Source organism: Leucopleurus acutus (assembly GCF_964270905.1).
Source record: "Leucopleurus acutus genome assembly, chromosome: 13".
Lineage (NCBI taxonomy): Eukaryota > Metazoa > Chordata > Mammalia > Artiodactyla > Delphinidae > Leucopleurus > Leucopleurus acutus.
In genome coordinates this window covers 30,161,891-30,306,069 of record NC_139155.1, presented here as the reverse complement: position 1 = coordinate 30,306,069, position 144,179 = coordinate 30,161,891, and the positions used below count along the sequence as shown (strand labels likewise).

The 144,179-nt window shown below is 36.5% G+C and overlaps 1 long non-coding RNA gene across 1 annotated transcript; it reads left to right on the top strand.

Moving 5' to 3' along the window:
* The first annotated feature begins 23,869 nt into the window (after positions 1 to 23,869).
* Positions 23,870 to 121,405, top strand: LOC309970502. Its single transcript, XR_014326689.1, has 2 exons — positions 23,870 to 23,940; positions 120,994 to 121,405. It is a non-coding gene; the product is annotated as an uncharacterized lncRNA (long non-coding RNA).
* The last annotated feature ends 22,774 nt before the right edge of the window (positions 121,406 to 144,179 follow it).

The following is a 144,179-nucleotide window of genomic DNA, read 5'->3' as shown; positions in this document are numbered from 1 at the left end:
TTTTCTTCTATTCATGTTCAATAGACAGTGAAGCCATATTTGTTACTCTATTTTTGTTCATAGTTGATAAAATCACTTTTTCATTAACTCTAATTTCTAAAATTTATTTTACATGGAACAACAAATACACAAAAAGCTAAGAAAATTCTCAAATGTGTACAAAAGTTTGGCAGAATTCCACAAAAATTTCATTTTACTAAAAATTCCTGAAATTTCAAATCTACTGAATGAATCTTAAAGACTGATCCAAGAGAGCTTGGTCAATTTGGCAGAGTAGAAAGACTCTGAGCTCACCTCCTTTCATAAGTATAACAAAATCACAACTATCTGCAGAACAACCATTGATGAAAAAGAGTGGAACCTACTAGAAAAAGATCTTCTGCAACTAATGACATAAAGAAGGAACCACAATAAGATGAGTAGGAGGAGCAGAACTCATGATATAATCAAATACCATACCCCTGGATGGGCAACCCCACAAACTGGAGAAAAATTATATTGCAGAGTTTCTCCCACAGGAGTGAGAATTCTGAGCCACACATTGGTCTCCGCAGCCCCGTGGGTCCTGCACCAGGAAGGTGATTCCTCAAAATATTTTATTTTGAAATCCAGCAGGGCTTAATTTTGGGAGCACCACAGGACCAGAGGAAAAATAGTAGAAGAAAAATAGTAAGTCCCCTACATATGAATCTTCAAGTTGAGAACTTTCAAAGATGTGAATATGTGTTCATATGTCCAATCATGCAAGTTAATTCACGTGTCTGGCATACATTGTCACATGCATGCATCCTCTATAAGTAGTTGTGCTTTTGTGTACTTTACTGTACAGTACTGTATAGAGTAGAGTAGTACAGTATCTTTATTTCAAGGCTAGGATGTCTCCGGAAGCAAGCATAGTAACAGCAGTGATGTACCTGGTACTGCTAAGAAATGCCAAGCACCAAGAAAGGACAAAGAGAGACAAGAGGAAGAAGAAGTAACTGAAGAACTGAAGAGGTTCATGACACAGGAAGTGACAGTTTTTGAGGCACAGTACCCGAACATAGAACAGTATATGAAGGTTGCTGTAGCCATTCAGAATGCAATCCAGTGCTACTGTGTCATCTATGATGAGAAAAATAGAGCTACTAACCAGATATCACTGGATTGTTTTTTCAAGAGGGTGGATAGAATTGAATCCAGCAAGGAACCAGAACCTGTGCCATCAATGTCAGGTGTAAGTGAAATTGAAGCTTGCCCTCTGTCTCCTTTTGCTGATGATTCTTCAGCTCTACCATCTCCCACCTCCTCTCCCTCCTCCAGTCAGTAGCTCTTCTTGCCTGTTCACTCGATGCCAGCCCCTGTATGCCAGCTGTTGTACTGTACTACTGTACTTTTCAAGGTACTGTACTGTAATATTAAAAATGTTTTCTTTATTTTTTGTGTTTGTTTTTTATGTATTATTTGTGTGTAAAGTATTATAAATCTATTACAGTACAGTACTACATAGCTGATTGTGTTAGTTGGGTACCTAGGCTAACTTTGCTGGATGTAAGAACAAATTGGACTTATGAACATGCTCTTGGAATGGAACTCGTTTATATGTAGGGGAAACTTACTGTAGAGACGTCACCCTTAAATAGCACACACAAAATCTCATGTGCACTGGGACCCAAGGCAAAAGCAGTAATTTTGTAGGATAATGCAACAGACTTACCTGCTGGTCTTAGAGAGTCTTCTGGAGAGGTAGGGGGCAGCTGCAGATCACCCTGGGAACAAAGAAACTAGTGGCTGTCATATTTGAAACAATACTACTGCTTGAACACTGCTGCTGGTGTCTGCCAAACAACTAACTGGGCCGGAACACTTCCCCACCCACCAGCAGACAGGCTACCTAAAGATTTCCTGAGCCTATAGCCACCTCTAGACATGTCTCTTGACACAACCTTGCTCAATTGACAGTTAAGACCCATCTCCACCAACCAGTGGACAGGCACAAGCTCTTCCTTGCAGGAAGCCTGCACTAGAGCAGCCTCATCCACCAGGGAGCAGACACTAGATGCAAGAAAAAAACAATCCTGAGTCCTCTAGACCCAGTCCCCCACAGAAGGCCAGACCCTAAACTGGGACAAGTTGGGCCCTGACCCTGTCCACTAGGAGGCCAATGCAAGCATCAGGACACCACAGCCCCGATAAACACCTGTGTCAGGAACAGCCATTCCACATCCTTAGGGATCTGAAATGAACTCTGGGATCTCTTGGCCCGGGATCCAGACTCCAGGAACTGACTCGACTGCCAGTGCCTGTACTAATCGCAGGACCAGGCTTCACCCACCAGTGGGTGGGCAAGAGTCCTGGAGTCTTCAGGACCCTGACTTTGCTCACCAGTGAGCCATCTCTGGTCCCAGGGTCCCTAGGATTCTGTAACCCAATGCCTTGTGGCCATGGCCTGCTAACCAGCAGCCAGCAGCATCTGCACAAGGCAGGGCCTAGAAAAAAATCAGGATAGGGGCCAAAAAATCTACCAGACTACCCACATAGTGAGCACACCACTACAGAAAGGCACATGCAGCTCTCTTAAGGGGAATCCCTAGATGATATAGCATGGGTGATAAGATGGGTGTGCACTACTGGGACACAAAAACATCTCCTACAGTAGGTGACTTCTTCAAGGTTGGGAAATGTAGCAAACCTACCACATACATAAAAAAACAAATAGCAGAGGAGCTCCAAGACGGCAGAAGAGTAAGATGTGGAGATCACCTTCCTCCCAACAAATATATCAAAAATACATCTACATATGGAAGAACTCCTACAGAATACCAATGAATGCTGGCAGAATATCTCAGACCTACGAAAAGTCAAGAAACTCCCTACGTACCTGGGAAGGGCAAAAGAAAAAACAGACACAAAAGAATAGGGACGGGACCTGCACCAGTGGGACGGAGCTGTGAAGGAGGAAAGGTTTCCACACACTAGGAAGCCTCTTCGCAGGTGGAGACTGTGGGTGGCGGAGGAGGAATCTTCAGAGCCACAGAGGAGAGCACAACAACAGGGGTGCGGAGGGTTAAGCAGAGAGATTTCCACACAGAGAGGATCAGAACCGACCAGCACTCACCAGCCCTAGAGGATTGTCTGCTCACCTGCAGGGGCAGGCGGGGGCTGGGAGCTGAGGTTTGGGCTTCAGAGGTCGGATCCGAGGGAAAGGACAGGCGTTGGCTGCGTGAACACAGCCTGAAGGGGTTAGTGCGCCACAGCTAGCTGGGAGGGAGTCCGGGAAAAAGTCTGGAGCTGCTGAAGAGGCAAGAGTTTTTTCTTGCCTCTTTGTTTCCTGGTACATGAGCAGAGGGGATTAAGAGTACTGCTTAAAGAGCTCCAGAGACAGGCTACAGCAACGGCTATCAGTGTGGACCCCAGAGACGGGAATGAGACGCTAAGTCTGCTGCTGCAGCCAACAAGAAGCCTGTGTGCAAGCACAGGTCACTATCCACACCTCCCCTCCTGGAAGACTGTGAAGCCCGCCACTGCCAGGGTCCCATTATCCAGGGACAACTTCCCTGGGAGAACAAACGGTGTGCCTCAGGCTGGTGCAACATCACGCCAGCCTCTGCCGCTGCAGGTTCACCACACATCTGTATCCCTCCCTCCCCCTGGCCTGAGTGAGCCAGAGCACCCGTATAATCTGCTCCTTTAACCCCGTCCTGTCTGAGTGAAGAAAAGACGCCCTCAGGTGACCTACACATAGAGGCCAGGCCAAATCAAAAGCTGAATCCCAGGAGCTGTGAGAACAAAGAATAAAAAGGGAAATTTCTCCCAGCATCCTCAGGAGCAGCAGGTTAAACCTCCACAATCAACTTGATGTACCTTGCATCTGTGGAATACCTGAATAGACAACGAATCATCCCAAATTGAGTAGGTGGACTTTGGGAGCAAAAATATATATGTATATTTTTTTTCCTTTTTGACTTTTTGTGAGTGTGTGTGTATATATGCTTCTCTGTGTGATTTTCTCTGTATAGATTTGCTTTTACCAATTGTCTAAGGGTTTTGTCTGTCAGGTTTTAAAAATTTTTTTGTATTTTTAGTATAGTTGTTGGCATTTCTCATTGATGGATTTCTTTTTTGGTTTTGTTGCTCTCTTCTTTCTTTCTTTATTATTTAAAAAATTAATTTTTATTTTTTTATTTTAATATCTTTATTTTATTTTACTTTATTTAATTTTACATTATCTTCTTCCTTCTTTCTTTCTTTTTTTTTGCTCCCTTTTATTATGAGTTGTGTGGATGACAGGCTCTTGGTGCTCCAGCCAGGTGCCAGGGCTGTGCCTCTGAGTTGGGAGAGCCAACTCCAGGACAGGACTGGTCCACAAGAGACTTCTCAGCTCAATGTAATATCAAATGGCAAAAATCTCCCAGAGATCTTCATGTCAAAGCCTAGACCCAGCTGCACTCAATCACCAGCAAACTACAGTGCTGGACACCCTATGCCAAACAACTAGGAAGAAAGGAACAAAATACCATCCATTAGCAGAGAGGCTGCCTAAAATCATAATAAGGCCACAGACACCCCAAAACACACCACCAGACGTGGACGTGTCCACCAGAAAGACAATATCCAGCCTCATCCACCAGAACACAGGCACTAGCCCCTCCACCAGGAAGCCTACACAACCCACTGAACCAACTTTAGCCACTGGGGACAGACACCAAAAACAACGGGAACTATGAACCTGCAGCCTGCTAAAAGGAGACCCCAAACACAGTAAGATAAGCAAAATTAGAAGACAGCAAAACACACAGTGGATGAAGGAGCAAGGTAAAAGCACACCAGACCTAACAAATGAAGAGGAAATATGCAGTCTACCTGAAAAAGAATTCAGAAAAATGATACTAAAAATGATCCAAAATCTTGGAAATAGAATGGAGAAAATACAAGAAATGTTTAAAAAGGACATAGAAGAACTAAACAGCAAACAAACAGAGATGAACAACACAGTAAATGAAATTAAAATTTTTCTAAAAGGGATCAATAGCAGAATAACTTTGGCAAAATAAAGGATTTTATTTTATCTTGCAAGATAAAATAGTGGAAATAACTACTAGAGAGCAGAATAAAGGAAAAAAGAATGAAAAGACTTGAGGACAGTCTCACAGACCTCTGGGAAAACATTAAATGCACCAAATTTCTAATTATAAGGGTCCCAGAAGAAGAAGAGAAAAAGAAAGGGACTCAGAAAGTATTTGAAGAGATTATAGTTGAAACCTTCCCTAATATGGGAAAGGGATAGTTAAGCAAGTCCAGGTAGCACAGAGAATCCCCTACATGACAAATCCAAGGAGAAGCATGCCAAGACACATATTAATCAACCTATCAAAAATTAAATACAAAGAAAAATTATTAAAAGCAGCAAGGGAAAAACAACAAATAACACACAAGGGAATCCCCATAAGGTTAACAGCTGATCTTTCAGCTGAAACGTGGCGAGTCAGAAGGACATAATTTAAAGTGATGAAGGAGAAAAACCTACAGTGAAGATTACTGTAAACAGCAAGGATCTCATTCAGATTTGACAGAGAAATTGAAACCTTTACAGACAAGCAAAAGCAAAGAGAATACAGCACCACCAAACCAGCTTTACAACAAATGCTAAAGGAACTTCTCTAGGCAGGAATCACAAGAGAAGGAAAAGACCTACAATAACAAACACAAAACAATTAAGAAAATGGGAATAGGAACATACATATCGATAATGACCTTGAATGTAAATGGATTAAATGCTCCAACCAAAACACATAGACAGGCTGAATGGATACAAAAACAAGACCCATATATATGCCTTCTACAAGGGACACACTTCAGACCTAGGGATACATACAGACTGAAAGTGAGGGGATGCAAAAAGATATTCCATGCATGGTCTTCCCTGGTGGCACAGTGGTTGAGAGTCTGCCTGCCGATGCAGGGGACATGGGTTCGTGCCCCGGTCTGGGAAGATCCCGTATGCCATGGAGCGGCTGGGCCCGTGATCCATGGCTGCTGAGCCTGTGCGTCCAGAGCCTGGGTTCCGCAACGGGAGAGGCCACAGCAGTGAGAGGCCCGCGTACCGCAAAAAAAAAAAAAAAAGTTATTCCATGCAAATGGAAATCAATAGAAAGCTGGAGTAGCAATTCTCATATCAGAGAAAATAGACTTTAAAACAAAGACAGTTACAAGAGACGAAGAAGGACACTACATAATGATCAAGGGATCAATCTGAGAAGAAGATATAACAATTGCAAATATTTATACACCCAACATAGGAGCACCTCAATACATAAGGCAAATACTAAAAGCAATAGAAGGGGAAAACGAAAGTAACACAATTATAGTAGGGGACTTTAACACCTCACTTGCACCAATGAACAGATCATCCAAAATGAAAATAAATAAGGAAACACAACCTCTAAATGATACATTAAACAAGATGGACTTAATTGATATTTATAGGACATTCCAACCATAAACAACAAAATACACTTTCTTCTCAAGTGATCATGGAACATTCTCCATTATAGATCATATCTTGTGTCACAAATCAAACCCTGGTAAATTTAAGAAAATTGAAACTGTATCAAGTATCATTTCTGACCACAATGCTATGAGACTAGATATCAATTACAGGAAAAAATCTTTATAAAATACAAACACATGGAGGCTAAACAATATATAACTTAATAACCAAGAGATCATTGAAGGAATCAAAGAGGAAATTAAAAAAAAACCTGGAAACAAATGTCAATGAAAACACAACCCAAAACTGTGGGATGCAGCAAAAGCAGTTCTAAGAGGGAAGTTTAGAGCAATAAAATCCTACCTTAAAAAGGAAGAAACAACTCAAATAAACAACCAAACTTACACCTAAAGCAATGCGAGAAAGAACAAAAAAACCCAAGTTAGCAGAAGGAAAGAAATCATACAGATCAGATCAGAAATAAATGAAAAAGAAATGAAGGAAATCATAGCAAAGATCTTTGAGAAGATAAACAAAATTGATAAACCATTAGCCAGACTCATCAAGAAAAGAAGGGAGAAGACTCAAATAAATAGAATTAGAATTGAAAAACAAGAAGTAACAAGTGACACTTCAGAAATACAAAGGATCATGAGAGATCACTACAAGCAAGTATATGCCAATAAAATGGACAACCTGGAAGACATGGACAAATTTGTAGAAATTCACAACCTTCTGAGTCTGAACCAGGAAGAAAGAGAAAATATGAACAGACCAATCACAAGCACTGAAATTGAAACTGTGATTAAAAATTTCCAATAAACAAAAGCCCAGGACCAGATGGCTTTACAGGTGAATTCTATCAAACATTTAGAGAAGAGTTTACACCTATCCTTCTCAAACTCTTCCAAAATATAGCAGAGGGAGGAACACTCCCAAACTCATTCTCTGAGACCACCATCACCCTGATACCGAAATCAGACAAAGATGTCACAAAGAAATAAAACTACAGGCCAATATCACTGATGAACATAGATGGAAAAATCCTAAACAAAATACTAGCAAACAGAATCCAGCAGCACATTCGAAGGATCATACACCATGATCAAATGGGTTTTATCCCAGGAATGCAAGCATTCTTCAATATATGCAAATCAATCAATGTGATACACCATATTAATAAGTTGAAGGCGGAAAACCATATGATCATCTCAATTGATGCAGAGAAAGCTTTCGACAAAATTTAACACCCATTTATGATAAAAACCCTCCAGAAAGAAAGCATAGAGGGAAATTTCCTAAACATAATACAGGCTATATATGACAAATCACAGCCAACATTGTCCTCAATGGTGAAAAACTGAAACCATTTCTACTAAGATCAGGAAGAAGACAAGTTTGCTCACTCTTACCACTATTATATAACTGGAAAAGAAGAAATAAAGCTGTCACTGTTTGCAGATGATATGATACTATAAATAGAGAATCCTAAAGATGTCACCAGAAAACTAGTAGAGCTAATGAATGAATTTGGTAAAGTAATAGGATACAAAATTAATGCACAGAAATCTCTGGCATTCCTATATACTAATGATGAAAAATCTGAGAATGAAATTTCAAAAACACTCCCAATTATCATTGCAACAAAAAGAATAAAATATCTAGGAATAAACCTACCTAAGGAGAGATAAGACCTTTAGACAGAAAATTATAAGAAACTGATTAAAGAAACTAAAAATGATACAAATCGATGGAGAGATATACCATGTTCTTGGATTGGAAGAATCAACATTGTGAAAATGACAATATTACCCAAAGCAATCTACAGATTCAATGCAATCCCTATCAAACTACTACTGGCATTTTTCACAGAAACTAGAGCAAAAAAGTTCATAATTTGTATGGAAACACAAAAGACCCCGAATAGCCAAAGCAGTCTTGAGAAAGGAAAATGGAGATGGAGGAATCAGGTTCCCTGTCTGCAGACTATACTACAAAGCTACAGGAATCAAGACAGAATGGTACTGGCACAAAAACAGAAATATAGATCAATGGAACAGGATAGAAAGCCCAGAGATAAACCCACACACATATGGTCACCTTATCTTTGATAAACAAGGCAAGGATATACAGTGGAGAAAAGACAGCATCTTCTATAAGTGGTGCTGGACAACTGGACAGGTACATGTAAAATAATGAAATTAGAACACTCCCTAAGTCCATACACAAAAATAAACTCAAAATGGATTAAAGACCTAAATGTAAGGTCAGACACTATCAAACTCTTAGAGCAAAACATAGGCAGAACACTCTATGACATAAATCACAGCAAGATCCTTTTTGACCCACCTCCTACAGAAATGGAAATAAAAATAAACTAATGGGACCTAATGAAACTTAAAAGCTTTTTCACAGCAAATGAAACCATAAACAAGGCGAAAAGACAACCCTCAGAATGTGAGAAAATATTTGCAAATGAAGCAACAAACAAAGGATTAATCTCCAAAATTTACAAGTAGCTCATGCAGCTTAATATCAAAAAAACAAACAACCTATTCCAAAGATGGACAGAAGACCTAAATAGTCATTTTTCCAAAGAAGATATACAGATTGCCAACAAACACATGAAAGGATGCTCACCATCTTTAATCATTAGAGAAATGCAAATCAAAACTACAGTGAGATATCATCTCACACTGGTCAGAATGGCCATCATCAAAAAATATACAAACAATAAATGTTGGAGAGGGTGTGGAGAAAAGGGAACACTCTTGCACTGTTGGTAGGAATGTAAATTGATACAGCCACTATGGAGAACAGTATGGAGGTTCCTTAAGAAAGTAAAAATAGAACTATTACATGACCCAGAAATCCCACTACTAGGCATATATCCTGAGAAAATCATAATTCAAAATTATCTTGTACCAAAATGTTCATTGCAGCTCTATTTACAATAACCAGGACATGGAAGTAACCTAAGTGTCCGTCAATAGACGAATGGATTAAGAAGATGTGGCACATATATATAATGGAATATAACTTAGCCATAAAAAGGAATGAAATTGAGTTATTTGTAGTGAGGTGGATGGACCTATAGACTGTCATAGAGAGTGAAGTAAGCCAGAAAGAGATAAACAAATACTGTACGCTAACACATGTATATGGAATCTAAAAAAAAAAAAAAAATTCTCATGAATAACCTTGGGGCAAGACGGGAATAAAGACCCACACCTACTGGAGAATGGACTTGAGGATATGGGGAGGGGGAAGCATAAGCTGGGACAAAGTGAGAGAGTGGCATGTACATATATACAGTACCAAATGTAAAATAGATAGTTATTGGGAAGCAGCTGCATAGCACAGGGAGGTCAGCTCAGTGCTTTGTGACCAGCTAGATGGGTGGGATAGGGAGGGTGAGAGGGAGGGAGATACAAGAGGGAAGAGATATGGGGACATATTTATATGTATAACTGATTCACTTTGTTTTAAAGCAGAAACTGACACACCATTGTAAAGCAATTATACTCCAATAAAGATGTTTAAGAAAAACAAATACAAATAGCAACTTAGATAAACTGAGTCTGCAGAGAGACAGATTCCAGATGAAGGAAAAAGATAAAACCCCAGAAGAAGAACTAACTGAAATGGAGATAGGCAAGCTACCTGAGAAAAAGTTCAAAGTAATGATCATAAAGATTATCAAAGATCTTGGGAGAAGAATGGATGCACAGAATATGTTAGAGGTTTTTAACAAAAGTTAGAAAACATAAGGAACAACCAAACAGAGATGAACAATATAATAACTGAAATTAAAATACTCTAGAAGGAATCAACAGGAGACTAAGTCATATAGAGGAATGGATCAGTGAGCTGGAAAACTGAGTACTGGAAATCACTGTCACTGAAAATAAATAGGAAAAAAAATGAGAAGAAAAGAGGACAGATTAAGAGACCTCTGGCACACATCAAACACAATAATAATCACATTATAGGGGTCCAAGAAGGAGAAGAGAGAGAGATAGAGTCTGAGAAAATATTTGAAGACATAATAGCTGAAAACTTCCCTAACCTGCGTAAGGAAAAGTGATCCAAGTCCTGGAAGGGGAGAGAGTTCCATACAGGATTAACCCAAAGAGGAACACACCAAGAAGTATTATAATAAAAATGACAAAATGTAAAGATAAAGAGAGAATACTAAAAGCAGCATGGGATAATTAACAAATAACATACAAGGAAACTCCCATAAAGCTATCAGTTGATTTTTCAGCAGAAACTCTGCAGGCCAGAAGTGTGTGGCATGATATATTTAAAGTGAAGAGAAAGGGAAAACCCTACAAACAAGAGTACTTTACCCAGCAAGGTTCTCCTTCAGATTTGATGGAGAAATCAAAAGATTTAATGACAAGCAAAAGCTAAAAGAGTTCGGCACCACCAAACCAGCTTTACAAAAATTGTTCAAGGAACTTCTCTAGGCAAAAAAAGAAAAGGCCACAAGTAGGAACAAGAAAAGTATAACATAATAAATCTCACTGGTAAAGACAAACATACAGTAAAGGTATGAAATCATTCACACACAGAGTTACTAGCGAAGTAATAGACAAAATTACTAAAATCATCAATATGCATAATAAGCAGTTAAGGGTTACACAAAACAATTATTTGTAAAATATGATATCAAAAAGAATAATCCTGAGAGGAGGAGAGTACAAATGCAGGGTTTTTAAAATGTATTTCAAAAAGCAAGCATACAGTAAAGGTAGGAAATCATCCACACACAAATTTGATATCAAAACCAGCAATCATGAGAAGAGGACAGAACAAATGTAGAAATGTATTTGACACTAAGAGAACAGCAATTTAAAACAGTCTTGCATATATATACACTGCTATATATAAATCTTATGATAACCACAAATCAAAAATCTACAATAGATACACACAAAAAAAATAAGAAGTAATCCAAACGCAACACTAATGATAGTCATGAAATCACAAGAGAGAGAAAAAAAAAAGGCAAGAAAAAAACCCCTACAAAAACAAAATAGCAATAAGAACATACATATCAATAATTACCTTAAATGTAAATGGATTAAATAATCCAATCAAAAGATATAGACTGGCTGAGTGGATATAAAAACAAGACACATGTATATGCTGTCTACAAAAGGCCCACTTCAGATCTAGGTACATATATCAACTGAAAGTGAGGAGATGGAAAAAGATATTCCAAGCAAATGAAAATTTAACAAAAAGTTGTAGTAGAAATACTTATATCAGACAAAATAGACTTTAAAATACTGTTACAAGAAATGAAGAAGGACACTACATAATGATCAAGGGATCAATCCAAGAAGAAGATATAACAATTAGAAATATATATGCACCCAACATAGGTGCACCTCAATACTAGCAGACATAAAAGGAGAAATCCACAGTAACACAATAATAGTAGGGGATTTTAACACCCCACTTTCATCAATGGACAGATCACCCAGACAGGAAATCAATAAGAAAGCAAAGGCCTTAAATGACACATTAGACCAAATGAACTTAATTGGTATATATAGAGTATTCCATCTAAAAGCAGTAGAATACACACTTTTTTCTCCAGGAACATTCTCCAGGATAGATCACATGCTAGACCAAAATACATGCCTCAGTAAATTTAAGAAAATTGAAATCATATCAAGCATTTTTTATGACAACCATTCTATGAGACTAGAAATGAACAACAAGAAAAAAAGCTGTAAAAAGTACAAACACACTAAATGTAAAATAGATAGCTAGTGGGAAGCAGCCACATAGCACAGGGAGATCAGCTCAGAGCTTTGTGACCACTTAGAGGGGTGGGATAGGGAGGGGGAGAGGGAGACACAAGAGAGAGGAGATATGGGGATATATGTATATGTATAGCTGATTCATTTTGTTATAAAGCAGAAACTAACACACTATTGTGAAACAATTATACACCAATAAAGATGTTTAAAAAAATGTACAAACACGTGGAGACTAAACAATATGTTACTAAACAGCCAATGGATCAATGAAGAAATTAAAGAGGAAATAAGAAGGTACCTATAGACAAATGAAAATGAAAACACAACATTCCAAAACTTATGGGATGTAACAAAAGCAGTTCTAAGAGGGTGGTTTATAGCAATACAAGCTTATCTCAAGAAACAAGAAAAATCTCAAACAACCTAACCTTGAAGGAACTAAAAAATGAAAAACAAACAAAACCCAAAGTTAGTAGAAGGAAAGAAATCATAAAGATAAGAGCAGAAATAAATGAAATAGAGACTAAAAAAATAGAAAAAAATCAATGAAACTAAAATCTGGTTCTTTGAAAAGATAAACAAAATTGATAAAACTGTAGTCAGACTCAAAGAAAGAAAGGAAGAGGGCTCAAATAAATGAAATCAGAAATAAAGGTAAAGTGACATCCAACACCATAGAAATACAAAGAATCATAAGACACTACCTCAATTAACAATACACCAATAAAATGGACAACTAGAATAAATAGACAACTTCAAAGAAGGATACAATCTCCCAAGAAGGAACAAGGAAGAAATATAAAATATAAACAGAAAAATTACCAGTAATGAAAATAAATCAGTAGTATAAAATCTCCCAACAAAGAAAAGTCAAGGATCAGGTGGCTTCACAGGTGAATTCTACCAAATATTTAGAGAAGAGTTAATATCTATCCTTGTGAAACTATTCCAGAAGACTGCAGAGGAAGGAACACTTCCAAACTCATTCTATGAAACAAGAAGCACTCTAATACCAAAACCAGACAAAGATATAAAAAAGAAAAGTACTGGCCAATGTCATGATGAGCATAGATACAAAAATTCTCAACAAAATACTTGAACACTGAATCCAACAATACATTAAAAGGATCATACACCATGATCAAGTGGCATTTATGCCAGGGAGGCAAGGTTTTTTCAGTATCCATGAATCAATCAGTGTGATACACCACATTAACAAACTGAAGAATAAAAACCATGTGATCATCTCAATAGATGCAGAAAAAGCTTTTGGTAAAATTTAACATCCATCTGTGATAAAAACTCTTCAGAAAGTGAGTATAGAGGAAACATACCTCAACATAATAAAGGGCATATATGACAAACCCACAGCTAACATCATATTCAATGATGAAAAGATGAAAACATTCCCTAGGAGATCAGGAAGAAGACAAGGCTGTCCACTCTTGCCACTTTCATTCAACATAGTTTTGGAAGTCTTAGCCACAGCAATCAGAGAAGAAAAAGGAATAAAAGGAATCCAAATTGGAGAGGCAGAATTAAAAATGTCACTGTTTGCAGATGACATAATATTTTACATAGAAAATCCTTAAGAAGCCAACAGAAAACTACTAGAGTTCACCAATAAACTGGTAAATTGGCAGGATACAAAATTAATACATAGAAATCTCTTGCAGTTCTATACACTAACAATGAGATATCATAAAGAGAAATTAGAAAACAATCCCATTTATGATTCCATCAAAAAGAATAAAAAACCTAGGAATAAACCCATCTAAGGAGGCAAAAACCTGTACTACAAAAACTATAAGACACTGATGAAAGAAATGGAAGACAACACAAACAGATGGAAAGATATACCATGTTCTTGTATTGGAAGAATCAATGTTGTTAAAATGACCATACTACCCCAGGCATCTACAGATTCACTGCAATACTTATCAAAATACCAAAGCCTTTTTTATTCTCAGAACCAGAGCAAATAATTTTAAATGGGAACAAAAAAGTGACCCCACATATCCAAAACAATCTTGATAAAGAACAGATCTGGAGGGACTCATGCCCCCCTGACTTCAGACTATACTACAAAGCTACAGTAATCAAAACATTATGATGCTTGCACAAAAAGAGACACATAGATCAATGGAACAGGGTAGAAAGCCCAGAAATAAACACATGCACTTATGCTCCATTAATCTATGACAATGGAGGCAAGAATATACAATGGAGAAAATACAGTCTCTTCAATACTTTGTGCTGTGAAAACAAGACAGCTACATGTAAAAGAATGGAATTAGAATATTCTCTAACAGCATACACAAAAATAAACTCAAAATGGATTAAAGACTTAAATGTAAGACTGGATAGTATACAACTCCTAGTGGAAAACATAGGGAGAACACTCTTTGAAATAAATCATAGCAATATTTTTTTGGATCTGTCTCCTAAAATGAAGGAAATAAAAGCAAAAATAAACAAATGGAACCTAATTAAACTTAAAAGTTTTTGCACAGCAAAGGAAACCATTGACAAATTGAAAAGACAACCCTCTGAATGGGAGGAAATATTTGCAAGTAATATGACCAATAAGGGATAAATGTCCAACATATATAAACAGCTCATACGACTCAACATAAAAAAAAAAACAACTGGGCTTCCGTGGTGGCGCAGTGGTTGAGAGTCTGCCTGCCGATGTAGGGGACACGGTTTCATGCCCCGGTCTGGGAGGATCCCACGTGCCACAGAGTGGCTGGGCCTGTGGGCCATGGCCACTGGGCCTGCATGTCTGGAGCCTGTGCTTCATGGCGGGGGAGGCCACAGCACTGAGAGGCCCACGTACCACAAAAAAAAAAAACACAAAAAAACAAAACAAAAAAAAAAACCCAAACCCAATTAAAATATGGTCAGAAAAACCGTATAGACATTTTTCCAAAGAGGAAAGGCAGATGGCCAACAGGCACATGAAAATATGTTTCAGCATCAATAATCATCAGAGAATTGCAAGTCAAAACCACAATGAGATTGTGGTTTTATCACCTCACTCCTGCCAGAATGGCTATCATCAAAAAAGAACACAAATAACAAATATTGGTGAGGTTATGGAGAAAAGGGAACCCTTGTACACTGTTTTTGGGTATGTAGGTTAGTGCAGCCACTTTGGAAAATACTATAGAGGTTTCTCAAAATACTAAAAATAGAACTACTGTATGACCCAGCAATTCAATTCCCGGGTACCTATGTGAAAAAATACAAACACTAATTCAAAAAGATACATGCACCCAATGTTCATAGCAGCATTATTTACAATTGCCAAGATGTGCAACCTATGTGTCCATCAACAGATGAATGGATAAAGTAGATGCAGTACATATATACGATGGAATGCTACTTAACCATAGAAAAGAATGAGATTTTGCCATATTCAGTGACATGGATGGACTTGGAGGCTATTATGCTAAGTGAAATAAGCAAACAGAAAAAAACAAATACTGTATGATATCACTTATACGTGGAGTCTAAAAAAAATACAACAAACTAGTGAATATAACAAAAAAAGAAATAAACACAGATATAGAGAACACACTAGTGGTTACCAGTGTTGTCGGGCAATATAGGAGTGGGGAAGTGGGAGACACAAACTATTACTGGATGTAAGATAGGCTCAAGTATGTATTGTACAACACAGGGAATATAGCCATTATTTTGTAATAACTGTAAAGGAAAAGTAAACTTTAAAAATTGCATAAAAAACTTAAAAATTAAAAATCTAATGGAGAGTGATCTGACTGACTTTTAGATGTCTCTGTAAGCAGTTTAAACAGATAACATCTCCAAGTAGTCACTTAGACAACTTGAAGTAACTCAAGTTCTGATTCTTCATTTTTATTATCACTGTGGTACCACTGTGGGTCACAGTCGTGAATTGTAGGTGAAGGGAGTTGGAACAATTTTGAACTCCTAAAAACACATTTAGAAACAAATGAATGTAACCAAATCTACTTGTTTTGAAGGCCACTGTTAAAGAGAGAATTAAAAAAAAATAAATTCCCCTTAATATTCAATATTAATTAAAGATAAGAAATAACAAATGGGCTAAATTAAAAGTTCATATATATTATTATAACTCAGTAACCACTGCACAAAGTTTAAACCTCAGAATAACAAATTATTTGGGGAGAAGAAGAGAATTTTGTTACTGAAAATGTTCTAATTTCTGGCTTATGATGATCAAAAAATGTAAAGTAATTACAGTCTTTTTCTTATTTCTAAAAGCAAAGCACCCCTATTTCCTGCACTGTTGGGGAATCTTCTCCCACCACCTTGACCTTTTTTTCTTTTCCTGACTGGATGTTATCCATTGGTGACAAAGTCATTTACTATTAAGACAAATGTGTCTCTTGGGATGTCCATTCCCAAGTGAAAGAATAGTTAAAAGAAAAATCCTGATCTGGGTAGGTGCATCACAGTAGTTGATAGTTTACATTCAGGAATAATGTACTAGACTTTCTATGTGTAAGGGATTTCTCTATGGTTCAAGTCTTCTGTCTTTGTGTTTAATTAACTCTTTGTGATTTTTTCCAAAATAAACATATACATCTTTTGTTGAATTTATACTTAGTTACCTTATATTGTTAATTAGGAGTTTTTGTCTTTAAAAAAGAAGATAATTTCTACACTCTAATAAGTCCATTCATGTCTCTGTGTTGGCTTTCAGTCCACAAACATGCTGACCTATTTTATTGTTTTTTATACTTCCTCTCGGATCATTAATATTGAATATATTAATATTGAATATATTAATGAGCTCTCGGATCATTAATATTGAATATAAATTCAATGCATATTTCTTATTGAATTGATTAGAACAGCCAGTAGAGTGTGACTTAGAGGCAAAACTAATGGGCTTCCCTTTATTGTCCCAATTTAATGGAAATATTTAAAGAGTGTCACCATAAGTATAATGAATGCTATTGGTAAAGATTTTTAAAAATATTACAATATTTTCTCTCTATTCCCTGTTACTTGAGATGTTTTTAATCATAAATGGGTTATGAATTTTTCAAATGTTTTAAAATATCTCTTACAATGACCATGTTTCTTTCCTTCTTTTAATCTATGGAAAGTAAGATAAAAAAATTTTTCTGTCAATGAATTCCTAAGATATATTACTTAACTATGATGTATTTTCCATTATACAAAAGTACATTCCTAGAATTTCCTTTAGGAATGTTACATCTATGTTAATAGGTAATATTTACCTATAGTTTTCTTTTATTACACAAACATTTTTTTTGTTTTACAATCAAGTTATACACTCGTGATAAATTATTTGAATGTATGTCCCTCCTTGTTTAACTCTCTGAGAGAGGGATTGTCTTTGCCTTGAAGTTGGGTTCAAACTCATTGGCAAAACTATCTTTTCCAGTTGTAGTTTGCCTTCTTTTTAAAGGAAAATATCTTATTTTTACAGGTCCAACTACATAAATATCCATGGTTGTATTAAGAGTTTCTATTTCTACTCAAATCAATATTGGTAATTATTATTATTTTGTTAGACAATAAATTATCTCATGTAAGTTTTCAAATTCATCATAAAGATTTTATTTTACTATCATACTTTAAAAATATTCTATTCTTTTTGTTTTATATCTATGTATTAATTCTTAATACTGTTTATTTATACTTTTGACAAAAAGTACAAATGATTCATCCTGGTAGAGGTATATACATTTATTTTTTTTAATTTACAAAGAAACTGCTTGTAATTTTGGTGCTTCTTTGTATTATTTCTGGCTTTAAATTTCATGAATTCCTACATATCTTTAGTATTATATTTTTCATACCCAGTTTAATTATATCATGTCATTTTTCCAGCTTCTTGAAGTCAATTCATAGCTCATTTAAAGCTATGCATTTACTTTTTTTTTTTTAACATCTTTATTGGGGTATAATTGCTTTACAATGGTGTGTTAGTTTCTGCTTTATAACAAAGTGAATCAGTTATACATATACATATGTTCCCATATCTCTTCCCTCTTGCGTCTCCCTCCCTCCCACCCTCCCTATCCCACCCCTCCAGGCTGTCACAAAGCACCAAGCCAATATCCCTGTGCCATGTGGCTGCTTCCCACTAGCTATCTACCTTACTACGTTTGTTAGTGTGTATATGCCCATGACTCTCTCTCGCCCTGTCACAGCTCACCCTTCCCCCTCCCCATAACCTCAAGTCCGTTCTCTAGGAGGTCTGCGTCTTTATTCCTGCCTTACCCCTAGGTTCTTCATGACATTTTTTTTTCTTAAATTCCATATATATGTGTTAGCATACGGTATTTGTCTTTTTCTTTCTGACTTACTTCACTCTGTATGACAGACTCTAGGTCTATCCACCTCATTACAAATAGCTCAATTTCGTCTCTTTTTATGGCTGAGTAATATTCCATTGTATATATGTGCCACATCTTCTTTATCCATTCATCCGATGATGGGCACTTAGGTTGTTTCCATCTCCGGGCTATTGTAAATAGAGCTGCAATGAACATTTTGGTACATGACTCTTTTTGAATTTCGGTTTTCTCAGGGTATATGCCCAGTAGTGGGATTGCTGGGTCATATGGTAGTTCTATTTGTAGTTTTTTAAGGAACCTCCATACTGTTCTCCATAGTGGCTGAACCAATTCACATTCCCACCAGCAGTGCAAGAGTGTTCCCTTTTCTCCACACCCTCTCCAGCATTTATTGTTTCTAGATTTTTTGATGATGGCCATTCTGACTGGTGTGAGATGATATTTCATTGTAGTTTTGATTTGCATTTCTCTAATGAGGAATGATGTTGAGCATTCTTTCATGTGTTTGTTGGCAGTCTGTATATCTTCTTTGGAGAAATGTCTATTTAGGTCTTCTCCCATTTTTGGATTGGGTTGTTTGTTTTTTTGTTATTGAGCTGCATGAGCTGCTTGTAAATTTTGGAGATTAATCCTTTGTCGGTTAATTCATTTGCAAATATTTTCTCCCATTCTGAGGGTTGTCTTTTGGTCTTGTTTATGGTTTCCTTTGCTGTGCAAAAGCTTTGAAGTTTCATTAGGTCCCATTTGTTTATTTTTGTTTTTATTTCCATTACTCTAGGAGGTGGGTCAGAAAGGATCTTGCTGTGATTTATGTCATAGAGTGTTCTGCCTATGTTTTCCTCTAAGAGTTTGATAGTTTCTGGCCTTATATTTAGGTCTTTAATCCATTTTGAGCTTATTTTTGTGTATGGTGTTAGGGAGTGATCTAATCTCATACTTTTACATGTACCTGTCCAGTTTTCCCAGCACCACTTATTGAAGAGGCTGTCCTTTCTCCACTGTACATTCCTGCCACCTTTATCAAAGATAAGGTGTCCATATGTGCATGGGTTTATCTCTGGGCTTTCTATCCTGTTCCATTGACCTATCTTTCTGTTTTTGTGCCAGTACCATACCGTCTTGATAACTGTAGCTTTGTAGTATAGTCTGAAGTCAGGGAGCCTGATTCCTCCAGTTCCTTTTTTCATTCTCAAGATTGCTTTGGCTATTCGGGGTCTTTTGTGTTTCCATACAAATTGCAAAATTTTTTGTTCTAGTTCTGTGAAAAATGCCAGTGGTAGTTTGATAGGGATTGCATTGAATCTATAGATTGCTTTGGGTAGTAGAGTCATTTTCACAATGTTGATTCTTCCAATCCAAGAACATGGTATATCTCTCCATCTATTTGTATCATCTTTAATTTCTTTCATCAGTGTCTTATAATTTTCTGCATACAGGTCTTTTGTCTCCTTAGGTAGGTTTATTCCTAGATATTTTATTCTTTTTGTTGCAATGGTAAATGGGAGTGTTTTCTTGATTTCACTTTCAGATTTTTCATCATTAGTATATAGAAATGCCAGAGATTTCTGTGCATTAATTTTGTATCCTGCCACTTTACCAAATTCATTGATTAGCTCTAGTAGTTTTCTGGTAGCATCTTTAGGATTCTCTATGTATAGGATCATGTCATCTGCAAACAGTGACAGCTTTACTTCTTCTTTTCCGATTTGGATCCCTTTTATTTCCTTTTCTTCTCTGATTGCTGTGGCTAAAACTTCCAAAACAATGTTGAATAAGAGTGGTGAGAGTGGGCAACCTTGTCTTGTTCCTGATCTTAGTGGAAATGCTTTCAGTTTTTCACCATTGAGGATGATGTTTGCTATGGGCTTGTCATATATGGCCTTTATTATGTTGAGGAAAGTTCCCTGTATGCCTACTTTCTGCAGGGTTTTTATCATAAATGGGTGTTGAATTTTGTCAAAAGCTTTCTCTGCATCTATTGAGATGATCATGTGGTTTTTCTTCTTCAATTTGTTAATATGGTTTATCACATTGATAGATTTGCGTATATTGAAGAATCCTTGCAGTCCTGGAATAAACCCCACTTGATCATGGTGTATGATCCTTTTAATGTGCTGTTGGATTCTGTTTGCTAGTATTTTGTTGAGGATTTTTGCATCTATGTTCATCAGTGATATTGGCCTGTAGTTTTCCTACTTTGTGACATCCTTGTCTGGTTTTGGTATCAAGGTGATGGTGGCCTCGTAGAAGGAGTTTGGGAGTGTTCTTCCCTCTGCTATATTTTGGAAGAGTTTGAGAAGGATAGGTGTTAGCTCTTCTCTAAATGTTTGATAGATTTCGCCTGTGAAGCCATCTGATCCTGGGCTTTTCTTTGTTGGAAGATTTTTTAATCACAGTTTCAATTTCAGTGCTTGTGATTGGTCTGTTCATATTTTCTATTTCTTCCTGATTCAGTCTTGGCAGGTTGTGCATTTCTAAGAATTTGTCCATTTCTTCCAGATTGTCCATTTTATTGGCATAGAGTTGCTTGTAGTAATCTCTCATGATCTCTTTTATTTCTGCAGTGTCAGTTGATACCTCTCCTTTTTCATTTCTAATTCTATTGATTTGAGTCTTCTTCCTTTTTTTCTTGATGAGTCTGGCTAGTGGTTTATCTATTTTGTTTACTTTCTCAAAGAACCAGCTTTTAGTTTTATTGATCTTTGCTATTATTTCCTTCATTTCTTTTTCATTTATTTCTGATCTGATTTTTATGATTTCTTTCCTTCTGCTAGCTTTGGGGTATTTTTGTTCTTCTTTCTCTAATTGCTTTAGGTGCAAGGTTAGGTTGTTTATTCGAGATGTTTCCTGCTTCTTAAGGTGGGCTTGTATTGCTATAAACTTCCCCCTTAGAACTGCTTTTGCTGCATCCCACAGGTTTTGGGTCGTTGTGTCTCCATTGTCATTTGTTTCTAGGTACTTTTTGATTTCCTCTTTGATTTTTTCAGTGATCACTTCATTATTAAGTAGTGTATTGTTTAGCCTCCATGTGTTTGTATTTTTTACAGATCTTTTCCTGTAATTGATATCTAGTCTCATGGCATTGTGGTCAGAAAAGATACTTGATACAATTTCAATTTTCTTAAATTTACCAAGGCTTGATTTGTGACCCAAGATATGATCTATCCTGGAGAATGTTCCATGAGCACTTGAGAAAAATGTGTATTCTGTTGTTTTTGGATGGAGTGTCCTATAAATATCAATTAAGTCCATCTTGTTTAATGTATCATTTAAAGCTTGTGTTTCCTTATTTATTTTCATTTTGGATGATCTGTCCATGGGTGAAAGTGGAGTGTTTAAGTCCCCTACTATGAATGTGTTACTGTCGATTTCCCCTTTTATGGCTGTTAGTATTTGCCTTATGTATTGAGGTGCTCCTATGTTGGGTGCATAAATATTTACAATTGTTATATCTTCTTCTTGGATCGATCCCTTGATCATTATATAGTGTCCTTCTTTGTCTCTTTTAATAGTCCTTATTTTAAATTCTATTTTGTGTGATATGAGAATTGCTACTCCAGCTTTCTTTTGGCTTCCATTTGCATGGAATATCTTTTTCCATCCCCTTACTTTCAGTCTGTATGTGTCTCTAGGTCTGAAGTGGGTCTCTTGTAGACAGCATATATAAGGGTCTTGTTTTTGTATCCATTCAGCTAATCTGTGTCTTTTGGTGGGAGCATTTAGTCCATTTACATTTAAGGTAATTATCGATATGTATGTTCCTATTCCTATTTTCTAAATTGTTTTGGGTTCGTTATTATAGGTCTTTTCCTTCTCTTGTGTTTCTTGCCTATAGAAGATCCTTTAGCATTTGTTGTAAAGCTGGTTTGGTGGTGCTGAACTCTCTCAGCTTTGCTTGTCTGTAAAGGTTTTAATTTCTCCATCAAATCTGAATGAGATCCTTGCTGGGTAGAGTAGTCTTGGCTGCACGTTTTTCTCCTTCATCACTTTCAGTATGTCCTGCCACTCCCTTCTGGCTTGTAGGGTTTCTGCTGAGAGATCAGCTGTTAACCTTATGGGGATTCCCTTATGTGTTATTTGTTGTTTTTCCCTTGCTGCTTTTAATATGCTTTCTTTGTATTTAATTTTTGACAGTTTGATTAATATGTGTCTTGGCGTATTTCTCCTTGTATTTATCTTGTATGGGACTCTCTGTGCTTCCTAGACTTGATTAACTATTTCCTTTCCCATATTAGGGAAGTTTTCAACTATAATCCCTTCAAATATCTTCTCAGTCCCTTTCTTTTTCTCTTCTTCTTCTGGAACCCCTATAATTCGAATGTTGGTGCATTTAATGTTGTCCCAGAGGTCTCTGAGACTGTCCTCAGTTCTTTTCATTCTTTTTTCTTTATTCTGCTCTGCAGTAGTTATTTCCACTATTTTATCTTCCAGGTCACTTATCCGTTCTTCTGCCTCAGTTATTCTGCTATTGATCCCATCTAGAGTACTTTTAATTTCATTTATTGTGTTGTTCATCGTTGCTTGTTTCATCTTTAGTTCTTCTAGGTCCTTGTTAACTGATTCTTGCATTTTGTCCATTCTATTGTCCATTCTATCCCCAAGATTTCAGATCATCCTTACTATCATTATTCTGAATTCTTTTTCAGGTAAGCTGCCTATTTCCTCTTCATTTGTTAGGTCTGGTGCATTTTTATGTTGCTCCTTTATCTGCTGTGTGTTTTTCAGTCTTCTCATTTTGCTTATCTTACTGTGTTTGGGGTCTCCTTTTTGCAGGCTGCAGGTTCGTAGTTCCTGCTGTTTTTGATGTCTGTCCCCAGTGGCTAAGGTTGGTTCAGTGGGTTGTGTAGGTTTCCTGGTGGAGGGGACTAGTGCCTGTGTTGTGGTGGATGAGGCTGGATCTTGTCTCTCTAGTGGGCAGGTTCACGTCTGGTGGTGTGTTTGGGGTGTCTGTGGCCTTATTATTATTTTAGGCAGCCTCTCTGGTAATGGGTGGGGTTGTGTTCCTGTCTTGCTAGTTGTTTGGCATAGGTTGTCCAGCACTGTGGCTTGCTGGTCGTTGAGTGAAGCTGGGTGCTGGTGTTAAGATGGAGGTCTCTGGGAGATTTTCGCCATTTGATATTATGTGGAGCTGGGAGGTCTCTTGTTGACCAGTGTCCTGAAGTTGGCTCTCCTACCTCAGAGGCAGAGCCCTGACTCCTGGCTGGAGCACCAAGAGATTTTCATCCACATGGCTCAGAATAAAAGGGAGACAAAGTAGAGGGAATTAGTAGAAGTATGAGGAAAGAAAGAAGGAAAGGAGGGAAGGAAGGAAGGAAGAAAGAAAGAAAGAAGCAAAGAAGGAAAGAAAGGAGTGAGGGAGGGAGGGAGGAAGGAAGGAAGGAGGGAAAGAAGGAAAAAAGACAGAAAGAAAGAAGATACAGTAAAAATAAAAGTATAATAAAGTTATTGAATTAAAAAATTCTTATTTAGAAAAAAAAAAAGGGGACGGATAGAACCTTAGGACAAATGTTGGAAGCAAAGCTATACAGACAAAATCTTACACAGAAGCATACACATACACCCTCACTAAAAGAGGTAAAGGGGGAAAAATCATAAATCTTGCTGTCAGAGACCACCTCCTCAATTTGGGATGATTCGTTGTCTAAAGGAGGGAAGGAAGGAAGGAAAGAAAGAAAGAAAGACAGAACGAAGGTAAAGTATAATAACGTTATTAAAATTAAAATTGATTATTAAGAAAAAAATTTTTTAAAAAAAAACCATGGACGGATAGAACCCTAGGACAAATGGTGGAAGCAAGACTATACAGACAAGATCTCACACAGAAGTATACACATATACATTCACAAAAAGAGGAAAAGGGAAAAAAATCATAGATCTTGCTCCTAATGTCCACTTCCTTAATTTGGGATGATTGGTTGTCTATTCAGGTATTCCACAGATGCAGGGTATATCAAGTTGATTGTGGAGCTTTAATCCGCTGCTTCTGAGGCTGCTGGGAGAGATTTCCCTTTCTCTTCTTTGTTCTCACAGCTTCCAGGGACTCAGCTTTGGATTTGGCCCTGCCACTGCGTGTAGGTCGCTGGAGGGCGTCTGTTTTTTGCTCAGACAGGGCGGGGTTAAAAGAGCCGCTGATTCGGGGGCTCTGGCGCACTCAGGCCGGCGGGGCGGTAGGGGCACGGCGTGCGGGGCGGGCCTGCTGCGGCAGAGGCCGGCGTGACTTTGCACCAGCCTGAGGCCCGCTGTGCGTTCTCCCGGGGAAGTTGTCCCTGGATCCCGGGAACCTGGCAGTGGCGGGCTGCACAGGTTCCCCAGAAGAGGGGTGTGGAGAGTGACCTGTGCTCGCACACAGGCCCCTCGGTGGCGGCAGCAGCAGCCTTATCGTCTCCCGCCCGTCTCTGGGATCCGCGCTTTCAGCCGCGGCTCGCGCCCGTCTCTGGGGTCCGCACTTTCAGCCGCGGCTTGCGCCCGTCTCTGGGGTTCGTGCTTTTAGCCGCGGCTCGCGCCCGTCTCTGGAGCTCCTTTAAGCAGCGTTCTTAAACCCCTCTCCTCACGCACCAGGAAACAAAGAGGGAAGAAAAAGTCTCTGGCCTCTTCGACAGGTGCAGACTTTTCCCCGGACTCCCCCCCAGCTAGCCGTGGTGCACTAACCCCTTCAGGCTATGTTCAAGCCGCCAACCCCAGTCCTCTCCCTGCGCTCCGGCCTCAGCTCGCAGCCCTGCCCACCCCGGCGGGTGAGCAGACAAGCCTCTCGGGCTGGTGAGTGCCGTTCGGCACCGATCCTCTGTGCGGGAATCTCCCTGCTTTGCCCTCCGCACCCGTTGCTGCACTCCTCCGCGGCTCCGAAGCTCCCCCCTCCGCCCCCTGCAGTCTCCGCCTGCGAAGGGGCTTCCTAGTGTGTGGAAACTTTTCCTCCTTCACAGCTCCCTCCCACTGGTGCAGGTGCCGTCCCTATTCTTTTGTCTCTGTTTTTTCTTTGTTTTTCTTTTGCCCTACCCAGGTACGTGGGGAGTTTCTTGCCTTTTGGGAGGTCTGAGGTCTTCTTCCAGCGTTCAGTAGGTGTTCTGTAGGAGTTGTTCCACGTGTAGGTGTATTTCTGGTGTATCTGTGGGGAGGAAGGTGATCTCCGCGTCTTACTCTTCCGCCATCTTCCAAGAAGCTATGCATTTACTTTTAAATGACTTTAGCTGCATCCCAAGTACTTTCATTTTCATTTGTTTCTATTTATTTGGAATTTCCATTTTGATATGCTTTTTAACCCATAAGTTACTTAGTAATGTTTTTGTAAGTTTGTAAACCTCAATTGTCAGTTTCAAATTTAATTGATTTACAGTAATGTGCTATATATGAGCTATCAATTATTTGATATAGCTTGAGACTTCCTTTGAAATCTATTATGTAATCAATTTATGTAAAGTGGCCACATGTAAACATATATTAAGTTGTTAATTGTGATAATCAATTCTTCTATTTCCTTGCTAAATTTTTGTATAAGCAAGAATTCATAGCTTACAATAAAAATGAATTTAAAAATATTTGAAGTTGATAATGGATTTACTAAACTATTGTAAAATAATCCTGAGAATTTTGCCTTATGTATTTGAAGGTTTCTTGTCAGCTTACATTATTTTCTTTGTACATTTTCTCATTCATTAATGTAATGATGATATATTTATTATAAGGAATTCTAATTTAAGGTATCTTTTGTATGTTATTAAAATTTTTCCATCAACATTCTTAGGTCAATGTTTCATAGATTAGTTTTCTGTCTCCCTTGATTTTCATCATTTTTATGTAGTTTTTTTCAAACTAAATCATTTGGGAGGGTTAAATAATTTCTTTACATTTACTGTTATTATTGATATATATTTAATTTATTTTTACTGGAGTATGATTTGTTTTTTATTTGTTTTCCTTTGCTTCAACTTTAAAAAATTTTTTTCTACTGTCCTATGTCTGCATGAAATTTTCATCATATTCTACTCTCTTAATTCTCTTTTGGTTTAAGAATTATAGGTTATATTTCTAGTTAGTTAGGCAGGTCTCTTAATTATTTAGCACAAAATGTTTAACATATATTTTTAAATAATATACTTCTAAAAATTTAAATTCCTTGTCCTTGACCAGCACAAGGAGCTTAAACATGTTTCACCTAACCATCAAAAACCTCCCTCCTTACCTTTTTATTGCTAGCTGTAGCTTTAGTTTTACATTTCTTATGCATAGTTAATTATTATTAATTTTTAGAGTCACAGTTAAATGTCTACATAATTGATTTACTAATTCTTTGCTTTTGTTTTTTGTTTTGTCCCATAACATTCCAAAGTTATTATTTTTTTTATTGAAGTGAATACTTCAGTAATTGTTTATGCAAAGGATGTGAGAATGGTAAGTTTGTTTTCCCAATGTATCTGATTATGTCTTTATTTTCCCTCATTCTTTTTTTTTTTTTTTTGCATCTTTACTGGACTATAATTGTTACAATGGTGTGTTAGTTTCTGATTTATAACAAAGTGAATCAGTTATACATATACATATGTTCCCATATCTCTTCTCTCTTGCGTCTCCCTCCCTCCGACCCTCCCTATCCCACCCATCTAGCTGGTCATCAAACACTGAGCTGATCTCCCTGTGTTATGCGGCTGCTTCCCACTAGCTATTTATTTTACGTTTGGTAGTGTATGTATGTCCATGCCACTCTCTCATTTTGTCACAGCTTACCCTTCCCCCTCCCTATATCCTCAAGTCCATTGTCTAGTAGGCCTGTGTCTTTATTCCCGTCTTACCCCTAGGTTCTTCGTGACATTATTTTTTTTCTTAGATTCCATATATATGTGTTAGCATGTGGTATTTGTCTTTCTCTGACTTACTTTACCCTGTATGACAGACTCTAGGTCCATCCAACTCACTACAGATAACTCAATTTCGTTTCTTTTTATGGCTGAGTAATATTCCATTTTATATATGTGCCACATCTTCTTTATCCATTCATCCGATGATGGACACTTAGGTTGTTTCCATCTCCTGGATATTGTAAATATGGCTGAAATGAACATTTTGGTACATGACTCTTTTTGAATTATGGTTTTCTCAGGGTATATGCCCAGTAGTGGGACTGCTGGGTCATATGGTAGTTCTATTTGTAGTTTTTAAGGAACCTTCATACTGTTCTCCATAGTGGCTGTACCAATTTACATTCCCACCAGCAGTGCAAGAGTGTTCCCTTTTCTCCACACCCTCTCCAGCATTTATTGTTTCTAGACTTTTTGATGATGGCCACTCTGACCGGTGTGAGATGATATCTCAATGTAGTTTTGATTTGCATTCCTCTAATGATTAATGATGTTGAGCATTTTTTCATGTGTTTGTTGGCAATCTGTATATCTTCTTTGGAGAAATGTCTATTTAGGTCTTCTGCCCATTTTTGGATTGGGTTTTTTGGTTTTTTCTTATTGAGATGCATGAGCTAATTGTAAACTTTGGAGATTAATCCTTTGTCAGTTGCTTCATTTGCAAATATTTTCTGCCATTCTGAAGGTTGTCTTTTGGTCTTCTCTATGGTTTCCTTTGCTGTGAAAAAGCATTGAAGTTTCATTAGGTCCCATTTGTTTATTTTTGTTTTTATTTTCATTTCTCTAGGAGGTGGGTCAAAACGGATCTTGCTGTGATTTATGTCATAGAATGTTCTGCCTATGTTTTCCTCTAAGAGTTTGAAAGTTTCCAGCCTTACATTTAGGTCTTTAATCCATTTTGAGCTTATTTTTGTGTATGGTGTTAGGGAGTGTTTTAATCTCATACTTTTACATATGCCAGCCCTGTTTTCTCAGCACCACTTATTGAAGAGGCTGTCTTTTCTCCACTGTATATTCTTGCCTCCTTTATTAAATATAAGGTGACCCTATGTGCGTGGGTTTATCTCTGGGCTTTCTATCCTGTTCCATTGATATATATTCCAGTTTTTGTGCCAGTACAATACTCTCTTGATTACTGTAGCTTTGTAGTATAGACTGAAGTCAGGGAGCCTGATTCCTCCAGCTCCGTTTTTCATTCTCAAGATTGCTTTTGCTATTCTGAGTCTTTTGTATTTCCATACAACTTGTGAAGTTTTTTGTTCTAGTTCTGTGAAAAATGCCAGTGGTAGTTTGATAGGGATTGCATTGAATCTGTAGATTGCTTTGGGTGGTAGAGTCATTTTCACAATGTTGATTCTTCCAATCCAAGAACATGGTGTATCTCTCCATCTATATGTATCATTTTTAATTTCTTGCATCAGTGTCTTATAATTTTCTGCATACAGGTCTTATGTCTCCTTAGGTAGGTTTATTCCTAGATTTTTTATTCTTTTGTTGCAATCATATCATTATTCTGAATGCTTCTTCAGATAGACTGCCTATTTCCTCTTCATTTGTTAGGTCTGCTGGGTTTTTGTCTTGCTCCTTCATCTGCTGTGTATTTTTCTGTCTTCTCATTTTGCTTATCTTACTGTGTTTGTGGTCTCCTTTTTGCTGGCTGCAGGTTCGTAGTTACCGTTGTTTTTGGTGTCTGTCCCCACTGGCTAAAGTTGGTTCAGTTGGTTGTGTAGGCTTGCTGGGGGAGGGGACTAGTGCCTGTGTTCTGGTGGGTGAGGCTGGATCTTGTCTTTCTGGTGGGCAGGTCCACGTCTCGTGGTGTGTTTTGGGGTGTCTGTGGACTTATTATGATTTTAGGCAGCCTCTCTGCTGATGGGTGTGGTTGTGTTCCTGTTTTGCTAGTTGTTTGGCATAAGGTGTCCAGAACTGTAGCTTGCTTGTCATTGAGTGAAGCTGGGTGCTGGTGTTGAGATGGAGATCTCTGGGAAGTTTTCACCATTTGATATTACGTGGAGCTGGGAGGTGTCTTGTGGACCAGTGTCCTGGAGTTGGCTCTCTCACCTCAGAAGCACAGCACTGACTCCTAACTGCAGCACCAAGAGCCTTTCATCCACATAGCTCAGAATAAAAGGGAGAAAAAGTAGAAAGAAGAAAGAAAGGAAGAAAGAGGATAAAATAAAGTTATTAAAATAAAAAATAAGTATTAAAAAAATTTTTTGTAAGTAAAACAACACACAAACAAATAACACCAGATGGATAGAACCGAAGGCCAAATGGCAAAAGCAAAGTTATATAGACAAAATCTCACACAGAAGCATGCACATACACACTTACAAAAAGAGGAAAAGGGGAAAAAATAATCTTGCTCTCAAAATCCACCTTCTCAATTTGGGATGATTCGTTGTCTATTCATGTATTCCACAGATGCAGGGTACATCAAGTTGTTTGTGGAGATTTAATCCGCTGCTCCTGGGAAAGATTTCCCTTTCTCTTCTTTGTTCTCAGATCATCCGGGGCTCAGCTTTGGATTTCGCCCCACCTCCGTGTAGTACGCCATAGGGCGTCTGTTCTTTGCTCAGACAGGACGGGGTTAAAGGCACAGCTGACTCGGGGGCTCTGGCTCACTCAGGCCGGGGGGTGGGAGGGGTGGGGTGCAGATGCGGGATAAGCCTGAGGTGGCAGAGGCTGGTGGGACGTTGCACCAGCCTGAGGTGCGCCATGCATTCTCCTGGTGAAATTTTCCCTGGATCCCAGGACCATGGCAGTGGCGGGCTGCACAGGCTCCCCGGAAGGGAGGTGTGGATAGTGACCTGTGCTCGCACACATGTTTCTTGTTGGCTGCAGCAGCAGCCTTAGTGTCTCATGCCCGTCTCTGCAGTCCACGCTGTTAACTGTGGCTCGCACCCATCTCTGGAGCTCCTTTAAGCAGCGCTCTTAATCCCCTCTCCTCACGCAAGAGAAGAAAATGTCTCTTGCCTCTTCGGCAGCTCCAGACTTTACCCCGGACTCCTTCCCAGCTAGCCGTGGTGCACCAAACCCCTGCAGGCTGTGTTTACACCGCCAATCCCAGTACTCTCCCTGAGCTCCTACCGAAGCCCAAGCCTCAGCTCCCAGCCCTGCCCTCCCCGGCGGGTGAGCAGACAAGCCTCTCAGGCTGGTGAGTGCAGGTTGGCACCTATCATCTGTGCGGGAATCTCTCCACTTTGACCTCCACACCCCTGTTGCTGTGCTCTCTTCTGCAGTTCCGAAGCTTCCCCCTCCGCCATCCACAGTCTCCGCCCACAAAGGGGTTTCCTAGTGTGTGGATACCTTTCCTCCTTCACAGCTCCGTCCCAGTGGTGCAGGTCCCATCCCTATTCTTTTGTTTCTGTTTTTTCTTTTTCTTTTGCCCTACCCAGGTACGGGGGAGTTTCTTGACTTTTGGGAGGTCTGAGGTCTTCTGCCAGCAGTCAGTAGGTGTTCTGTAGGATTTGTTCCCCGTGTCGATGTATTTCTGGTGTATCTGTGGGGAGCAAGGTGATCTCCGTGTCTTACTCTTCCACCATCTTCCCCCTCTCTTTCCCTCATTCTTAACTATGCACTCTAGAGAACATTCCTGCAGGTTATCTGATTCTGATTCTAGGGGTGGATTTGAGGCTTTTAAGCTTTTGAGCTTTAAGTGAATTTAAAACTTCGTAAGTTGTGTATAAATGATAGCCTTGCAAAATAACACTTGTCTGTGGACATAAAAACTCTGTCCAGTAGCGATTCAGTTGACTTTCTTTTCCTGTTGGAAGAAGATAGTTATGCCTCAATTTGCACATTACTTTCAATATTCCTGATGCATACATGTGTCTACTCTTTGTATTATCCTTTGAACTGCTTGTAACATCCTACTGGTTACCTGATTAACAATGAGTTAAATACACTGTTTAACAGGTGGTCATTTTGTATCTCTATGAAAGCCATTATTTTACTATATTTTGAAAATTATCCTTTAACACACATATTATTTGGAAGGAATAATCATGAAATTAGTTTGGGCATGCTAAGTTTTAAGTGTCTATCAGACTGAGAGAAGATGTTGAGTGGGCAATTGGATTTTTACTTGTTTAAGAAAGTTCTGGTTTGCAGCTATGTATTTGGGAACTATAAGCATATAGATGATATGTAAACTTGTGTGGATGAACTCACCACAGGATGATTGTAAGTAGATATGAGAACTAAGGCCTAAACTCTGACATATCATTTCTGTGTCAATAGAATAATATCTTAAATATGTTTCAATTTAAACTGTTTAAAAACACCAAATGAAGTATGTTTATCTCATCAATTTGCCATTAAAACTGTGTATTATGTGCAGCTATATGTCAACTACAAATTGGCACTTACCATTGGCACTTGGCATCTAACTCTATAAGGATTAAGTCATGAGCTGCTGCAGCCACTGACTTTCAACAACCCCTGAAAGGAGTTCAGGGTGGAGAGCAGAAATGAGGCACTCTGTGCTCTGGGAAAAACTGTCAGAACAGGTCTTCAGATAGTTAAATATTTTCAGGAGATGATCTTATGAGGCCAATTCTTACATCTCATCGTGTCTAAAAAGGCATGAAAATCCTTCATGGTGATGTCTGCTCCTTGTGACTAGCAGTAACCTTCATGAGACTAGCAGAAACCTGCTGCAAAACCTTCATGAGACTAGCAGAAACCTGCTGCAAAATCATCCTGTGGTGAGTTTGCAAAAAAAAAAATATGTGTTTGATTGCATGTACTCCCCCTTCACCAAAATCACATATACACTGACCCTCTGCCCTGCCTCTTTGGAGCAGTTTCTCAGAGCTATCTGAGATGCTGTCTCCTGGGTTATAGTCCTCATTTTGCCCAAAGTAAAACTTAACTCACAACTCTCATGTTGTTCATTTTTTTAAGTCAGAACATAGAAGACAATAAATATGTGTTGAGTGCATCTATTCATTCATTTCATGAACCATTTATTTTCTTATTCTATCAATATTTATTGAATTAAATACCATCTATCTCTGGTCCAAGTCTAATCATGGTCAACTCAAAAATTTATAATTGGTTAAGCTTACTGACACATATCAGTGTTCATTTCCTTCTAGGCTTTACTCTGGTATTTTTCAGATGATTGTAGGTTCACATGTTAGAAGTTTCACTCTTTCTCTTAGAAAACTGGTTCATATTACATTATCTTCTTCTGGCATGTGATTATCTCTAACACTCTGTATCAGGCTAATTCAACTCTATATCAATAAGTTATTATCCCAAGTGTCATCTTCTTTGATAATTGTATATATAGACTGTGCATACCTTATCAAGCTGGCTTTTTATCATCTTAGCCTTCTTGATCTGTTTTGTAGGGACAAAATGATAGACAATTTACAAACATTCTTTTCTTTGCTAGGCTGACAACAAGGAGAAAAATTAAAAGGTCAAATTCATTTATGACTATAACTTTCTAAAATGGTGAAGAAAGTAATTTTCCTAGGCAATTTAATTTCATAAGTCACCAGACAAACAGCACTCCCCAAAAGCTCCAATCAGTCTTAGTGTTCTTTCACTGAAAACACTATTTGACTTTAAAGTACAGAGCCATTAAGAGTCTCCAGTGAAAAAGGCAATATCACAGATAGTTTTTACATAAATTTGCAAAAATCAGATAATCAGTTTACACATTAGCATGTTGCATGCTTGAGTTGATAACATCTAACAGATCCAAAATTTAAGAACATTCTTGGTCACACTAGAAGAACCCAATAAAATTCCAAGTCAGGAGCCCATAAAAGAATCCACAAAAGACTCCTAATTGAAGAATATATCCAGAATACTAGGTAAGAATCTATTTGGCATTCAGGGATAGGAAACATTTTAGGTAAGAAATACATGTTTAAATATAAGATATGATTATTTATAATAGCAAAAAAGAGTATGTTGAGAAAATATAATTACAGATATGAAGTTCAAGAAACAGAGAATCCTTATGTCAAATTAATATTTACTGTGGGTTTCATGCTGTCTTGTGTTGACAAAATAAACTTCTTGAAAGCAAAAATCCAATCTTTTTGATCAATTTCAGTTTCACATAGCTCTTTTATATAGGTCCTACAACATGTGAATTTTCAACTGCATTTCAGTGACAGTTTTTACCATAATACCAAATGTCCTTCAGGGTGCATTTTAAGATTCAATTGCTTCTTGTCCTTAATAGATATAATCAAGTAAGTCATGCAACCCATTAAAAGAATAATGTAAATTTGGACACTTCTCCACCTATTGCTTCAGGCCACTGAGTCTTTTCTTGTGCTATGTCCTCTTCTTGAAATGTCCTTTCTTAAGTTATTTATCTAGGTGATACTCTTAATAATTCTTATTTGCTTTACCTGTTCCATACTACAGGTATTATTTCTTTACTACTTCAGTCTGATTCAATCATTCTTTTTTCTAACAGCAGTTTCTACACTGTTACAACTTTACCCAGGCCTTTGATTTTTTGTCCACCAAAGTGTAAACTGTAAACTCCCTGTAAACATGCACCATTCATTTTGACCGTTAGAAATCTGACAACATTCTCTGTTTGGGGAATTTCCTACCTTGTGAGGCTTCATGGGAGAAAATATGTCCCCCTATGAAAGATAAAAATACTGGATTATCTGCTTTTCAAGTTCTCTCACATCTGTGGTCTGGGAAAGTGGACTGGATCCCATAAATCAGACACACAGTCAAGACTTTGACTCAAGAGCTCAAGAGGAACCTGATGGTAGCTCTTTTTCTATCTCTGGAAGTAAGAGAATCAGAGACTTAAACGTGGAACTCCTAGCTCATAAACACAGGGGGACATATTTCAGCATCTGGTTGTGGTCCTGGCTGTTTGAGCCTGGTTCTCCAGCCTTCCTAACAATTCTATGAGCTATCTAAAAAAAATTTCTAATAAACTCCTTTTCATCATAATCAGCTAAATCCTTTGGCTTCCCAGGAGTAAAGATTATGTTTTTGTTTTCCTCAGTGTTTCTATCAACTTTAATGATCTCTGACTAAGAATAATTTTCTTATTCTTAGAATATTTCTTAGAATATTTCTTATTCTTAGAATTCTAAGAATATTTCTTAGAATATTTCTTATTCTTAGAATATTTGGCATTCTAAACCACCTTCATTGGGCACCTGTCTTTTAGGTAGTAGTAGACTTATATTGTGTACTTGCAAGGCAATGATAGAGCTGTATTGGTAGGGAGAAGAGGAAAATAGAAGAGAGGAAGGGATACACTACCAACTGGCAATTTGCCTTTCATAAGGTAATCCATAAGGTCCTTAGTACACCAATTCTTTTGTTGACAATTGCCACATTCACACTGACCTATAAATATGCAAATTTTACTTTATGGACCTCACTGTTCTCTGGCTGGAAAAATCAAAATGCCACAAACAGCACTTGTTCTCTGGATATTGAGTACAAGAGATTCTTCTGTCTTCATCAAGGTGTTAATGAGCTAGGTCAGATGTTTTTAGATTTTCATCATATTAATCAGAAAAAACCTTATAGTTAACTTGACTTCCTTTTTCCAAAGTATTAAAATATAACCTTTGGCAATAAACTGAAGCATTGCTTATCTGTTGTTGGGATACTATTTTCCTCCTCTAGTCAATAAAATACTTATGATAGAAAGAGAGAAAAATAATGTTTGGCCAAATGCCCATCTGGAAGGTATTCACTGTTACCAGAATATTAGCTTTCATAAGCTACTGGAGCATAGCAAAACTAAAAGGAAATATAGTCTGAAGAATTTCTTTTGCAATTGTGGAAAATTTTACCTAATGTCAAGAACTCAAACATTTAAGTTCATATAGAAAATTAATGGTAAAATATGGGCAGGTGTATTGTATCATATTTTCATTAATTTTGTTTATTTCCCTAAATAAAGGTTCCATTGTGGCTATTTGATTCACATTGTCCTTAGCAAAATATGTTTAATTTCTCACTCTACACCCTTGTGTGTAATTGTTCTTTCATGCTTGAAAATTATCTTTCTCTCTCTCTCTCTCTCTCTCTCTCTCAAAACCATCAGTAACGAGAGTTCTAGAATGAGCCTAAAGAGGAGTTTAGGGCTATTATATTATGTCTGGGAAACTTCGTAGATCAGGATGCTAGAAGCCTATGGAGAACAAACTCATATATCCCCATAAACAGATGGGCACTAAGGACTGAAAGAACCTACTCTCTCCCACCACCAGCTTACTGACTATAAAACATGACATTACTATTCTGTTTTCCTCATTAGCATAACAATATTATTCCAGGAAATTCTCCCTCATGTAAATTACCTGATTATTCATTACAAGAACTCCTCAAAAGACTCATCAACTTTTCAATAGAATTTTGCCTTTTTATTTTCATCAGTTCTCCCATGCTACCATAATCCTTATCTAATCTTTTTTGAAATAATTTTTTATTGGAATATACTTGATTTACAATGTTTTGTTATTTTCTGCTGTACAGCAAAGTGAATCAGTTATATATATACATATATCCACTCTTCTTTAGATTATTTTCCCATATAGGTCATTACACAGTATTGAGTAGAGTTCCCTGTTCTATACATTAGGTCCTTATTAGTTATCTATTTTATATATAATAGTGTGTATATGTCAATCTCAATCTCCCAACTTATCCTATCCCCTTTCCTACTTGGTAACCATAAGTGTTTTCTTTTTTTCTATATCTGTGACTCTATTTCTGTTTTGTAAATAAGTTCATATGTACCAGTTTTTTTTTTTTCGATTCCACATGTAAGTGATATCATATGATATTTGTCTTTCTCTGTCTGAGTAACTTCACTCAGAATGACAATCTCTAGATCCATCCATGTTGCTGCACGTGGCATTATTTCATTCTTTTATATGGCTGAACAATAGGCCATTGTATATACGTATCACATCTTCGTTATCCATCAATGAACATTTAGGTTGCATCCATGTCCTGGTTATTGTTAAAAGTGTTATGATGAACATTGGGGTGCATGTATCTTTTCTACTATGGTTTTCTGCAGATATATGCCCAGGAGTGGGATTGTTGCCTGATATTGTAGCTCTATTTTTAGTTTTTTAAGGAACCTCCATACTGTTTTCCATAGCGTCTATACCAATTTACACTCCCACCAGCAGTGCAGGAGAGTTCCTTTTTCTCCATACCCTCTCCAGCATTTATTGTTTGTAGCCTTAGAGAAAGAAGAAAAAAAAAACACTTAAAGTTAGTAGAAGAAAAGAAATCATTAAGACCAGAGCAGAAATAAATGAAATAGAGAGAAAGAAAACAATAGCAAAGCTCAATGAACTAAAAGCTGGTTCTTTGAGAAGATAAACTAAATGGATAAAACTTTAGCCAGACTCATCAAGAAAAAAAAGGAGAGGACTAAAATCAATAAAATTAGAAATGAAAAATTACAACTGACACTACAGAAATACAAAAGATAATCAGAGACTACTACAAGCAAACGTATGTCTATAAAACGGGCAACCTAGAAGAAATGGACAAATTCTTAGAAGTTACAACCTTTCAAGATTGAACCAGGAAAAAATAGAAAATATGAACAGACCAATCACAAGTACTGAAATTGAAGCTATGATTAAAAAACTGCCAAGAAACAAAAGTCCAGGACCAGATGGCTTCACAGGTTAATTCTATCAAACATTTAAAGAAGAGTTAACACCTATCTTTCTGAAACTCCTCCAAAAATTACAGAGGAGGGAACACTCCCAAGCTCATTGTATGAAGCCACAATCACCCTGATACCAAAACCAGAAAAATATATTACAAAAAAAGAAAATTACAGGCCAATATCACTGATGAACATAGATTCAAAAATCCTCAAGAAATTAGCAAACAGAATCCAACAACACATTAAAAGGATCAGACACTATGATCAAGTGGCTTTTATCCCAGGGATGCAAGGCGTCTTCAATATTTGCAAATCAATCAGTGTGATACACCACATTAACAAACTGAAGAACAAAAAACATATCATCATCTCAATAGATGCAGAAAAAGTTTTCAACAAAATTCAACACTGATTTATGATAAAAACTTTCCAGAAAGTGGGCATAGAGGGAACCTACATCAACATAATAAAGGCAATATATGACAAACCCACAGCTAACATCATTCTCGATGGTGAAAAACCGAAAGAACTTCTCTAAAATTAGGAACAAAACAAGGATGTCCACTCTTGCCACTATTATTCAAAATAGTTTTGGAAGTCCTAGCTACAGCAATCACAGAAGAAAAAGAAATAAAAGGAATACAAATTGGAAAAGAAGGAGTAAAACTGTCAGTTTGCAGATGACATGATACTATACATAGAAAATCCTAAAGATGCTACCAGAAAACTACTAGAGCTCATCAATGAATTTGGTAAAGTTGCAGGATACAACATTGATGTGCAGAAATCTCTTGCATTCCTACACACTAACAGCAAAATATCAGAAAGAGAAATTAAGGAAACAATCCCATTTACTATCAGATCAAAAAATAGAATACCTAGGAATAAACCCACCTAAGGAGGTAAAAGACCTGTACTCAGAAAACTATAAGATACTGATGAACAAAACAAAAGATGACACAAACAGATGGAGAGATACACCATGTTCTTGGATTGGAACAATCAATATTATCAAAATGACAATACTACCCAAAGTAATCTACAGATTCAATTAAATTCCTATCAAATTACCAATAGTTTTTTTCACAGAATTAAAACAAAATAGTTTTACAATTTGTATGGAAACACGAAAGACCCCAAATATCAAAAGCAATCTTGAGAAAGAAAAACAGAGCTGGCTGAATCAGGTTCCCTGACTTCAGACTGTACTACAAAGTGACAGTCATTAAAACAGTACGTTACTGGCACAAAAATAGAAATATAGATCAATGGAACAGGATACAAAATCCAGAGATAAACCCACACACCTAAGGTCAATCTATGACAAAGGAGGCAATAATATAAAATGGTGAAAAGACAGTCTCTTCAATAAGTGGTTTTGGGGAAACTACATGTAAAAGAATAAAATTAGAATATTCTCTCTATCACAGTACACAAAAATAAACTCAAAATGCATTAAAGACCTAAATGTAAGACTGGTTACTGTAAAACTCTTAGAGGAAAACATAGAACACTCTCTGACAGAAATCACAGCAATATCTTTTTGGATCCATCTTCTAGAGTAATGAAAATAAAAACTTTTGCACAGCAAAGAAAACCATAAACAAAATGAAAAGACAACCCACAGAGTGGGAGAAAATATTTGCAAATGAACTGAACAACAAGGGATTAATCTCCAAAATATACAAACAGTTTATGTAGCTAAATATCAAAAAGCAAACAACCTAATCAAAATATGGGTAGAAGACCTAAATAGACATTTTCCCAAGGAAGACATACAGATGACCAAAAAGCACAAGAAAATATGCTCAAAATCACTAATTATTAGAGAATGTGAAGTAAAAATATAGTGTGGTATCACCTCATACCAGTCAGAATGACCATCATCAAAAGGCCTTCTCGAATCCTAATCAAATTCCCACTTTGAAATATTTGTCTTAAACCAAACTTCACATTCTTAATAAATCCCTTCCTTGCTTTTTCCCTTTGGTGACATTCCAAAGGTCTGCCCAGGTAGGATTCTCATTTACTGTTGTAAGAGATAAATACCTATTTTATCAACGGGTTGTGTTGATGATATTGAGGGAGAGGGCATTTGATACTGCACAAAGACTGAAGAGTTTTCTGGGAGAAAATGTGTCCTCATGGAGGAAGGAGCCCCGAATCATGAACTTTAAGAAATCAAATGTGAGTCATTGAGATTGCAAATCTCCATATAGCAAAGTGCTTTTAACATATTTTGTCTTCTGGGTTGGGCCAACATTAGAAGAATAACCAAAATTTAATTAGAAACCCTATAGCATATTGAGGTAAAAACAATGTTATTCTTGTTAGTCAAGGTTATCAGGAGACAAATGATTGAGTAGCATATAGTGGGGAAAAGTAAAGATTGCTGGAAATTTCACCCAATTAAAAAAAATAATAATCTTAGCAAGTACAAAGAGCTGAGTGGTCCCTTGGTTACAGCAGCAGTCTGTAAGTATTCTATGGAGAACACAGTAATTGGTTGCAGCTCAGATCAAATCACTCTTAGATTCTGTCTCTTACATAACTTCCAGGCTTCCTGACTTCTGACAAATTCCCAGTATAAGTTAAACATCCACCTGTGAATGCTCTGAACCCAAGGGTAGTTGCATGTTATAGAGATATGGCTGCTGGAAGCTCATCTTGAGGAAAAAACTTTTTTTTCATGTGGGTTTCTCTGATTAATATTATTAATGAAGAAGTTGATTATTTTTAATATTTACCAAAAATTTGTGGTTCTGCTTTTATAATTTTCTCTTTTTTGTGTTTTACTTATTTTCTATGGATATGCTCTTTTTTAATCTTATTGCCTAGAGTAAGTTTTCTTCTATTAAAGGTATAAATCTTTGGTCAGGCGTATGTGGAGAAAATATTTTTTCTTATTGAGTTTTTGTCTTTTAATGTAATTTATAGCATTTTTGTCTTGTAGAAAAACATTTAATGTTTTGATGACAAATCAGTAATTCTTTAATTTTTACAGTTTCTACCTTTGAAAATAAAGAATAGGTCCTTCCTAATCCCAAGAAAATATTATTATTGATTTATATTTTGTTCTGGTAATTTTATAATTACCTTTACTCTTAAAATTTGAAATCTACTTTTAGATTGTTTTGGTGTGAGGTATAGATCTTCATTTATTACCTTCCTAAACAATGTTATTTGAACAGTTTTTTATGAATGATTCTCATTTATCCACTAATTACTCTCTGTATAATGAAACGTTTTTAGAATCTAAAATCAGACTAGGATTGACTGTTTACTCCTCAGATATATTTTGTTTCTCTGCTTGTTTTACTGTTTGAATTACTGGTGCACTGCAAATATTTTAATGTTTAGTAGAGAATTGCTTCCTTACTATCCCTTTGTTCAAAATTATGGCCAATGGAAGGCCTTAATTATCTCAATAAACTATGGAATCATGTGTCAACCTCCAAAAATCACTCACTAGAGGTTTTAATTGGAATTACACTGATTTATAAATTGAATTGATGAAAAATTTTAAATGTGTGTGTAATACAAAAGCTTGTGTAACTGAATTACAATCTTCAGTTGGAACTTTGTTAGTAGAAGATATTTAAAACAGATAAAATTATACCATTTCAAAGTTGTATAAGAGAGGGTATTTTGGTTATTAGCAACTGAAACTGATTCTGATAAATAAACAACAGATGGCTTTACTGGAAAAATCAGTGTAGCTCCCAGAATCAAAGGAAGACCTGAGAATCTAAGGCTTAGGAAGGAAAAGCATCCAGAGATCTCTGGAAACCAAGAAAGAGGAACTTCTGACCCACGATCAGATGAGTTGTTTCCATTACCTTCTGATCTTTCCTCTATGGGTAATGTGTTTTGCTACAAAAGTTTTTGTTTGTTTTGCTTTATTTAAATCATAACATACATACTGACAATGTACAAAACACAAACGCAAAAGTCGAACACACAAAAACAAACAAAAAAACATACACACAAAAAAAATCCCTTAAATACATTGCTTAATTATTCATCACAAAGTGAACACTTGGATAATCACCACTGAAGTCAAGACAGTATTGTCAGTAAGATAAGCAAAAGAAGACAGAAAAACACACAGCAGATAAAGGAGCAAGATAAAAATGCACCAGACCTAACAAATGAAGAGGAAATAGGCAGCTTACCTGAAAGAGAATTCAGAATAATGATAGTAAGGTTGATCCAAAATCTTGGAGATAGAATGGACAATAGATTGGACAAAATGCAAGAATCAGTTAACAAGGACCTAGAAGAACTAAAGATGAAACAAGCAACGATGAACAACACAATAAATGAAATTAAAAGTACTCTAGATGGGATCAATAGCAGAATAACTGAGGCAGAAGAACGGATAAGTGACCTGGAAGATAAAATAGTGGAAATAACTACTGCAGAGCAGAATAAAGAAAAAAGAATGAAAAGAACTGAGGACAGTCTCAGAGACCTCTGGGACAACATTAAACGCACCAACATTCGAATTATAGGGGTTCCAGAAGAAGAAGAGAAAAAGAAAGGGACTGAGAAAATATTTGAAGAGATTATAGTTGAAAACTTCCCTAACATGGGAAAGGAAATAGTTAATCAAGTCCAGGAAGCACAGAGAGTCCCATACAAGATAAATACAAGGAGAAATACGCCAAGACACATATTAATCAAACTGTCAAAAATTAAATACAAAGAAAGCATATTAAAAGCAGCAAGGGAAAAACAACAAATAACACATAAGGGAATCCCCATAAGGTTAACAGCTGATCTCTCAGCAGAAACCCTACAAGCCAGAAGGGAGTGGCAGGACATACTGAAAGTGATGAAGGAGAAAAACATGCAGCCAAGACTACTCTACCCAGCAAGGATCTCATTCAGATTTGATGGAGGAATTAAAACCTTTACAGACAAGCAAAAGCTGAGAGAGTTCAGCACCACCAAACCAGCTTTACAACAAATGCTAAAGGATCTTTTCTAGGCAAGAAACACAAGAGAAGGAAAAGACCTATAATAACGAACCCAAAACAATTTAGAAAATAGGAATAGGAACATACATATCGATAATTACCTTAAATGTAAATGGACTAAATGCTCCCACCAAAAGACACAGATTAGCTGAATGGATACAAAAACAAGACCCTTATATATGCTGTCTACAAGAGACCCACTTCAGACCTAGAGACACATACAGACTGAAAGTAAGGGGATGGAAAAAGATATTCCATGCAAATGGAAGCCAAAAGAAAGCTGGAGTAGCAATTCTCATATCAGACAAAATAGACTTTAAAATAAGGACTATTAAAAGAGACAAAGAAGGACACTACATAATGATCAAGGGATCGATCCAGGAAGAAGATATAACAATTGTAAATATTTATGCACCCAACATAGGAGCACCTCAATACATAAGGCAAATACTAACAGCCATAAAAGGGGAAATCGACAGTAACACATTCATAATAGGGGACTTTAAAACACCACACTCACCCATGGACAGATCATCCAAAATGAAAATAAATAAGGAAACACAAGCTTTAAATGATACATTAAACAAGATGGACTTAATTGATATTTATAGGACACTCCATCCAAAAACAACAGAATACACATTTTTCTCAAGTGCTCATGGAACATTCTCCAGGATAGATCATATCTTAGGTCACAAATCAAGCCTTGGTAAATTTAAGAAAATTGAAATTGTATCAAGTATCTTTTCTGACCACAATGCCATGAGACTAGATATCAATTACAGGAAAAGATCTGTAAAAAATACAAACACATGGAGGCTAAACAATACACTACTTAATAATGAAGATATCACTGAGGAAATCAAAGAGGAAATCAAAAACTACCTAGAAACAAATGACAATGGAGACACAATGACCCAAAACCTGTGGGATGCAGCAAAAGCAGTTCTAAGGGGGAAGTTTATAGCAATACAAGCCCACCTTAAGAAGCAGGAAACATCTCGAATAAACAACCTAACCTTGCACCTCAAGAAATTAGAGAAAGAAGAACAAAAATACCCCAAAGCTAGCAGAAGGAAAGAAATCATAAAAATCAGATCAGAAATAAATGAAAAAGAAATGAAGGAAACAATAGCAAAAATCAATAAAACTAAAAGCTGGTTCTTTGAGAAAGTAAACAAAATAGATAAACCACTAGCCAGACTCATCAAGAAAAAAAGGGAGAAGACTCAAATCAATAGAATTAGAAATGAAAAAGGAGAGGTAACAACTGACACTGCAGAGATAAAAGAGATCATGAGAGATTACTACAAGCAACTCTATGCCAATAAAATGGACAATCTGGAAGAAATGGACAAATTCTTAGAAATGCACAACCTGCCAAGACTGAATCAGGAAGAAATAGAAAATATGAACAGACCAATCACAAGCACTGAAATTGAAACTGTTATTAAAAACCTTCCAACAAAGAAAAGCCCAGGACCAGATGGCTTTACAGGCGAATTCTATCAAACATTTAGAGAAGAGCTAACACCTATCCTTCTCAAACTCTTCCAAAATATAGCAGAGGGAGGACCACTCCCAAACTCCTTCTACGAGGCCACCATCACCTTGATACCAAAACCAGACAAGGATGTCACAAAGAAAGAAAACTACAGGCCAATATCACTGATGAACATAGATGCAAAAATCCTCAACAAAATACTAGCAAACAGAATCCAACAGCACATTAAAAGGATCATATACCATGATCAAGTGGGGTTTATTCCAGGAATGCAAGGATTCTTCAATATATGCAAATCTATCAATGTGATAAACCATATTAACAAATTGAAGGAGAAAAACCATATGATCATCTCAATAGATGCAGAGAAAGCTTTTGACAAAATTCAACACCGATTTATGATAAAAACCCTGCAGAAAGTAGGCATAGAGGGAACTTTCCTCAACATAATAAAGGCCATATATGACAAGCCCACAGCAAACATCATCCTCAATGGTGAAAAACTGAAAGCATTTCCACTAAGATCAGGAACAAGACAAGGTTGCCCACTCTCACCACTATTATTCAACATTGTTTTGGAAGTTTTAGCCACAGCAATCAGAGAAGAAAAGGAAATAAAAGGAATCCAAATCGGAAAAGAAGAAGTAAAGCTGTCACTGTTTGCAGATGACATGATCCTATACATAGAGAACCCTAAAGATGCTACCAGAAAACTACTAGAGCTAATCAATGAATTTGGTAAAGTGGCAGGATACAAAATTAATGCACAGAAATCTCTGGCATTCCTATATACTAATGATGAAAAATCTGAAAGTGAAATCAAGAAAACACTCCCATTTACCATTGCAACAAAAAGAATAAAATATCTAGGAATAAACCTACCTAAGGAGACAAAAGACCTGTATGCAGAAAATTATAAGACACTGATGAAAGAAATTAAAGATGATACAAATAGATGGAGAGATATACCATGTTCTTGGATTGGAAGAATCAACATTGTGAAAATGACTCTACTACCCAAAGCAATCTATAGATTCAATGCAATCCCTATCAAACTACCACTGGCATTTTTCACAGAACTAGAACAAAAAATTTCACAATTTGTATGGAAACACAAAAGACCCCGAATAGCCAAAGCAATCTTGAGAACGAAAGAAGGAACTGGAGGAATCAGGCTCCCTGACTTCAGACTATACTACAAAGCTACAGTTATCAAGACGGTATGGTACTGGCACAAAAACAGAAAGATAGATCAATGGAACAGGATAGAAAGCCCAGAGATAAACCCATGCACATATGGACACCTTATCTTTGATAAAGGTGGCAGTAATGTACAATGGAGAAAGGACAGCCTCTTCAATAAGTGGTGCTGGGAAAACTGGACAGGTACATGTAAAAGTATGAGATTAGATCACTCCCTAACACCATACACAAAAATAAGCTCAAAATGGATTAAAGACCTAAATGTAAGGCCAGAAACTATCAAACTCTTAGAGGAAAACATAGGCAGAGCACTCTATGACATAAATCACAGCAAGATCCTTTCTGACCCACCTCCTAGAGTAATGGAAATAAAAACAAAAATAAACAAATGGGACCTAATGAAACTTCAAAGCTTTTGCACAGCAAAGGAAACCATAAACAGGACCAAAAGACAACCCTCAGAATGGGAGAAAATATTTGCAAATGAAGCAACCGACAAAGGATTAATCTCCAAAATTTACAAGCAGCTCATGCAGCTCAATAACAAGAAAACAAACAACCCAATCCAAAAATGGGCAGAAGACCTAAATAGACATTTCTCCAAAGAAGATATACAGACTGCCAACAAACACATGAAAGAATGCTCAACATCATTAATCATTAGAGAAATGCAAATCAAAACTACAATGAGATATCATCTCACACCAGTCAGAATGGCCATCATCAAAAAATCTAGAAACAATAAATGCTGGAGAGGGTGTGGAGAAAAGGGAACACTCTTGCACTGCTGGTGGGAATGTGAATTGGTTCAGCCACTATGGAGAACAGTATGGAGGTTCCTTAAAAAACTACAAATAGAACTACCATATGACCCAGCAATCCCACTACTGGGCATATACCCTGAGAAAACCAAAATTCAAAAAGAGTCATGTACCAAAATGTTCATTGCAGCTCTATTTACAATAGCCCGGAGATGGAAACAACCTAAGTGCCCATCATCGGATGAATGGATAAAGAAGATGTGGCACATATATACAATGGAATATTACTCAGCCATAAAAAGAAACGAAATTGAGCTATTTGTAATGAGGTGGATAGACCTAGAGTCTGTCATACAGAGTGAAGTAAGTCAGAAAGAAAAAGACAAATACCGTATGCTAACACATATATATGGAATTTAAGAAAAAAAATGTCATGAAGAACCTAGGGGTAAAGCAGGAATAAAGACGCAGACCTCCTAGAGAACGGACTTGAGGTTATGGGGAGGGGGAAGGGTGAGCTGTGACAGGGCGAGAGAGAGTCATGGGCATATACACACTAACAAACGTAGTAAGGTAGATAGCTAGTGGGAAGCAGCCACATGGCACAGGGATATTGGCTCGGTGCTTTGTGACAGCCTGGAGGGGTGGGATAGGGAGGGTGGGAGGTAGGGAGACGCAACAGGGAAGACATATGGGAACATATGTTTATGTATGACTGATTCACTTTGTTATAAAGCAGAAACTAACACACCATTGTAAAGCAATTATACCCCAATAAAGATGTTAAAAAAAAAAATCTATCGCAAGAAAACTAAAAAAAAAAAAAAAAAAAAAAAAAAAGACAGTATTGTCAGCACCTTCCAATACCTAATTATAGCCTTTTCAATCTCTACTCCCCTTTTCCTCGAAAAGGTAATTATACTGACTTTTAACATAGGATCATTTTGCCTGTTTTATAGTTTAATATCAATCAAATTATATGTTACATATTATTTTCATCTAGCTTCTTGGACTCACTATTATGTTTCCTAACCATGTAGCTGTAGTTTTTTCTTTTTCTCTACAGTGTAGGAGAATATTCCATTGTATGTAATTTATTTAACTTTCCCCTCCCACTCTTCATGAACATTCATCTCTTATGAGTAATTCTGCTAAGGACATTCTTGTGCATTTCTCTTGGTGCATATCCTCTAGAGAGCATATATCTGAAGAGTGGAGTCAGTAGGGTGTGGCACATGTTTTCTTCTCTGATTGCTGTGGCTACAACTTCCATAACTATGTTAAATAATAGTGACGAGAGTGGGCAACCTTGTCTTGGTCCTGATCTTAGAGGAAATGCTTTCAGTTTTTCACCATTGAGAACAATGTTGGCTGTAGGTTTGTCATACACGTCTCTTATTATGTTGAGGTAAGTTCCTTCTATGCCCACCTTATGGAGAGCTTTTATCATAAATGGGTGTTGAATTTTGTCCAAAGCTTTTTCTGCAACTATTGAGATGATCATATTGTTTTTATTCTTTACTTGTTAATATGGTGTATCACATTGATTTGGGTATATTGAAGAATCCTTGCATTACTGGGATAAACCCCACTTGATCATGGTGTATGATTCTTTAATATGCTGTTGGATTCTGTTTGCTAGTATTTTGTTGAGGATTTTTGCATCTAAGTTCATCAGAGATATTGGACTGTAATTTTCTTCTTTTGTGATATCTTTGTCTGGTTTTAGTATCAGGGTGATGGTGGCCTTATAGAATGAGTTTGGGAGTGTTCCTACCTCTGCTCTATTTTAGAAGAGTTTGAGAAGGATAGGTGTTAACTCTTCTCTAAATGTTTGAGAGAATTTGTCTGTGAAACCAACTGTCCTTTGGCTTTTGTTTGTTGGAAGAATTTTAATCACAGTTTCAATTTCAGTGCTCATGATTGGCCTGTTTATATTCTCTATTTCTTCCTGGTTCAGTCTCAGAAGGTTGTGCTTTTCTAAGAATTTGTCTATTTCTGCCATGTTGTCCATTTTATTGGCATGTAGTTGCTTGTAGTAGTCTCTAATGATCCTTTGTATTTCTGCAAGGTCAATTTTTACTTCTCCTTTTTCATATCTAATTCTGTTGATTTGAGTCTTCTCCTTTTTTTCCCTGATGAGTCTGGCTAATGGTTTATATATATTGTTTATCTCCTCAGGGAACCAACCTTTAGGTTTATTAATCTTTGCTATTGTTCCCTTCATTTCTATTTAATTTATTTCTGATCTGATCTTTATGATTCCTTTCCTTCTGCTAACTTTGGGTTTTTCTATTGTTGTTATTGTTCTTCTTCTGTTTCTAATTGCTTTATTTGTAAAGTTAGGTTGTTTATTTGAGATTTTTCTTGTTTCTTGAGGTAAGGTTGTATAGGTATATACTTCCCTCTTAGATCTGCTCTTGCTGCATCCCATAGGTTTTGGGTCATTGCATTTTCATTGTCATTTGTTTCTAGGTATTCTTTTATTACCTCTTTGATTTCTTCAGTGACCTCTTGGTTGTTTAGTAGCATAACATTTAGCTTCCATGTGTTTGGGGTTTTTTACAGTTTTTATTTCCTGTAATTGATATCTAGTCTCATAGTGTTGTGTTCAGAAAAGATGTTTGATACGATTTCAATTTTCTTAAATTTATTGAGGTTTCATTTGTGACCCAAGGTGTGATCTATCCTGGAGAATGTTCCATGAGTACTTCAGAAGAAAGTGTACTCTGTTGTTTTTGGATGGAGTGCTCTATAAATATCAATTAAGTCCATCTGGCATAATGTGTCATTTAAAGCTTGTGTTTCCTTATTTATTTTCTGTTTGGATAATCTTTCCATTGGTGTAAGTTGGGTGTTAAAGTCAGCTAGTATTGTTGTGTTACTGTCAATTTTCCCTTTTATGGCTGTTAGCATTTGTCATATATTGAGGTGCTTCTATGTTGGGTGCAGAGATATTTAGAATTGTTATATCTTCTTCTAGGATTGATCACTTTATCATTAGGTAGTGTCATTCCTTGTCTCTTGTAAGAGTCTTTATTTTAAAATCTATTTTTTCTGATATGAGTATTGCTACTCTGCTTTCTTTTAATTTCCATTTGCATGGAATATTTTTTTTCCATCCCCTCATTTTCAGTCTGTATGCATCCCTACATCTGTGGTGGGTCTCTTGTCGACAGCATATACATAGGTCTTGTTTTTGTGTTGTCCATTCAGCCAGTCTGTGTGTTTTGGTTGGGGCATTTAATCCATTTACATTTAAGGTGATTATTGATATATATGTTCCTACTACCATTTAATTATCTTGGGTTTGTTTTTGTAGGTCTTTTTCTTCTCTTGTGTTTCCTGCCTAGAGAAGTTCCTTTAGCATTTGTTATAAAATGGTTTGGTGGTGCTAAATTCCCTTAACTTTTGCTTGTCTGTAAAACTTTTGATTTCTCCTTTGAACCTGAATGAGATCCTTGCTGGCTAGAGTAATCTTGGTTGTAGTTTTTTCCCTTTCATCACTTTAAATATATCTTGCCACTCTCTTCTGACCTGTAGAGTTTCTGCCAAAAGATCAGTTGTTAACCTTATGGGGATTCCCTTGTATGTTATTTCTTGCTTTTCCCTTGCTCCTTTTAATACTTTTTCTTTGTGTTTAACTTTTGTTAGTTTGATTAATATGTCTTTGTGTATTTCTCTTTGGATTTATACTGTATGAGACTCCCTATGCTTCCTGGACTTGATTGACTATTTTCTTTCCCATGTTGGGGAAGTTGTTGACTGTAATCTCTTCAAATATTTTCTCAGACCCTTTCTTTTTTTCTTCTTCTTCTGGACCACATATAATTCGAATGTTGGTGCACTTAATGTTGTCCCAGAGGTCTCTGAGACTGTCCTCCATTCTTTTCATTCTTTTTTCTTTATTCTGCTCTGTAGCAGTTATTTCCACCATTCTATCTTCCAGCTCACTTATCTGTTCTTCTGCCTCAGTTATTCTGCTATTGATTACTTCTAGTGTATTTTTAGTTTCAGTTATTGGTTTGTTCATTATTGTTTGTTTGGTCTTTACTTCTTCTAGGTCCTTGTTAAATGTTTCTTGTATTTTCTTTATTCTATTTCTGAGATTTTGGATAATCTTTAACTGTCATTATTCTGAATTCTTTTTCAGGTAAGTCTGTGAGCTTAGTATGATTTCAAGTACTTTGTTTGCTGATGGGTGGGTTTTGTGTTCCTGTGTTTGTTGTTTTGTGTGAGTCATACAATGCTGGGGGTTGCTGAAAATTGGTTGGGGCCAGGTCTTGAATTCAGATAGAGGTCTCTGTGAGAGCTCTTGGTGATTAATCTCCCATGGGGCCAGGAAATCTCTAGTGGTCTAGCATCATGGACTCGGTGCTCTCACCCAAGAGCCTCAGGCCCAGCTTCTGGTCGAGGGACCAATACACCACAAGTCACTCATTTGGGGTTTAAAGGGGATTAAAAAAAAAGACTAACAAAACCCCAGACAAATGGTTAAAAAGTAAAATCAAACAAACAGAAACAGAAACAAGGAAACACGCACACACACAAAAGAAACAACAGAAGCAAATAAATCAAAAAGTGTGAGAACAACCAGCTAAACAAAAGAACCCAAGAACTAAATCAAACAATTAAAAAAAAAACTGACAAAACCACAAAACCAAAAAACAAACCAAAGCAGAGTGACAACTGAAGAATGAAGCAGGAGGTGGAATTTGGGAGCAGGATAGATTATTTTTTCCTCTTTTTGTGAGTGTGTGTGTGTATATGCTTCTGTGTGAGAATTTGAATGTATTGATTTGCTTCCACCATTTGTCCTAGGGTTCTGTACTTTTTAAAATTTATTTCTTAATAATTATTTTTATTTTAATAAATTTATTTTATTTTATCTTATTTATTTTATTTTATCCCCATTCTTTCTTTCTTTCTTTTTCTCCCTTTTATTCTGAGCCAGGTGGAGGACAGCCAGGCATCAGGGCTGTTCCACTGAGATAGGAGAGCCAAATTCAGGACACTGGTCAACAAGAGAACTCCCAGCTCCACATAACATCAAATGGCAAAAATCTCACAGAGATCTCCATCTCAACACCAACACCCAGCTTCACTCAATGACAAGCAAGAAACAGTGCTGAACACCCTATGCCAAACAACTAGCAGGAGAGGAACACAGCCCAAACCATTAGAAGAGAGGCTGCCTAAAATCATAATAAGGCCACAGACACCCCAAAACACACCTCCAGACGTGGACCTGCTCACCAGAAAGACAAGATCCAGACTCATCCACCAGAACACAGGTACTACTCCTCTCCACCAGGAAACCTACACAAGCCACTAAACCAAGCTCAGACACTGGGAACAGACACCAAAAACAATGAGACCTACAAACTTGCCACCTGCAGAAAGGAGACCACAAACACAGTAAGATGAGCGAAATGAAAAGATAGAAAGACACACAGCAGATGAAGGAGCAAGGTAAAAACCCACCAGACCTAATGAAGATGAAATAGGCAGTCTACCTGAAAAGGAATTCAGAATAATGATAGTAAGGATGATCCAAAATTTTGGAAATAGAATGGACAAAATGCAAGAAACATTTAACAAGGACCTAGAAGAACTAAAGAGAAAACAAGCAATGATGAACAACACAATAAATGAAATTAAAAATACTCTAGAAGGGATCAATAGCAGAATAACTGAGGCAGAAGAACGGATAAGTGACCTGGAAGATAAAATAGTGGAAATAACTACTGCAGAGAAGAATAAAGAAAAAAGAATGAAAAGAACTGAGGACAGTCTCAGAGACCTCTGGGACAACATCAAATGTACCAACATTTGAATTATAGGCATCCCAGAAGAAGAAGAGAAAAAGAAATGGACTGAGAAAATAGTTGAAGAGATTATAGTTGAAAACTTCCCTAACATGGGAAAGGAAATAGTTAATCAAGTTCAGGAAGCACAGAGAGTCCCATACCAGATAAATCCAAGGAGAAACATGCCAAGACACATATTAATCAAACTATCAAAAATTAAATACAAAAAAAAAACATATTAAAAGCAACAAAGACCAAACAACAAATAACACACAAGAGAATCCCCATAAGGTTAACAGCTGATCTCTCAGCAGAAACCCTACAAGCCAGAAGGGAGTGGCAGGACATACTGAAACTGATGAAGGAGAAAAACCTACAAGCAAGATTACTCTACCAAGCAAGGATCTCATTTGATGAGAGAAATTAAAATTTGATGATTTGATTTGATTTGATGGAGAAATTAAAAACTTTACAGACAAGCAAAACCTGAGAGAGCTCAGCACCACCAAACCAGCTTTACAACAAATGCTAAAGGAACTTCTCTAGGCAAGAAACACAAGAGAAGGAAAGGACCTACAATATCAAACCCAAAACAATTAAGAAAATGAGAATAGGAACATACATATCGATAATTATCTTAAATGTAAATGGATTAAATGCTCCTACCAAAAGACAAAAACTGACTGAATGGATACAAAAACAAGACCCATATATATGCTGTCTACAAGAGACCTACTTCAGACCTAGGGACACATACAGAATGAAAGTGAGGAGATGGAAAAAGGTATTCCATGCAAATGGAAATCAGAAGAAATCTGGTTTAAGCAATACTCATATCAGACAAAATAGATGTTAAAATAAAGACTACTACAAGAGACAAAGTAGGACATTACATAATGATCAAGGGATCCATCCAAGAAGAATATATAAAAATTTTAAATATTTATAGACCCAACATAAGAGCACCTCAATACATAAGGCAAGTACTGACAGCCATAAAAGGGGAAATCGACAGTAACTCAATCATAGTAGGGGACTTGAACACCCCACTTTCAACAATGGACAGATCATCCAAAATGAAAATAATGAAGGAAACACAAGCTTTACGTGATACATTCAACAACATGGTCTGAATTGATATTTATAGGACATTCCATCCAAAAACAACAGAATACACATTTTTCTCAACTGCTCATGGAACATTCCACATGATAGATCATATCTTGGGTCACAAATCAAGCCATAAATTTAAGAAAATTGAAATCATATCAAGTATCTTTTCCAACCACAACACTATGAGACTAGATATCAATTACAGGAAAAGATCTGTAAAAAATACAAACACAGGGAGGCTAAACAATACACTGGTTAATAACGAAGTGATCACTGAAGAAATCAAGGAGCAAATCAAAAAATACTTAGAAACAAATGGCAATGGAGATATGACAACCCAAAACCTATGGGATACAGCAAAAGCACTTCTAAGAGGGAAGTTTATAGCAAAATAATCCTACCTTAAGAAACAGGAAACAACTCAAATAAACAACCTAACCTTGCAATTAGTGAAAGAAGAACAACCCCCCACAATTTAGCAAAAAGAAAGAAATCATAAAGATCAGATCAGAAATAAATGAAAAAGAAATGAAGGAAACAATAGCAAAGATCAATAAAACTAAAATCCAGTTCTTTGAGAAGGTAAACAAAATTGATAAACCATTAGCCAGACTCATCAAGAAAAAAAGGGAGAAGACTCAAATCTATATAATTAGAAATGAAAAGAGAGAAGTAACAACTGACACTGCAATAATACAAAGGATCGTGAGAGATTACTAAAAGCAACTCTATGCCCATAAAATGGACAACCTGGAAGAAATGGACAAATAGTTAGAAATGCACAACGTGCCGAGACTGAATCAGAAGAAATAGAAAATTTGAACAGACAACCACAAGCACTGAAATTGAAACTGTGATTAAAAATCTTCCAACAAAAAAAAGCCCATGACCAGATGACTTCACAGGCGAATTCTATCAAGCATTTAGAGAAGAGCTAACACCTATCCTTCTCAAACTCTTCCAAAATATAGCAGAGGGAGGAACACTCCTAAGCTCATTCTACGAGGCAGCCATCACCCAAATAGCAAAACCAGACAAAGATGTCACAAAGAATGAAAACTACAGTCCAATATCACTGTTGAACATAGATGCAAAAATCATCAACAAAATACTAGCAAACAGAATCCAACAGACATTAAAAGCGTCATGTACCATGATCAAAAGGAGTTTAATCCAGGAATGAAAGGATTCTTCAATATACACAAATCAATCAATGTGATAAAACATATTAACAAATTGAAGGAGAAAAACCATATGATCATCTCAATAGATGCAGAGAAATCTTTCAACACCCATTTATGATAAAAAAAACTCTGCAGAAAGTAGGCATAGAGGGAACTTCCCTCAAAAAAATAAAGGCCATATATGACAAACCCACAGCCAACATCCTCCTCAATGGTGGAAAACTGAAAGCATTTCCACTAAGATCAGGAGCATGACATTGTTGTCCACTCTCACCACTATTACTCAACACTGTTCTGGAACTTTTAGCCACAGCAATCAGAGAAGAAAAAGAAATAAAAGGAATCAAAATAAGAAAAGAAGTAATGCTGTCACTGTTTGTAGATGACACACTATACATAGAGAATCCTAAAGATGCTACCAGAAAACTACTAGAGCTAATCAATGAATTTGGTAAAGTTGAAGGATACAAAATTAATGCACAGAAATCTCTGGCATTCTTATACACTAGTGATGAAAATTCTGAAAATGAAATACAGAAAACCCTCCCATTTATCATTGCATCAAAAAGAATAAAATATCTAGGAATAAACCTACCTAAGGAGACAAAAGACCTGTATGCAGAAAGTTATAAGATACTGGTGAAAGAAATTAAAGATGATACAAATAGATGGAGAGATATACCATGTTCTTGGATTGGAAGAATCAACATTGTGAAAATGACTCTACTACCCAAGGCATTCTGCAGATCCAATGCAATCCCTATCAAAGTACCACTGGCATTTTTCACAGAACTAGAACAAAAAATTTCACAATTTGTATGGAAACACAAAAGATCTGGAATAGCCAAAGCAATCTTGAGCACAAAAAATGGAGCTGGAGGGTCTTCGCTGGTGGTGCAGTGGTTGGGAGTCCGCCTGCCGATGCAGGGGACACGGGTTCGTGCCCCGGTCCAGGAGGATCCCACATGCCGTGGAGCAGCTGGGCCCATGAGCCATGGCCGCTGGGCCTGCGCGTCCGGAGTCTGTGCTCCACAGCAGGAGAGGCCACAGCAGTGAGAGGCCCGCATACCACAAAAAAAAAAAAAAAAATGGAGCTGGAGGATTCAGGCTCCCTGGCTTCAGACTATACTACAAAGCTACAGTAATCAAGACAGTATGGTACTGGCATAAAAACAGAAATATAGATTAATGGAACAGGATAGAAAGCCCAGAGATAAACCCACCCACATATGGTCAACTTATCTTTGATAAAGGAGGCAAGAATATACAGTGGAGAAAAGACAGCCTCTTTAATAAGTGGTGCTGGGAAAACTGGACAGGTACATGCAAAAGTATGAAATTATAACACTCCCTAACACCATACACAAAAATAAACTCAGCATGGATTAAAGACCTAAATGTTAAGGTCAGACACTATCAAACTCTTAGAGGAAAACATAGGCAGAACACTCTATGACATAAATCACAGCAAGATCCTTTTTGACTCACCTCCTAGAGAAATGAAAACAAAAATAAACAAATGGGACCAAATGAAATTTAAAAGCTTTTGCACAGCAAAGGAAACCATAAACAAGACCAAAAGACAGCCCTCAGAATGGCAGAAAATATTTGCAAATGAAGCAACTGAAAAAGGATTAATCTCCAAAATTTACATGCAGCCCAATACCAAAAAAGCAAACAACCCAATCCAAAAATGGGCAGAAGACCTAAATAGACATTACTCCAAGGAAGATATACAGATTGCCAACAAACACATGAAAGAATGCTCAACATCATTACCCACTAGAGAAATGCAAATCAAAACTACATTGAGATATCATCTCACACTAGTCAGAATGGTCATCATCAAAAAATCTAGAAATAATAAATGCTGGAGAGGGTGTGGAGAAAAGGGAACACTCTTGCACTGTTGGTGGGAATGTAAATTGATACAGCCACTGTGGAGTACAGTATGGATTTTCCTTAAATTCTACAAATAGAATTATCATACGACCCAGCAATCCCACTCCTGGGCATATACCCTGAGAAAACCATAATTCAAAAAGAGTCATGTACCAAAATGTTCATTGCAGTTCTATTTACAATAGCCAGGACATGGAAGCAATCTAAGTGTCCATCAGAAGATGAATGGATAAAGAAGATGTGGCACAAATATATACAATGGAATATTACTTAGTCATAAAAATAAACGAAATTGAGTTATTTGTAGTGAGGTGGATGGACCTAGAGTCTGTCATACAGAGTGAAGTAACTCAGAAAGAGAAAAACAAATACCATATGCTAACACATATATATGGAAACTAAGAAAAAGAAAAAAAAAGAAAAAATCATGAAGAACCTAGGGGTAAGACAGGAATAAAGACAGAGACCTACTAGAGTATGGACTTGAGGATATGGGGAGGGGGAAGGGTAAGCTGTGACAATGCGAGAGAATGGCATGGGCATATATACAATACCAAACGTAAAATAGATAGCTATTGGGAAGTAGCTGCATAGCACAGGAAGATCAGCTAGGTGGTTTGTGACCACCTAGAGGGGTGGGATAGGGAGGGTGGGAGGGAGGGAGACACAAGAGATATGGGAACATATGTATATGTATAACTGATCCACTTTGTTATAAAGCAGAAACTAACAGACCCTTGTAAAGCAATTATACTCCAATAAAGACGTTAAAAAGAAAAAGAATGAAGCAAAGAAACAAATCAAACAGACAAAAACAATTAAAAAAGAAAAGAAAAAAAAGTGTGAGTCTTTTTGAATTTTCTATTTTCAAGAATGTCATGACCTCATGGTTTTAACTGCATTTTCTTATTATTAATATAGGTGAACGTATTTCATACGTTAACTGTCCATTTGTAAATTCTCATTTGGTTACACCCTTTTAACATTCCTTATTAGTGTCTTGCCTATCTTAACATTTTTTTATTTGTAATTTTTCTTCCTAACTTGTATGGATATTTTATATCTTTCAGGTATAGGCTCTATGCCTGTTCTCTGTGTTGCAAATAATTCCTTTTTATAAGTTATTTGGCACTCTCTTAATAGTATCTTTTAGAGAAAAAAATTAATTTTAATATATTGAAATTTGCCAATACTTAGTAGTGGATTGTTTCCTTTGTCCTGTTTAAGAAACAGCTCACACCCCAAAATAATGAAGATATTATCTTATAGAAAATTTAATGTTTTGCCTGTCATGTATCAATTTTCAATACTCTTGGATTGGCTTTTTGTTAATTGTATGAGAAAAGTAATCAAGCATTTGTTTTTAACTCAGGTGTCTAATTAATAGGATAATCATTTGTCCTAATTCCTCATTACTTTGGTGGAATTATCAAATAATGTTCTTTCACTGAAAATTGTCATAATATGGAAAATAAAATATATGATCACCCTCCAACTGATCATCCTTTAAGTCATTGATCAACAGTTAGCTTTGTCTTAAATTCAGTTTCCACATATATATGGTTCTGTTCTTGGACTCTCTATTCTATTTAGAGGCATAATTGCCTATTTTTGTACAAATATTAAACTGTTTTAAATTGGCTGTATAGGAAGTCCTATCATGTAATATAATAAATCATTTTTTCCTCTCATTTTTTTCATCTTCAATACAGAGCTCTTCTTTTTCCTTTTCCTTTTCACATACAATTTGTTAATTTGTGTTAATTTTTTAAAAGTTCTGGTTTTAGTTGTTATTCATTGAATCTATAAATGAATTCACATATTCTAATTTGTAAGTAATGTTTATCCACTTATTTAAGTATCCGTCAATCTTTCTAAATAGTACTTTACAGCAAAAGCTTATACATGGTCGCTCCAGTTCCACTGAGACCAAGTCCCATTGTGTAATGCAACCAGCCTAGATGATGGCTATACCCAGTGAGTTGTGCTGTAGCTGAGGAAACCAAGGTCAAATGCTCAGCATCATTTGTAGCAAACAACGAATAAACCAGTTTTGTTTCTCCAAGGATTAACCAGTTGCATGATAATCATGTTGTGGTCATCTCAACATATTTCATTGTCTACGTGGCTATTAAGAGGACTCAGAGTCAGAGGATGGTTAGGGCTTGCACCAAAGATATGTAGGAGAGCTGGGCTCATGGAGGACTGCTTCTCTCAACCACTGAATTTTGTGAAAGGTCAATCTGACAATCTATCTCTTTTAGTAGAATATAGTTAGGTACATCTAATGTTACCAAAGATATAATTGAGTTTATATCTGCTATCTTAATTTGACACAACTTTTCACATTTACTACTTATTTCCTTCTCTCTTGTCTTTTTACAAATTAACCAAATTTGAATCTCCCTTTTCTCTATTGATCTTTTAATTATACATTTTAGAACTATTTACAGAAGTTATCCTGGAGATAAATCTTTGATTCATTTCAGTCAATTAAAAATTATTATTTTTGCCACTTCCTTGATGCTTCTAGATATTTAGAAATTCTTCTCTATTTTGCCTCCTCCAAATAATCTTGTTATTGTTGCCATGCATTTTATTTTTTACTTTTTTTACTGAATTATAGTTGGTTTACAATATGATAATAGTTTCAGGTGGACAACATAGTGATTCAATATTTTTATAGATTATACTCCATTTAAAGTATTATAAAGCAATGGCTGTATTTCCCTGTGCTGTACAATATATTCTTGTTGCTTTTTTATTCTATACATAGTAAATTGTGACCCTTAATCCCATACCCCTATCTCATGCCTCTGTCCTTCCCTCTTCCCATGGGTAATCAGTATTTTGTTCTCTGTATCTGTGAGTCTGTTTCTGTTTTGTAATACACATCTGTTTGTTTTATTTTTTAGATTCCACATATAAGTGAGGCCATAAAAGATTTGTCTTTCTCTGAGTTATTTCACTGAGCAAAATACTCTCTAGGTGCATCCACATTGCTGCAAATGGTAGAATTTTATTCTTTTTATGGCTGAGTAATATTTCACTGCATAAATATACCACATCTTCTTTACCCATTCATCTGTTGATAGACACTTAGATTGCTTCCATATCTTGCCTATTGTAAATTTGTAAATAATGATACTATGAACTTTGTGGTACATATATGTTTTCAAACTAGTATTTTCACTTTCTTTGAATATATAACCGGCAGTGGAATTGCTGGATCACATGGTCGTTCTATTTTTAGTTTTTTGAGGAACCTCCCTACTGTTTTCCATAGTGGCTGCACCAATTTACAATACCATCAATAGTGCACTAGTGTTCCTTTTTCTCCACATCTTTGCCAACATTTGTTATTTGTAGACATTTTGATGATAGCCATTTGACAGGTATGAGGTGATATCTCATTGTGGTTTTGTTTTGTATCTCTCTGATGATTAGCGATGTTGAGCATTTTTTCCTTGTCTGTTAGCCATCTGTATATTTTATTTATTTTGCATTCCATGCATTAGTTTGTATAATGAACAGTGCTATGTATTCGTTTATGTTTTAACACCCCTAACAAATTGTAGTTTTGTACTGTTAATGGTCATGTAATTTAAATTTTTTATTTAGGTGAAAGTCACATGACATAAAATAATCCTCTTTAAAGTAATCAACTCAGTAACAGTTACTGCATTCTAGTTCCCAAATATTTTCATCACCCCAAAGAAACCCTGTACCCATTGAACAATCACTTCTCCTTCTGTCCTCCTCCTTCCTGTGGCAAACACTACTAGGAAATTCTGCCTCTATGAATTTACATATTTTGAATATTTTATATGAGAAATAATATAATTTGTGGGGCATTATATCTGGCTTCTCCACTTAGCATAATGTTTTCAAGGTTCATCCACATTTTATCATGTGTCAGTACTTCATTCATTTTTATGGCTGAATAATATTCCATTGTATAGATATACCACATTTTATTTATTTATTCATCTGTTGATGGACATTTGGGTTGTTTTCACCTTTTGGCTGTTTGTTGCCACTATGGACATTTTTGTAATGTATTTGTTTTAGTATCTTCCTCAATTATTTTGGGAATATATCTAGAACTGGACTTGCTGGGTCATATGACAATTCTCTTTTTAACCTTTTGAGAAGCTGCAAATTTTTTCCATACTGACTGAATCATTTTACAATCTCACAAGTAAGGTACAATGGTTCCAATTTCTGTACGTCTTTGCCAACAAAGATGTGCATTTTCCATTTTTTTAAATTATAGCCATTTTAGAGAGTGTGAAATAGGTCCTCACTCTAGTTTTGATTTGCATTTCCCTAATGACAATAATGTTCAGCATCTTTCCATATGCTTGTTGGCTATTTGCATATCTTCTTTGGAAAAATATCTATTCAAGAACTTTGCCTATTTTAAAATTATATTGTTTGTATTTTCATGTTTGAATTGATATTCACTTTAATTTACTCATTAATCTTTCTCTTATCCTTTATTTTTCCTTACATTTGCATATTTTTATCTGGAATTGCCTTACTCTTCGTCTGAGGAAGTTTCTTTAATATTTCTTTTTTTTTCTTTTTGTTCAACCAAGAGGCTTTTATTACCAGGCACCACTGGCTGGCCTGGGACACCTGGAGACAAATGAGCCTTGTTCCCTTCTCTCTGTTCATCAGAGCAAGGTATCTGTGATCCATTTTAAAGGTGAGAGAAGCAGTAGGAGAGATGAGAATGGACTTGTAGGAACAGAAGTGGGATCCATTTCTTTTTTTTTAATTCAGGATTTCTGATGGAAAATTTCCTCAATCATTTTATGAAAGAGTCTTCTTGTTTTATTGAAATATAATCAATATACATTATTATGTTAGTTTTAGATTACTACATAGTGATTTACATACTTTACAAAATGATCACTATGATAAAGCTAGTAATCATCTGTCTTTGTATAATATACCAAGTTATCATAATATTATTGACCACATTTTTAGGCAGTGTGTTACATCCCCATGGCTTACTTATTTTATAACTGGAAGTTTGTACTTCTTAATCATCTTCATCTATTTCACCCAACTTTCCATGCCCTCCCCTCTGGTAAGAACCCATTTGTTCTCTGTATCTATGAGACTGTTTTTTGATTTGCTTTGTTTGTTTTGTTTTTTTGAGTCCATGTATAAGTGAGGTCATACAGTTTTTGTCATTCTCTGACTTATTTCATTTAGCATGATACTCTCTAGATCCATCCATGTTGTCACAAATAGCAAGATTTCATTTTTTTTATGGCTGAGTAATATTACATTATGGATATATACATACATGAAAAACAACTTCTTTATTTTTATTTTTTTAAGATCTTTATTGGGGTATAATTTCTTTACAATGGTGTGTTAGTTTCTGCTTTATAACAAAGTGAATCAGTTATACATATACATATGTTCCCATATCTCTTCCGTCTTGTGTCTCCCTCCCTCCCACCCTCCCTATCCCAACCCTCCAGGTGGTCAAAAAGCACAGAGCCGATATCCCTGTGCCATGCGGTTGCTTCCCACTAGCTATCTACCTTACGTTTGTTAGTGTGTACATGTCCGTGACTCTCTCTCACCCTGTCACAGCTCGCCCTTCCCCCTCCCCATATCCTCAAGTCCGTTCTCCAGTAGGTCTGTGTCTTTATTCCTGTCTTACCCCTAGGTTCCTCATGACATTTTTTTTCTTCTTAAATTCCATATATGTGTGTTGGCATATGGTATTTGTCTTTTTCTTTCTGACTTACTTCACTCTGTATGACAGACTCTAGGGCTATCCACCTCATTACAAATAGCTCAATTTCGCTTCTTTTTATGGCTGAGTAATATTCCATTGTATATATGTGCCACATCTTCTTTATCCATTCATCCGATGATGGGCACTTAGGTTGTTTCCATCTCCAGGCTATTGTAAATAGAGCTGCAATGAACATTTTTGTACATGACTCTTTGAATTTTGGTTTTCTCAGGGTATATGCCCAGTAGTGGGATTCCTGGGTCATATGGTAGTTCTGTTTGTAGTTTTTAAGGAACCTCCATACTGTTCTCCATAGTGGCTGAAGCAGTTCACATTCCCAGCAACAGTGCAAGAGTGTTCCGTTTTCTCCACACCCTCTCCAACATTTATTGTTTCCAGATTTTTTGATGATGGCCATTCTGACTGGTGTGAGATGATATCTCATTGTAGTTTTGATTTGCATTTCTCTAATGTTGAGCATTCTTTCATGTGTTTGTTGGCAGTCTGTATATCTTCTTTGGAGAAATGTCTATTTAGGTCTTCTGCCCATTTTTGGATTGGATTGTTTGTTTTTTTGTTATTGAGCTGCATGAGCTGCTTGTAAATTTTGGAGATTAATCTTTTGTCAGTTGCTTCATTTGCAAATATTTTCTCCCATTCTGAGGGTTGTCTTTTGATCTTGTTTATGGTTTCCTTTGCTGTGCAAAAGCTTTGAAGTTTCATTAGGTCTCATTTGTTTATTTCTGTTTTTATTTCCATTACTCTAGGAGGTGAGTCAGAAAGGATCTTGCTGTGATTTATGTCATAGAGTGTTCTGCCTATGTTTTCCTCTAAGAGTTAGATAGTTTCTGGCCTTACATTTAGGTTTTTAATCCATTTTGAGCTTATTTTTGTGTATGGTGTTAGGGAGTGATCTAATCTCACACTTTTACATGTATCTGTCCATTTTTCCCAGCACCACTTATTGAAGAGGCTGTCCTTTCTCCACTGTACATTCCGACCACCTTTATCAAAGATAACGTGTCCATATGTGCGTGGGTTTATCTCTGGGCTTTCTATCCTGTTCCATTGACCTATCTTTCTGTTTTTGTGCCAGTACCATACTGTCTTGATTACTGTAGCTTTGTAGTATAGTCTGAATTCAGGGAGCCTGATTCCTCCAGCTCTGTTTTTCGTTCTCAAGATTGCTTTGGCTATTCGGGGTCTTTTGTGTTTCCATACAAGTTTTGAAAATTTTTGTTCTAGTTCTGTGAAAAATGGCAGTGGTAGTTTGATAGGGATTGCATTGAATATATAGATTGCTTTGGGTAGTAGAGTCATTTTCACGATGTTCATTCTTCCAATCCAAGAACACAGTATATCTCTCCTTCTGTTTGTATCATCTTTAATTTCTTTCATCAGTGTCTTATAATTTTCTGCATACAGATCTTTTGTCTCCTTAGGTAGGTTTATTCCTAGATATTTTATTCTTTTTGTTGCAATGGTAAATGGGAGTGTTTTCTTGATTTCACTTTCAGATTTTTCATCATTAGTATATAGGAATACCAGAGATTTCTGTGCATTAATTTTATATCCTGCTATTTTACCAAATTCATTGTTTAGGTCTAGTAGTTTTCTGGTAGCATCTTTAGGATTCTCTATGTATAGTATCATGTCATCTGCAAACAGTGACAGCTTTATTTCTTCTTTTCTGATTTGGATTCCTTTTATTTCCTTTTCTTCTCTGATTGCTGTGGCTAAAACTTCCAAAACTATGTTGAATAAGAGTGGTGAGAGTGGGCAACCTTGTCTTGTTCCTGATCTTAGTGGAAATGCTTTCAGTTTTTCACCATTGAGGATGATGTTGGCTGTGGGCTTGTCATATATGGGCTTTGTTATTTTGAGGAAAGTTCCCTCTATGCCTACTTTCTGCAGGGTTTTTATCATAAATCGGTGTTGAATTTTGTCAAAAGCTTTCTCTGCATCTATTGAGATGATCATATGGCTTTTCTCCTTCAATTTGTTAATATGGTTTATCACATTGATAGATTTGTGTATATTGAAGAATCCTTGCATTCCTGGAATAAACCCCACTTGATCATGGTGTATGATCCTTTTAATGTGCTGTTGGATTCTGTTTGCTAGTATTTTGTTAAGGATTTTTGCATCTATGTTCATCAGTGATATTGGCCTGTAGTTCTCTTTCTTTGTGACATCCTTGTCTGGTTTTGGAATCAAGGTGATGGTGGCCTTGTAGAATGAATTTGGGAGTGTTCCTCCCTCTGCTATATTTTGGAAGAGTTTGAGAAGGATAGGTGTTAGCTCTTCTCTAAATGTTTGATAGAATTCGCCTGTGAAGCCATTTGGTCCTGGGCTTTTATTTTGTTGGAAGATTTTTAATCACAGTTTCAATTTCAGTGCTTGTGATTGGTCTGTTCATATTTTCTATTTCTTCCTGATTCGGTCATGGCAGGTTGTGCCTTTCTAAGAATTTGTCCAATTATTCCAGGTTGTCCATTTTATTGGCATAGAGTTGCTTGTAGTAATCTCTCATGATCTTTTATATTTCTGCAGTGTCAGTTGTTACTTCTCCTCTTTCATTACTAATTCTATTGATTTGAGTCTTTGCCCTTTTTTTCTTGATGCGTCTGGCTACTTGTTTATCAATTTTGTTTGTCTTCTCAAAGAACCAGCTTCTAGTTTTACTGATCTTTGTTATTGTTTCCTTCATTTCTTTTTCATTTATTTCTGATCTGATTTTTATGATTTCTTTCCTTCTGCTAGCTTTGGGGTATTTTTGTTCTTCTTTCTCCAATTGCTTGAGGTGCAATGTTAGGTTGTTTATTCTAGATGTTCCCTGCTTCTTAAGGTGGGCTTGTATTGCTATAAACTTCCCCCTTAGAACTGCTTTTTCTGCATCCCATAGGTTTTGGGTCATTGTGTCTCCATTGTCATTTGGTTCTAGGTATTTTTTGATTTCCTCTTTGATTTCTTCAGTGATCACTTCATTATTAAGTAGTGTATTGTTTAGCCTCCATGTGGTTGTAGTTTTTACAGATCTTTTCCTTTAATTGATATCTAGTCTCATGGCATTGTGGTCAGAAAAGATACTTGATACAATTTCAATTTTCTTAAATTTACCAAGGCTTGATTTGTGACCCAAGATATGATCTATCCTGGAGAATGTTCCATGAGCACTTGAGAAAAATGTGTATTCTGTTGTTTTTGGATGGAGTGTCCTATAAATATCAATTAAGTCCATCTTGTTTAATGTATCATTTAAAGGTTGTGTTTCCTTATTTATTTTCATTTTGGATGATCTGTCCATGGGTGAATGTGGTGTTTTAAAGTCCCCTATTATGAATGTGTTACTGTCGATTTCCCCTTTTATGGCTGTTAGTATTTGCCTTATGTATTGAGGTGCTCCTATGTTGGGTGCATAAATATTTACAATTGTTATATGTTCTTCTTGGATGAATCCCTTGATCATTATGTGGTGTCTTTCTTTGTCTCTTCTAATGTCCTTATTTTAAAGTTTATTTTGTCTGATATGAGAATTGCTACTCCAGCTTTCTTTTGGTTTCCATTTGCATGGAATATCTTTTTCCATCCCCTTACTTTCAGTCTGTATGTGTCTCTAGGTCTGAAGTGGGTCTCTTGTAGACAGCATATATAAAGGTCTTGTTTTCGTATACATTCAGCCAATCTGTTTCTTTTGGTGGGAGCATTTAGTCCATTTACATTTAAGGTAATTATTGATATGTATGTTCCTATTCCCATTTTCTAAATTGTTTTGCATTCATTATTATAGGTCTTTTCCTTCTCTTGTGTTTCTTGTCTAGAGAAGTTCCTTTAGCATTTGTTGTAAAGCTGGTTTGGTGGTGCTGAGCTCTCTCAGGTTTTGCTTGTCTGTAAAGGTTTTAATTTCTCCATCAAATCTGAATGAGATCCTTGCTGGGTAGAGTAGTCTTGGTTGCAGGTTTTTCTCCTTCATCACTTTCTGTATGCCCTGCCACTCCCTTCTGGCTTGTAGGGTTTCTGCTGAGAGATCAGCTGTTAACCTTATGGGGATTCTCTTGTGTGTTATATGTTGTTTTTCCCTTGCTGCTTTTAATATGCTTTCTTTGTATTTAATTTTTGACAGTTTGATTAATATGTGTCTTGGTGTATTTCTCCTTGGATTTATCCTGTATGGGACTTTCTGTGCTTCCTGGACTTGATTAACTATTTCCTTTCCCATATTAGGGAAGTTTTCAACTATAATCTCTTCAAATATTTTCTCAGTCCCTTTTTTTCTCTTCTTCTTCTGGAACCCCTATAATTCGAATGTTGGGGCGTTTAATGTTGTCCCAGATGTCTCTGAGACTGTCCTCAGTTCTTTTCATTCTTTTTTCTTTATTCTGCTCTGCAGTAGTTATTTCCACTATTTTATCTTCCAGGTCACTTATCCGTTCTTCTGCCTCAGTTATTCTGCTATTGATCCCATCTAGAGTACTTTTAATTTCATTTATTGTGTTGTTCATCATTGCTTGTTTCATCTTTATTTCTTCTAGGTCCTTGTTAACTGTTTCTTGCATTTTTTCCATTTTATTTCCAAGATTTTGGATCATCCTTAGTATCATTATTCTGAATTCTTTTTCAGGTAGACTGCCTATTTCTTCTTCATTTGTGAGGTCGGGGCATTTTTATATTGCTCCTTTTTCTGCTGTGTGTTTTTCTGTCTTCTCATTTTGCTTATCTTACTGTGTTTGGGGTCTCCTTTTTGCAGGCTGCAGGTTCGTAATTCCCGCTGATTTTGATGTCTGTCTCCAGTGGCTAAGGTTGGTTCACTGGGTTGTGTAGGCTTCCTGGTGGAGGGGATTACTGTCTGTGTTGTGGTGGATGAGTCTGGATCTTGTCTCTCTAGTGGGCAGGTTCACGTCTGGTGGTGTGTTTTGGGGTGTCTGTGGCCTTATTATGATCTTAGGCAGCCTCTCGGCTAATGAGTGGGGTTGTGTTCCTGTTTTGCTAGTTGTTTGGCATAGGTTGTCCAGCACTGTAGCTTGCTGTTCGTTGAGTGAAGCTGGGTGCTGGTGTTAAGTTGGAGGTCTCTGGGAGATTTTCGCTGTTTGATATTATGTGGAGCTGAGAGGTCTCTTGTTGACCAGTGTCCTGAAGTTGGTTCTCCTACCTCAGAGGCAGAGCCCTGACTCCTGGCTGGAGCACCAAGAGCCTTTCATACACACGGCTCAGAATAAAAGGGAGAAAAATTAGAGACAATTAGTAGAAGTATGAAGAAAGAAAGGAAGGAAGGAAGGAAGGAAGGAAGAAAGAAAGGAAGAAAGAAAGAAGCAAAGAAGGAAAGAAATGAGGGAGGGAGGAAGGAAGGAAGGAGGGAAGGAAGGAAAAAAGACAGAAAGAAAGAAGATACAGTGAAATAAAATAAAGTATAATAAAGTTATTGAATTAAAAAATTATTTAGAAAAAAAAAGTGACAGATAGAACCTTAGGACAAATGTTGGAAGCAAAGCTATACAGAGAAAATCTTACACAGAAGCATACACATACACCCTCACAAAAAGAGGTAAAGGGGAAAAAATCATAAATCTTGCTCTCAGAGACCACCTCCTCAATTTGGGATGATTCGTTGTCTAAAGGACGGAAGGAAGGAAGGAAGGAAGGAAGGAAAGAATGAAAGAAAGAAAGAAAGAAAGAAAGAAAGAAAGAAAGAAAGAAAGAAAGAAAGAAAGAAAGAAGGTAAAGTATAATAAAGTTATTAAAATTAATTATTAAGAAAAAAACCATGGACGGATAGAACCCTAGGACAAATGGTGGAAGGAAAACTATACAGACAAGATCTCACACAGAAGCATACACATACACATTCACAAAAAGAAGAAAAGGGGGAAAAATCATAGATATTGCTCTTGAAGCCCACCTCCTCAATTTGGGATGACTCGTTGTCTATTCATGTATTCCACAGGAGCAGGGTACATCAAGTTGATTGTGGAGCTTTAATCCGCTGTTTCTGAGGCTGCTGGGAGAGATTTCCCTTTCTCTTCTTTGTTCTCACAGCTCACAAGGGCTCAGCTTTGGATCTGGCACTGCCTCTGTGTGTAGGTCGCTGGAGGGCATCTGTTTTTTGCTCAGACAGGACGGGGTTAAAGGAGCCACTGATTCGGGGGCTCTGGCGCACTCAGTCGGGGAGGGAGGGAGGGGCACTGCGTGCTGGGCGGGCCTGCGGTGGCAGAGGCCAACGTGACGTTGCACCAGCCTGAGGTCCGCCGTGTGTTCTCCCGGGGAAGTTGTCCTTGGGTCCCGGGAACCTGGCAGTGGCGAGCTGCACAGTCTCCGCGGAAGAGGGGTATGGATAGTGACCTGTGCTCGCAGACAGGCCCCTTGGTAGCGGCAGCAGCAGCCTTAGCGTCTCCCGCCCGTCCCTGGGGTCCGTGCTTTTAGCCGTTGCTCGCGCCCGTCTCTGGGGTCCGCGCTTTTAGCCGCGGCTTTTGCCCGTCTCTGGGTTTCATGCTTTTAGCCGTGGCTCGCGCCCATCTCTGGAGTTCCTTTAAGCAGTGCTTTTAAACCCCTCTCCTCACGCACCAGGAAACAAAGAGGGAAGAAAAAGTCTCTTGCCTCTTCGGCAGGTGCAGACTTTTCTCCGGAATCCCTCCTGGCTAGCCCTGGTGCACTAACCCCTTCAGGCTATGTTCAAGCCGCCAGCCCCAGTCCTCTCCCTGTGCTCCAACCGAAACCAAAACCCGAACCTCAGCTCACAGCCCCGCCCGCCCCGGCGGGTGAGCAGACAAGCCTCTCGGGCTGGTGAGTGCCAGTCGGCACCGATCCTCTGTGCGGGAAACTCCCGGCTTTGCCCACCACACCCCTGTTGCTGTGCACTCTTCCACGGCTCCGAAACTCCCCCCTCTGCCTCCCGCAGTCTCCGCCCACAAAGGGTCTTCCTAGTGTGTGGAAACTTTTCCTCCATCACAGCTCCCTCCCACTGGTGCAGGTGCCGTCCCTCTTCTTTTGTCTCTGTTTTTTCTTTTTCTTTTTTGCCCTACCCAGGTACGTGGGGAGTTTCTTGCCTTTTGGGAGGTCTGAGGTCTTCTGCCAGCTTTCAGCAGGTGTTCTGTAGGAGTTGTTCCACGTGTAGACATATTTCTGGTGTATCTGTGGGGAGGAAGGTGATCTCCGTGTCTTACTCTTCTGCCATCTTCTAGGTCCCCCCCTCCAACTTCTTTATTGATGGACAATTAGGTTGCTTCTCTGTCTTAGCTATTGTAAATAATACTGCAATAAACATTGGGGCACATATATCTTTCAAATTAGTGTTTTCATTTTTTTGGGTAAATACCCAGTAGTAAAATTGCTAGATTGTATAGTAGTTCATTTTTAGTTTTTCGAGGAAACTCCCTACTGTTTTCCATAGTGGCTACACCAATTTACAATTCCACTAACAATGCATGAGTTCTCTTTTCTCCACAACCTCTCCAACACTTGTTATTTGTTGTCTTTTTGATTATAGTCATTCTGAAAAGTGGGAGGTGATATCTCATTGTAGCATTTCACTTAAGATTAGTGATGTTGAACATCTTTGTATGTCCCTGTTGGCTATCTGTATGTGTTCTTTGGGAAAATATCTACTGAGGTTATGTGAACATGATTTTATTTCACCTTTGCTTTTTTTTTAACCAGGATATTTTTACTGGGATAGAAATCCAAGTTAGCTTTTTTTTTTCTTTCAAGCTTTTAAGGACTCTTTCATTCATTCTTTCTTTTTCTTTCCTTTTTGTCTCTTACAAAGTCAGTTATCAGTCTTATTGTTGTCTTTTTATGCTAATGTGTTCTTTTCTCCCTAAGAAAACTTTTAAGATCGTCTCTTTGTCTTTTAGCCCTTTATGGCCTACTTAGGCGGTTTTCCCATGTAATTATCTTGCTTGGTTTTCATTGAGATTCTTAATTAAATCCATGGTTTGGTATTTTTAATCATTTTTGAAAAAAAATATTGGCCAATATCTTTTCAAATATTCTGCTCATTCTCTTTCTCCTCTCCTTCTGAGAAGCCAATTCTCATGTTAGAACATTTGAGTGCATTCCACAACGTTTCTGAATTTGTGTTATTTTCTTCCTCTCTTTGGATTGATTCACCTTTAGTATTTTCTATTTATCTGTCTAATTTTGTCTTCTGCTGTGTCAAAGTTTCTGTAAATCCATGTACTAAACTCATTAATATCTTATGATAGATTCCCATTTGCTGCTGAAATCTACCATCTTTTCATTTATTCTGACCATTTTATCCTCTACATATGAATAAATTAGTCATAGTAACTTTAATGCTAACTCTTATATCTGGATTATCTGTAAGTCTATATTTATTGCATATTTTTTCCTGATTATTGGTAGTGTGGTTGTATAACTAGTACAACTAGTACTAGTTATATTTTGTATAACTAGTTTGTATAACTAGTAATTTTTATTATATTCTGAATTATATATATGTGAGATATATATATATCTCACCCTTTCTTCTGTTAGGTATATAGGGTGGGATACTGATCACCTAAATCCATTAGAATCTAAGCTTCTCAAGGACAGATTGCAATTTATTAATCCTTAATAAACCTTAATAAAGGTTATTTATCCTTAATAATCCTTAATAAACCTTTTATTTGCCCTCGTTCTAACTGCATTATTCTCAAGGCTTTCACTTGAATATCTGACACATCTTTTCTTCCTCAGTACTGAAAAAAATATGAGGGATTAAGACCTAAAGAGTTTTCTTCTAGCAACATTGAGCCTTTGACGAAAACAACTTGAAGGTTTGGCACAAATTTTGAGACTGACAATTATTTTGTATGTGTTTTCTTACATTCCAGTTTGTCCTGCCAGCCTTGATTAATATCAAAACCTTTCCTGCTATCTCTGCCCCTAGCAACAGTCTTCTTCAAGGGCTAAAGCCCACATCCTTGACCTCTATAAGTGCCTAGAGTCAATTAATTTTCCCAGGTGAGAGGTGATTGTATATCCTCAATTTTAATTTATATCTTGCTCTACAAATTCATCTCTTTCATGTGTTGATTTCTGTGCTTCTCTACCTCGTTGATATTTTTGCTCAAAGCACTGTGAAATTGCATATCTCACTCTGCCTTTGAGATATTTTTAGACTGTTTTTTTAAATTGGGGTTTTTAATTGATATATATGTATACATGTACATATACATATATCAACAGATATACATGGATGAGATACATATATATAATGTGTATATATACACACACACACTCCATAAGTGCACACCTCAGTGAAGTTTTACATATGTATACGCTTTTAAAATCACAAAATGGATCAATACTTAGAACATGTCCAAGACTCCAGAACTTATGTATTTTCTGATTTAATATTCTCAGAACACACATGAACTTAGATGTTTATGTCCCTTCCCATTAAATTCCCTCAGAACCCAAGATCCTAATTCACCTTTCCATTTTTTTTTTAATTTTTATTTATTTATTTTTATTTTTGGCTGTGTTGGGTCTTCGTTTCTGTGCGAGGGCTTTCTCTCATTGCGGCGAGCGGGGGCCACTCTTCATCGCAGTGCGCGGGCCTTTCACTGTCGTGGCCTCTCTTGTTGCGGGGCACAGGCTCCAGACACGCAGGCTCAGTAGTTGTGGCTCATGGGCCTAGTTGCTCTGCGGCATGTGGGATCTTCCCAGACCAGGGTTCGAACCCTTGTCCCCTGCATTGGCAGGCAGACTCTCAACCACTGCGCCACCAGGGAAGCCCTCACCTTTCCATTTTATAAACCCATAGGCAATCACTATTTTGATATATATTTGTTTTGACTATTCTTAAAGTTAACATCAATAAAATAATATGTACACATTAATTTTTCATTTTATCAAGCTAATGTACATTTTATAAAATATAATGTACATATACAGTATAATATACTATATATCATATTGTATGAGTAGACATTAATTTATACTCCTTTTGACAGACATTAGGTTGTTTCTAATTTTAGACTGTTACGAATAAAGTTTCTCTGACCATCCTTATATATGACATTAGTGGACATACGTTCTCGTTTCTCATGAGGATATACTTATGAGTGGAGTTTCTAGATCATAAGATAAGCATGTTTGGGTTTAGTATATACTGCAAAACAGTTTTTCAAAGTGGTTGCCCCAGTTTATATTCCCACCAGCAATTCCATGTATTTATATCCTCACCAATACTTGAGAGTTTTAATCTTTAAAAACGTTGGTCATTCCAACAGGTGTGTTGTCATATATCATGATGTCTAATGATGTTGAGTACCTTTTCAAATGCTTATTAGTCATTTTGGCTTTCTGTTTTTTCAGTGCTTGTTTAAGAATTGTGCCTATTTTTAAAAATTGGGTTGTATTTTACTGGCCAGGAGAAACTTTTAAAAATTTATTCTGGTAATAAATCCTTGGATATCTTCTCCCAGTAAGTGACTTGTCTTTTTAAAGTCATAATGGCATCATTTGATGGACATAGACATTCTTAATTTCATAAAATTTTAATTTATCAATGTTTTCCTCTTATGGTTAATGTATTTATTTTTGTCCAATTTTAAGAAAAACACTTAAACATTCTTATAAATTCTTTGTTGTGTTTGTTTTGCCTTTCACATTCTTTTTTATAACCCATGTCATATAAGTATAATTATTTTGCCTACTGTCCAGCCTAATTATTCAGCTTTTTTTTTTTTTTTTTTAGAAATCAGCTTATTTAAGGACTCATAAGTATCCAGTTTTGTCACTCTGAGCCTTTACAATCTCCCTTCCTCACTTTGATAATTTCCTCATTCTCCACCTGGACCAAGCCCTGACCCTTAGATCATGTCCAGAATTGGCAAATTCACAGAGGGAGGGGGAAAATTGCTTCTAATCATTAGGAAACATCTGAGTTGTTTTCCCTTCTCTGGAGTTTCTACTGAACTTCAAAAAAAATAAAGATTACTATAAAATGGAGAAAATAAATATCATGTCTTCTGTTTCTAGCAAACCTTTAGACTAAGTATCATTAAAAAGTTTTTTCTGAATTAATCACCAAGAAAACTGTTAATATTAGATAGATTATAAATAGATGAATAACTGAATAAATACATATATATTGAATTAAATTTGTGGTTGAGGTAGAAGGTAGAATGTAGGTGAAATCCTTTGGAACCAAAATTGCTTGAAGACATTAGATAGCAAACACCCCCCACCCACACACACACACACATAAAGAGTAGAATAAAGTAAATAATTACATAACCATCCAAATTAATAATAAATTATGTATATTTTCTTAATGATACCAGATCACTAAGAGAGTTAAAAAGCAAACTGCCAAATTAGAGAAGATATAAGACAAAGGCTTCATATCCAGACTATATTAAAATATATAATAGAGTGAACCATTAATCCAAAGTTATTCTTTGAAAACAATAATCAATTTAATAACCTCCTGGGAAGATTGATCAATAAAAATAGAAAAGGCACATTACAACTATGCTAGAAGAAAATGAAATATATAGATATATCCTACTGACTATGAAAAAAGGTATGCACTGAATTTATAGCCAATACATTATAAAATTCAAGTGAAATATATAATTCTTGCAAAATTACAATTTCTGAACCCCAGGCGACCTCTTAGACTTTCACCTTCTCCCAAATACCACAAAGCCCTTTGAAGACCTTAATCCTGATGATTCTACTTCCTCTCTTGTGAGTTATTAATATCCAGTTTTTTAAAATTCTAACAGTTTCAAACTTTTCATTTTGGAATGATTTTACAAGAAAGTCTCCTGAGTGACTCAAAGAGCTTCTCAATCACAATTGTTAGAATTTTCATGTATTTAGCCATTCTACATTTTTGAAGCATTTGTGAGTGTGTTGCAGACATAATGCCTAATTATACCTTAGACATTCAGTGTGAATTCAATAAAAAAATAATCACAGTACAACCATCAAAATCCTAAAATTGAAATTAATGCAATAATGCCATATATACACACACTTTATTCATATTTATTATTGTTGCACTAATGCCCTTTATAGGTTCAATATTCAATGCTGAATCACTTGCTTCATTCAGTAGTATTGTTTCTCCAGTCCCCCCAGTACAGAGAAATTGCTTGGTCTTTTTTTATCTTCATGACTGGAACATTTTTTAAAAGAACAGGCCAACTGCCTTGTCAAATGTCTCTAAGTTTGAATCTGATTTTTCCCTAAGTTTATGTAACATTGGAAAGTTGTGCAACTATGACAGGAGTACTACAGTGTATCCTATAAATAGGTACATGATGTCAATCCATACCATTAGTGGAGATGATAAATTTTACCACTAGATTAATTAGCATCTGCCAGTTTTCTCCAATATAAATTTAATGAATAAGTATTTCAAATTTATTAATTAATATTATGCTATATCTTACTCTTTATTTATCCTCTGTTTAGCTGTATCTAATCTATGTAACCACTCTTTGAGATTTTATTTCAATTATATCTATCATCCCTAGAAGTCATATTTTTATTTATTCATTTATTTATTTGGCTGCAATGGGTCTTAGTTGAGGCATGTGGGATCTTTTGTTGTGGTATGCAGGCTTCTCTTTAGTTGTGGTGTGTGAGCTCCAGAGCATGCAGACTCAGTAGTTGTGGCATGTGGGCTCAAGAGCATGCGGGCTCAGGAGTTGTAGCACACAGGCTCTCTAGTTGTGGTGTGTGGGCTCTAGGGCATGTGGGCTTAGGTGTCCCATGGCATGTGATATCTTAGTTTCCTGCCCAGGGATCAAATCCACTTCCCCTGCATTGGAAGGTGGTTTCTTAAACACTGGACCACCAGAGAAGTCCCAAGAAGTCATATTTTTAATGTCTTTTTAAAGATGTTTATTTTTTTCTTTATATTCTCTTGTCCTTTTTATGAATTCAAGACTTAATGTGGTTTAAAAATATTCAATGTAGGCACTTTATATACTGATATGATATTTCAATATTGAAACATTTATCATTCTATTGTCTTTTTAGTGGTGTTCATTAATGATGACTTATTTTTGTGTGTTTTTATAATTTTGAAAGTAAATATTTTCTCTGGAAATTTGTCTTGGGAATGCTTTGTGTCCTGGGGTAAAGCTGCATTTTTCTAGAGAAAAAAGAGGGGGTTTTTGTTTGTTTCTGTCAGTCCTCTCTTGGGCACTATCTTAAATCATTATAAATGAAATTCTCCTTTTTACATTTTAAAGATCCTCACAAGAAATAATATTACAGATTTAAACTTGTATAAATTCTATCTTATCATTAGAAATTCTCAGGGAAGATTATTTTTCTATCAACTCAGGATGAGTAATGAGACAAGCAAATTTATTCTTTATCCCATTCTTTGAAGTATATTTGTAATTCAACCCTTTGGGATTTCTGTTTCATGTTTGGGATGCTATTGTATGTGCTGATCTGGTAATACCCAAGGCTATATATACTTTTAGCCTTCTGAGAACGCTAAAGCAAGGTGACAAGTTCTCCAGGGCTTGGCATAAACCTTCAAGTAAAGCCAGTATGGTGATTAATTATTTCTCAGGCTTGAAGCTTTATTTTGACCACTGAAGATGTCTTCCTTTCAAGGAATTCTGGAAATTCATTTAAACAGAAATACAGGTATTAGCATTTTGGTTGCTTTGAATGGGAGAGTTGTTTGTTATATTTAGTCTACCAATAGCTAATAAACAAAGACCATATTCAACTCAATGTTCTTTCTACTAATTTCATACAAACAGTTGACTAAAACATTTCTCCCCATGTTCTGTTTGTTCATATTCTTTTGTCTTGGAATTCAAGCTTATCTCTATTTTGTTCAGAAACTGTCTTCATAGTCTTATTCCCCTTTCATCCATCTTATATAACCTGCACCCCAGCAAGACAGCTATTGTGAGTTCCTACAAACCATTTCATGTCACATACCACAAAGTATATGGGCTGGAAAAGGGTTGAAGATGGTGGAGCAGGAAAATCCTTAGCTCAACTCCTCCCCAAAACACACCAAAACTCCAACTACATGTAGAACAACTCTCTCTGAGAATGACCTGAAGGCTGTCAGAACAACTCTTCTACAACTAAGATATAAAAATATACACACCAAGATTAATAGAAGAGGAAGAAAAGTGATATAATCAGGAACTACATATCAGCAGGAAAACCTAAATAGAAAGGGAATATCACAAGGAGTGAGGGTTTTGAGCCCCATATTTGGGACCCCAGCCCTGGAGTTAAGCACTGAGAAAACAAACCCACTTAATTGGTTTTGAAAACCAGTGGAGTTTACAACCAGAAGAACTGGAGGGCTGTAGAAAACCATGATTCCACTGTTAAGGGATAAGCACATAAATTTACTTGCTCCCAGTCCCAGCACAGAAACAGCAGGTTGAAAATCTCCTGGTGCTCTAGCCAGCTTGTCCAGACCACCCAGAACAACACTTAGCCCACACAGGGCTCAGCTCCGAACTGTCACCCACCTAACCAAGACAGCAGAACTGGAGCAGCCCCAGCTAAAAACATCCCAGAAAAATCCCCAATCCATGCTCACTTCAACTTTAGCCCTCACTTCGAAGCCACTGGTCACATATAGACTGCATAGGGATGCTCCTGAACAAGAACAAACTGTCAGGACTGGGATTAGTACCTGTTTTACCTAATTTCATAGAGACAAATAGAGAAAGTCAAACAAAATTAGAATATAGAGGAATATGTTCCAAATGAAAGAATAAGATAAAACCCTAATGAAATGGAGATAAATAATTTAACTGATAAAGAGTTCAAAAAAACAGTCATAAAAAAGCTCATTGATCTCAGGAAAAGAATAGAGGAACACATTGAGAAATTCAACAAAGAATTAGAAAATATAAAAAAGAACCAACCAATAAAGATGTTAAAAAATAAAAATAAAAAAATAAAATAAAATAGAAACCAAAAAGTAAACTACAGTTGGATTGGAGGGAACACACTGAACCTCTCACAGCATTTTTTGAACATCACTTTGCACAAAGTGCCAAATATTTAACTTTTTTAGGTCAGCAAAGATAGGCAGATAATATTGGCACCTAGTAATAAAACAAAGAGAAAAACTCAGTGTACCTTGAGAGCAAATACCTCTATAATCCACTGTATCAAGAGCACTAGTTGCCACGTTTAAAGCATAAATCTCAGGTAGTCTTTTCCAAATTTAAAAGCAATAATGGCAAAAAAAAAAAAAAAAAGAACCAGCCAGAACTGGAAAATACAATAACTGAAATGAAAAATACACTGGAGAAAATCAACAGCAGATTAGGTGACACAGAAGAACACATAAACAACCTGGAAGAGAGAATAGTGGAAGTCACTCAATCAGAACAACAATTTGTGTGGTTTTTTTTAATTAAAAAAATGAAGATCATTTAAGGGACCTCTTGGACAACATAAAGCATACTTAACAGTCACACTTATAAGAGTCTCAGAAGGAGAAGGGAGAGGAAAAGGGACAGAAAATACATTTGATGGAATAATTGCTAAAAACTTCCCTAACCTAGGAATGGAAACACATCCAGTTTGGGAAGCACAGAGAGTCCCAGAAAAGATGAACACAAAGAGATCCACACCAAGATATGTCTTAACTAAAATGGCAAAAGTTAAAGAGAGAATTTTAAAGGCAGCAAGAGAAAAAAATGTGTCATATACAAGGGAAACCCCCTAAGGCTATCAACTGATTTTTCGGCAGAAACTTTGCATATGAGAAGAGAGTGACATAATATAGTTAAAGCCCTGAAAGTAAAAAAAAAAAAAACAAAAAAAGGATACTTTACCCAGCAAGGTTATCATTTAGAATTGGAGAGATAAAGAGTTTCTCAGACAAGAAAAATTAAGAGTTCATCACCACTAAGCCAGGCTTATAAGAAATGTTAAATGGTCTTCTTTAAGTGAGAAAGAAAAGACCATAACAAGAACTCATGGCAGACAAAGTAGACTTTAAAACAGTGTCTATAACAAAATGCAATAAAGAGATCAATCCAAGAAGAAGATGTAACATTAATAAACACATATATGTCTACCATAGGAGCACATAAATATGTAAAGAAAATATTGACAGAGATAAAGGGAGAAATTGGCAATATTATAATAATGGTAAGGGAATTTAATACCCTACTTAGGATAATGAATAGACTGTCCATAAATAAAATCAATAAGGAAGCAGTCACTTTTAAATGACACATTAGGCCAGGTTCACTTAATAGATATTGGCAGAACATTCCACCTCAAATCAGCAGTATACACATTCTTTTCAAGTGCATATGGAACATCCTCAAGAATAGATCACATGATAGGCCACAGAAGAAGTCTCAATAAATTTAAGAAATTTGAAAATGTATCAAGCAACTTTTCCAATCACAACCATTGAAACTAGAATCAATTACAGGAAGAAAACTGCAAGAAAAAACAACACATGGAGACTAAACAACATATTACTTAAAAAGCAATGTGTCAATAGAAAAATTTAAAAATACCTTCAAACAAATAAAAATAAGAAAAACAACTTTTCTAAATGTATGGGACACAGCAAAACCAATTTTTTTTTTTTTTTTTTTTGCGGTACGCGGGTCTCTCACCGTTGTGGCCTCTCCCATTGCGGAGCACAGGCTACGGACACGCAGGCTCAGCGGCCATGGCCCACGGGCCCAGCTGCTCCATGGCATGTGGGATCCTCCCAGACCAGGGCACGAACCCGCGTCCCCTGCATCGGCAGGCGGACTCTCAACCACTGCGTCACCAGGGAAGCCCAGCAAAACCAATTTTAAGAGGAAAGTTTATAGTGATACAGGTCAATCACAAGAAACAAGAAAAATCCCAAATATACAACCTAACTTTCAACATAAAGGAATTAGAAAAAGAAGAAAAAACAACACCCAAAGTTAATAGAAGGAAGAAAATAGTAAATATCAGAGTAGAAATAAAAGAAGCAAAGACCAAAAAAAAAAAAAAAAAGTAAAGATCAATAAAACTAAGAGCTGGTCCTTTGAAAAGATAAACAAAATTGATAAACCTTCAGTCAGACTCATCAAGAAAAAAAAGAAAGAGGGCCCAAATAAAATTAGAAATGAAAGAGGAGACATTACAACAAATATCACAAAAATATAAACAATCATAACAGAATACTATGAACAATTACATGACAAAAAATTGGGCAACCTAGAAGAAATGGATAAGTTCCTATAAACATTACAATATACAAATACTGAATAAGAAAGAAATAGAAAATCTGAACAAACTGATAAATAGTAATGAAACTAAATAATAATAACCTCTCAACAAACAAAAGTCCAGGACTAGATAGCTTTTTGGGGGAATTATACCAAACACTTAAAGAAGAGTTAATACCTCCCCTTCTAAGACTATTTCTTCAAAAAAATTGAAGAGGAGGGAACAGTTCCAAATTCATTCTATGAGGAGAGCATTACCTTGATGTCAAAACCAGACAAAAACACTACAAAAAAAAATTACTAGCCAAAACCCTGATGAACATAGATGCAAAAATTCTCAATAAAATATTAGCAAATTGAATTCAAAAATACATTTAAAAACTCATACATTATGATTGGACAGAGACTTATTTCAAGGATGCAAAGATGATTCAATATCCACAAATCAATCAATGTGATGTACAAAATTAACAAAGGATAAAATTAATACAATCATCTCAATAGATGAAGGAAATAATTTGGCAAAATTCAACACCATTCATGATAAAAATTCTCAAAAAATTTGGTAGGAGGGAATGTACCTCATATAATAGAGGACATTTAGGACAAACCCTCAGCTAATGTCATACTCAATGATAGAAAGCTAAGAGCTTTACTCTAAGATGAGGACCAAGACAAGGATGCCCACTCTTGCCACTTCTATTTAACATAGTAATGGAAGTCTTAATCACAGAAATCATATAAAAGGCATCCAAACTGGAAGGGAAAATGTTAAACTGTCACTATTTGCAAGCAACATGATAATATATGTAAAATACCTTAAAGTCTCAACCAAAAAACTATTAGAACTAATAAATGGATTCAGTAAAGTTGCAGAATACAAAATTAATACACAAATCTGTGTATTTCTAAATACTAATAATGAACTATCAGAAAGAAAAATAAAAAAACAGCCTCATTTACAATTAAAGGAAAAGGAATAAAATGCTTAGGAATAAATTTAACCAAGGAGATGAAAGACCTCTTCTCTGAAAACTATGAGACATCAATGAAAGAAACTGAAGATTATACAAATAAATGGAAAGATATTCTGTGGTCAGAGATTAGAATAATTAATATTGTTAAAATATATATACTACCAAAATCAACCTGCAGAATCCATGCAATTTCTATCAAAATACCAATGGCATTTTTCACAGAATTTGAACAAATAATTTTAAAATTTGTATGGTAATAAAAAAGACTTCAAATAGCCAAAACAATCTTGAGAAAGAAGAACAAAGCTAGAGCTATCACACTGACTTCAAATTATAGGACAAAACTATAGTAATCAAAACAGTATTGTACTGGCACAAAAACAGACAACATAAATCAATAAAATAGAATAGAGAGCACAGAAATAAACCCACACTTATATGATCAATTAATCTATGACAAAGGAGGAAATAATATGTGATGAGTATTAAATTCAGCCTCTTCAATAAATAAGGTTAGGAAAATTGGCTAGCTACATGCAAAAGAATCAAACTGGACTACTTTTCCACACCACACACACAAAAAAAAGCTAAAAATAGATGAAAAACTTAAATGTAAGACTTGAAACCATAAAACTTCCAGAAAAAAACTGGCAGGATGCTCTTTGACATTAGTCTTAGCAATACGTTTTGGATCTCTTTCCTCAGACAAGGTAAACATAAGCAAAAATAAATAAATGGGACTACATCAAACTAAAAATATTTTCACAGCAAAGGGAACTGTCAACAAAATGAAAAGTCCTACTACTGAATGGGAGAAAATATTAGCAAACAATATATCTAATAATGGGTTAATATCCAAAATATACAAAGAACTAATGTAAAACAGCATCAGAAAATTGATTGTTGGTAAGAATGTGGAGAAAAGAGAATCCTTGTGCACTGCTGGTGGAAATGTTAATTGGTGAAGCTACAATGGAAAACACTATGGAGTTTCCTCAAAAAGTTAAAAATAAGGGAATTCCCTGGTGGTCCAGTGGTTAAGACTTAGTGCTTTCACTATTGTGTCCTGGTTTCAAGCCCTGGTGGGGAAACTAATGACCCTACAAGCTGCACAGTGCAGCCAAAAGAAGAAAAAAAATAAAGAAAAAGAAATACCATGCAATCCAGTAATTCCACTCTTGGCTATTTATCCAAAGAAAGTAAAAATACTAATTCAGAAAATCTATGCACCTCAATGTTCATAGCAGCTTTTTTTACAATAACCAACACACAGAAGCAACCTAAGGGTCCACCAATAGGTTAATGGATTAAAATATGGTATATATACTATGGAATATTACTCAGCCATAAGAATGAATGAAATCTTGCCATTTATGACAATATGGTTGGAGATGGAGGGTATTATGCTTAGGGAAATAAGTCATAAGTAGTAAGACAAATATGTATGTTTTCACTTATATATGTAATCTAAAAATCAAGACAAACAAACAAATAAAACAGAAACAGGCTCACAGATATTGAGAATACACTAGTGCTTGCCAGAGGGTAGAGAGATTAGGGGAGGGGTGAAATAGGTGAAGGGGATTAAGAGGTATAAACTACCAGTATTAAGTAAATAAGTCACAGATATGTAATGCATAGAACAGGGAATATAGTCAATATCTTATAATAGCTTTGCATGGTACATAACATATAAAAATATCAAATTGCTATGTTGTACTCCTGAAATTAATATAATATTGTTGGTTAAAATACTTCAAAAAGAAAAAAGAAAACAAAAACTTGCTACATTGGATATCATCAAAATGTTGTTCTTTGAATGACTATTAAGAGAATGCAAAGGCAGTGTGCATTCTGGGAGAGGATATTTGTAAATCATGTATAATGAGGGACTTGTATCAATAATGCTTAAAAAGCTGTCAACTAAATAACAAAATAAGCAACCCAATTTTTATAATGAGCAAAATATTTGAAGAGACACTGCATCAAAGAAACTATGCAGATATCACCCTCGCCAACAAAAACAAACTAACAAAAAAAACAGAAAGAAATGCTCAATATCCTTAGGCATTAGAGAAATGCAAATCAAAGCCACAATGAGATATCTAACTACACATCTATTATAAAGTATAAAAGTAAAGACAAACCTAGCCAAATCAGGGCAAGTATATAGAACAACAGAAATCTCAGACACCAATAAGGTAAATGTAAATTCTTACAATCTTTTTAGAAAATACCTTGGCAGTTTCAAAAAAACATAACCACATACTACCCACCATACAGCCCAGCTGCTACTATGTATTTACCCAGTAAATAAAAACATAGTTTACTGGAGGGCTTTTACAAGAAATGTTAATAACAGTTATATTGGTAATTGACAAAAAACGAAAACAAACAAAATTTCCACCAGCAGGTAAATGGATAAGTTTCTGTGTATCCATACAATGGAATACTATTTGTCATTTTAAAAAGAATGGATTCTTGGCATAACAAACAACCTGGTAAATGAAGGAAACTAGATATTTTTACTGAATGATTCAATTTACATAAAGCTCTAGAAATGCTAATGGAAAAAAAAAAGCAGAACAGTGGCTGCTAGAGGATGGGAGTGGGGTGGGCAGGGATAAAAAGGAGGGATTACAATGGGGGAATTAGAAAAATTTTGAGGAAGGTAGATATCTTATCTTGATGGTATGATAATTTCATAAGTCAAAACATCAAATTGTACACTTTAAATATATACAATTTACAGTATGTCTATTTTCACAATAAAGAAGTTTAAAAAGCAAATATATATATATTATATAAATATATATATATTTGTACTGGTCATTTTAGTTTATAAAGAACTTTAAGGTACATTAATTATCTCAGTAGAATCTGTCTACACTTCTGTGAGTGCCAGCCTTATTGCCCCATTATGCAGAAGATGAAGCCCATTGTCAGAAATGATAAATGATGCAACTTAATTCATATAGCAAAATTGTATTGCATTTGGCAAGGTCATGTATTCCAAAATTTAACTCAGATACTACAAGGTATCTTCCAGCACTCATGCCATGTTAAGTTGTTCTATTGGACTTTAGGAGATATCTTCAGCTTGAACTTTTTTTTTAACATCTTTATTGGAGTATAATTGCTTTACAATGGTGTGTTAGTTTCTGCTTTACAACAAAATGAATCAGCTATATATATACATATGTTCCCATATCTCTTCCCTCTTGAAAGGAACTTTTGTACAAAAGGGAAAAGGATCTATCAGTGTTTCAGATAAAGCCGTGTCTCATGACTGGAATAGTGAAATAAGGAACAGAATTCTCCTGTTATGTAATGAAAAAATAAAAGGTAGAAACTTGTCAAGACCTTCTTCTGTTCTTTATTACACAATATCTACAATCTTATTATTTGCTAACTCCTCTGGGAGGCATTAGAGGAGAACACTCATTTATCGTCAGGTATAAATTTGTATTTGTCATGAAAATAACATAAAACCCAGTAAAGACCTCATTAAGAAAAAAAAAGTCATTTCACTCTCTTTGACTTTAAGAATGATGGTTTTCTTTTTATTTTATGTATAAAGTAGGAAAACTTGTAATTAGTTTAATACACAGTATTGAGAAAATGTTATATGATTCCTTAGGTGCAGGCTTAGCTCTTGTGAAGTGGGTAAATTTATCTTGGCTAGAGATAAAGCCAACCATTCCCATTTTCCTGGTATCCTTCTTCCCATCATGCCACTCATCCTGTCTTTACCAGGGGCTTGCTTTCAGAATCTTGTTAAATACTTGATGAATTTTAGTAATAAAACATCAGAGTGACTATCAAAATAAGGTCCACAATTATCTGCAGCATAAAATCTGTGGTGTCAGGTAACCTTGCCTATTCCTGGACCACTGCCTTGCCCTACTAAATCAGGTACTGTGAATATGGACTTCCAAAATCTGTATTTCAGAATTTTCCCAAATGACTCTTATGTACCATAGAGTTTGAAAGCACTGGTTTAAACTCTTGTATTATTTGACCTATATCACCTTTCTATTTAACATGTCCCCATCCATCTAAATCACATACACAGATAAACTCACCAAGAAATTTGCAGTTCAATCAAGGACATAAAAGTACAAAATAAATGATAAAGTAAGGAATTTCTTGTGCTTTGTTCTCAGCTATTTGGGGACACTTAAGGAATATTTTTTGAACATAAGAAATACTCAGAGTTCATGAATTATATGATGATAATTGTCTATTCTGCCTATACATAAGATTGGCCTTGTGCCAAGATGATCTTATCTCTATACACTATAAGTGCAGGTGAATGTGCAGTATCACATTTTGATACTGTTGTATGCATAGGTTAGATGTACCATGTGGAAAAATTCAGTAGCTCTCTCTACTGGTTTGTAATCTTTCTGACATTGTCAGATCTCAGGAGTAGAGAGGGGTCCTAGGGAATATAAGGATCAGCTATAACTTGAAGACCTTGATAGCAAGGGGTCAGAAAGATGTGACAGCAGAAATTTAAAAACAAACAAAACATAGATGTTAGAGGGCAGTATGGGGTATTTAGAGTTTCTGGATGCACAATGAGAACTTTATTGGAGTTTGTCAGAGAACTGGTATGATAAAGTAGAAAGAGGATGAACTTAGGTAAAATTTGGAAATGGCTCTCTTGAAGACCATTTCTTTCTCTTTATTGAGAAAATAAATTGTACAATTTATTTAATCCCAGATTCTTCATCCATAAAATTGGAATACTAGTATCTATTTTTCAATTGAGTCCATACATTTAAATTTTGTTATTCAAGCATAAAATAATATACATGATATAATAAAGTAACACATCCATGAAACCACCACACATACCAAGATATAGCACATTACCAACACAGAGGCTTCCCTTTTGCCCCTTCTGGTCATTATCTCTACCAAAGTTAGTCACTACTCTGATTTCAGTCAATATAGATTTTGTTTTGTTTGTTTTTAAATTTAATTTATGTAATGAATAAAATAATATATTATATGAACATTTGCAGTTGACTTCTTTTTACATATTGACTTCAAGATTTATTAATGTTCTTGCATACAACAGTAGTTTATTCTTTGAAACTGTATAGTCAGCATTTTATGAACATACCAGTATTTCTTTATACATTCTAGTATGGATGGATATTTGAGTTGTTTTCATTTATCTGCTGTTATGAATAATGTTACTAGGAATATCTTTGTATATGTCTTTGGTTTCTCATATTTATGTAGTCTGTATGGAATTTATAGGCCAAGGTAGGAATATTTTCACCTCTAAAGCCATTGTCAAAAATTTGTTCAGGGCTTCCCTGGTGGCGCAGTGGTTGAGAGACCGCCTGCCAATGCAGGGGACACGGGTTTGTGCCCCGGTCAGGAAAGATCCCACATGCTGTGGAGCAGCTAGGCCTGTGAGCCATGGCCACTGAGTCTGTGCATCTGGAGCCTGTGCTCCACAATGGGAGAAGCCACAACAGTGAGAAGCCTGTGTACCGCAAAAAAAAAAAAAAAAAAAAAAATTTGTTCAAAAATAAAATAACTTAATATTCTTATAAGCAGTGCTGAGAGTCGTAGTTGCTCCAAATCCTAATACTTTGAATCATAAAACTGTCATTGTTTTGTTTGCTTTGGTCTTCTAGTTATTCTGGTAAAGATGTAGTAATATATTAGTATGGTTTTAATTTGTATTTCCCTAATGAGTGATGATATAGAGTACCTTACCTTGTTTGAATATCCTTTTTTGTGAAATGTCCATTCAACACGTTTGCCTATATTTCTGTATTTTTATATTGTTATTAGTTCTGTAGATTCAGCATATAATTCCAGAAGATATAATTATTATTTTAAATAGTAAATATATATTTAGGCTTATCTATATAAAAAGTTAACCTTTTACTTGTTTTTAATTTCTTTCTCTATTACTATTCTCCTCTCTGAAATCTTATTTTTTCTATATGAAAAAAGTCCCTTAGGTAAGATATTTATTTTTATGCAGATCTACTTTGGTAATTTGTTATTCCAGTGCTTCTCTATTTTATGTTCATTCTTGAAGCTTATTCTCACTAGGTATGGCATTCAAATGGGACCATTATTTTCCCTCTACCCTTTAAAACAGGCATTCTAGTATTTTATAGATTCCATTGTTTATGTTGAAAAGTCAGCAATAATGTTTTTGTTATAGCTTTGAAGGTAAATGCTTTCTTTTATCTGGCTGATTTCTTAAACTTTTAAATTTATCTTTGGGTTCTAGAAATTTTTTCTACAGTGCTTAAGTATATCATTCTCCCAGTTTACACTACTTGGTAATTGTATATCTTCTTCATTCTTTGGCTTTATGTCTTTCATCAGTTTTGGAAAATTCTTGGCAAATATATCTTTAGATATTTTACCAAGTATCTCCTTTATTTCTTGGATTGGAATCACATACATATTAGATATCTCCATGATGTCCTATATGTTTTTATCCATTTAAGTGTAATTACTTTTTGTATTTACTATGCTTCAATGCTGATATTTTCTACCATTAAGCTCATGTATTGAATTCTTAGTTGTACTGATATTTTTAAATTCTAGGATTTTCATTTTTTGTTGTATAAATGCCAGCTATCTTTTAAAATGTATTTATCAGATTTATTTTAAAGTTTATGCCTGAACACTAATATCTGGATCATTCATTAGCTTAAATTTGTTGACTTTTTCACTTGGATTTTGGTCATTTTTTCCTTTTTCCTAGTATGTCTGGCAAATTTTGTTTTTAGACTGTAAAATATATAAGAAAAACATATTGAGGCTCTAAATGTTGTTACATTATTTCAAGAGAGCTTTTACTTTTTTAATATGTTGTAGAGAAGGTATGGGCATGGCCTAATTGTAGTTTGTTATTAATACCTGTTCATATTTCTTCCAAGGTTGCAACTAAAACCTAGATTTTTTAAACAGAGATGGCTCTTGTTTCTTAATTACTCTAAACTCTAAATATATATATTGTTTTTTAGTCCGTTAAAAGTTGCTTTCTGTTTATTTTTGTTTGTTTTGTTTTGCTTTGTTTTGTTTTGATCTAACCATATTAATGTACAACTTAGAAGTTAGTGAATTGCTCAAGGGGAAGTTATGTGCAGAATGTTAAACTCACCTTAGAATGTATTTTTATCCACCCTGTCTGGTCAAGTTCTGCTTATTCTGCTGCTTTTTCATTCTTTCAAACAGTTGTTCATTGTTTTTTTTTTTTTTCTAAGTGGTTGCAACCATGCAGCATGTGAGATCTTTGTTCTCTGACCAGGGATTGAACCCATGCCCCCTGCAGTAGAAGCATGGCATCTTAGCCACTGGACCACCAGGGAAGTCCCATGTTCATTGCTTTTTATTCTCAGCTCTTGCTAGGAGGTTTAATCTAATATCAGTTTCTTCTTCATAGGGAAAGTGGGACATTGGTGTATGAATATTTTAATTCATAACATCTGTTATATTCTTCAGAATAGTGACAACTATTTCCTATTACCAGAAATTTATAAGCTTTATCATATCCCAACTTACCTGTCACTATCTTTCAGTTTAACTGATGTTGTGATACCTAATTTTTGAAATTTTAACTTTTCTTCTTAGTGACAAGTTTCAACGTATTTTCATGTTCTTGATAGCTTTTGATTTTTTCTCCTCTGTAAATTTCTCATCTCAAAATAATCTTATATGCTTTGTTTTCAATCTCTGTTGTCTATTAGTCAAATACTTCATTTAAACTATGATTTCCTTTGACTTTATAAATGACTGATGATCTTTTTCCTTCTCCAAGTGGTAAATTCTTGTCTATTTTGAAAGATCCAACACCAACATCATCTTTAGTGAGAAGCCTTCTTTGACATCCAGGAAGAATATTTTTGTTGGGAAAAAGATTGGTAGAACATACATCTACTGTATTGGTTGTGACAGAATAGGCCCTATGATACTAATTGCCACAACAGCAGAGAAAAAGAGCAAAACTAATCCCCTCACAAAATTTCCAAGAAAAATCCCCACCGTTTCTTTTAAGAGCTTTAATTTATGTTGTCCCAGACACAAATGCTCAGTTTTACAGGAAGACACATACTATGCTTTTGATTATTATCTCCAGTGCTGGGGTAAAAAAAGCACCTCCTTCAGGAGGGCTACATCCCTCACTGTAGTTAAAAAATTCCTTGGCTGAGGGCCCAGTTATTTTGAGGCTATCCCTGGTAATAGCTGCATTAAAAAAGTAGTTCACTGAAGCCCACTTAAGAGAATTGCTGTTAAAAGAATAAAAGGTTTAACAAAATCAATTATCTTGGCCCCAAACTGTTCAATAATAACTGTATCTGTTAAAGAAATCACTATTGCTAAGTGAATAAAACAGTTTTAACAGGAATCTCTGAAAGGCCTTCAAATCCAGTCACACTACTGGAAATATTCCCTACCAGCCTCAGTTCTTGACACTTTGAAATCTCACATTAAGTTAAATTGTGGATGGAGCAGAGCAAAATGTTGGAAATACTGAAAGTGTTAGGCTACCTGTTAGGTAAATATTCTCTCATGAGAGAAACTAGAACTGTCATGGCAGCAAGAACAATATCTGATATATATTTTTGTATCTATAGGAAGAGAATTAGTAGGTGCCCAGCAAATTACTCAGAGTGAGAATATAATTGAATTGAACTATTATTTTAATATATTTTCTGAGAAATATTCCTGGATAGAGATCTACACAAAACACTTAAGATAGGCCCAGTCTACAAAGAACTGCAATTTAAATGGGCCAATAAATACATCCTTGAAAAAGTTGTGTCCAATATAAAGATCTATTTCCTAAGTAATAATACATTGCAAAAATTCAAATGTGGAATGACTGTACATTGGTTATTGACTTGGGTCAAGGAGGTTTTTGTGAAGGAAGTGGTGACTACAGTGGAAAACACTTTACCACTCACCTCACTCCTACCAATCTAACATTGTTCAGTAGCCTGATAAAAACATAGTGTATAGTAGAAATCTTTCTAGTCTCCTAGGTACCTCATTCTAAGGCTTTGAAATTCCCATCAGACCCCACATGCTCTGTCAAGTTTATCATGTCCTTTCAAGGGCAGGGATGGTCAGTCTGGTGAATGTGAACTTTTGATTCAGATATTCTTGAATTTGAGGTCCATCTCTAATAGTTACTTTATATCCTCAGACTGATTATTTAACACAATTTGTGCTCAGTTGTCTAGTTTCTCAACTTGGAATAGCAATGTAGAAGTAATTGCTCATTAAATGCTATTGATCTTGATTATCATTTTCATATAATATTATATCCTAACACTAACCATAATTCTCAATCAATAGATGAGCCTAAATAACTGTGTCATACATGAATTAATGTGTGAAGGGACACAGGTTTGACAGCAGATAATAGAGTCATACTGAGGACAAGAAGGATATAAACCAGGGGATTAGTATCACTCTATAAGTTCCTGGAAATCAAAAATAGCATCTTATTCATCTTAATTTTCCACACTTGTCTCAGCATATTTAGATAAAATATGTAGGTAAGTATATAAATTTAAAGTAATAAGCAAAGAAAAAATCTATTTTAAAAATAGCTCGTAATTAATAAATATGTAATGAATGATAAAATTATCTTCCATTGATTAAGTACCTGATATAGGCCTCAGACTTCTGCTAAATTCTTTACAAATATCCTCAGTGTAACTTTTTGAAGAAACTTTTTGAAGAAACTGCAGTTTCTTTTGAAGAAACTGCACTAAAATGTATATTCTAGGGAATGATTATAACAAAGAAGTCTATGTAGAACTGCAGTCCATGAAACACCAAAGCTGGTACATGCTAGATAGTTTCATAGGCTGGTGATTTAAGAGTTAGATCTTTAGGTAGAAAAATTCAAATATAAATCCCAGTCAAATTAGAATTAAACAAGTTCAAATTCAGCAAATACTAAAATATCCTTGAATGCCTTAAACCATACTGGGATCACAGCCACCTATAAACATGCCCCCCTGATATGGTCCTGCCCAACAGAGGGACAAAAACTGGATGCACCAACAAGAGGGAAGGCACCAGTCCCTCCCACCAGGCAGCCTGTACAAGACTCAGAGCCAAACTCACCCACCAGAGGGAAGAAACCAGAAGCAGGAGGAACTATGACCCTCCAGTCAGCAGAAAGGAGAGCACAACACAGAAACGTAGACAAAATGAGATGGCAGAGTAATATGTTTCAGATAAAGGAGCAAGATAAAAGCCCATAAGAACAAGTAAATGAAGAGAAGATAGGCAACTTACCTGAAAAATAATTTAGAGTAATTATAGTAAAAAAGATCTCAGAAAAAGAATGGAGGCACAGACTGAGAAGTTACAAGAGATGTTTCACAAAGAGATAGAAGATTTAAAGAACAATCAGAGATGAACAATACAATAACTGGAATGAAAAATACACTAGAAGGAATCAATAGCAGAATAACTGCCAGAACGAATATAACTGCTAGATAGAAGAATGAATAAGTGAGTTGGAAGTCAGAATGGTGGAAATCACTGCCATGGAACAGAATAAATAAAAAAGAATGAAAAGAAATAAGGACAGTCTCAGAGACCTCTGAAACAATATTAAACACACTGACATTCACAATATAGGGGTCCCAGAAGGAGAAGAGAGAGAGAAAGAGCCTGAAATATTTGAAGAGACTACAGCTGAAAAATTCCCTAACATGAGAAAGGAAACACTCACTCTAGTACAGAAAGCACAGAGAATCCCATACAAGATAAATCCAAGGGGGAACACAATGAGACACATTAATCAAACTGACAAAAATTAAAGACCAAGAAAAAATATTTTAAAAAACAAGGGAAAAGCAACAAATGACATACAAGGGAACCCCCATAAGGTCATCAGCTGATTTTTCAGCAGAAACTCTGCAGGCCAGAAGGGACTGGCATGATATAAGGTGAGAAAAGCAAAAAACCTACAATCAAGATTATTCTACCCATCAAGGCTTTCATTCAGATTTGAAGGAGAAATCAAAACTTTTACAGATCAGCAAAAGCTAAGAGAATTCAGCACCACAAAACCAGCATTGCAACAAATTCTAAAGGAATTTCTCTAGGTAGAAAAGTAAAGACCAAAAATAGAATCAAGAAAATTACAAATGGGGAAGCTTACTGGTACAGGCAAATATAAAGTAAAGGTAGGAATTCATCCACACACAGATACGACATCAAAACAAGCAATCATGGAAAGAGGAGAGTTCAAATGCAGGATATTGGAAATGCATTGGAAACTAAGAGACAAGCAACTTAAAATGATCTGATACATATAAAGACTGCTGTATTGGGGCTTCCTTGGTGGTGCAGTGGTTGAGAGTCTGCCTGCCAATGCAGGGGACACGGGTTCGTGCCCCGGTCCGGGAGGATCCCACATGCCGCGGAGTGGCTGGGCCCGTGAACCATGGCCGCTGAGCCTGTGCATCCGGAGCCTGTGCTCCACAACGGGAGAGGCCACAACAGTGAGAGGCCCGCGTGCCGCAAAAAAAAAAAAAAAAAAAAAAAAGACTGCTGTATTAAAACCTCATGGGAAATGCAAACACAAATCTACAATAGATACACACACAAAAAAGAAAAAACAACCCAAACACATCACGAAAAATAGACATCAAATCACAAGAGAAGAGACCAAAAGAGGAAGGGAAGAAAAAAGACCTACAAGAACAAATCCAAAACAATTAAGAAAATGGCAATAAGTACATTCATATTGATAATTACTTTAAATGTAAAAGGATTAAGTGCTCCAACCAAAAGACATAGATTGGCTGAATGGATACAGAAATAAGACCTATATATATGCTGTCTACAAGAGACCCACTTCAGATCTAGGGACACACGCAGACTGAAAGTGAGGGGATGGAAAAAGGTATTCCATGCAAATGGAAATCTAAAGAAAGCTGGAGTAGCAATACTCATATCAGACAAAATGATTTTAAAAGAAAGATTGTTTCAAGAGACAGGGAAGGACACTACATAGTGATCAAGGGATCAATCTAGGAAGAAGATATAACAATTGTAACTACATATGAATCCAACAGATGTTCTCCTCAATATATAAGGCAAATGTTAACAACCATAAAAAGAGAAATTCACAATAATACGGTAATAGTGGGAGACTTTAATACTGCATTCTCATCAATGGACATGTCATCCAGACAGATCAGTAAGCAAACACAGGCCTTAAATGATATATACAGAACATTCCATTGACACACAGGCAAATACACTTTCTTCTCAAGTGCACATGGAACATTCTCCAGGATAAATCATATCTTGGGCCACAAATCAAGCCTCAGTAAATATAAGAAAACTGAAATCATACCAAGCATCTTTTCTGACCACAACACTATGGGATTAGAAATAAATTACAGGAAAAAAAGAACTATAAAAATCACAAACACATAGATGCTAAACAATATGTTACTAAACAACCAATGGATTACTGAAGAAATCAAAGAGGAAATAAAAAAATACCTAGAACAAATGACAACAAAAACACTGCAGTCCAAAACCTTTGGGATGCCGCAAAAGCAGTTCTAAGAGGGAATTTAATAGCAATATAACCTTAATTGAGGAAACAAGGAAAATCTCAAATAAACAACTTAACCTTACACCTAAAGCAACTAGATAAAGAAGAACAAACAAAACCTAAAGTTAGTAAAAGGAAATAAACCATAAAGGTCAGAACAGAAACAAATAGAGACAAAGAAAACAATAGCAAAGGTCAATGAAACTAAAAGCTGGTTCTTTGAGAAGATAAACAAAATTGATAAACCTTTAGCCAGATCCATCAAGAAAAAAAGGATAAGGACTCAAATCAGTAAAATTAGAAATGATAAAGGAGAAGTTACAACTGACACCACAGAAATATAAAGGATCATAAGAAACTACTACAAGCAAATGTATGCCAATAAAATGGACACCCTAGAAGACATGGACAAATTCTTAAAAATGTACAATCTGCCAAGACTGAACCAGGAAGAAATAGAAAATATGATTAGAGCAATCACAAGTACTAAAATTGAAACTGTGATTTAAAAACTTCTAAGAAACAAAAGTTCAGGACCAGATGGCTTCATAGGTGAATTCTATCAAACTCTTAGAGAAGACTTAACACCTATCCTTCTGAAACTCTTCCAAAAACTTGAAGAGGTAGGAACACTCCCAAGCTCATTCTATGAGGCCAATATATCCCTGATTCCAAAAACACAAAGATACCATCAAAAAAGAAAATTACAGGCCAGTATCACTGATGAACATAGACACAAAAATCCTCAAGACAATACTAGTGAACTGAATCCAACAATACATTAAAAGGATCATACACCATGACCAAATGGGATTTATCTCAAAGATGCAAGGATTTTTCAATATCCACAACTCAGTCACTGTGATATACCACATTAACAAATTGAAGAATAAAAACCATATGATTATCTCAGTAGATGCAGAAAAAGCTTTTGTCAAAATTTAAGAACTATTTATGATAAAAACTCTCCAGAATGTGAGAAAGAGGGAACTTACCTAAACATAATAAAGGCAATATATGACAAACCCACAGCTAACATCATTCTCCTTGGTGAAAAGATGAAAGCATTGTCTCTAAAATCAGGAGCAAGGTGAGGATGCCCATTGTCACCACTTTTATTCAACACAGTTTTGGAAGTTCTAGCCATGCAATCAGAGATGAAAAGGAAATAAAAGGAATCCAAATTGGAAAAGAAGAAGTAATACTGTCACTGTTTGCAGATGCCATGATACTCTACATAGAAAATCCTAAAGATGTCACAAGAAAATTACTAGAGCTCATCAATGATTTTGGTAAAGTTTCAGGATACAAAATTAATATACAAAATCTGTTGCATTTCTAGACACTTACAATGAAGTATAGGAAAGAAAAATTAAGGAAAAAATCCCATTTACCATTGCATCAAAAAGAATAAAATACCTAGGAATAATCCTACCCAAGGAGACAAAAGACTTCTATTCTGAAACCTATAAGATGCTGGTGAAAGAAATCAAGATAACACAAACAGATAGAAGGATATACCTTTGTTTGGAAGAATCAATATTGTCAAAGTGACTATATTACCCAAGATAATCTACAGATTCAATGCTATCCCTATCAAACTACCAATGGCATTTTTCACAGAACTAGAGCAAAATATTTTTAAATTTATATGGAAAGACAAAAGACCCTGAATAGCAAAAGCAATCTTTTTTATGTGCATTATTTATTTATCTTTTAATAAATAAATTCCTAGAAATAGAACAATTCAGTCAAAAGATAGGACTATTTTTGATGCAAAGGCCTTTTGATGCATATTACCAAATTATCTTCTGGAAAAGGTATATAAATCACTGTCAAGATAGGCTGTAAAAGGTATCTTGTTTGTGTCTAGTGTGTTTCTTAAATTACCTACAAGTGAATTGGGAAATTTCATTGGGGGTTTTAAATTTAAGAGGTGATCTAGAGGAGAGTGCAGTATGACTATTAAGAGAAGAAAAAAGAAGAGAGAGAATGGAAGAACAAACAACAAGATCTCAAGTTTTACCCTTTTCAAAAGGTGTGTAGGCTCTGATGCACTGATTTGCAGACTGTGTCCTGGGCACTCCTAGGACTCTGCTGCAGGAGGTGGAGGCCTGTGAACAGCTTGGCTTCTTTTTATGTATTTTTAATGTTTATACTTTTGGGTAAGATTTCTTTCAAATTAATGGTTCAAAACGTAAAAAGTTTGAAAGCTACAGATTAGTAGACCTCTAAGTTCACTAGTACTATTTTCAGACAAGTGATTCAAAATGAATCTTGTTCCTGCCTCTGCTTTTTTATTTGAGAAGTAAGTGTCCTGATTCACTGCTGCTTTCTTACAAGAACCATCTTGCTAGCCTAAATGAGAGAATGAGTAACCTCCTGAGTTAGGGTCCCTCCTGCGCTTCACGGCTCTCCCGATTCCTGGTTGACATCTGTGTGGTTAAGGCCATGTGGCGTCAGATCACTTTCTGGTTCCAGCTCCAGAGGAGGAGCTGGTAAATAGCTGTTTTAGGCAAGGAAGAGGTTGAGGCACCTTAAGGTCAATGACTTCTTATCTTGCTTTTATTAGCAGTGGTGTCAACATGCACTAAAATATTTAGCAAAAGCAATCTTGAGAAAGAAAAATGGAGCTGGAGGAATCAGACTCCATGACTTCAAACTATACTACAAAGTTACAGTAATTAAAACAGTATGGTACTGGCACAAATACAGAAACATAGATCAATAGAATTGGATAGAAAGCCCAGAAATAAACTCACACATCTATTGTCAATTAATCTATGACAAGAGAGGCAAGAATATAAAGTAGAGAAAAGACAGTCTCTTCAATAAGTGGTGCTGGGAAAACTGGTCAGTTACATGTAAAAGAATGGAATTAGAACATTCTCTAACACCATACACAAAAATAAACTCAAAATGGATCAAAGATCTAAATGCAATGCTAGACATTATAAATCTCTAAGAGGAAAACATAGGTAGAACACATAAATCACAGCAAGATGTTTTTTGACGCACCTCCTAGAGTAATGAAAATAAAAATAAACAAATGGGACCTAATTAAACTTTAATACTTCTGCACAACAAAGGAAACCATCAACAAAATGAAAAGGCAACCCACAGAATGGGAGATGATATTTTCAAATGATGTGGCTGACAAGAGATTAACCCCCCAAATATACAAACAGCTCATGCAGTTCCATGTCAAGAAACAAACAACCCAATGAAAAAATGGGCAGAAGATCTAAATAGACAGTTTTTCAAAGACATACAGATGGCCAAAAAGCACATGAAAAGATGATCAACATCAATACTTATCAGAGAAATGTCAATCAAAACCACAATGATGTGTCACCTGGCACTATTCAGAATGGCTATCATCATCATCAAAAATTCTACAAACAATAACTGCTGGAAAGTTTGTGTAGAAAAAGGAACCCTCTACACTCTTGGTGGGAATGTAAATTGGTACAGTCACTATGGAGAACAGTATGAAGGTTCCTTAAAAAACTTAAAATAGAACTACCATGTGATCCAGCAATCCAACTCCTAGACATATATCCAGAGAAAACCATGGTTCAAAAGGATATATGCACCCCAATATTCATTGCAACACTATTTACAATAGCTTAGACATGGAAAAAATATAAATATTCATCGATAGAAGAATGGATAAAGAAGATGTTGTACATATATATATAATGGAATATTACTCAGCCATAAAAAAGAATGAAATAATGCCATTTGCAGCAACATGGATGGACCTAGATATTATCGTACTAAGTCAAGTAAGAAAGACAAATATCATATGATATCACTCATATGTGGAATCTAATTTAAAAAAAGATACAAATGAACTTATTTACAAAACAGAAGCAAACATAGATATTGAAAACAAACTTATGGTTATCAAAGGGTAAATGTGGGGGGAGGGACAAATCAGGAGTTTGGGATGAACACATGCACACTACTATATATAAGAAAGATAACCAACAAGGACCTACTGTATAGCCCAGGGAACTCTACCCAATATTCTCTGATAACCTATATGAGAAAAGAATTTTAAAAAGAATGAATATATGTATGACTGAATCACTTTGATGTACACCTGAAACTAAAACAACATTGTAAATCAACTATATGCCAATAAAATTAAAATATTTTTTAAAACTAATAAATAAATAAATAAGAAGATTTAAAATGTCCTTGACCATATATCCAAAGAGAAGTGTGCAGGTGATGAAAGTTACAAGGATAAATTTGTGGAAGTAACATCATTGATCTGTGGTCTGGCTGGAGATACAGATAATCCAAGTGTGGGAGGCTTGTGGTCAGGGTCTTGGGATCTACTTCCTAGGACAATGAAACTATCAGTCAAAACAAAAGTCAGTGTGAGGAACTTGGTTTCTTTAGATTTGCAATAGGTCCTCAGTTACCAAAAATTGATTCTCAAAGCCACTTCCTGGAGAAATTAAATAGAGGGCATAGATAAAGTTACTGGAAACCTAGGTGAATAGTTTAAACCAAAATGAACAGCTGGACCAACTGAATGAAGAGAGAAAGATTTGCACTTTCACTCCTCTTGGCCTAGACAGGGAGATGAAGCAGGTCCCACGAAATAGCCTGAGACCCCCAGAAATAAGGACCAAAAAGATTTTATAGCACATATGGAAACCTTCCAGTTATAATTTTACCACCTAAGTTTTCATCTAAGTTTTGTTACTTCTGACCATAGGACATTTATGCTACCAAACTAAATAAGTAAAGGACACACTTATTGTAATATTTAATTTTGTTATGAATTCTCATCACTTAACAGACCTGCCAATCTCACCTTTCCATTAATATTTCTCAAAATTCTCAATATTATCGACTGTAGACAAAGAAAGAACAAAATATACAAAAATCAAGCTCAAACAGAGAAATAAAAGAAGCAGATGACAAAACAAGATTTATTGTGCAAGGATTTTCTTGGGGATATCTCTATGATGGAAAATAGGGAAAGACCCAGGAAAGGCTGCAAGTGCTGTAAAACTATGATACAAATCAGATGCCAAGTGAAGTATAGAGGAAGGAAATATTGGGTGGAAATATGTTAAACTGTTATGCCAATCTTTCTTTGCCACAAAGAAGTTGTGGCAAAAGCATCAGGGAATTCCCAAGCCAAAGCCAGTTATCAGGAGGGTCCCAAGTTTCCAAGGAACAGGTCAGCCTCAGTATAGTCCTTTTGAGGTGCGGTCTTTTAGCAACTGCAGACATAGATTCCAGAATGAAACAGCTGCGGCTCTTGGTCAGTTATACTCCATAGAGTTGGAAGTCAGTGAAGAAGGAGAGTGAATTCTCAGGGCTCCCACATAATGGTTTATTTATATATAAGTTTCCCTGTGCAAAGTTTTCAGACTTTAAAGGATCCTTTTTGAGATCATAGGGAAGTCAGAGGTTCTTCATCACTATATTCCATCTTCAACAAAGGAAAGAACTAGGGTTGAAAGATGTTACTTAATTTTCTCAACAGCACACCATGAGCTAGTTTTAAACCTAGGACATGAACCTCATGCCTGGCTTCCCATGTTGCCTCATTTCCATGCCAGCTGCCTCACTTTATACCTGACACATGAAATTCTGATTTCTGGATTAAAACGTATACACCCTTCACTCCTACTCTTTAGCAGAGTAATCAAGCTCGACATCATTAACCATTAACCTTTTCTGTTTGCCTGGTAGAGAAGGTGAGAGAGGGTAGCAGGCAATGAGCTCCTAGGATGCTGGATATGTGCCAATACAATTATGCTCCTCTGGCTCTCTGAACTGGCAGCTGTGTCTGAGGTTGACAAGAAGTGTGGGTGAGGCATCCCTGGACACCAAGCTGCATGAAGACTTCACTCATCTCCTGGTTAGCCGGGGCTGGCAACCTGACAATCAGCACAGTGAGTTCAGCCTGTTATCTTTTTGTGTAGAGGACAGACTTATTGGGAAGCCCCAGTCAGATGAGAGCTACCTTCCTGAATCCTACATTTGGAGTGTTGTCCTCCAGCTGTCTCTCTTCTTATTATTGTGAGGAGTATTGTGGGGATGATTAAATAGTGATTCAAGGCTGCCACTTCCATAATCACATCTTCTGACCTCTTGATGAGATGGCAATGATTGCAGATAGATTCCCACAAACACAAACAATGTGATAAGATATTTTTAAATGTGATATTGTCTTTCATGAATATATAGATTAATCATATTATTTTTTCTATTATATAAATTTTAGCTGAAAATTAGAATAACTTGCCTATTCTACTATTCTATTTCCACATACTGAAATAAATATCTCTGTACTAAATGCAGTCTTGTGATAGACTCAAATCCACACAAATAACGATATGCTGAGAGTTCTGACCTGTTCTAGGAGCAGGTTGGTTTTAATGTACCATATATTTGTCTGCACTTAACATGTATAAAACGTAACTGAGATGTTAGAACACAAATGATAGGAAAAAATGAAGTAGAATATCATAAAGTATTAAACTAAATATACAGATCCAAAATATATAGTAATAACCACTAAGATAATGTTATAATAATAGTATTATTTGTCATATGTATAATGCTTAGGAATGTCATGGCCATGTCACATAATTTTCTTCACTAGAGCTTTTGGAAATGAATAGAGCAAGAATTATTATTTTTACACTAAAGATAAATTAACCTGCTCTTAATACAGGTTAAGAGATAAATAATTTTGTGAAATTTCATATAACTACAACATAAGAGACTTTGGACAAGAACTTGATTCCTATTCTAATAATATATTTCATGGTCAATCATACAGTTACTACTGGATGGAGTTATCAGAATTTTTCATGTCAATGTTAGGAGTTGAGAAAGTAAAATCAATCAAAAAATATTACAGAACACTTTTACTCTGGGTCATTTCTGTACAAAGAACACTGCAAAACACAAGAGAAAGAGAACATAGAGAGGATCTCCATTGGCTGTCACTGAGGTGGCTTCCCATAGAAAGCACACCTAAGAGTCATTTTCCTAGAGGTAGTAGGTTATTATTTGCCCTAACTTCCTAATAGGCTTGTTCACAATGCTATTTCTTGACAATTCCACAAGCTCCTGATAGGATATTTTAAAGGTATAAAAATCTGAGTTTCCTAGAATTCGAGTGAGACTCTAACTAAATTCCATAAAATAATTAGAAAAAAAAGGAGAAAACATGGTTTATTCTTAAATCTTAAGTTTGTAGTCAGGAATGTGGAGCTATAGAAATCTAGATAATCTATTGTTTTGTATTCAATAAATGCCTCATAAGAGATGTGATGTCGATTTAACCTTAAACAATAGGTAAAATTTCGACAGGGAGGAAAAAAAAGGTATTCATGAGAGAAAACTGTGTTCATGAGATGTGTTTGGTACCTGGTGTGTGCTGGGTTTAGGAGATTATTTAAGTTAGAAAATTTTAGAGAAAGTCATCTTCTGAGGGGGGAACATCAATTCTTACTACTAATCTTAGAAATACAACTTTTTCTTCCTTTAAAATATTCTATTGAAAGCTTGGGCAATTGTCAAAGAATATCTCTGTGGTTGGCCTATCAGAAAATTAGGACCAATAATCAACTCATCACCTCTAGGAGAATGACCTAAATGTATATGCTCTGCCTGTGTGGGGAGTTACCTCAGCAAAGGCCAATTGAGAGAGAAAACCTCAATACTAAGAGCATTCCTCTTTCATATTTCTGTACATGATTATTTTTTCCAAAATAAAGGAGAAAAAACAAAAAAAGGAAGGATAGAGTACTAGCCCCATTAGTTAATACTAAATATAATAGTTGTGTAATAGCCATATGTTTGATTCAAAAGCATCCCACTTGCACTGGTCACTAACTTACCACTCTAGACTAGATGCCTAATGTGTTCTACATAGCCCTTCTCCCAACTGCAGAAGTCATGGTCTCCTTTTATATCTTGTAAAGAATCTGATAAACAAATTACTCCATAGATAGCTCTGTAAGGTTGTGGGAAAAAGTTACTGGAGTTAAAAATCAAAGGTATAAGATCCAGTATTACTAACTATTTATAAGATTGTGAAAGAAGAACAAAGAGCATTGCTCATCACTCAGTTCTGCAAGGGTTAAGTCACTACCCACTGACAGTACACCTTGAGAGGAATTCAGAATGAAAAACAAGATGAAGCACTTTGTGCTTTGGATAAATGGACCCCTAGGCAGTTAAATGCATATCTCAGGAAGAATTTTAATGACTCCAGATTGTTACATCTTCCCATACATACAAAAGCACTAAAATAATTAAATTAAGATGTCGGTTCATTGTGATTAGCAGTAATCTTTTACCAAGATGTATGCTAGACTACATGTATTTCCCAGCCAAAAAAAAATATATATACATAAACTCTCCCTTATCTCTTCAGAGCAGCTCTTTGGGGCTGAGTGCCTGTTTCCCAATCTGTAGTCCTCCATAAGAGCCTGAATAAAACTTAAATTCACAACGCTTATATTGTGTGTTTTTCTTTAAGTCAACAGGATTTTAGCTAAACTAAGATCTCTTTGGATCTTAGTAAATGCAGGTGTTGGAGAAATGATCTCTAAGTAATTTTCCAACTCTAATATTTTATGATATTTACTTAGAGATGTAAGTTCCAAATGAGTGAATAAATATAGAAGTGCTCTGAATAGTAAACTGTATTCAATAAATTAATATTATGAAAATTATCCCATGAAGTGTACTTGCGATATTCTGAGAGGAACAGAACCCTGGGAAAAGAATGGTCAGATATTTTGTTGCTTGTTGGTATCATTTGCTCTTTGGTTTTTTGCATTCCACCTGCCCAGCCGTGCATATTTCTTATTTCACCCATTTCTGCCTTCTGAACTTGGGGTGTTAATCCCCATGTTAAGGTCTCATGTGGCCACAGAGCTCTACCTCCAAAGAGACTAAAGCAGGAGTTTTTGACAAACTACCACCAGCCATGGAGATTATAGAGCAATCCTCAGACTAATTTGCTTTTCAATACAAAAATGGAAATTCAAGCATCATGTTACAAGCACTATGTCTCCACACCACCACATACACCACCTCCTTCCTTGTTATCTGTCTCTGTCTTGCCTGTTACTTCCATCATAATTAATCAAGGTTAACAATGCAGGCATAGTGCCAGCTCTCATCACTGTCAGGTGTTCTAATGGGCTTGGATGTATGCACATGTTGAGGGGATATTTAAATGATGTTTGTGTGCTGCACAGTCAGAATAAACATTTCTGCACTGGCTTCTTGGGTCTCCTAAAAGCCAGCTATCACAGTACAAGAATATTTTTTAAGTGGATATAAATAAATCCAGGTGGTTCCACCCTATCCCACAAGGCCTCATGTGTCTCAATGGCTCATCTCAGTTTGTCTTTCCACAGATTTTAGTGGGCACAGTTATCACATTTCAAATAAGCTTGGGTTCCAACCACAGAATTAAAAACAAAAATGAAACCCTTTCTAAAAGTATTGTAAGGGGTTATTGCTAGAGTTGGGGAAAAAGAAAGAAAGGGGAATCAGTTTCTCCCATCAGAAAAATCAAGGAGAGATTTCTGTGTCATGCATTATTAGCAACTTTAGGGTAAAACAATAGATGTTCTTGACTTTAGTTTGAACCTGGTGCCAGTGTCAAAATGCAGATAGAACAAGTTGTAAATACTTTCAAATTGCCAAATTTATTTGAAGCAAATTGGAAGTGGGGGTAATTCAGAAGGGAGTTAGAATTAGAAAAGACTTCTCAAACGAGGCATTTGTCATGGAGGAAAAGAACATTCTAACATAGGAGAATCCATATAAGAAAAGGAAAGCAAACAAATCCACAACATATTCTGGGAATTGTGAAAAGATAATATGCTGGAGCACATATTGCATGAGGTGGGGGTGAATAAAGAAGAGGTAAAAGAAACTAGTAGGAATATATGGAGTCAGACTGAGAAATGATGAGGACCTTCAATAAAGATGTCCTTGAGAATGTAGATGACAGAAGAGTAAATCATTTGATATTTCTGTGAGGAGTAGGATCAGTGGAACCCAAGTTACAAATAAATATAAAAACTCTAGCTGGAGTTACTGCATGAAAGATAAGATCAAAATTACAAAAGAAAGTGATTTGATGAAAAGTTAAGTTTCATGTATACTGCATCATATATACCCATAAGACATAGATATGGAATATCTAAGCAGTTGTTGAAAATACAGGCCTGGATGTGAGGAGAGAGAAAGGAGATGAAAATTTGGTGACAAGAGAAATACAAGGATTGGAATTTAAAATTTTTATAGTTTGGAAAGTGTTGGGAAGTCCCAAGTATAGATTAGGAAAGTGATCAGTGTGGTAGGAAATAAGTCAGAAATAAGTAAAAACCAGAGTGTGTAGGGCTTGAAACCTAAGATAAGAGTTCATGTTGTGTACTGGACATTGCAAAAGTCAAAAGGATTACAGTATGAGAAATAAAGAGGATTGTTGGAGTCGGCAATTAAGTACAAGTGTAAGTAATTTCAGAAGAGAAGGAAAAGCAAAATCCCAGAGGGAGAGTAGACAAAAGGTTAACTATGGATTTAGAGTGTAACTAATCGAAAAAAAAAGTTTCAAAGTAAAGAGGACAGCAGTAGGATGATAATTCTGTGGTTTGAGAAGATTACAGGTGAGGGTAAGTGAAAGGTAAAATTGAAGTATATCACAAGTGTCAGTTCCAACCGTCAAGTCTGATCACCTCTATGCCGATATTTTGGAAGAGAAGGTGTCTCAAGGGTTCTAGGTTATCACCTGGCTCCCATTTATCAATTGGCCCTTTTAGCAGTTAGAAACTACCTAGAACTCTTGAGCACATTTCCCCTCTATATTATGCTGCAACTTTGGCCCAACACTTAAGGGGGGAATGATGCAATTTTTCTACATGACCAGAGGCTAAATGGGTGAACCAGTCTCCGCTAAATGGGTGAACCAGTCTCCATTAAGATGTTGGAGTAACAAAAACAAAAAGCAAAAACCAAAAAACCGCCACTAAAAACAGGGAAACAAGGAGGGAAATCAGAATCTCAGCTGATGGGAGCAAGTAACATGACTGCTAAGAAAATTAATGTTACATCTGAGTTGCCACGATGTACTCAACAAAAACAGAATGGAAGAGAAGAAGAGAAGATATATAGAATGTAGGGTTTGGGATTGAATTAGGATCCTAGAGCCAGAGAGAGGATTAAAAACCAAGATGTCTGGCAAAGAGAGAGACAGACAGGCAAGACTGGAACAAGCAGGTAGAAGACTGATTTTGAATCAAACAAGTGGGTTTATTAGGAAAGGGTACAAAATCTCTATGGGTACCAACCCAAATGAGGAAATAAGTAGCAATTAACACAGGTATCCAATACATTTTCTTCTGTAGAACTGTGGTTGGTCAAAACATCAAGAAATCATTTAAAGTTGCAATCATGGAGTCTCTAATTATAACTCTAGAAGCAAGTCCAATATACCCAAAGTAAGTTAGGAAAAGCTGGTAGTGGAGACAAATACAGGCAAGATGGGAATTAAGATGGATGAACTTTGAATACAAATACTTCTGTGCTTTTCAAGAATGGTGACACAGACATGACCAATGGTGGGGTTTTTGTAATAACATCACCTTTAATTTGTACACATTTTATTTAGTTAAGCTTTCCTCTCAATTGATCCACACAACAACGTTAGCAAAAGCAAGGTTAGAAATAAGAATCACCACTTGTAGATAAGAAGCATATTAAAGTAATTATCTCAAGGTCTTGAAATTACTGGCAAAGTCAAACCGAGAACTGGTGAGTCTTAGTCCAGTATCTTTGTGTGTGTGTGTGTGTGTGTGTGTGTGTGTGTGTGTGTGTGTGCCCTATTTCTTTATAAATTCCAATAATTTTTTTAATTTCAGATTAAAACAAAATGATTAAGGAGGCTGATGATAATTCTAATAATTCTTTTAATTCCTTTTTTCTTGGCTCCTTTCTTTCTCAGGTTCAAGACGTGAATGTGAGAGATAATTCTACATTTTGAAAAAAGTGAAAAACAATTTCCTTTCTTTTGCTATCTAAGCTTCTTAATGAAGGCCTATGGGATCAGGATATAGTTGAAAAACTGAAACAAACCTCATGAGAGTAAGATTTGACTGCTTTTCTCCCTGAACACTCTCTCCTTGATCTACAAACATTCCACACACAAGGACAGCAACTAAGTCACATTTCTCCCTTGTTCAGCCTCACTCCCTCCTTATTTTTTTAGAGTCTTTTGTCATTTAGGAAATTAGACTAAAATAATGAAGCATTCCTTTGTGAATAATCTTGTAAAGCTGTTGGTCTAGTTGCTTAGGGTAATAGCTCTTCATCTCTGTGGAAAAAATAAAGAGTGAGTTGAACAGGTGTTGAGGAGACAATGAAAGTGACCAGTTAAATCTCAGAATTTTTTTTCATTACCAAAAAGAAAAGAAAAAAATAAGATTAACTGTTCTCTGGATGGTGGAGCTTTCCAGGAGACCAAGTAAGTCTTCTATAGACTGTTTTATCTTCCTGACTGTGATTTACCAGACAGACACCAAATTTGTTCTGAGCACCATTGATGCCTCAGACACAATGGTGGATGACAGTCCACATAACCTCTCTTTCAGCTTTCATCTCATATATTCCATTTGAAGTTGAGTCCTGACAAGAGAAAGGCATGGAATTAATATTACCTTGTATCAGCTCAGTCTCCAGAGGGAACAGCAAGGTTTTTCTGGAAACAATAAACCCTTTAAATATGACAGGGGAAATGGAACCTTGGGAGGTCTCTAAAAGTATCCATTATTAAAGAAAAGGGAGAAAAAGTCCTTATGGTGACTTTGATTCTTTTTTTCTTTTCAACAAAAACAGTGAACTAGTGCCAGTTTTACATACAAATTTAAAGATGTGGGATGATTTATGTTAAAAATCTCTCTTTCCCCTCCCCTATAGCACATGCAGTGGAGAGAAAGAATTCATTATGCCTGTATTTCTTATGACATTGATATTCCTTTCTTTTTTAAACTTTACCAAATAAAATTAAAATAAAACTGATGACAACTTTGAAAAATAAAATCCAGAGGAAAAACATTATATCTGATCACATATATAAAGGTCAGATTTAATAGCCCAAATATGCAGGCAAGAACATATGTGTCCATCTCAAGCACTAGAAAAATTGTTAAATGAAACTTAAATGTGTGGATTTCCACAAGATTTAAACAGGGAAAAAGAAATTACATACATGCACACACAATTGCATATGTGTATGTACATATGTGTATATTAATACAATATCTTACTGTAATAATTTATTACAATTAAAAATACATATGTGAACTGTATCTCACTAAATTTTTTTAAAAAATGAAAGTACTTAAAAATAAGAACATTCCATCTGTATGCAGCAGAATACACATTCTTCTAATGTACACATGGAATATTTTCCAGAATAGATCACATGCTATGCCATCAAAGAAGTCTCAATAAATTTAAGAAGACTGAAATCATAGCAGGCAACTTTTCCAAACACAAGGCTATGAGCTAGAAATCAACTACAAGAACAAAACTGAAAGAAACCACAAATATGTGTGAGGCTAAAGAGGCTAAAGAGTATTCTGTAAACAAATCAAAGAGTAAATTTAAAAATACCTGGAGACAAATGAAAACAAGAACACAATGATCCAAAACCTATGGAATGTGGAAAAAGCAATTTTAAGAGGGAAATTTATGGTGGTGTACGGCTACCTCAGGAAACAAAAATATCTCAAATAAGCAACTTAAACTTACACCTAAAAGAACTAGGAAAAGTAGAACAAAGCCCAAAATTAGTAGAAGGAAGTACTGTAAATAATAAAGATCAGAGCAGAGATAAAAGATATGGAGATTATAAAAACAGTAGAAAATATTATTGAAACTAAGAGCTTGTTCTTTGACAAGATAAACAAAATTGATAAATCTTCAGCCAGACTCATCAAGTGAAAAAAAGGGAGAGGTCTAAAATCAATAAAATCAGAAATTAAATAGAAGTTACAGCCAACAAACAAAAATACAAATTTAATAAGAAATTACTATGGTAATTTTATGCCAATAAAATGGACAACCTAGAAGAAATGAACAAATTCCTAGAAATATGCCCTCTCCCAAGACTGAATCAGGAAGAAATAGAAAATAGGAACAGGCCAATTACCAACAATAAAACTAAATTTGTAATAAATAAATTTCCAACAAACAAAATTTGAGGACCTGATGCCTTCACAGGTGAATTCACCAAACATTTAAAGAGTAAACACCCATCTTTCTCAAACTGTGCCAAAAAAATTAAGGAGGAGGGAACACACCCAAACTCATTCTACAAGGCCAGAATCACCCTGATAATAAAATCTAATACATTACAAAATGAAAATCACAGGCCAATATTAGTGATGAACATACATGCAAAACTTCTCAACAAAATATTGGCAAACAAAATTCAAGAATACATTAAAAGGATCTTACACCATGATTAGGTGGGATTTATCCCAAGAATGAAGGGATGTTTCAATATCCACAAAGCAATCAATGTGATACACCACATTAAAAAACTGAATAATAAAAATCATGCAAACATATCAACAGATGCAAACAAAGATTTTGACAAGATTCAACATCCATTTATGATAAAAACTCTCAACAAAGTGGGTATAGAGGAAACATACTTCAACAAAATAAAGGTCATATATGACAAGCCCACAGCTAACATCATACTCAATGGTAAAAAGCTGAAAGCATTTCTTTTGAGATCAGGAACAAGGCAAGGATGCCATATCATTCCACTTTTATTTAACATAGTATTGGAAGTCCTAGCCACAGCCATCAGACAAGAAAAATAAATAAAAATGATCCAGGTTGGAAAGGAAGAAGTCAAACTGTCACAGTTTGCAGATGATGTGATACTATACACAGAAAATCCTAAAGATACCACCCAAAAACTATTAGAAATTATCAATGAATTCAGTAAAACTGCAGGATACAAAATGTACAGAAATCTGGTGCATTTCTATACACTAACAATGAACTCTCAGAAAAAGAAATTTTAAAAAAGTCTCATTTACAATCACATCAATATAATAAAATATCTAGAAATAAATCTAACTATGGAGGTATACAACCTATACTTGGAAAACTATAAGACACTGATGAAAGAAATTAAGGACAACACCCAAAAATGGAAAGATATACTGTACTCATGGATTAGAACAATTAATATTGTTAAAATGACCATACTACCCAAGGCAACCTACAGATTCAGTGCAATCCCTATCACAATCCAATGGCATTTTTCACACAAGTAGAACAAATAATTTTAAAATTTGTATGGAAACACAAAAAACCCCAAATAGCCAAAATGATCTTGACAAAGAACAAAGCTGGATGTATCACACTTCCTGATTTCAAACTATACTACAAAGCTACAGTAATCAAACCTATATGGTTCTGGCACAAAAGCAGACATGTAGATCAATCAAACAGAAGAGATCCCAGAAATAAATCCACACTTATATGGTCAATTACTCTATGTCAAAGGAGGAAAGACTATACAATGGGGAAAAGATAGCCCTTCAATATGTCGTGTTGGAAAAACTGGACAGCTACATACAAAAAAATAAAACTGGGTTACTTTTTTACACCATGTAGAAAAAATTAACATGAAATGGATTAAAGACTTAAATATAAAATTTGAAACCATAAAACTTCTAGAAGAAGACATAGGCAGTATGCTCATTGACATTAGTCTAGCAATGTGTTTTTTGTATCTGTTTCCTCAGGCAAGGTAAACAAAAGCAAAAATAAATGACATAGATACATCAAACTAAAAATCTTTTACACAGCAAAGGATACTATTGGGTTAGCCAAAAATTTTGTTCAGGGGCTTCTCTTGTGGTGCAGTGGTTGAGAATCTGCCTGCTAATGCAGGGGACATGGGTTCGAGCCCTGGTCTGGGAGGATCCCACATGCCATGGAGCAACTAGGCCCGTGAGCCACAACTACTGAGCCTGCACGTCTGGAGCCTGTGCTCCGCAACAAGAGAGGCCGCAATAGTGAGAGGCCTGTGCACCGCAATTAAGCGTGGCCCCTGCTTACCACAACTAGAGAAAGCCCTTGCACAGAAACGAAGACCCAACACAGCAAAAATTAATTAATTAATTAATAAACTCCTACCCCAACATCTTAAAAAAAATTCGTTCAGGTATTTCCATAAGATGTTACAAAAAACTTAATGAACTTTTTGGCCAACCCAATGTCAACAAAATGAAAAGTTTACCTACTGAATGGAAGAATATATTTGCAAATGATATATCTGATAAGGGGTTGATATCCAAAATATATAGAAAATTCATACAATTTAACATCAAAACAAGCAATTTGATTAAAAAATGGACAGAGGAGCTTAATAGGCATTTTTCCAAAGAAGACATACAGATGGCCAACAGGCACACAGAAAGATGCTCAAGATCACTAATCATCAGGCAAATGCAAATCAAAACCACAATGAACTCTCATCTCACACAAGACTGAACTCTCATCTCACACCTGTCAGAATGGCAATTATCAAAAAGTCAACAAATAAAAAGTGGCAATTATCAAAAAGTCAACAAATAAAAAGTGCTGGCCAAGATGTGGAGAAAAGGGAACCCTCATGCAATGTTGGTGAAAATGTAAATTGATGCAGTCTCTATGGTGTAAATTGATTCAGCCACTATGGAAAACAATATGGAGGTTCCTCAAAAGCATTAAAAATAGTACTACCATGCAGTCTATCCAAAGAAAACAAAAACACTAATTCCAAAGGATACATGTATTACTATGTTCATTGCAGCATTATTTACAGTAAGCAAGATATGGAAGCAATCTAAGTGTCTATTAATAGATGAATGGATAAAGAAGATGTAATATATACATGTAAAACCCTTCCAAAGTCCATACAACACAGGTGGACCTTGGAAGAATTATGCTAAGTGAAATAAGTCTGAAAAAGAAAGACAAATACTGTATGATTTCACTTGTATGTTGAATCTAAAAAACAAAAGAAATGAGCAAATATAACAAAACAAAAACTGAGTCATAGCTGAGTCATACAGAGAATAAACAGACGGTTGTCAGAGGGGAGGAGGGATAGAAGAGGAGAGAAATAAGTGAGGGAGATTAAGAGGTATAAACTTCCAGTTACAAAATAAATGAGTCATGGTTATGAAGTGTACAGTGTGGAAATATAGTCAATAATTATGCAATATCTTTTTATGGTGACAGATGGTAACTAGGTTTATCTTGGCTATCATTTTAAAATATATCAAAATATTTAATCGCTATGTTGTGTACCAGGAACTAACATAGTGCTATAGGTGAACTATACTTCAAAAACAAACAAACAAGCAAACAGAGAAAGAGATCAGATTTGTGGTTATCAGAGCCAGAGTGTTGGGGAGAGTGAGAACCAGATAAAGGTAGTCAAAATGTACAAACTTCTCTTTATAAGATAAATAAATACTAGGAATGTAATGTATAACATGATAAATATAATTAACACTGTTGTATGTTACATATGAAAGTTAAGAGAGTAAATCCTAAGAGTTTCCATCACAAGGAAAAAATAATATTTTTATATTTCTTTAATCTATATGAGATGATTGATGTTCACTAAACTTATTGTGGTAATCATTTCATGATATATGTAAGTCAAGTTATCGCTGTACACTTTAAATTATACATTGCTTTATGTCAATTATATCTCAATAAAACAGGAAAAAAGAAAAAAAGTACATTTACTCACTTGGCATTTAGCAAAGATGGTCTGATATTTTTCAAATCTCTTTTTGTTGAGTAACTTGTAATATCTTCTCTAACTAGATATTGAAGAAAATAAATCTGAGGCAACACTGTATGTTGAACCTGGAGTCCAAAATACTAAACTTCCTACTTGTAAAAGTAGCTTATTTTTTCTGTGTGATAAAACCATTATCTGTAAAATGGGTATAATAATATTTATCTCACAACATTCTTTGGAGGGCCAATCAAGTGGAATCATTTACATGAGTAGTTATAAACAACTAAAAATCCCTTCTGGGAATGCTGAGAAGCACTGGGACTCCAGTTTAGGATGTTTACAGAATAAGGCTGAGCATGGGATTGACTAGGACTAAAAGAGAGAACAAGTAAGTCTTGAATTCCAGGTTCATTGGTGCTCATCTAGGATTGTAAGGATGAGGGCCAGCACTGGTGTCCCACTGGAATTAGGGAGACTGTTTTAATTATCTATTGTAGTATCACAATTTACCTCAAACTTCTTTGGCTTACTATCTCACAATTTTTGTGGGTCAGGAATCCAAGCAGTATGTTGCTGGGAGCCTCTAACTCAGGATCTCTCATATTCTGTAATCAAGGTAATGGCCTGGGCTGAAGTCATCTCAAGGCTGGGATGGGAAGGATATGTTTCTAAGCTCTTTCATTTGGATGGCGGCAGGCCTCAGAAGATTCTCTTCCAAGTTCATTCAGGTGACTGTTGACCTGCTTTAGGAGCGCTGCAAACAAGAAACATCTGTTCCTAGCTACATGGGGCTCTCCATAGGGCTGCATAACATGGTAGCTTGTTTACGAAGAGCAATGGCTCAGAGAAGAAGCCAGTCTTTTTGTAACTTAATCTCCAAATTGACATCCATAACTTCTTATGTATTCTATTTCACAGAAGGGAATCACTAGGTCCAGCCTATACCCAAGAGAAAGGAGTTACCCAGGGCCATAAATACCAGGGACAGGGATCTATGGGGTCCACTTTAGAGGCTGCCTGTCAAACTGGGAGAAAGATCTGGAAAGATCTGTAAGAACCTGATGGAAAGCACCCTAGAAACCCCAGGAAAGGTCTACTCACAAAAGAAATGGAAAGGAAAGCACATAGGTTCAGAAGTTAGGGCTTGGGAAATCCCCTTTCACCATGGTACACAAAGGAAGAAGGGTGTTTTGAGCCCCTGGAACTCAGAAGGACATATTAACAATTTTACATTTCCAGGGTCCCTCACTCTAACTAGAAGACTTGATGTTTGGGGATCTTTTTAAATTTGATATTTAAGTTAAGTCATGGAGATATGTATTCCCTAATTGAAAGCTGAGGAGAGAGTCTCTGAGTTATCCAAACACTGGCATACGGCCCTGGTCAGTGGTTAAATCAGGTCTGGAACGAAGTGTTATGATTTCCAACCTGTATTCTTCTGAGGTTGCCACATTCTCCTTGGTGTAAAAGACACATAACAGTACAGAGCAGAATATTCCATGGCATGTGTGTCTGTGCTGATGATTGGTGTTTATTCATCAAGCAAAGGGGATCATAGCAAAGATGCTTTTAAGATCTCACGTATCTCGTTTTCCCCATGGGACAGGTAATTTAATACAAAGAGTTGCTCCAAGAAAAGCATTGCAATTTACCTTCACTTACCAGGTGCAAGGAAACTGCAATGAACAGGAACACAGCTGAACTCAATTAAGCACTCTTTCCCCCCCCTCCCACCGCCAACCACCACCACCACCAGAATGTTCCTTTAAGAGGGAAGAGGCGAGCTACGGTAAGTGACCTAATGTTTGTTAGCAATTTCTCTAAAAATGCCACTTCCTATTTATGTCCTGGGTCAGAACACACTAATCTGAAATTTTTATACATTGTTAATTGATGTCCCTGAGGGATCACAAACTTATTTATTCGAGGAAGATTCAGTGATATTCATCAGACAGGAATTAATGAGGTAAGCACATAGAACCACACATTAAGAAAATTTTCCACAGCCAAATGGGATTAAAAGTAACTGGGATCTGGGGGTAGATTTTTATGTCCCAGAATAAAGTGAAATAAAATAACCGGAGACTACTATAACAAATGGCCTGTATGTAAAAGTTTGATCTCTTAAATATATTTAATAGTTTAATTTCTATAGGTTAAAAGTGATATCATTAAGAATTAAAAATTTAGTTAAATTAAATTAATGACATTTTTTTTAAAACCACACCTTCCATTTTATAAAACATTTTCACACACATTATCTCCAGCTAACTTCAATCATTTGTATTTGCCCATTGCAAAAAACTGCCCCAGGTGAAAAGCTTTATCTAGATTTCCCTTTCTCAATACTATATGTTGTTGTTGTCAACAACAATACTAATGTTTTTACTACCTAACAACATTCCTCCCAACACATCAATAAGCACACTTCACCTGACCAACTCCTCCTTATCTCCTCCTTTGATCTCAATTTAACCTTCACTTCCTCTAGGGTCATTCCCATCCTAGACTGAATTTTATAATCCATTGAAGGCCATCCCCACACCAATTACTTCAAGATCACTTGAGACAGGGCCAAGCATCCATATAGTTTTAAAGCACTCCAGGTGATTCAAATGTAATCATGAATTTGAGAAAATAAACCAGAGTTAAAAGGTTTTGCATGGGAACAGTGTTGGTTTTAGTCAGACCCAGGCAAACAAGAATTCAAATATACTCTATCTTGTGACAAGTATCCAGAGTCATTTATCTGGACTGTGAATAGCGAGAAGATAAGGATTTACTGTAAGCCTTTTTGTTTTTAATATCCCTATACCATGTAGCTCCTACATAGCTATGCAGTGAGCAATAGTAGACCTTAACAAAACTATCTGTACATCAGAATCTCTAGGGAAGTTTATGAAATGTGGAAATTCTTAGGTCTGACTCCACACCTATAGAATCAAAGTTTGTGGATTTAGATAATTCTGATACCATAGATTGAGGAGACATTAGTCTAAAGTGAAGGGACCTTGGAATTCATTTTCTTTGAAAATATACCCAAGAGCAGGAATCGCAAGTAAAACCTCACGACAGATGCTTGAACATTTCTAGTGACATGATGTTCGCTATTTCTCCTTCAAGTCCACTTCACTGTTAGACCACTATGGTATTAGCCCATTCTTGCTGATCGATATCCTTTCAAAGTCTTTTTCTTTATAATGAATATTTGTTAGTCCTTGCTGTCTCTTTCAAAAATGTTAAGGAGTATGAGGTTATAGTAGTAAACATAATAAATTGCCTGGCCATAGAAACTGAGGGGTATAAACAAGTAAAAATAAATTAAGATAGTATGTTAAGTACTACCAAAGGAGTTCCAAACAGGATGATGACCTGAACTTGTACAACAGGCATATAAGTCAGTCTTGTGGGAGTCCAGGAAGGTTTCCTAGAAAAAATGTGGACTAAGATGAGGCCTGGAAAGTTAGTAGGGATTATCTAGGGGAAATGTGTGACTAGAAGGGGAAGGGCAGAACAATATATAAGAGTATTGTAGAGCAGTATTCTAGGCAAATACTTTTTCCAGGGATTAAGGTGACCAACTATCCTGGTTTGTCCAGGACTTTCCTAGTTTTAGCACTGAACGTTTCATGTTTTGGTAAACCTATTAGTCTCAGGTTAGTAACCACAGAGGTTTAATGGACATTGCTGTGGTGAGATGGCCAAAATGATTTCATTTAAAAGAAGATGGTTAATAAAGTTTATCACTGATGCTCAGTCTCCAGTGTGCATGCAGAGTTTAAGGAAGGACTTCAGAAAGTATGGAAAAGATTATTAAAGAGATTATAGAATGATAATAAAGACACATAACCAATTTTACAATTTTTCTTGCATTATCCTGTTCATATTTTCAAAATGACTCTGTGTGTCATCTCTAATACATGTGTGATAGATACAGACCTGACTCCTATGCTAGATAGTTATGTCAGGCCTTAGTCTTTGGACAGATCTTAGAGAAATACTCATCATATAGGAACTTATCAAGTCCAGAAATTGGTTTCACCAATATCAACTGATAAGAAAAGAGTTTTTTAAATTGCTTGGTCAATTTGAAGATTTAAGAGAAAAGATTACCAGGAAAAGAATACTCTGATCTCAGACTTAGAAAGAAGGCAGATATGATGTAAGAAAGAAGACAGATATGAAATGATGTCCTAGAATTTCTTGGAACAGAGTTTAAGTTCTCTTTTAAGTGAACATGCTAGTGGAATTTTTTAAGTTAACTAGTTGACAAGACTACTTAGCATATTAGAACATTGTATACTCCAAAGTTAAAAGATTAAAAATAATTTTTTCTCCTACTGTCTCACAATCAATTGCTTTCTGCAGCTTGCCTGAAACAGCTGTTTCCTTATTCTTTCTTAATGAGGCTTGACCACTGGCATGTAATATTCAATGCCAGTTTTCAAATGTGATTCGTGGAAAATTAAAAATCCCCTTTTCTATATTTTTTTTCTGGTTTGCATGAGGAATTTGGAGATATTAGTCCAAGAGGAAACATTAGGAACTCACACTTACCTGGGAGCTCCATGCCCTAAGAGAAAATGAGAATCTCTTTGTACAGCTTAGCATTAAAGCAAGAGGGACTTATTCTTTTATTCCTTTAATGGATATTTGCATTTTAAATGAGACTTACAGACTTCAACAGTGTTTAATCTAAAGGAATTGTTTTCATACTCTAGCAAGTTGGGAAGCACTGAAGAAACTATTTCAGGTGTGGGGGCTACATTATGTCATAACAATATGGTATGACTAAAGAAGAGGTAAACTTAGAGTCCATTATATTTATGATCTTTGCTGTTACTAATGTATAATAATAATAATTGCTATTATCACTAACACTCAGCATTGGATATGAGCCAAGCACTATTCAAGGTACTAAGGATGAAACAGGAACAAAGTCCATGCACTCATGAAACTTTTAATCTAACAGGTAACTAATGAATGAACAAACCAATACTCAAACAAGAAAAATGCCAGTTGATGATAAATGTTAGTGATGGAGAGGGACTGGAATACTACTATTTTATTTATCGCCATAATTTTGTTGCCATAATCATAATTATGTTTACTCAGGATATCTGAAATCAGATAAACTGAGAATAAAGGAATACATTATCTCACCATTCAACAAATATTTGTAGAGCTTTTCCCATATTGCAGGTAATGTATTAGATGCTAGAAACAACACTTTCTACTGAACTGTGCATCAATGATTCAGGTCCTCACCTCCTTTTGGGAACCAATTCTTCTGGCAACATATGGAGGTGGTATGAGACTCTCCCTTACACTATCTCATGCTTGTTCCCTATATCCTTATTTTCTCTTTCTTTTTTTTTTCTTTAACATCTTTATTGGGGTATAATTGCTTTACAATGGTGTGTTAGTTTCTGCTTTATAACAAAGTGAATCAGTTATACATATACATATGTTCCCATATCTCTTCCCTCTTGCGTTTCCCTTCCTCCCACCCTCCCTATCCGACCACCCCAGGCTTTCACAAAGCACCGAGCCTATATCCCTGTGCCATGCGGCTGCTTCCCACTAGCTATCTACCTTACGTTTGTTAGTGTGTACATGTCCGTGACTCTCTCTCACCTTGTCACAGCTCACTTTTCCCCCTCCCCATATCCTCAAGTCCATTCTCCAGTAGGTCTGTGTCTTTATTCCTGTCTTACCCCTAGGTTCTTCATGACATTTTTTTTCTTCTTAAATTCCATATATATGTGTTAGCATACGGTATTTGTCTTTTTCTTTCTGACTTACTTCACTCTGTATGACAGACTCTAGGTCTATCCACCTCATTACAAATAGCTCAATTTCATTTCTTTTTATGGCTGAGTAATATTCCATTGTATATATGTGCCACATCTTCTTTATCCATTCATCCGATGATGGGCACTTAGGTTGTTTCCATCTCTGGGCTATTGTAAATAGAGCTGCAATGAACATTTTGGTGCATGACTCTTTTTGAATTTTGGTTTTCTCAGGGTATATGTCCAGTAGTGGGATTGCTGGGTCATATGGTAGTTCTATTTGTAGTTTTTTAAGGAACCTCCATACTGTTCTGCAGTATGTTGCACTGTTCAGCAGTGCAAGAGTGTTCCCTTTTCTCCACACCCTCTCCAGCATTTATTGTTTCTAGATTTTTTGATGATGGCCATTCTGACTGGTGTGAGATGATATCTCATTGTAGTTTTGATTTGCATTTCTCTAATGATTAATGATGTTGAGCATTCTTTCATGTGTTTGTTGGCAGTCTGTATATCTTCTTTGCAGAAATGTCTATTTAGGTCTTCTGCCCATTTTTGGATTGGGTTTTTTGGTTTTTTCTTATTGAGCTGCATGAGCTGCTTGTAAATTTTGGAGATTAATCCTTTGTCAGTTGTTTCATATGCAAATATTTTCTCCCATTCTGATGGCTGTCTTTTGGTCTTGTTTATGGTTTCCTTTGCTGTGCAAAAGCTTTGAAGTTTCATTAGGTCCCGTTTGTTTATTTTTGTTTTTATTTCCATAACTCTAGGAGGTGGGTCAGAAAGGATCTTGCTGTGATTTATGTCATAGAGTGTTCTGCCTATGTTTTCCTCTAAGAGTTTGATAGTTTCTGGTCTTACATTTAGGTCTTTAATCCATTTTGAGCTTATTTTTGTGTATGGTGTTAGGGAGTGATCTAATCTCATACTTTTACATGTATCTGTCCATTTTTCCCAGCACCACTTATTGAAGAGGCAGTCCTTTCTCCACTGTACATTCCTGCCACCTTTATCAAAGATAAGGTGACCATATGTGCATGGGTTTATCTCTGGGCTTTCTATCCTGTTCCATTAATCTATCTTTCTGTTTTTGTGCCAGTACCATACTCTCTTGATTACTGTAGCTTTGTAGTATATTCTGAAGTCAGGAAGCCTCATTCCTTCAGCTCCATTTTTTGTTCTCAAGATTGCTTTTGATATTCGGGGTCTTTTGTGTTTCCATACAAATTGTGAATTTTTTTGTTCTAGTTCTGTGAAAATGCCAGTGGTAGTTTGATAGGGATTGCATTGAATATATAGATTGCTTTGGGTAGTAGAGTCATTTTCACGATGTTCATTCTTCCAATCCAAGAACATGGTATATCTCTCCATCTATTTGTATCATCTTTAATTTCTTTCATCAGTGTCTTATAATTTTCTGCATACAGATCTTTTGTCTCCTTAGGTAGGTTATTCCTAGATATTTTTATTCTTTTTGTTGCAATGGTAAATGGGAGTGTTTTCTTGATTTCACTTTCAGATTTTTCATCATTAGTGTATAGGAATGCAAGAGATTTCTGTGCATTAATTTTGTATCCTGCTACTTTACCAAATTCATTGATTAGCTCTAATAGTTTTCTGGTAGCATCTTTAGGACTCTCTATGTATAGTATCATGTCCTCTGCAAACAGTGACAGCTTTTCTTCTTCTTTTCTGATTTGGATTCCTTTTATTTCCTTTTCTTCTCTGATTGCTGTGGCTAAAACTTCCAAAACTATGTTGAATAAGAGTGGTGAGAGTGGGCAACCTTGTCTTGTTCCTGATCTTAGTGGAAATGCCTTCAATTTTTCACCATTGAGGATGATGTTGGCTGTGGGCTTGTCATATATGGGCTTTATTAAGTTGAGGAAAGTTCCCTCTATGCCTACTTTCTGCAGGGTTTTTATCATAAATCGGTGTTGAATTTTGTCAAAAGCTTTCTCTGCATCTATTGAGATGATCATATGGCTTTTCTCCTTCAATTTGTTAATATGGTTTATCACATTGATAGATTTGTGTATATTGAAGAATCCTTGCATTCCTGGAATAAACCCCACTTGATCATGGTGTATGATCCTTTTAATGTGCTGTTGGATTCTGTTTGCTAGTATTTTGTTGAGGATTTTTGCATCTATGTTCATCAGGGATATTGGCCTGTAGTATTGTTTCTTTGTGACATCCTTGTCTGGTTTTGGTATCAAGGTGATGGTGGCCTTGTAGAATGAATTTGGGAGTGTTCCTCCCTCTGCTATATTTTGGAAGAGTTTGAGAAGGATAGGTGTTAGCTCTTCTCTAAATGTTTGATAGAATTCGCCTGTGAAGCCATCTGGTTCTGGGCTTTTTTTTGTTGGAAGATTTTTAATCACAGTTTCAATTTCAGTGCTTGTGATTGGTCTGTTCATATTTTCTATTTCTTCCTGATTCAGTCTTGGCAGGCTGTGCATTTCTAAGAATTTGTCCATTACTTCCAGATTGTCCATTTTATTGGCATAGAGTTGCTTGTAGTAATCTCTCATGATCTTTTGTATTTCTGCAGTGTCAGTTGTTACTTCTCCTTTTTCATTTTTAATTCTATTGATTTGAGTCTTCTCCCTTTTTTCCTCATGAGTCTGGCTAGTGGTTTATCTATTTTGTTTTTCTTCTCAAAGAACCAGCTCTTAGTTTTATTGATCTTTGCTATTGTTTCCTTCATTTCTTTTTCATTTATTTCTGATCTGATTTTTGTGATTTCTTTCCTTCTGCTAGCTTTGTTTTTTTTTTTTTTGTTGTTCTTCTTTCTCTAATTGCTTGAGGTGCAAGGTTAGGTTGTTTATTCGAGGTGTTTCCTGCTTTTTAAGGTGGGCTTGCATTGCTATAAACTTCCCCCTTAGAACTCCTTTTTCTGCATCCCATAGGTTTTGGGCCATTTTGTCTCCATTGTCATTTGTTTCTAGGTATTTTTTGATTTCCTCTTTGATTTCTTCAGTGATCACTTCATTATTAAGTAGTGTATTGTTTAGCCTCCATGTGTTTGTAGTTTTTACAGATCTTTTCCTTTAATTGATATCTAGTCTCATAGCATTGTGGTCGGAAAAGATACTTGATACAATTTCAATTTTCTTAAATTTACCAAGGCTTGATTTGTGACCCAAGATATGATCTATCCTGGAGAATGTTCCATGAGCACTTGAGAAAAATGTATATTCTGTTGTTTTTGGATGGAGTGTCCTATAAATATCAATTAAGTACATCTTGTTTAATGTATCATTTAAAGGTTGTGTTTCCTTATTTATTTTCATTTTGGATGATCTGTCCATGGGTTAATGTGGTGTTTTAAAGTCCCCTACTATGAATGTGTTACTGTTGATTTCCCCTTTTATGACTGTTAGTATTTGCCTTATGTATTGAGGTGCTCCTATGTTGGGTGCATAAATATTTACAATTGTTACATCTTCTTCTTGGATGAATCCCTTGATCATTATGTAGTGTCCTTCTTTGTCTCTTCTAATAGTCCTTATTTTAAAGTCTATTTAGTCTGATATGAGAATTGCTATTCCAGCTTTCTCTTGGTTTCCATTTGCATGGAATATCTTTTTCCATCCCCTTACTTTCTGTCTGTATGTGTCTCTAGGTCTGAAGTGGGTCTCTTGTAGAGAGCATATATAAGCGTCTTGTTTTTGTATCCATTAAGCCAATCTGTGTCTTTTGGTGGGAGCATTTAGTCCATTTACATTTAAGGTAATTATCGATATGTATGTTCCTATTCCCATTTTCTAAATTGTTTTGGGTCGTTATTATAGGTCTTTTCCTTCACTTGTGTTTCTTGTCTAGAGAAGTTCCTTTAGCATTTGTTGTAAAGCTGGTTTGGTGGTTCTGAGCTCTCTCAGGTTTTGCTTGTCTGTAAAGGTTTTAATTCCTCCATCAAATCTGAATGAGATCCTTGCTGGGTAGAGTAGTCTTGGTTGCAGGTTTTTCTCCTTCATCACTTTCAGTATGTCTTGCCACTCCCTTCTGGCTTGTAGGGTTTCTGCTGAGAGATCAGCTGTTAACCTTATGGGGATTCCCTTGTGTGTTATATGTTGTTTTTCCCTTGCTGCTTTTAATATGTTTTCTTTGTATTTAATTTTTGACAGTTTGATTAATATGTGTCTTGGCGTATTTCTCCTTGGATTTATCCTGTATGGGACTCTGTGTGCTTCCCGGACTTGATTAACTATTTCCTTTCCCATATTAGGGAAGTTTTCAACTATAATCTCTTCAAATATTTTCTCAGTCCCTTTCTTTTTCTCTTCTTCTTCTGGAATCCCTATAATTAAAATGTTGGTGTGTTTAATGTTGTCCCAGAGGTCTCTGAGACTGTCCTCAGTTCTTTTCATTCTTTTTTCTTTATTCTGCTCTGCAGTAGTTATTTCCACAATTTTATCTTCCAGGTCTCTTATCCGTTCTTCTGCCTCAGTTATTCTGCTATTGATCCCATCTAGAGTACTTTTAATTTCATTTATTGTGTTGTTCATCATTGCTTGTTTCATCTTTATTTCTTCTAGGTCCTTGTTAACTTTTTCTTGTATTTTGTCCATTCTATTTCCAAGATTTTGGATCATCCTTACTATCATTATTCTGAATTCTTTTTCAGGTAGACTGCCTATTTCCTCTTCATTGTTTAGGTCTGGTGCATTTTTATCTTGCTCCTTTATCTGCTGTGTGTTTTTCTGTCTTCTCATTTTGCTTATCTTACTGTGTTTGGGGTCTCCTTTTTGCAGGCTGCAGTTTCGTAGTTCCCACTGTTTTTGATGTCCGTCTCCAGTGGCTAAGGTTTGTTCTGTGGGTTGTGTAGGCTTCCTGGTGGAGGGGACTAGTGCCTGTGGTATGGTGGATGAGTCTGGATCTTGTCTCTCTAGTGGGCAGGTTCACGTCTGGTGGTGTGTTTTGGGGTGTCTGTGGCCTTATTATGATTTTAGGCAGCCTCTCTGCTAATGGGTGGGGTTGTGTCCCTGTTTTGCTAGTTGTTTGGCATAGGTTGTCCAGCACTGTAGCTTGCTGGTCGTTGAGTGAAGCTGGGTTCTGGTGTTAAGTTGGAGGTCTCTGGGAGATTTTCACCGTTTGATATTATGTGGAGCTGGGAGGTCTCTTGTTGACCAGTATCCTGAAGTTGGCTCTCCTACCTCAGAGGCAGAGCCCTGACTCCTGGCTGGAGCACCAAGAGCCTTTCATCCACATGGCTCAGAATAAAAGGGAGAAAAAGTAGAGAGAATTAGTTGAAGTATGAAGAAAGAAAGAAGGAAAGGAGGGAAGGAAGAAAGAAAGAAAGAAGCAAAGAAGGAAAGAAAGGAGGGAGGGAGGGAGGGAGGGAGGGAGGAAGGAAGGAGGGAAAGAAGGAAAAAAGTCAGAAAGGAAGAAGATACTGTAAAATAAAATAAAGTATAATGAAGTTATTGAATTAAAAAGTACTTATTTAGAAAAAAAATAAAAAGGGACGGATAGAACCTTAGGACAAATGTTGGAAGCAAAGCTATACAGAAAAAATCTTACACAGAAGCATACACATACACCCTCACAAAAAGAGGTAAAGGGGAAAAAATCATAAATCTTGCTCTCAGAGACCACCTCCTCAATTTGGGATGATTCGTTGTCTAAAGGAGGGAAGGAAGGAAGGAAGGAAGGAAGGAAGGAAGGAAAGAAAGAAAGAAAGAAAGAAAGAAAGAAAGAAGGTAAAGTATAATAAAGTTATTAAAATTAAAATTAATTATTAAGAAAAAAAATTTTTAAAAAACCATGGACGGATAGAACCCTAGGACAAATGGTGGAAGCAAGACTATACAGACAAGATCTCACACAGAAGCATACACATACACATTCACAAAAAGAGGAAAAGGGGAAAAAATCATAGATCTTGCTCTCGAAACCCACCTCCTCAATTTGGGATGACTCATTGTCTATTCATGTATTCCACAGATGCAGGGTACATCAAGTTGATTGTGGAGCTTTAATCCGCTGTTTCTGAGGCTGCTGGGAGAGATTTCCCTTTCTCTTCTTTGTTCTCACAGCTCACAGGGGCTCAGCTTTGGATCTGGCACTGCCTCTGTGTGTAGGTCGCTGGAGGGCGTCTGTTTTTGCTCAGACAGGACGGGGTTAAAGGAGCCGTTGATTTGGGGACTCTGGCGCACTCAGTCGCGGGGGAGGGAGGGACACTGCATGCGGGGCGGGCCTGCAGCGGTAGAGGCCAGTGTGACGTTGCACCAGCCTGAGGTCCACCGTGCGTTCTCCCGGGGAAGTTGTCCTTGGGTCCCGGGAACTTGGCAGTGGCGAGCTGCACAGTCTCCGCGGAAGAGTGGTGTGGATAGTGACCTGTGCTCGCAAACAGGCCCCTTGGTGGCAGCAGCAGCAGCCTTAGCGTCTCCCGCCCATCCCTGGGGTCCGTGCTTTTAGCCACGGCTTGCGCCCCTCTCTGGGGTTCGCGCTTTTAGGCGCGGCTCGTGCCCGTCTCTGGTGTTCCTTTAAGCAGCGCTCTTAAACCCCTCTCCTCACGCAGCAGGAAACAAAGAGGGAAGAAAAAGTCTCTTGCCTCTTTGGCAGGTGCAGACTTTTCCCCGTCCTACCTCCCGGCTAGCCGTGGTGCACTAACCCCTTCAGGCTTTGTTCAAGCCGCCAACCCCAGTCCTCTCCCTGTGCTCCAACCGAAACAAAAACCCGAACCTCAGCTCACAGCCCCGCCCGCCCCGGCGGGTGAGCAGACAAGCCTCCCAGGCTGGTGAGTGCCGGTCGGCACCGATCCTCTGTACGGGAATCTCCCTGCTTTGCCCTCCGCATCCATTGCTGTGCACTCCTCCGCGGCTCCGAACCTCCCCCCTCCGCCTCCTACAGTCTCCACCCACAAAGGGTCTTCCTAGTGTGTGGAAACTTTTCCTTCTTCACAGCTCCCTCCCACTGGTGCAGGTGCCGTCCCTATTCTTTTGTCTCTGTTTTTTCTTTTTTCTTTTGCCCTACCCATGTACGTGGGGAGTTTCTTGCCTTTTGGGAGGTCTGAGGTCTTCTGCCAGCCTTCAGTAGGTGTTCTGTAGGAGTTGTTCCACGTGTAGACGTATTTCTGGTGTATCTGTGGGGAGGAAGGTGATCTCCGCATCTTACTCTTCCGCCATCTTCAAGGTCCCCCCTATTTTCTCTTTCTTTTGGTTACTTTTTCCACAATCTCTAGGCCATAATCTTGATACCAACTGTCCTTTGGCTAAAGGTTTTATATTTTGACTTTCTTTACATATGTCTCTACTTCCTCTAAAATTTTAATTACTCAGAAGGACAGTGTTCTTCCCATAATTAGAGGGAGTATCTTAACTGAAAATATCCTTCTAATCGTCTGTTCCATAATATGACCCCAAACTGGCCAGTTGCTCTGCCTGAGTTCTCAGAAGATGGTCAGTATCCTTGTTTAGTGACAGTTATTTTCATACTCTGGTTTGGGAAATATATATTTTCTAGTGATGAGAGTTCATGCAGATGCCTCGAACCATAAAGTGTTTTCTTGACCATAGTTTTAGGAAAACAAAAATCATAAAGGATTTATTCATGAAGGATTTATTCCTCCACCAAATACTTACGGTGTTGACTATATGCTAGAAACTGATCAAGGCACTTGGGATAAAACAATAAAACTAACCAAACAACCAACCAAGTCCCTGCCCTCATGGAGTTTACTGGTCTGCCAGTGAAATCTATATGGATGAAATATTTTTCTTAGTTTTAAAAGTGTTTGTAAAATTTATTTGCTTGCTTGTTTATTTTTTTTAAGATTCCCAGAGAAATCTGAGAGCACTTTGTAACAAAAAGTACATTTCCCATAGTTTCGGTCAAAACCTGCTTCTTATTTTAATGCTAAAGGAACAAAACTGCAATATTTATGATGATATTAAAAGAAAGTTTCATTCAGTCCTCTTTCTAGACAAATGGTGGAGTTAAAAGAACTGGTGACTTCTTGTCTATGCATTAGACTATCTGTGTATGTATATACAAGCTTGTATTAGTATGCGTGTGTGTGTACAGATGTGCATATGTGTTTGTCTTCAACTGTCCCTTATTAAGTGTCCAGCCATTATACTATAGTCTTCTGAAAGCTAAAAGGAAACTCTCAAACTTACATGATTGTCTCCCAAACTCAGTTAACATAATCTCAGGACTAGAGTCTTGCAAGTGTTGTTAGTATTCCTGCTTTGAGATGTGGTTTTATATATATTTCCAATGGTTGGTTTTTCAACACATATTTATTCTATATTTCAAGTACATTTATTCAGTTACAAAACTAAGGTACCTATGTACTATTTTACCATAAAGTAATTAAGTTGATGTAGCTGTTAAACAAGGAAATTCTTTTTCATGTGTGAGATATCTTTGATTAGAAATTTGGCATCTAGGATATCTCCTTATTTTTATCACCTGGGCACCATTGTTTCAGTATTATCTGGTTACATTCATTTGGAAGAGTGAGTATAACAGAGGAATATAAAGCTGATCTATGAGTGCCTGTTGCCAAGAGCATATATTCAATTGCTAATTCATTGATGGTCAACAATCTGCTACTTATATTACCTTTATAGGTCCCTCAGTTTTAAAGCATTTACCTTAGTTTCCTCAGACAGAGTCAGTCTGATACTTATATAGAGTAAGAAGTTCCCTGAGGGAGAAGTTTTGAAAGCACTAGGATGACTGAGCCCTACATAAGGGCTCATCACCTTCTGGTGCATGAATGAGGACTACAATTATTTTTAATAAAAATACAGTCTCTCTTTTCACCATTAGAAGTGAGTCTAAAATGAGTTCTTCCATGAGGGATAATGGAGTGACTCACATTCATTTTGAGGCACCAGGGCCCACATACCAGGTCTTTTCTTGACAGTGTATTTTTGTGTTTGAGAAGGCAGCAATAGTAAGATGAATACATATTTCCAAAACACCAAAATTTGAAAAAATATTCCTTAAAAGAGCAGAATTAGAGCATATGTGACTTCTTCACTAGTGTTTTATTGATATCTGGTTGATTGCCCAGACTCTTATGTGTGGCTTTAATGAGTAGGACAGAGACACAGAGAACTTGGCTGGAATTGGGGGTGGTTGGAGGACTATGAGGGAACCACTGTACTCACCAGTAAGGAAAAAGAAAAATGAGTGACTTCCGCCAGGTGACATTAGACTGTCAGTGGGATTTCTTAAATGTATAATGTCACACTTTCAATGATTTATTTATAAAAATAAACTGTTCCTTCACCTTCTGTTCATGACATGGACAGATTGACTCAGATATCATACACTCAGCACTTTTAAAATGTAGGTCAATTAGGTTTTCTTTAGATTAATATACAAATAGCTGTTCATTTTAGAAAATCATTTAAAAATGGAAATAATAAAGAAAAATTAAATAAAATAAGTGGCTTTCTCTGGAGCCCAAGAACCTAAATATATACTGTGTCTACCCACCTGCCTAGAAGTAGATATAAATGTAAGCGAGAGAGCTGGGTCAGAATGGGGGAGTACTGAGAAGGGGCCCAACTGTCTATTTCCCAAGCCTTAAGAAGTTCTGGAGGTAGTGTTTAGTGGAAACAATAGAGGAAATGTGGGAGTGGAATAAAAGAGACCTAGAATACTCTTCCCTGATGTAGTGTTGGGAGATAGCAAATCTTGAGAGTTTCAGAAGCTATTCACACTGAGGACCAGTAAACTAGGTGTGGCTATCGCTGGGCTGTCTTTTATTTTAGACTGGATTATTGGTCCCAGGTTGTTTCTCTCCTATAATACTATTTTATGTTTACATGATTCCCATGGTCTCATGGAGGTTGGAATATACTGAATTTGACCTTGGCTGTGAAAATTGCTTTTTCCAATGAGATGTTAGCAACTACAACCTGAACAAATGCTTGAAAATGAAACTTCTGGTTGAACATATCCTCTTACCATGCTTCCTTTTGCTATGAGAAGAAAATTCCTTGGGTAGATGCACAGAGATTCTCTGTACTCTGAAGCTAAACCCAGCCTCATCTGAATTCATTAAACCTCAGTGGACTCCCACACACATGCAAGAAATAAATGCTCATCATTGTAAGCCACTGAACTTTGCGGTGGTTTGTTGTACAGCACTGTTGCAAAACTGACAAGTACAAATGTCCAATCAGTTGAGCTGAAATCATCTCCAAGTTCTCTAGCCACTAGTGAGGTGAGGGAAGAACCACCCATATGTTTCCCTATAGCCAAGAAAGATAAATATGAGGAACAGGGGAATAAGGTTTATAATAAGAAAACAATGTAAGTCACTTTTTTGTGTGTGTGAACTGAGAAACCTAAAGGCTTCTTAACAACAAAATAATTACAGATTTGAATTAGTGCTCTAAAACAAATATAAAATTTGATATAATAGAAAAAGTTGGGGCAGACCAATTATATAAAATTAGGGTATACTAACCTTCAAAGTAAGCTGGTCCTCACATTTTCTGTCTTTGGAGTGTGAGAGTGTAGGAACCACTTTACTCCTATATTAATGCAATTCAGTCAATGCAGCAAACTGGAGCTAAAATTATGGCAAGCTGAGAGCCCTGATGAAGGTCAAAGTTGTGATGGAGCAAAAATAGTGAGTTGGCAGAGATAGTTGGTTAGAAGGTATTTGAACACAGAAAAAAATCAGAGATGAAAAGAGGAAGAGATTTAATTATTAATCTGTACACCTACTTGGGTCCCTGTTAGTTTCATGTTATTTTTCTGAATCTTTTTATATTTATTCTGTCTATAAAAATCTCCATTACTTAAGTGAAGTTCACTGGTTCCTCATTATTAGAAACAACAACAAAAAGTCTATTATTATGTAAGCACCTGAAACTTTAAAATAAGGCTAAAAACAATAACTTACACATTTCTATACTCAATAAGCTTTGATTATAAAACAAAACATTATATTACATAAGTGTTCTGCTCTGGGTAGCTGAGGGAACTCTTTATCTCATTATAAATGGCACCAATTTGTTCCAAGTGTCTCTCTTCATGAGTGGGTCTGTGTGAGTTTCTCCAAATTCCAATCTAACTCAGAATTGCAGTAATTTTATTTGGGCCTCATCCAAGGACTGTATATCATTTCTAGGAGAAATGGCAAACCCATTTCTAGGAGATACTATGCTTAGAAAATTATCCTTAATTCAATTCATGTTTTCCCACTCAGCAGACTGGAAATGCCCAAATCTATTTGCTAGTACCATTCACTCCTTAATCATGGGAGGCCTAATTGCCACTCCTCTGTGATATAACAGGCTTCTAAGTTCTCATTTCTAAGCCCAAAATGGGAACTTGACTGTGTAACTGAACAACTCATTTAATTGGAGTGGAATAGAAAGGGGGAAAAAGAGAGAGATTGCACAGACTGCCTATAGAATATAAGCAAGTCAGATTAATTTACATATGTAAATTTAGCCAATTTTAGGCTTCTAATAAGCTCTCTTCCTTCCTTTAAATCAGCACTTTAGGGGAGACCATCAATATGGCAGAAGAGTAAGATGTGGAGATCACCTTCCTCCTCACAAATACATCAGAAAGATGTATGTGGGACAACTCCTACAGAACACCTACTGAACACTGACAGAAGATCTCAGACTTCCCAAAAGGCAAGAAATTCCCCATTTACCTGGGTAGGGCAAAAGAAAAAAGAAAACAGAGACAAAAGAATACGGATGGGACGTGCATCATTTGGAGGGAGCTGTGAAGGAGGAAAAGTTTCCACACATTAGGAAGCCCCTTCACTAGTGGAGATGGTGCGTGGCAGTGGGGAAGCTTCAGAGCCATGGAGGAGAGTGCAGCAATAAGTGTGCAGAGGGCAAAGCGGAGAGATTCCCGCACAGAGGATCGGTGCCAACCAGCACTCACAAGTCCAAGAGGCTTGTCTAATCACCTGCCGGGGCGGGTGGGGGCTGAGAGCTGAGGCTTGGTCTTCAGAGGTCAGATTCCAGGGAGAGGACTGGGGTTGGCTGCGTGAACACAGCCTGAAGGGGGCTAGTGCACCACAGCTAGCCATGAGGGAGTCCAGGAGAAACTCTGGACCTGCCTAAGAGGCAAGAGACAATTGTTTTGGGGTGCATGAAAAGAGGGGATTCAGAGCACCACCTAAATGAGCTCCAGAGATGGGCGCAAGCCACAGTTATCAGCACAATGAGACAGACATGAAATGCTAAGGCTGTTGCTGCAACCACCAAGAAGCCTGTTTGCAAGCACAGGTCACTAACCACACCTCCCCTCCTTGGAGCCTGTGCAGCCCACCAATGCCAGCGTCCTGTGAACCAGGGACAACTTCCGTGGGAGAACACACGGTGAGCCTCAGGCTGGTGCAATGTCATGCAGGTCTCTGTCACAGCAGGATCTCCCAGTATTCCATACCCCTCCCTCCCCCAGGCCTGAGTGAGGCAGAGCTCCCTAATTAGCTGCTCCTTTAGCCCCGTCCTGTCTGAGCGAAGAACAGATGGCCTCAGGAGACCTACACGCAGAGGTGGGACCATATCCAAAGCTGAACCTCAGGAGCTGTGCTAACAAAGAAGAGAAAGGGAAATTTCTCCCAGCAGCCTCAGAAACAGTGGCTTAAATCCCCACAATCAACTTGATGTATACTGAATCTGTGGAATTACTGAATAGACAAAGAATCATCCCAAAATTGAGGTGGTGGACATTGAGAGCAATGATATAAATATTTTTGTGAGTGTGTATGTGTAGGCTTCTGTGTGTGATTTTGTCTGTATAGCTTTGCTTTTGCCATTTGTCCTAGGATTCTATCTTTCTTTTTAATTACTTTTTAATTTTTATTTTTAAAAATTAATTTTTATTTTTCATTTTAATAACTTTATTTTATTATATTTTCTTTCTTTCTTTCTTTCTTTCTTTCTTTCTTTCTTTCTTTCTTTCTTTCTTTCTTTCTTTCTTTCTTTTCTTTCTCCCTTTTATTCTGAGCCATGTAGGTGACAGGATCCAGGTGCTCAGGCCAGGTGTCAAGCCTGTGCCTCTGAGGTGGGAGAGCCAAGTTCAGGACATTGGTCTACCAGAGACCTCCCAGCTCCACATAATATCAAATGGCAAAGATTTCCCAGGGATCTCCATCTCAACGCTAAGACCCAGGTCCACTCAATGGGAGCAAGCTACAGTGCTGGACACCCTATGCCAAAAAACTAGCAAGACAAGAACACAACCTCACCCATTAGCAGAGAGGCTGCCTAAAATCATAATAAGCTCACAGAGAACCCAAAATGTATCACCGGACATAGACCAGTGTACGAGAAAAACAAGATCCAGACTCATCCACCAGAACACAGACACTAGTCCCCTCCATCAGGAAACCTACACAACCCACTGAACCAACCTTGGCCACTGGGGGCAGACACGAAAAACATTGGAACTGTGAACTGCAAACTGCAAAAAGGAGACCCCAAAAACAGTAGGGTAAGCAAAATGAGAAGACAGAAACACGCAGCAGATCAAGGAGCAAGGTAAAAACCCACCAGACCTAACAAATGAAGTGGAAATAGGCAGTATACCTGAAAAAGAATTCACAGTAATGATAGTAAAGATGATCCAAAATATTGGAAATAGAATGGAGAAAATACAAGAAACGTTTAACAAGGACCTAGAAGAACTAAAGAGCAAACAAACAATGATGAAAAACACAATAAATGCAATTGAAAATTCTCTAGAAGGAATCAATATCAGAATAACTGAGACAGAAGAATGGATGTGACCTGGAAGATAAAATAGTGGAAATAACTACTGCAGAGCAGAATAAAGAATGAAAAGACTTGAGGACCTCTGGGACAACATTAAAAACAACATTCAAATTATAGGGGTCCCAGAGAAGAAGAGAAAAAGAAAGGGACTGAGAAAATATTTGAAGAGATTAGAGTTGAAAACTTCCCTATTATGGGAAAGGAAATAGTTAATGAAGTCCAGGAAGCACAGAGAGTCCCATACAGGAAAAATCCAAGGAGAAACACATCAAGACACATATTAATCAAACTATCAAATATTAAGTACAAAGAAAAAAATATTAAAAGCAGCAAGGGAAAAATAACAAATAACATACAAGGGAACCCCCATAAGGTTAACCACCGATCTTTCAGCAGAAACTCTGCAAGCCAGATGGGATTGGCAGGACATATTTAAAGTGATGAAAGGGAAAAACCTACAACCAAGATTCGTCCAACCAGCAAGGATCTCATTCAGATTTGATGGAGAAATTAAAACCTTTACAGATAAGCAAAAGCTAAGATAATTCAGCATCACCAAACCAGCTTTATAACAAATTCTAAAGGAACTTCTCTAGGTAGGAAACACAAGAGAAGGAAAAGATCTACAATAACAAACCCAAAACAATTAAGAAAATGGTAATAGGAGCATACATATCGATAATTACCTTAAATGTAAATGGATTAAATACTCCAACCAAAAGACATAGACTGGCTGAATGGATACAAAAACAAGACCTATATACATGTTGTCTACAAGAGACCCACTTCAGACCTAGGGACATATACAGACTGAAATTGAGGGGATGGAAAAAGATATTCCATGCAAATGGAAGTCAAAAGAAAGCTGGGGTAGCAATTCTCATATCAGACAAAATAGAGTTTAAAAAAAGAGTATTTCAAGAGACAAAAAAGGACATTACATAATGATGAAGGGATCAATCCAAGAAGAAGATATAATAATTGTAAATATATATGCACCCAACATAGGAGCACCTCAATACATAAAGCAAATGGTAACAGCCAGAAAAGGGGAAATCGACAGTAACAAGATAATCGTAGGGGACTTTAATACCCTACTTTCACCAATGGACAGATCATCCAAAATGAAAATAAATAAGGAAACACAAGCTTTAAATGATACATTAAACAAGATGGACTTAATTGATATTTATGAGACATTTCATCCAAAAACAACAGAATACACTTTCTTCTCAAGTGCTCAGGGAATATTCTCCGGGATAGATCATATCTTGGCTCACAAATCAAGCCTTGGTAAATTTAAGAAAATTGAAATCATATCAAGTATCTTTTCTGACCACAATGCTATGAGACTAAATATCAATTACAGGAAAATATCTGTAAAAAATACAAACACATTGAGGCTAAACAATAGACTACTTAATAACCAAGAGATCACTGAAGAAATCAAAGAGGAAATTTAAAAAATACCTAGATACAGCCACTATGGAGAAGAGTATGGAGGTTCCTTAAAAAACTAAAAATAGAACTACAATAAGACCTAGCAATCCCACTACTGGGTATATACCCTGAGAAAACCATAAATCAGAAAAGAGTCATGTACCACAATATTCATTGCAGCACTATTTACAACAGCCAAGACATGGAAACACCCTAAGTGTCCATTGACAGATGAATGGATAACTGAGATATGGCACATACATACAATGGAATATTATTCAGCCATGAAAAGAAATGAAATTGAGTTATTTGTAGTGAGGTGGATGGACCTAGAGTCTGTCATACAGAGTGAGGTAAGTCAGAAAGAGAAAAACAAATACCATATGCTAACACATATATATCGAATCTAAAAGGAAAAAAAAAAGGGTTCTGAAGAACCAAGGGGCAGGAAAGGAATAAAGACACAGATGTAGAGAATGGACTTGAGGATGGGGGAGGGGGAAGGGTAAGCTGGGACAAAGTGAGAGAGTGACATGGACATATATACACTACCAAATGTAAAATCGATAGCTAGTGGGAAGCAGCCGCATAGAACAGGGAGATCAGCTCGGTGCTTTGTGACCACCTAGAGGGGTGAGATAGGAAGGGTTGGAGGCAGGGAGATGCTGAGGGAAGAGATATGGGGATATATGTATATGTATAGCTGTTTCAGTTTGTTATAAAGCAGAAACTAACACACCATTGTAGAGCAATTATACTCCAATAAAGATGATAAAAAATTAAAGAAAAGATAAATAAAAAAAAAATCAGCACTTTAAAGGGATTTGCAAAGAGGTTCCCTGAAGTAAAATTGAACTTGAGAGTAAACAGTGAAATATGCTTATGTTTTCTCACTTGAATATTCTGAAGACATTTAGCATATACTTTTAATCTATAAAGTACACTTAATGATATTTTATTAGTTACATGAATTAATACAAGATTTTGAAATTAAATACTATTAGCCTCCAAGAATTATAGACACCATAAAGATTTATATCACTGGCATACAGGATATGGCTACGGCAGATAATTCAGATAAATTATGCCTTAAATCCTTCATATTCATATACTTAATGATATGAATATTTCAGTCAAAATGGCCTGTATTAGAACATCATGGGCATAATTCTTTTTTTTTTTTTTTTAGTGTTTTTGGTTTTTGTTTTTGTTTTTTTTGTGGTACATGGGCCTCTCACTGTTGTGGCCTCTCACGTTGCGGAGCACAGGCTCCAGACACGCAGGCACAGCGGCCATGGCTCACAGGCCCAGCCGCTCCATGGCATATGGGATCTTACTGGACCGGGGCACGAACCCGTGTCCCCTGCATCGGCAGGCAGACTGTCAACAACTGCACCACCAGGAAAGCCCAGGGACATAATTCTTGAAAGAAAAAATTGACAAGCTTAAATGCATTAAAATTAAAAATGTCTGCTTTGTGAAAGACACTGCCAGGAGAATAAAAAGACAAATCACTGCCAGGAGAATAAAAAGACAAATCACATTTGGATATCAAATATCCAAACATCCAAAGAAGTTTTAGAATTCAACAGTAACAAGACAGACAACCTGATTTTAAAAATGGGCCAAAGACCTTAACAGACATCTCACCATAGGGCCACAGGTGTCAAATAAACATATGAAGAGATGCACCACATCATATGTCACCAGGAAAATGCAAATTTTTAAATGAGATACCACTACATACTTATTAATATCACTAAAATGTAAAATACTGACAACACCCAAGTCTGGTGAGGATGTAGAAAAATAGGAACTCTAATTTGTTGCTAGCAGAAATGTGAATTGTATATCCACTTTGGAAAACAGTTTGGTGATTTCTTAGAAAACTAAGCATACTCTTCCCTTATGATCCAGCAATTGTGCTCCTTGGTATTTAGACAAATGAGTTGAAACTCCTTTAGTTTCAGACAGACTTATGAACTTCACACAAAAGTCCCATGGATGCTTATAGCACACATCTGTAAACACACAGTTGTTTATAGCATATTTATTCATAATTGCCAAAACTCAGAAACATCCAAGATGGCCCTCAGTAGATGAACAGATAGGTAAGTTGTGGCACATCCAGACAGTGGGACATTATTCAGTTCTAAAAAGACATGAATTATCAAGTCACAGAAAGACACGGAAGAATCTTAGATATTTATTTCTAAGTGAAAGGAGCCAATCTGAAAAGACTACAAACTGCATGATTCCAACTGTATGATATTTTGAAAAAGACAAAATTATGGAGACAGTCAAAAGATAATTCGTTTCCAGGGAATAGAGACTGAGGAGGGGGGAAGGATGAATAGATGGAGGACAGAGGAATTTTAAGGCAACTAGATTTGTCTGTCTGATACTATAATTGTGGAGACATGCCATTATACATTTGTCCAAACTCATAGAATGTACAGCACCAGTAGTGAACTCTAATGTAAACTATGGACTTTTGAGTTATGATGCATCAATGTTGGTTCATCAATTGTAACACAGGTTATCATGCTGCTCATGGATGTTGATAATGGGAGAAGCTATGCATATATGGTAATAAGGGGTAGGTGGGAAATATCTGATCCTTCCTCTCAGTTTTGCTGTGAATCTAAATCTTCTCGAACAATTAAAGTTTATTTTTTTAAAAATAGTGTGGATTAAGAAGGCACAAATTTATTTTTCAATTAGGTATATATTTGACCAATATAAGTAGAATGCCTAAATATGTTTTGATTGTTGCTTATCTCTTCAGTTCACTGTTTGAGTGAATAGGCAGCTCATTCAAACATCATGAGTAGTCCGATCTTTGGAGAGAAAAGGCCAATGCAGAGAAGTCCTGTAAGTGGGAAGTTATCTGTTTAAATATTCTCTCATCATTATTATTCTTTTAATGAAGTGGAACTGGGGTGAATTTATTGCATGTAATAAACTCACCCACTCCCAGACTCCGTCCTTTGAGAGCATCTAAAGGCATTCCCTCCACAAAGTCATGAGAAGTGAACTGCTGAGAGGAGTCCTAACATCTTTGAAAGGTATTGTATTCATTCTCTGTAGGCTACAGATGAAAGTAAAAGAGGCTGCCATTGAGATAGGTTTCCTGATTGTGGGGCAGATGATGAAACTCCTAGGAGGTAGAAGGCAGTCGCACTTAGCTGCCAGAGACAAGGGTGGTAATCAGAATGTTTTGACACAAAGAAATCTTTGATGTTGTCTCATTGATCATGAGGTCCCTAGAAGAAAATCCTACTTAATATGATCAGAGTCATTCCTCCTCAACCAATTCTCCTCCACCAATATCTGTACCTGAAACAGTAAAGACCATTTTCTCTTATGCTGGAGAGGCTTAAGGAAGACCCTTGCAATAATTTCCTGAGTATGTGCTCAAATTTTCCTCTGTGGTCCTCTCCAAAGTAATTGCTATTACATGGTGCATGTTACAGGCATAATGAGATGGCTATAGACTGGGGAAAGAGAAATACCCAGAATTTTTTGAAATAATTGAATCCTGAATCTGAGATACTGCTAATCTTTGGGGACCTGGAAAGCCCTAGTAGTCCACTGGTCAGAGTGAGAATTTATGGGGTTAGGTGGTAAAATAGAATTTTGTCTCAAATTCACTTCAAAGTAAAATTACCACACGGTTATTCCCCAGTCCTTATGTATATGGTTAGACCAGATATACACAGAAAGTTGCAGAATTCTTATATTGATTCTCTGACCCATTAGATTTAATCTTTGAAAAAGGCCAAGTTAAGAAACAAAATAAAACAAAACAAAAAACAAAAAAACCCCAGGAGTTCCCCTTTTGAAAAAGAGTAATACTTCATTGTACTTTCTTGGAAATTAGTGCCATAACCATTTAAAAGATATGGGTGGGCTTCCCTGGTGGCGCAGTGGTTGAGTCCACCTGCCGATGATGCAGGGGACAACGGGTTCGTGCCCCAGTCTGGGAAGACCCACATGCCGCGGAGCGGCTGGGCCCCTGAGCCATGGCCGCTGAGCCTGCGCATCCGGAGCCTGTGCTCCGCAGCGGGAGAGGCCACAACAGTGAAAGGCTGGCGTACTGCAATAAATAAATAAAAGATATGGAGAGGTTATCCTTATCACATCCCTTTTTAGCTTGTTAATCTGGACTGTGCAGAAAATAGATGGATATTGAAGAATGAGAAGGATTATCATAAATTTAGTCAGTTAGTGACATCAATTGCTGTTGAATCACATTGAGTGAGTTGAGTGAGTAATCTCCTCACCAGAGCAAACCAGCATGCTCAGAGAAATCTGATATTAAGCTATGGATATTTTGTGTGCATTTTCCTCTATATAAATAGGCATAATTTAGCACTCACCTGACTTCATTCTCTCATATCAGGGTTATATTAACTCTGTACTATAATTAGTCTGCAGGAAATTTGATTCTCTCACATCCCTCAGGACACATTGTTCTACTACATTGATTTTCTGATGCTGATAGGACCTTGTAAGCAGAATGTAGCAAGAAGTATCATGTCTTGATAATTTGCATTTTTTACATCCAGAGGTCAGAAAATAAACCCCATAAAAATTCAGGGGTCTGGACAATAAAAATCTGGTGAAAATTTTAGAAATCATTCAACTTTTAGATATTCCCTTTAAAAGGAAAGAACAATTGTATCATCTTGCAACCACAACTTCTAACAGTGTAAATTTTCTGGAAAGGATCTTAGAATTTTAGAGGCCACTTATAGAATATTAGGTTGTTCTACTCCTAGCTATTTATTTATTTATTTATTTTTAAACATCTTTATTGGAGTATAATTGCTTTACAATGGTGTGTTAGTTTCTGTTTTATAACAAAGTGAATCAGCTATATATATACATACATCCCCATATTTCCCTCCCTCCCACCCTCCCTATTCCACCCCTCTAGGTGGACACAAAGAACTGAGCTGACTTCCCTGTGCTATGGGGCTGCTTCCCAAATCTATCCTTTTTACATTTCAAAGTGTATATATGTCCATGCCACTCTCTCACTTTGTCCCAGCTTACCCTTCCCCCTCCCCAAGTCTTCAAGTCCATTCTCTAGTAGGTCTGTGTCTTTATTCCTGTCCTTCCCCTAGGTTCTTCATTACCTTTATTTTTTATTATTTTAGATTCCATATATATGTGTTAACGTACTGTATTTGTATTGCTCTTTCTGACTTACTTCACTCTGTATGACAAACTCTAGGTACATCCAACTGACTACAAATAACTCAATTTTGTTTCTTTTTATGGCTGAGTAGTAGTTCATTGTATATATGTGCCACATATTCTTTATCCATTCATCCAATGATGGACACATAGGTTGCTTCCATGTCCTGGCTATTGTAAATAGAGCTGCAATGAACATTGTTGTACATGACTATTTTTTGAATTATGGTTTTCTCAGGGTATATACCCAGTAGTGGGATTGCTGGATCATATGGTAATTCTATTTTTAGTTTTTTAAGGAAGCTCCATAATGTTCTGCATAGTGGCTATATAATTTTACATTCCCACCAGTAGTGCAAGAGTGTTCCCTTTTCTCCACACCCTCTCCAGCATTTATTCTTTTTTTTTGGCACATCTTTATTGGGGTATAATTGCTTTACAATGGTGTGTTAGTTTCTAATTTATAACAAAGTAAATCAGTTATACATATACATATGTTTCCATATCTCTTCCCTCTTGCATCTCCCTCCCGCCCTCCCTAGCCCACCCCTCCAGGCGGTCACAAAGCACAGAGCTGATATCCCTGTGCTATGTGGCTGCTTCCCACTAGCAATCTACCTTACGTTTGGTAGTGTATATATGTGCATGCCTCTCTCTTGCTTTGTCACAGCTCACACTTCCCCCTCCCCATATCCTCAAGTCCGTTCTCTAATAGGTCTGTGTCTTTATTCCTGTCTTACCCCTAGGTTCATCATGACATTTTTTCCCCTTAAATTCCATATATATGTGTTAGCATACAGTATTTGGCTTTTTCTTTCTGACTTACTTCACTCTGTATGACAGACTCTAGGTCTATCCACCTCATTACAAATAGCTCAATTTCATTTCTTTTTATGGCTGAGTAATATTCCATTGTATATATGTGCCATATCTTCTTTATCCATTCATCCAATGATGGGCACTTAGGTTGTTTCCATCTCTGGGCTATGTAAATAGAGCTGCAATGAACATTTTTGTACATGACTCTTTTTGAATTTTGGTTTTCTCAGGGTATATGCCCAGTAGTGGGATTGCTGGGACATGTGGTAGTTCTATTTGTAGTTTTTTTTTTTTTTTTTTTTTTTTACCTTTCTCCATTTATTTAAGTCTTCTGTAATGGCTTTCAATTGAGTTTTTTTTTTTAACATCTTTATTGGTGTATAATTTCTTTACAATGGTGTGTTAGTTTCTGCTTTATAACAAAGTGAATCAGTTATACATATACATATGTTCCCATATCTCTTCCCTCCTGCATCTCCCTCCCTCCCACCCTCCCCATCCCACCCCTCCAGGCTGTCACAAAGCACCGAGCCAATATTCCTGTGCCATGCGGCTGCTTCCCACTAGCTATCTACCTTACTATGTTTGTTAGTGTGTATATGTCCATGACTCTCTCTCGCCCTGTCACAGCTCACCCTTCCCCCTCACCATAACCTCAACTCCGTTCTCTAGTAGTTTTTTAAGGAACCTCCATACTGTTCTCTATAGTGGCTGAACCAATTCACATTCCAATCAGCAGTGTAAAAGTGTTCCCTTTACTCCACACCTTCTCCAGAATTTATTGTTTCTAGACCTTTTGATGATACCATTCTGACTTGTGTGAGATGATATCTCATTGTAGTTTTTATTTGCATTTCTCTAATGATTAATTATGTTGAGCATACTTTCATTTGTTTGTTGGCAGTCTGTATCTCTTCTTTGAAGAAATGTGTATTTAAGTCTTCTGCCCATTTTTGGATTGGGTTCTTTGTTTTTTTTTGTTACTGAGCTGCATGAGCTGCTTGTAAATTTTGGAAATTAATCCTTTCCCAGTTGTTTCATTTGCAAATATTTTCTCCCATTCTGAGGGTTTTCTTTTGGTCTTCTTTATGGTTTCCTCTGCTGTGTAAAAGCTTTGAAGTTTCATTAGGTCCCATTTGTTTATATTTGTTTTTATTTCCATTTCTCTAGGAGGTGGGTCAAAAAGGATCTTGCTGTGATTTATGTCATAGAGTGCTCTGCCTATGTTTTACTCTAAGAGTTTGATAGTTTCTGGCCTTACATTTAGGTCTTTAATCTATTTTGAGCTTATTTTTGTGTATGGTGTTAGGGAGAGATCTAATCTCATACTTTTACATGTACCTGTCCAGTTTTCCCAGCACCACTTATTGAAGATGCTGACCTTTCTCCACTGTACATTCCTGCCTCCTTTATCAAAGATAAGATGACCATATGTGCATGGCTTTATCTCTGGGCTTTCTATCCTGTTCCGTTGATCTATCTTTCTGTTTTTGTGCCAGTACCATACTGTCTTTATTACTGTAGCTTTGTAGTATAGTCTGAAGTCAGGGAGCCTGACTCTGTTTTTGTTTCTCAAGATTTCTTTCACTATTCAGGGTCTTCTGTGTTTCCATACAAATTTGGAAATTTTTTGTTCTCTTTCTGTGAAAAATGCTAGTGGTAGTTTGATAGGGATTGCATTGAATGTGTAGATTGCTTTGGGTAGTATAGTCGTTTTCACAATGTTGAATCTTCTAATCCAAAAACATGGTATATCACTCCATCTGTTTGTATCATCTTTATTTTCTTTCATCAGTGTCATATAGTTTTTGGCATACACTTCTTTTTTCTCCTTAGGTACGTTTATTCTGAGGTATTTTATTCTTTTTATTGCAATGGTGAATGGGAGTGCTTCCTTAATTTCACTCTCAGATTTTTCATCAGTACTGTATAGGAATGCAAGAGATTTCTGTGCATTAATTTTGTATTCCACTACTTTACCAAATTCATTGATTAGCTCTCGTAGTTTTCTGGTAGCATCTTTAGGATTCTGTATGTGTAGTATCATGTCATCTGTAAACAGTGACAGCTATACTTCTTCTTTTCTGATTTTGATTCCTTTTATTTCTTTTTCTTCTGATTGCTATGGTTTAAACTTCAAAAACAATATTGAATAATAGTGGTGAGAGTGGTCAACCTTGTCTTGTTCCTGATCTTAGTGGGAATGGTTTTAGTTTTTCACCATTGAGGATGATATTGGCTTTAGGTATGTCATATATGACCTTTATTATAAGTTCCCTCTCTGCTTACTTTCTGGAGAGTTTTTAACATAAATCAGTGTTGAATTTTCTCAAAAGCTTATTCTGCCTCTATTGAGAGGATCATATGGTTTTTATTCTTTAATTTGTTCATATGGTGTATCACAGTGATTGATTTGCTTATATTGAAGAATCCTTGCATTTCTGAGGTAAACCCCACTTGATCATGGTGTATGGTCCTTTTAATGTGCTGTTGGATTCTGTTTGCTAGTATTTTTTGAGGATTTTTGCATCTATGTTCATCAGTGATATTGGCCTGTAGTTTTTATTCTTGGTGACATCTTTGTCTGGTTTTGGTATCAGGGTGATGGTGGCCTCATAGAATGAGTTTAGGAGTGTTCCTCCCTCTGCTATATTTTGGAAGAATTTGAGAAGGACAGGTGTTAGCTCTTCTCTAAATGTTTGATAGAATTCACCTGTGAAGCCATCTTGTTTAGGCTTTTGTGTGCTGGAAGCTTTTTAATCACAGTTTCAATTTCAGTGCTTGTGAATGGACTATTTATATTTTCTGTTTCTTCCTGGTTCAGTCTTGGAAGGTAGTACTTTTCTAAGAATTTGTCCATTTCTTCCATGTTGTCCATTTTATTGGCATATAGTTGCTTTTTGTAATCTCTCATGTTCCTTTTTATTTCTGCATTGTCAGTTGTTACTACTTTTTCATTTCTAATTCTATTCATTTGAATATTCTCCCTTTTTTCTTGATGATTCTGGGTAATGGTTTATCAATTTTGTTTCTCTTGTCAAAGACCATCTTTTAATTTTATTGATCTTTGCTATTTTTTCCTTCATTTCTTTTTCATTTATTTCTGAACTGATCCCTATGATTTCTTTCCTTCTGCTAACTTTGTGGGTTTTTTGTTCTTCTTTCTCTGATTGCTTTAGGTGTAATGTTAGGTTGTTTATTTGAGATGTGTCTTGTTTCTTAAGGTAGGATTTTATTGCTATAAACTTCCCTCTTAGAACTGCTTTTGCTGCATCCCATAGGTTTAGGGTCGTCGTGCTTTCATTTTCATTTGTTTGTAGGTATTTTTTGATTTCCTCTTTGATTTCTTCAGTGATCTCTTGGTTATTAAGTAGTCTATTGTTTAGTCTCCATGTATTTGTATGTTTTGCAGATTTTTTCCTATAATCGATATCTAGTCTCATAGCATTGTGGTTGGAAAAGATACTTGATACGATTTCAATTTTCTTAAATTTACCAAGGCTTGTTTTGTGACCCAAGATATGATCTATCCTGGAGAATGTTCCATGAGTACTTGAGAAGAAAGTGTATTTTGTTGTTTTTAGGTGGAGTGTCCTATAAATATCAATTAAGTCCATCTTGTTTAATGTATCATTTAAAACTTGTGTTTCCTTATTTATTTTCATTGTGGATGATCTTTCCATTGGTGAAAGTTGGGCGTTAATATTCTTTGCTATGATTGTGTTACTGTCAATTTCCCCTTTTATGGCTGTTAGTATTTGCCTTATGTATTGAGGTGCTCCTATGTTGGGTGCATAAATATTTACAATTGTTATATCTTCTTCTTGGTTTGATCCCTTGATCATTATGTAGTGTCCTTCTTTGTCTTTTGTAATAGCCTTCATTTTATAGTCTATATTTTCTGATATGAGAATTGCTAATCCAGCATTCTTTTGATTTCCATTTGATGGAGTATCTTTTTCCATCCCCTCACTTTCAGTCTGTATGTGTCCCTGGGTCTGAAGTGTGTCTCTTGTAGAAAACATCTATATAGGTCTTGTTTTTGTATCCATTCAGCCAGTCTATATGTTTTGGTTGGAATATTTAATCCATTTACATTTAAGGTAATTATCAATATGTATCCTCCTATTACCATTTTCTTAATTGTTTTGGGTTTGTTATTGAAGGTCTTTTCCTTCTCTTTTGTTTCCTGCCTATAGAAGTTCCTTTAGCATTTGTTGTAAAGCTAGTTTTGTGCTGCTGAACTCTCTTAACTTTTGCTTGTCTGTATAGGTTTTAATTTCTCTGTCAAATCTGAATGAGGTCCTGGCTTGGTAGATGAATCTTTGTTGTAGGTTTTTCTCTTTCATCACTTTAATAGGTCCTGCCACTCCCATCTGGCTTGCAGAGTTTCTGCTGAAAGATCAGCTTTTAACCTTATGGGCATTCCCTTCTATGTTATTTATTGTTTTCCCTTGATGTTTTTAATATTTTTCTTTGTAATTTAATTTTTGATCAATTGATTAGTATTTGTCTTAGTATGTTTCTCCTTGGATTTTTCTTGTATTGGACTCTCTGTGCTTCCTGGACTTCATTAACTATTTCCTTTCCCATAATAGGGAAGTTTTCACCTATCATCTCCTCAAATATTTTCTCAGTCCATTTTAATTTCTCTTCTTTTTGGATCCCTATAATTCGAATGTTGCTGCATTTAACATTGTCCCAGAGATCTCTGACACTGTCCTCAAATCTTTTCATTCTTTTCTCTTTATTCTGCTCTGCAGTAGTTATTTCCACTATTTTATCTTCCCTGTCTCTTATCTGTTCTTCTGCCTTAGTTATTCTGCTATTGATTCATTTTAGGGAATTTGTAGTTGCATTTATTGTGTTGTTCATCATTGTTTGTTTGCTCTTTAGTTCTTCTAGGTCATTGTTAAACATTTCTTGTATTTTCTCCATTCTTTTTCCAAGATTTTGGATCATCTTTACTATCATTACTGTGAATTCTTTTTCAGGTATACTGCCTATTTCCACATCATTTTTTATGTCTGGTGGGTTTTTATCTTGCTCCTTCATCTGCTCTGTGTTTCTGTTTTCTCATTTTGCTTACCTTACTGTGTTTGGGGTCTCCTTTTCACAGGATGCTCATTCGTAGTACTTGTTGTTATTGGTGTCTGCCCCCAGTGGCTAAGGTTGGTTCAGTGGGTTTTGTAGGCTTCCTAGTGGAAAGGACTAGTGCATGTATTGTGGTGGATGAAGCAGGATCTTGTCTTTCTGGAGGGCAGGTCAATGTCTGGTGGTGTGTTTTGGGGTGTCTGTGGCCTTATTATGATTTTAGGCAGCCTCTCTGCTAATGGATTGGGCTGTGTTCCTGTCTTGCTAGTTGTTTGGCATAGTGTGTCCAGCACTGTAGCTTGCTGGCTGTTGAATGGAACTGGGACTTGGTGTTGAGATGGAGATCTCTGGGAAATTTTCACCATTTGATATTACATGGAGCTGGGATGTCTCTTGTGGAGCAATGTTCTGAACTTGGTTCTCCCTCCACAGGCACAGCCCTAATGCCTGGCTGGAGCACCAAGACCCTGTCATCCACATGGTTCAGAATAAAAGGGAGAAGAAAAGAAAGAAGGAAAGAAAAAATGAAATAAAATAAAGTTATTAAAATAAAAAATTATTATTAAAATTTAAAAAGAGAGCAACGCAACCAAAAAGCAAATCTACCAAAGATAAGAAGCTCTAAAAACTATACATAAAAAAAAAGGACAGACAGAACCCTAGGAAAAATGGTAAAAGCAAAACTACAGAGACAAATTTACACAAAGAAGCATACACATGCACACTCACAAAATAAGAAAAAGGAAAAAAATATATATATCTTTCATCCCAAAATCCACCACCTCAATTTGGGATGATTCATTGTCTATTCAGTTATTCCACAGTTGCATGGTATATCTAGTTGATTTTGGAGATTTAATCCACTGCTCCTGAACCTGCTGGGAGAGATTTCCCATTCTCTTCTTTGTTCACACAGCTCCTGGGATTTAGCTTTTGATTGGCCCCCGCCTCTGCGTGTAGGTCGCCTGAGGGCAACTTTTCCCCCCCTCTCAGACAGGATGAGGTTAAAGGAGCAGATGCTTCCGGGGCTCTGGCTCACTCAGGCCAGGGGGAGGGAGGGGTACAGTATGTGGGTCAAGCCTGTGGCAGCAGAGGGCCGCATAATATTGTAACAGCCTGACGTGCCGTGTGTTCTCCTGGGGACGTTGTCCCTGGATCATGGGACCCTGGCAGCGGCAGGCTGCACAGGCTCCCTGGAAGGAAGACATGGACAGTGACCTGTGCCTGCACACAGTCCTCCTGGTGGCTGCAGCAGCAGCCCTAGCATCTCATGCTCGTCTCTGGGATCTGTGCTGACAGCCGTGGCCCACCCCCATCTCTAGAGCTCATTCAAATGGCACTCCTAAGACCCTCTCCTCTTACACCACAAAAGAGGGAGGCAAGAAAATGTCTCTTGCCTCTTTGGCAGCTCCAGACATTTTCCCGGACTCCCTCCCGGCTAGCTGTGGCTCACTAGCCCCCTTCAGGCTGTATTCACGTAGCCAACCCCAGTCCTTTCCCTGGGATCCGACCTCCGAAGCCAGAACCTCAGCTCCTAGCCACACCCGTCCTGACTGGTGAGCACACAAGCCTCTCGGGCTGGTGAGTGCTGGTCGGCCCCAATCCTCTGTGCGGGAATCTCTCTGCTTTGCCCTCTGCATCCCTGTTGCTGCACTCTCCTCCTTGACTCCAAAGCTTCCCCACTTCGCCACCCACAGTCTCTGCCCATGAAGGGGCTTCCTAGTGTGTGGAAACTTTTCCTCCTTCACAGCTCCCTCCCATTCGTGCATGTCCTGTCCCTATTCTTTTGTCTCTGTTTTTTTTTTTTCTTCTGCCCTACCCACCCATGTACGTGGGGAGTTTCTTGCCTTTTGGGAGGTCTGAGGTCTTCTGTCAGTGCTCAGTAGGTGTTTTGTAGGGGTTGTTCCACATGTAGATGTATTTCTGATGTATTTGTGGGGCAGAAAGTGATCTCCATGTCTTACTCTTCTGCCATCTTGAAGCTCCTCCTAGCTATTTAGTTTTAAAGTCACAGTCCCTAAACCAGCAACTTTGAGTATGATCCAGGGGAAAAATAAGCCTTTTCACCTGGTCCAAGATGCAATTCAAGCAGCTTTGCCATTTGTGTCTTATGATGCCATGGAGATTAGAATGCTGTAAGCAGGCTCTGAAAAATCTTGGCAGGAGAATCACACTGTGGCCTCCTAGAGGTTTGGAGAAA